The sequence below is a fragment of the Ranitomeya imitator genome, chromosome 10, assembly GCF_032444005.1.
Source record: "Ranitomeya imitator isolate aRanImi1 chromosome 10, aRanImi1.pri, whole genome shotgun sequence".
NCBI lineage: Eukaryota > Metazoa > Chordata > Amphibia > Anura > Dendrobatidae > Ranitomeya > Ranitomeya imitator.
The window spans coordinates 6,924,141-7,068,319 of record NC_091291.1 but is presented as its reverse complement, the minus strand read 5'-3'; the positions used below and the strand labels follow the sequence as shown (position 1 = coordinate 7,068,319).

General features: G+C 49.9%; 2 protein-coding genes across 4 annotated transcripts; one reads left to right on the top strand and one right to left on the bottom strand.

The window, feature by feature from the left end:
• Positions 1–53,350: 53,350 nt before the first annotated feature.
• VWA5B1 (von Willebrand factor A domain containing 5B1) lies at positions 53,351–137,475 on the top strand. Of its 3 annotated transcripts, none has more exons than XM_069742138.1 (22): positions 53,351–54,038; positions 89,006–89,163; positions 89,599–89,760; positions 91,813–92,032; positions 92,854–92,984; positions 93,507–93,638; positions 95,683–95,807; positions 100,263–100,439; positions 105,942–106,052; positions 110,483–110,685; positions 110,938–111,052; positions 111,205–111,390; positions 115,466–115,634; positions 115,756–115,937; positions 124,640–124,874; positions 127,773–128,084; positions 130,412–130,549; positions 132,160–132,288; positions 132,677–132,751; positions 132,894–132,963; positions 133,033–133,150; positions 133,696–137,475. In XM_069742138.1, the coding sequence occupies exons 2-22, from the start codon at positions 89,025–89,027 to the stop codon at positions 134,422–134,424; spliced, it is 3,858 nt and encodes a 1,285-aa protein (XP_069598239.1). In that variant the 5' UTR covers positions 53,351–54,038; positions 89,006–89,024; the 3' UTR covers positions 134,425–137,475. The 3 variants fall into 3 exon arrangements, with proteins under 3 accessions (XP_069598239.1, XP_069598242.1, XP_069598241.1); XM_069742141.1 differs by lacking the exon at positions 53,351–54,038 and adding an exon at positions 76,867–76,961 and having other exon boundaries at positions 133,696–134,561; XM_069742140.1 differs by lacking the exon at positions 53,351–54,038 and adding an exon at positions 87,342–87,471 and having other exon boundaries at positions 133,696–134,561.
• LOC138651721 (uncharacterized) lies at positions 112,710–113,985 on the bottom strand. The gene is made up of 2 exons (XM_069742142.1): positions 113,694–113,985; positions 112,710–113,663 (listed from the first exon to the last, which is right to left on the bottom strand). Exons 1-2 carry the CDS (start codon positions 113,865–113,867, stop codon positions 112,779–112,781), a joined length of 1,059 nt encoding a protein of 352 aa, XP_069598243.1. The 5' UTR covers positions 113,868–113,985; the 3' UTR covers positions 112,710–112,778.
• Positions 137,476–144,179: the final 6,704 nt, after the last annotated feature.

Genomic DNA, 144,179 nt, shown 5'->3' with positions numbered 1-144,179 from the left:
AAGGCTCTGTCCTGGCTCCAGTGTTACAAGTGGGGACCACAAGGCTCTGTCCTGGCTCCAGTGTTACAGGTGGAGACCACAAGGCTCTGTCCTGGCCCAAGTGTTACAAGTGGGGACCACAAGGCTCTGTCCTGGCCCCAGTGTTACAAGTGGGGACCACATGGCTCTGTCCGGGCCCCAGTGTTACAGGTGGGGACCACAAGGCTCTGTCCTGGCCCTAGTGTTACAAGTGGGGACCACAAGGCTCTGTCCTGGCTCCAGTGTTACAAGTGGGGACTACAAGGCTCTGTCCTGGCTCCAGTGTAAAAAGTAGGGACCACAAGGCTCTGTCCTGGCCCCAGTGTTGCAAGTGGGGACCACAAGGCTCTGCCCTGGCCCCAGTGTTACAAGTGGGGACCACACGGCTCTGTCCTGGCCCCAGTGTTACAAGTAGGGACCACAAGGCTCTGTCCTGGCCCTAGTGTTGCAAGTGGGGACCACAAGGCTCTGCCTTGGCCCCAGTGTTACATGTGGGGGCCACAAGGCTCTGTCCTGGCCTCAGTGCTACAAGTGGGGACCACAAGGCTTTGTCCTGGCTCAGTGTTACAAGTGGGGACCACAAGGCTTTGTCCTGGCTCCAGTGTTACAGGTGAGGACCACAAGGCTTTGTCCTGGCCCCAGTGTTACAAGTGGGGACCACATAGCTCTGTCCTGGCTCCAGTGTTACATGTGGGGGCCACAAGGCTCTGTCCTGGCCTCAGTGCTACAAGTGGGGACCACAAGGCTCTGTCCTGGCTCCAGTGTTACAGGTGAGGACCACAAGGCTCTGACCAGGCCCCAGTGTTACAGGTGGGGACCACAAGGCTCTGTCCTGGCCCCAGTGTTACAGGTGGGGACCACAAAGCTTTGTCCTGGCTCAGTGTTACAAGTGGGGACCACAAGACTTTGTCCTGGCCCCAGTGTTACAAGTGGGGACCACAAGGCTTTGTCCTGGCCCCAGTGTTAAAAGTGGGGACCACAAGGCTCTGTCCTGGCTCCAGTGTTACACGTAGGGACCACAAGGCTCTGTCCTGGCTCGAGTGTTACAAGTGGGGACCACAAGGCTCTGTCCTGGCTCCAGTGTTACAAGTGGGGACCACAAGGCTCTGTCCGGGCCCCAGTGCTACAGGTGGGGACCACAAGGCTCTGTCCTGGCTCCAGTGTTACACGTAGGGACCCCAAGGCTCTGTCCTGGCTCCAGTGTTACAAGTGGGGACCACAAGGCTCTGTCCTGGCTCCAGTGTTACAAGTGGGGACCACAAGGCTCTGTCCTGGCCCCAGTGTTGCAAGTGGGGACCACAAGGCTCTGTCCTGGCCCCAGTATTACAAGTGGGGACCATAAGGCTCTGTCCTGGCCCCAGTGTTACAAGTGGGGACCACAAGGCTCTGTCCTGGCTCTAGTGTTACAGGTGGGGACCACAAGGCTCTGTCCTGGCCCCAGTGTTACAAGTGGGGACCCAAGGCTCTGTCCTGGCCCCAGTGTTACAAGTAGGGACCACAAGGCTCTATCCTCACCCCAGTGTTACAAGCGGGGACCACAAGGCTCTGTCCTGGCCCCAGTGTTACAAGTGGGGACCACAAGGCTCTGTCCTGGCCCCAGTGTTACATGTGGGAGCCACAAGGCTCTGTCCTGGCCTCAGTGTTACGAGTGGGGACCACAAGGCTCTGTCCTTGCTCCAGTGTTAGGAGTGGGAACCACAAGGCTCTGTCTTGGCCCCAGTGTTACAAATAGGGACGACAAGGCTCTGTCCTGGCCCCAGTGTTACAAGTGGGGACCACAAGGCTCTGTCCTGACTCCAGTGTTACAAGTGGCAACCACAAGCCTCTGTCCTGGCCCTAGTGTTACAAGTGGGGACCACAAGGCTCTGTCCTGGCCCTAGTGTTACAAGTGGGGACCACAAGGCTCTGTCCTGGCTCCAGTGTAACAAGTAGGGACCACAAGGCTCTGCCCTGGCCCCAGTGTTACAAGTGGGGACCACAAGGCTCTGTCCTGGCCCCAGTGTTACAAGTAGGGACCACAAGGGTCTGTCCTGGCCCAGTGTTACAAGTTGGGACCACAAGGCTCTGTACTGGCCCCAGTGTTGCAAGTGGGGACCACAAGGCTCTGCCCTGGACCCAGTGTTACATGTGGGGGCCACAAGGCTCTGTCCTGGCCTCAGTGCTACAAGTGGGGACCACAAGGCTTTGTCCTGGCTCAGAGTTACAAGTGGGGACCACAAGGCTTTGTCCTGGCTCCAGTGTTACAGGTAAGAACCACAAGGCTTTGTCCTGGCCCCAGTGTTACAAGTGGGGACCACAAGGCTCTGTCCTGGCTCCAGTGTTACATGTGGGGGCCACAAGGCTCTGTCCTGGCCTCAGTGCTACAAGTGGGGACCACAAGGCTCTGTCCTGGCTCCAGTGCTACAGGTGAGGACCACAAGGCTCTGTCCGGGTCCCAGTGTTACAGGTGGGGACCACAAGGCTCTGTCCTGGCCCCATTGTTACAGGTGGGGACCACAGGGCTTTGTACTGGCTCAGTGTTACAAGTGGGGACCACAAGGCTTTGTCCTGGCCCCAGTGTTACAAGTGGGGACCACAAGGCTTTGTCCTGGCCCCAGTGTTACAAGTGGGGACCACAAGGCTCTGTCCTGGCTCCAGTGTTACAAGTTGGGACCACAAGGCTCTGTCCTGACTCCAGTGTTACAAGTGGCGACCACAAGCCTCTGTCCTGGCCCTAGTGTTACAAGTGGGGACCACAAGGCTCTGTCCTGGCTCCAGTGTTACAAGTGGGGACTACAAGGCTCTGTCCTGGCTCCAGTGTAAAAAGTAGGGACCACAAGGCTCTGTCCTGGCCCCAGTGTTGCAAGTGGGGACCACAAGGCTCTGCCCTGGCCCCAGTGTTACAAGTGGGGACCACACGGCTCTGTCCTGGCCCCAGTGTTACAAGTAGGGACCACAAGGCTCTGTCCTGGCCCTAGTGTTGCAAGTGGGGACCACAAGGCTCTGCCTTGGCCCCAGTGTTACATGTGGGGGCCACAAGGCTCTGTCCTGGCCTCAGTGCTACAAGTGGGGACCACAAGGCTTTGTCCTGGCTCAGTGTTACAAGTGGGGACCACAAGGCTTTGTCCTGGCTCCAGTGTTACAGGTGAGGACCACAAGGCTTTGTCCTGGCCCCAGTGTTACAAGTGGGGACCACATAGCTCTGTCCTGGCTCCAGTGTTACATGTGGGGGCCACAAGGCTCTGTCCTGGCCTCAGTGCTACAAGTGGGGACCACAAGGCTCTGTCCTGGCTCCAGTGTTACAGGTGAGGACCACAAGGCTCTGACCAGGCCCCAGTGTTACAGGTGGGGACCACAAGGCTCTGTCCTGGCCCCAGTGTTACAGGTGGGGACCACAAAGCTTTGTCCTGGCTCAGTGTTACAAGTGGGGACCACAAGACTTTGTCCTGGCCCCAGTGTTACAAGTGGGGACCACAAGGCTTTGTCCTGGCCCCAGTGTTAAAAGTGGGGACCACAAGGCTCTGTCCTGGCTCCAGTGTTACACGTAGGGACCACAAGGCTCTGTCCTGGCTCGAGTGTTACAAGTGGGGACCACAAGGCTCTGTCCTGGCTCCAGTGTTACAAGTGGGGACCACAAGGCTCTGTCCGGGCCCCAGTGCTACAGGTGGGGACCACAAGGCTCTGTCCTGGCTCCAGTGTTACACGTAGGGACCCCAAGGCTCTGTCCTGGCTCCAGTGTTACAAGTGGGGACCACAAGGCTCTGTCCTGGCTCCAGTGTTACAAGTGGGGACCACAAGGCTCTGTCCTGGCCCCAGTGTTGCAAGTGGGGACCACAAGGCTCTGTCCTGGCCCCAGTATTACAAGTGGGGACCATAAGGCTCTGTCCTGGCCCCAGTGTTACAAGTGGGGACCACAAGGCTCTGTCCTGGCTCTAGTGTTACAGGTGGGGACCACAAGGCTCTGTCCTGGCCCCAGTGTTACAAGTGGGGACCCAAGGCTCTGTCCTGGCCCCAGTGTTACAAGTAGGGACCACAAGGCTCTATCCTCACCCCAGTGTTACAAGCGGGGACCACAAGGCTCTGTCCTGGCCCCAGTGTTACAAGTGGGGACCACAAGGCTCTGTCCTGGCCCCAGTGTTACATGTGGGAGCCACAAGGCTCTGTCCTGGCCTCAGTGTTACGAGTGGGGACCACAAGGCTCTGTCCTTGCTCCAGTGTTAGGAGTGGGAACCACAAGGCTCTGTCTTGGCCCCAGTGTTACAAATAGGGACGACAAGGCTCTGTCCTGGCCCCAGTGTTACAAGTGGGGACCACAAGGCTCTGTCCTGACTCCAGTGTTACAAGTGGCAACCACAAGCCTCTGTCCTGGCCCTAGTGTTACAAGTGGGGACCACAAGGCTCTGTCCTGGCCCTAGTGTTACAAGTGGGGACCACAAGGCTCTGTCCTGGCTCCAGTGTAACAAGTAGGGACTACAAGGCTCTGCCCTGGCCCCAGTGTTACAAGTGGGGACCACAAGGCTCTGTCCTGGCCCCAGTGTTACAAGTAGGGACCACAAGGGTCTGTCCTGGCCCAGTGTTACAAGTTGGGACCACAAGGCTCTGTACTGGCCCCAGTGTTGCAAGTGGGGACCACAAGGCTCTGCCCTGGACCCAGTGTTACATGTGGGGGCCACAAGGCTCTGTCCTGGCCTCAGTGCTACAAGTGGGGACCACAAGGCTTTGTCCTGGCTCAGAGTTACAAGTGGGGACCACAAGGCTTTGTCCTGGCTCCAGTGTTACAGGTAAGAACCACAAGGCTTTGTCCTGGCCCCAGTGTTACAAGTGGGGACCACAAGGCTCTGTCCTGGCTCCAGTGTTACATGTGGGGGCCACAAGGCTCTGTCCTGGCCTCAGTGCTACAAGTGGGGACCATAAGGCTCTGTCCTGGCTCCAGTGCTACAGGTGAGGACCACAAGGCTCTGTCCGGGTCCCAGTATTACAGGTGGGGACCACAAGGCTCTGTCCTGGCCCCATTGTTACAGGTGGGGACCACAGGGCTTTGTACTGGCTCAGTGTTACAAGTGGGGACCACAAGGCTTTGTCCTGGCCCCAGTGTTACAAGTGGGGACCACAAGGCTTTGTCCTGGCCCCAGTGTTACAAGTGGGGACCACAAGGCTCTGTCCTGGCTCCAGTGTTACAAGTTGGGACCACAAGGCTCTGTCCTGGCTCCAGTGTTACAGGTGGGGACCACAAGGCTCTGTCCTGGCTCCATTGTTACACGTAGGGACCACAAGGCTCTGTCCTGGCTCGAGTGTTACCAGTGGGGACCACAAGGCTCTGTCCGGGCCCCAGTGTTACAAGTGGGGACCACAAGGCTCTGTCCTGGCTCCAGTGTTACAAGTTGGGACCACAAGGCTCTGTCCTGGCTCCAGTGTTACAAGTGGGGACCACAAGGCTTTGTCCTGGCTCCAGTATTACAAGTGGGGACCACAAGGCTCTGTCCTGGCTCCAGTGTTACAGGTGGAGACCACAAGGCTCTGTCCTGGCCCCAGTGTTACAGGTGGGGACCACAAGGCTCTGTCCGGGCCCCAGTGTTACAGGTAGGGACCACAAGGCTCTGACCTGGCTCCAGTGTTACAAGTGGAGACCACAAGGCTCTGTCCGGGCCCCAGTGTTACAGGTGGGGACCACAAGGCTCTGTCCTGGCCCAAGTGTTACAAGTGGGGACCACAAGGCTCTGTCCTGGCCCCAGTGTTACAGGTGGGGACCACAAGGCTCTGTCCTGGCTCCAGTGTTACAAGTGGGGACCACAAGGCTCTGTCCGGGCTCCATTGTTACAAGTGGGGACCACAAGGCTCTGTCCTGGCTCCAGTGTTACAAGTGGGGACCACAAGGCTCTGTCCTGGCTCCAGTGTTACAAGTGGGGACCACAAGGCTCTGTCCGGGCCCCAGTGTTACAGGTGGGGACCACAAGGCTCTGTCTTGGCTCCAGTGCTACACGTAGGGACCACAAAGCTCTGACCTGGCTCCAGTGTTACAAGTGGGGACCACAAGGCTCTGTCCTGGCCCCAGTGTTACAGGTGGAGACCACAAGGCTCTGTCCTGGCCCCAGTTTTACAAGTGGGGACCACAAGGCTCTGTCCGGGCCCCAGTGTTACAGGTAGGGACCACAAGGCTCTGACCTGGCTCCAGTGTTACAAGTGGAGACCACAAGGCTCTGTCCGGGCCCCAGTTTTACAGGTGGGGACCACAAGGCTCTGTCCTGGCTCCAGTGTTACACGTAGGGACCACAAGGCTCTATCCTCACCCCAGTGTTACAAGTGGGGACCACAAGGCTCTGTCCTGGCCCCAGTGTTACAAGTGGGGACCACAAGGCTCTGTCCTGGCCCCAGTGTTACATGTGGGAGCCACAAGGCTCTGTCCTGGCCTCAGTGTTACGAGTGGGGACCACAAGGCTCTGTCCTGGCTCCAGTGTTAGGAGTGGGAACCACAAGGCTCTGTCTTGGCCCCAGTGTTATAAATAGGGACGACAAGGCTCTGTCCTGGCCCCAGTGTTACAAGTGGGGACCACAAGGCTCTGTCCTGACTCCAGTGTTACAAGTGGCAACCACAAGCCTCTGTCCTGGCCCTAGTGTTACAAGTGGGGACCACAAGGCTCTGTCCTGGCCCTAGTGTTACAAGTGGGGACCACAAGGCTCGGTCCTGGCTCCAGTGTAACAAGTAGGGACCACAAGGCTCTGCCCTGGCCCCAGTGTTACAAGTGGGGACCACAAGGCTCTGTCCTGGCCCCAGTGTTACAAGTAGGGACCACAAGGGTCTGTCCTGGCCCAGTGTTAGAAGCTAGGACCACAAGGCTCTGTACTGGCCCCAGTGTTGCAAGTGGGGACCACAAGGCTCTGCCCTGGACCCAGTGTTACATGTGGGGGCCACAAGGCTCTGTCCTGGCCTCAGTGCTACAAGTGAGGACCACAAGGCTTTGTCCTGGCTCAGAGTTACAAGTGGGGACCACAAGGCTTTGTCCTGGCTCCAGTGTTACAGGTGAGGACCACAAGACTTTGTCCTGGCCCCAGTGTTACAAGTGGGGACCACAAGGCTCTGTCCTGGCTCCAGTGTTACATGTGGGGGCCACAAGGCTCTGTCCTGGCCTCAGTGCTACAAGTGGGGACCACAAGGCTCTGTCCTGGCTCCAGTGTTACAGGTGAGGACCACAAGGCTCTGTCCGGGTCCCAGTGTTACAGGTGGGGACCACAAGGCTCTGTCCTGGCCCCATTGTTACAGGTGGGGACCACAAGGCTTTGTCCTGGCTCAGTGTTACAAGTGGGGACCACAAGGCTTTGTCCTGGCCCCAGTGTTACAAGTGGGGACCACAAGGCTTTGTCCTGGCCCCAGTGTTACAAGTGGGGACCACAAGGCTCTGTCCTGGCTCCAGTGTTACAAGTTGGGACCACAAGGCTCTGTCCTGGCTCCAGTGTTACAAGTGGGGACCACAAGGCTCTGTCCTGGCCCCAGTTTTACAAGTGGGGACCATAAGGCTCTGTCCTGGCCCCAGTGTTACAAGTGGGGACCACAAGGCTCTGTCCTGGCTCCAGTGTTACAGGTGGGGACCACAAGGCTCTGTCCTGGCCCCAGTGTTACAAGTGGGGACCCAAGGCTCTGTCCTGGCCCCAGTGTTACAAGTAGGGACCACAAGGCTCTATCCTCACCCCAGTGTTACAAGTGGGGACCACAAGGCTCTGTCCTGGCCCCACTGTTACAAGTGGGGACCACAAGGCTCTGTCCTGGCCCCAGTGTTACATGTGGGAGCCACAAGGCTCTGTCCTGGCCTCAGTGTTACGAGTGGGGACCACAAGGCTCTGTCCTTGCTCCAGTGTTAGGAGTGGGAACCACAAGGCTCTGTCTTGGCCCCAGTGTTACAAATAGGGACGACAAGGCTCTGTCCTGGCCCCAGTGTTACAAGTGGGGACCACAAGGCTCTGTCCTGACTCCAGTGTTACAAGTGGCAACCACAAGCCTCTGTCCTTGCCCTAGTGTTACAAGTGGGGACCACAAGGCTCTGTCCTGGCCCTAGTGTTACAAGTGGGGACCACAAGGCTCTGTCCTGGCTCCAGTGTAACAAGTAGGGACCACAAGGCTCTGCCCTGGCCCCAGTGTTACAAGTGGGGACCAAAAGGCTCTGTCCTGGCCCCAGTGTTACAAGTAGGGACCACAAGGGTCTGTCCTGGCCCAGTGTTACAAGTTGGGACCACAAGGCTCTGTACTGGCCCCAGTGTTGCAAGTGGGGACCACAAGGCTCTGCCCTGGACCCAGTGTTACATGTGGGGGCCACAAGGCTCTGTCCTGGCCTCAGTGCTACAAGTGGGGACCACAAGGCTTTGTCCTGGCTCAGAGTTACAAGTGGGGACCACAAGGCTTTGTCCTGGCTCCAGTGTTACAGGTAAGGACCACAAGGCTTTGTCCTGGCCCCAGTGTTACAAGTGGGGACCACAAGGCTCTGTCCTGGCTCCAGTGTTACATGTGGGGGCCACAAGGCTCTGTCCTGGCCTCAGTGCTACAAGTGGGGACCACAAGGCTCTGTCCTGGCTCCAGTGTTACAGGTGAGGACCACAAGGCTCTGTCCGGGTCCCAGTGTTACAGGTGGGGACCACAAGGCTCTGTCCTGGCCCCATTGTTACAGGTGGGGACCACAAGGCTTTGTACTGGCTCAGTGTTACAAGTGGGGACCACAAGGCTTTGTCCTGGCCCCACTGTTACAAGTGGGGACCACAAGGCTTTGTCCTGGCTCAGTGTTACAAGTGGGGACCACAAGGCTTTGTCCTGGCCCCAGTGTTACAAGTGGGGACCACAAGGCTTTGTCCTGGCCCCAGTGTTACAAGTGGGGACCACAAGGCTCTGTCCTGGCTCCAGTGTTACAAGTTGGGACCACAAGGCTCTGTCCTGGCTCCAGTGTTACAAGTGGGGACCACAAGGCTCTGTCCTGGCCCCAGTTTTACAAGTGGGGACCATAAGGCTCTGTCCTGGCCCCAGTGTTACAAGTGGGGACCACAAGGCTCTGTCCTGGCTCCAGTGTTACAGGTGGGGACCACAAGGCTCTGTCCTGGCCCCAGTGTTACAAGTGGGGACCCAAGGCTCTGTCCTGGCCCCAGTGTTACAAGTAGGGACCACAAGGCTCTATCCTCACCCCAGTGTTACAAGTGGGGACCACAAGGCTCTGTCCTGGCCCCACTGTTACAAGTGGGGACCACAAGGCTCTGTCCTGGCCCCAGTGTTACATGTGGGAGCCACAAGGCTCTGTCCTGGCCTCAGTGTTACGAGTGGGGACCACAAGGCTCTGTCCTTGCTCCAGTGTTAGGAGTGGGAACCACAAGGCTCTGTCTTGGCCCCAGTGTTACAAATAGGGACGACAAGGCTCTGTCCTGGCCCCAGTGTTACAAGTGGGGACCACAAGGCTCTGTCCTGACTCCAGTGTTACAAGTGGCAACCACAAGCCTCTGTCCTTGCCCTAGTGTTACAAGTGGGGACCACAAGGCTCTGTCCTGGCCCTAGTGTTACAAGTGGGGACCACAAGGCTCTGTCCTGGCTCCAGTGTAACAAGTAGGGACCACAAGGCTCTGCCCTGGCCCCAGTGTTACAAGTGGGGACCAAAAGGCTCTGTCCTGGCCCCAGTGTTACAAGTAGGGACCACAAGGGTCTGTCCTGGCCCAGTGTTACAAGTTGGGACCACAAGGCTCTGTACTGGCCCCAGTGTTGCAAGTGGGGACCACAAGGCTCTGCCCTGGACCCAGTGTTACATGTGGGGGCCACAAGGCTCTGTCCTGGCCTCAGTGCTACAAGTGGGGACCACAAGGCTTTGTCCTGGCTCAGAGTTACAAGTGGGGACCACAAGGCTTTGTCCTGGCTCCAGTGTTACAGGTAAGGACCACAAGGCTTTGTCCTGGCCCCAGTGTTACAAGTGGGGACCACAAGGCTCTGTCCTGGCTCCAGTGTTACATGTGGGGGCCACAAGGCTCTGTCCTGGCCTCAGTGCTACAAGTGGGGACCACAAGGCTCTGTCCTGGCTCCAGTGTTACAGGTGAGGACCACAAGGCTCTGTCCGGGTCCCAGTGTTACAGGTGGGGACCACAAGGCTCTGTCCTGGCCCCATTGTTACAGGTGGGGACCACAAGGCTTTGTACTGGCTCAGTGTTACAAGTGGGGACCACAAGGCTTTGTCCTGGCCCCACTGTTACAAGTGGGGACCACAAGGCTTTGTCCTGGCCCCAGTGTTACAAGTGGGGACCACAAGGCTCTGTCCTGGCTCCAGTGTTACAAGTTGGGACCACAAGGCTCTGTCCTGGCTCCAGTGTTACAAGTGGGGACCACAAGGCTTTGTCCTGGCTCCAGTGTTACAAGTTGGGACCACAAGGCTCTGTCCTGGCTCCAGTGTTACAGGTGGGGACCACAAGGCTCTGTCCTGGCTCCATTGTTACACGTAGGGACCACAAGGCTCTGTCCTGGCTCGAGTGTTACCAGTGGGGACCACAAGGCTCTGTCCGGGCCCCAGTGTTACAGGTGGGGACCACAAGGCTCTGTCCTGGCTCCAGCGTTACACGTAGGGACCACAAGGCTCTGTCCTGGCTCCAGTGTTACAAGTGGGGACCACAAGGCTCTGTCCTGGCCCAAGTGTTACAAGTGGGGACCACAAGGCTCTGTCCTGGCCCCAGTGTTACAGGTGGGGACCACAAGGCTCTGTCCTGGCTCCAGTGTTACAAGTGGGGACCACAAGGCTCTGTCCGGGCTCCAGTGTTACAAGTGGGGACCACAAGGCTCTGTCCTGGCTCCAGTGTTACAAGTGGGGACCACAAGGCTCTGTCCTGGCTCCAGTGTTACAAGTGGGGACCACAAGGCTCTGTCCAGGCCCCAGTGTTACAGTTGGGGACCACAAGGCTCTGTCTTGGCTCCAGTGTTACACGTAGGGACCACAAAGCTCTGACCTGGCTCCAGTGTTACAAGTGGGGACCACAAGGCTCTGTCCTGGCCCCAGTGTTACAGGTGGAGACCACAAGGCTCTGTCCTGGCCCCAGTTTTACAAGTGGGGACCACAAGGCTCTGTCCGGGCCCCAGTGTTACAGGTAGGGACCACAAGGCTCTGACCTGGCTCCAGTGTTACAAGTGGAGACCACAAGGCTCTGTCCGGGCCCCAGTGTTACAGGTGGGGACCACAAGGCTCTGTCCTGGCCCAAGTGTTACAAGTGGGGACCACAAGGCTCTGTCCTGGCCCCAGTGTTACAGGTGGGGACCACAAGGCTCTGTCCTGGCTCCAGTGTTACAAGTGGGGACCACAAGGCTCTGTCCGGGCTCCAGTGTTACAAGTGGGGACCACAAGGCTCTGTCCTGGCTCCAGTGTTACAAGTGGGGACCACAAGGCCCTGTCCTGGCTCCAGTGTTACAAGTGGGGACCACAAGGCTCTGTCCGGGCCCCAGTGTTACAGGTGGGGACCACAAGGCTCTGTCTTGGCTCCAGTGTTACACGTAGGGACCACAAAGCTCTGACCTGGCTCCAGTGTTACAAGTGGGGACCACAAGGCTCTGTCCTGGCCCCAGTGTTACAGGTGGAGACCACAAGGCTCTGTCCTGGCCCCAGTTTTACAAGTGGGGACCACAAGGCTCTGTCCGGGCCCCAGTGTTACAGGTAGGGACCACAAGGCTCTGACCTGGCTCCAGTGTTACAAGTGGAGACCACAAGGCTCTGTCCGGGCCCCAGTGTTACAGGTGGGGACCACAAGGCTCTGTCCTGACTCCAGTGTTACACGTAGGGACCACAAGGCTCTATCCTCACCCCAGTGTTACAAGTGGGGACCACAAGGCTCTGTCCTGGCCCCAGTGTTACAAGTGGGGACCACAAGGCTCTGCCCTGGACCCAGTGTTACATGTGGGGGCCACAAGGCTCTGTCCTGGCCTCAGTGCTACAAGTGGGGACCACAAGGCTCTATCCTGGCTCCAGTGTTACACGTTGGGACCACAAGGCTCTGTCCTGGCTCCAATGTTACAAGTGGGGACCACAAGTCTCTGTCCTGGCTCCAGTGTTACAGGTGGAGACCACAAGGCTCTGTCCTGGCCCAAGTGTTACAAGTGGGGACCACAAGGCTCTGTCCTGGCCCCAGTGTTACAGGTGGGGACCACAAGGCTCTGTCCTGGCTCCAGTGTTACAAGTGGGGACCACAAGGCTCTGTCCGGGCTCCAGTGTTACAAGTGGGGACCACAAGGCTCTGTCCTGGCTCCAGTGTTACAAGTGGGGACCACAAGGCTCTGTCCGGGCTCCAGTGTTACAAGTGGGGACCACAAGGCTCTGTCCTGGCTCCAGTGTTACAAGTGGGGACCACAAGGCTCTGTCCGGGCCCCAGTGTTACATGTGGGGACCACAAGGCTCTGTCTTGGCTCCAGTGTTACACGTAGGGACCACAAAGCTCTGACCTGGCCCCAGTTTTACAAGTGGGGACCACAAGGCTCTGTCCGGGCCCCAGTGTTACAGGTAGGGACCACAAGGCTCTGACCTGGCTCCAGTGTTACAAGTGGAGACCACAAGGCTCTGTCCGGGCCCCAGTGTTACAGGTGGGGACCACAAGGCTCTGTCCTGGCTCCAGTGTTACACGTAGGGACCACAAGGCTCGGTCCTGGCTCCAGTGTTACAGGTGGAGACCACAAGGCTCTGTCCTGGCCCCAGTGTTACAAGTGGGCACCACAAGGCTCTGTCCGGGCCCCAGTGTTACAGGTGGGGACCACAAGGCTCTGTCCTGGCTCCAGTGTTTCACGTAGGGACCACAAGGCTCTGTCCTGGCTCCAGTGTTACAAGTGGGGACCACAAGGCTCTGTCCTGGCCCCAGTGTTATAGGTGGAGACCACAAGGCTCTGTCCTGGCCCCAGTGTTACAAGTGGGGACCATAAGGCTCTGTCCGGGCTACAGTGTTACAAGTGGGGACCACAAGTCCCTGTCCTGGCTCCAGTGTTACAAGTGGGGACCATAAGGCTCTGTCCGGGCTACAGTGTTACAAGTGGGGACCACAAGGCTCTGTCCTGGCTCCAGTGTTACAAGTGGGGACCACAAGGCTCTGTCCTGGCTCCAGTGTTACAAGTGGGGACCACAAGGCTCTGTCCTGGCTCCAGTGTTACAGGTGGGGACCACAAGGCTCTGTCCTGGCTCCAGTGTTACACGTAGGGACCACAAGGCTCTGTCCTAGCTCCAGTGTTACAAGTGGGGACCACAAGGCTCTGTCCTGGCCCCAGTGTTACAGGTGGAGACCACAAGGCTCTGTCCTGGCCCCAGTGTTACAAGTGGGGACCACAAGGCTCGGTCCTGGCCCCAGTGTTACAAGTGGGGACCACAAGGCTCCGTCCGGGCGCCAGTATTACAGGTGGGGACCACAAGGCTCTGTCCTGGCCCCAGTGTTACACGTAGGGACCACAAGGCTCTGTCCTGGTCCCAGTGTTACAAGTGGCAACCACAAGCCTCTGTCCTGGCCCTAGTGTTACAAGTGGGGACCACAAGGCTCTGTCCTGGCCCTAGTGTTACAAGTGGGGACCACAAGTCTCTGCCCTGGCCCCAGTGTTACAAGTGGGGACCACAAGGCTCTGTCCTGGCCCCAGTGTTACAAGTAGGGACCACAAGGGTCTGTCCTGGCCCAGTGTTACAAGTTGGGACCACAATGCTCTGTCCTGGCTCCAGTGTTACAAGTTGGGACCACAATGCTCTGTCCTGACTCCAGAGTAAAAACTAGGGACCACAAGGCTCTGTCCTGGCCCCAGTGTTACAAGTGGCCATTACAAGGCTCTGTCCCGGTCCCAGTGTTACAAGTGGGGACTACTAGGCTCTATCCTGGCCCCAGTGTTACAAGTAGGGACTACAAGGTTCTGTCCTGGCCCCAGTGTTACAAGTAGGGACTATAAGGCTCTGTCCTGGCCCCAGTGTTACAAGTAGGGACCAAAAGGCTCTGTCCTGGCCCCAGTGTTACAAGTGGGGACCACACGGCTCTGTCCTGGCCTCAATGTTACACGTGGAGACCACAAGGCTCTGTCCTGGCTCCAGTGTAACAAGTAGGGACCACAACGCTCTGTCCTGGCCCCAGTGTTACAAGTGGCAACCACAAGCCTCTGTCCTGGCCCCAGTGTTACAAGTGGGGACCACAAGGCTCTGTCCTGGCCCCAGTGTTACAAGTAGGGAACACAAGGGTCTGTCCTGGCCCAGTGTTACAAGTTGGGACCACAATGCTCTGTCCTGGCTCCTGTGTTACAAGTTGGGACCACAATGCTCAGTCCTGTCTCCAGAGTAACAACTAGGGACCACAAGGCTCTGTCCTGGCCCCAGTGTTACAAGTGGCCATTACAAGGCTCTGTCCTGGTCCCAGTGTTACAAGTGGGGACTACAAGGCTCTGTCCTGGCCCCAGTGTTACAAGTAGGGACTACAAGGCTCTGTCCTGGCCCCAGTGTTACAAGTAGGGACCAAAAGGCTCTGTCCTGGCCCCAGTGTTACAAGTGGGGACCACACGGCTCTGTCCTGGCCTCAGTGTTACACGTGGAGACCACAAGGCTCTGTCCTGGCTCCAGTGTAACAAGTAGGGACCACAACGCTCTGTCCTGGCCCCAGTGTTACAAGTGGCCATCACAAGGCTCTGACCTGGCCCCAGTGTTACAAGTAGGGACCACAAGGCTCTGTCCCTGCCCCAGTGTTACAAGTGGGGACTACAAGGCTCTGTCCTGGCTCCAGTGTTACAAGTAGGGAAAACAAGGTTCTGTCCTTGCCCCAGTGTTACAAGTAGGGACCACAAGGTTCTGTCCTGGCCCCAGTGTTACAAGTAGGGACCAAAAGGCTCTGTCCTGGCCCCAGTGTTACAAGTGGCCATCAAAAGGCTCTGTCCTGGTTCCAGTGTTACAAGTAGGGACCACAAGGTTCTGTCCTGGCCCCAGTGTTACAAGTAGGGACCACAAGGCTCTGTCCCTGCCCCAGTGTTACAAGTGGGGACCACAAGGCTCTGTCCTGGCTCCAGTGTTACAAGTAGGGACCACATGGCTCTGCCCTGGCCCCAGTGTTACAAGTAGGGACCACAAGGCTCTGTCCTGGCCTCAGTGTTACATGTGGAGAACACAAGGCTCTGTCCTGGCCCAAGTGGTGTTCAACATTTTTATAAATGATCTAGATAAGGGAACTAAAGGTAAACTGATCACATTTGCAGATGATGTAAAGCTAGGAGGGATAGCGAAGACTAGAGAAGACAGAGAAAGGATTTAGAAGGATCTATATAATCTTGGACAATGGGCAGCGACTAATAGAATGGTATTTTAACAGGGAGAAATGCAAGATTCTACATCGGAGCAAGAAAAAATAAAAATTACATCTTTAGAAAGGGAGGAATAAAACTAAGCAACAGCACGTGTGAAAAAGACTTGGGAATACTAATAGAGCACAGACTGCACAGGAGTCAACAGTGTGATGCAGCAGCAAAAAAGGCAAACACAGTTCTAAGATGTATAAGAGAAGCAGAGAGTCTAGATCACATGCAGTAATTCTCCCTCTAATCCTCCTTGGTCAGGCCTCATTTGGATACTGGGTCCAGTTCTGGGCTCCACATTGTAAGAAAGATATTGAGAAACTGGAGCAAGTTCAGAGAAGAGCGACCAGGATGGTGAGCGGACTGCAAAGTATGTCCTACAAGGAACGGGTAAAGAATCTGGGAATATTTAGCTGCAAAAAAAGAAGACTGAGAGGAGACTTAATAGCTGTCTACAAATATCTGAACGGTCGTCACAGTGTAGAGGGATCATCATTATTCTCATCTACACATTGAAACACGAGAAGCAATGGGAAGAAAGTGAAAGGGAGAAGATACAGATTAGATATTAGATGGGTGACAGTGAGGGTGATCATTGAGTAACAGGCGGCCATGAGAGGTGGTGAGTTCTCCTCCAATGGAAGTCTTCGGAGGCTGGACAGACATCTGTCTGAGATGGCTGAGTGACTCCTGAATTGACCCGGGGGTTCGACACGATGACCCCGGGGGTCCCTTCCAACTCTGACTCTGAGGAGCCGGAGAGGAGTAAGCTGATGTGACTCCGCCATTCCGGGGTCTGTGGTCTGATCACGTCATCATACCAGTGATGTCATCTCCAGGGGGCGGGGCCGACTACCTCATTGTATTTTGCGCGCAGTGTCTTTTTAATGACTTTGGGATATAAAGAGTTAAGTTGTAGTTTTAGGAGTTTTGCAGTAAGACGTGGACAGAGATATCGGCGCAGCCGCCTGGGATGAGCAGAAAAAATGACTGTGAAAAGCATTAATGGCCTGCGCCTTTAAGAGCGCGAGCCGTGGATTGTCGCAGTGATGTAACCTCTGGATCATCCGCCGCTGCTCCGTTTCTGCCGCCGCGTTATGTAAACAGACGCCGCGGATAATAACCGACGTGTTAACGGCTCATAACCTGCATTTCTATGACACTAAAAGCTTTGAATGCGCCGGGAATCCTCCAAGCAACGCGCATTGTGCTCATTGTATGGCCGCTGCTCATCCATCCGCCGAGACTCAAGGCCAAGAGAAGAAACGCGGCAGGTGTCTGCTCCATGGAAAGAAAGCCGGGGCTGCTGTATCTACTGTGTGATACTGTGTGCTGAGCCATGTATCTAATCCTCTCCTGTGTGATACTGACTGCTGAGCCGTGTATCTAATCCTATCCTGTGTGATACTGACTGCTGAGCCGTGTATCTAATCCTCTCCTGTGTGATACTGACTGCTGAGCTGTGTATCTAATCCTCTCCTGTGTGATACTGTCTGCTGAGCCGTGTATCTAATCCTATCCTGTGTGATACTGACTGCTGAGCTGTGTATCTAATCCTCTCCTGTGTAATACTGACTGCTGAGCCGTGTATCTAATCCTATCCTGTGTGATACTGACTGCTGAGCCGTGTATCTAATCCTCTCCTGTGTGATACTGACTGCTGAGCCGTGTATCTAATCCTATCCTGTGTGATACTGACTACTGAGCCGTGTATCTAATCCTATCCTGTGTGATACTGACTGCTGAGCCGTGTATCTAATCCTCTCCTGTGTGATACTGACTGCTGAGCTGTGTATCTAATCCTATCCTGTGTGATACTGACTACTGAGCCGTGTATCTAATCCTATCCTGTGTGATACTGACTGCTGAGCCGTGTATCTAATCCCATCCTGTGTAATACTGACTGCTGAGCCGTGTATCTAATCCTATCCTGTGTGATACTGACTGCTGAGCTGTGTATCTAATCCCATCCTGTGTAATACTGACTGCTGAGCCGTGTATCTAATCCTATCCTGTGTGATACTGACTGCTGAGCTGTGTATCTAATCCCATCCTGTGTCACACTGACTGCTGAGCTGTGTATCTAATCCTCTGCTGTGTGATACTGACTGCTGAGCTGTGTATCTAATCCTCTCCTGTGTGATACTGTCTGCTGAGCTGTGTATCTAATCCTCTACTGTGTGCTGAGCTGTGTATCTAATCCTATCCTGTGTAATACTGTCTGCTGAGCTGTGTATCTAATCCTCTCCTGTGGTGATACTGACTGCTGAGCCGTGTATCTAATCCTCTCCTGTGTGATACTGTCTGCTGAGCCGTGTATAAAATCCTATCCTGTGTGATGCTGACTGCTGAGCCGTGTATCTAATCCTATCCTGTGTGATACTGACTGCTGAGCCGTGTATCTAATCATCTCCTGTGTGATACTGTCTGCTGAGCCGTGTATCTAATCCTCTCCTGTGTGATACTGACTGCTGAGCCGTGTATCTAATCCTCTCCTGTGTGATACTGACTGCTGAGCCGTGTATCTAATCCTATCCTGTGTGATACTGACTGCTGAGCCGTGTATCTAATCCTATCCTGTGTGATACTGACTGCTGAGCCGTGTATCTAATCCTATCCTGTGTGATACTGTCTGCTGAGCCGTGTATCTAATCCTATACTGTGTGATACTGACTGCTGAGCCGTGTATCTAATCCTATCCTGTGTGATACTGTCTGCTGAGCCGTGTATCTAATCCTCTCCTGTGTGATACTGTCTGCTGAGCCTTGTATCTAATCCTCTCCTGTGTGATACTGACTGCTGAGCCGTGTATCTAATCCTCTCCTGTGTGATACTGACTGCTGAGCCTGGTATCTAATCCTATCCTGTGTGATACTGACTGCTGAGCTGTGTATCTAATCCTATCCTGTGTGATACTGTCCGCTGAGCAGTGTATCTAATCCTCTCCTGTGTGATACTGACTGCTGAGCCGTGTATCTAATCCTCTCCTGTGTGATCCTGACTGCTGAGCCGTGTATCTAATCCTATCCTGTGTGATGCTGACTGCTGAGCCATGTATCTAATCCTCTCCTGTGTGATACTGACTGCTGAGCCGTGTATCTAATCCTCTCCTGTATGATGCTGTCTGCTGAGCCGTGTATCTAATCCTCTCCTGTGTGATCCTGACTGCTGAGCCGTGTATCTAATCCTATCCTGTGTGATGCTGACTGCTGAGCCATGTATCTAATCCTCTCCTGTGTGATACTGACTGCTGAGCCGTGTATCTAATCCTATCCTGTGTGATGCTGACTGCTGAGCCATGTATCTAATCCTCTCCTGTGTGATACTGACTGCTGAGCTGTGTATCTAATCCCATCCTGTGTCACACTGACTGCTGAGCCGTGTATGTAATCCTCTCCTGTGTGATACTGACTGCTGAGCTGTGTATCTAATCCTCTCCTGTGTGATATTGACTGCTGAGCTGTGTATCTAATCCTCTCCTGTGTGATACTGTCTGCTGAGCCATGTATCTACTCCTCTCCTATGTGATACTGACTGCTGAGCCGTGTATCTAATCCTCTCCTGTATGATGCTGTCTGCTGAGCCGTGTATCTAATCCTCTCCTGTGTGATCCTGACTGCTGAGCCGTGTATCTAATCCTATCCTGTGTGATGCTGACTGCTGAACCGTGTATCTAATCCTCTCCTGTGTGATACTGACTGCTGAGCTGTGTATCTTATCCTATCCTGTGTGATACTGACTGCTGAGTCGTGTATCTAATCCTCTCCTGTGTGATACTGTGTGCTGAGCTGTGTATCTAATCCTATCCTGTGTAATACTGACTGCTGAGCTGTGTATCTAATCCTCTCCTGTATGATGCTGTCTGCTGAGCCGTGTATCTAATCCTCTCCTGTGTGATCCTGACTGCTGAGCCGTGTATCTAATCCTATCCTGTGTGATGCTGACTGCTGAGCCGTGTATCTAATCCTCTACTGTGTGATGCTGACTGCTGAGCCGTGTATCTAATCCTATCCTGTGTGATACTGTCTGCTGAGCTGTGTATCTAATCCTGTCCTGTGTGATACTGACTGCTGAGCTGTGTATCTAATGCTATCCTGTATGATACTGACTGCTGAGCCGTGTATCTAATCCTATCCTGTGTGATACTGACCGCTGAGCCGTGTATCTAATCCTATCCTGCATGATACTATCTGCTGAGCCGTGTATCTAATCCTCTCCTGCATGATACTGTCTGCTGAGCCGTGCATCTAATCCTCTTCTGCATGATACTATCTGCTGAGCCGTGTATCTAATCCTCTCCTGCATGATACTATCTGCTGAGCCGTGCATCTAATCCTATCCTGCATGATACTATCTGCTGAGCCGTGCATCTAATCCTTTCCTGCATGATACTATCTGCTGAGCCGTGCATCTAATCCTCTCCTGCATGATACTATCTGCTGAGCCGTGCATCTAATCCTATCCTGCATGATACTATCTGCTGAGCCGTGCATCTAATCCTCTCCTGCATGATACTATCTGCTGAGCCGTGCATCTAATCCTATCCTGCATGATACTATCTGCTGAGCCGTGCATCTAATCCTCTCCTGCATGATACTATCTGCTGAGCCGTGCATCTAATCCTCTCCTGCATGATACTATCTGCTGAGCCGTGTATCTAATCCTCTCCTGCATGATACTATCTGCTGAGCCGTGCATCTAATCCTATCCTGCATGATACTATCTGCTGAGCCGTGCATCTAATCCTCTCCTGTGTGATACTGACTGCTGAGCCGTGTATCTAATCCTATCCTGTGTGATACTGACTGCTGAGCCGTGTATCTAATCCTCTCCTGCATGATACTATCTGCTGAGCCGTGTATCTAATCCAATCCTGTGTTATACTGACTTCTGAGCTGTGTATCTAATCCTCTCCTGCATGATACTATCTGCTGAGCCGTGTATCTAATCCAATCCTGTGTTATACTGACTTCTGAGCCGTGTATCTAATCCTATCCTGCATGATACTGTCTGCTGAGCCATGTATTTAATCCTATCCTGCATGATACTATCTGCTGAGCCGTGTATCTAATCCTCTCCTGCATGATACTGTCTGCTGAGCCGTGTATCTAATCCTCTCCTGCATGATACTGTCTGCTGAGCCGTGTATCTAATCCTCTCCTGCATGATACTATCTGCTGAGCCATGTATTTAATCCTATCCTGCATGATACTATCTGCTGAGCCGTGTATCTAATCCTCTCCTGCATGATACTGTCTGCTGAGCCGTGTATCTAATCCTATCCTGCATGATACTATCTGCTGAGCCGTGCATCTAATCCTCTTCTGCATGATACTATCTGCTGAGCCGTGCATCTAATCCTCTCCTGCATGATACTATCTGCTGAGCCGTGCATCTAATCCTCTCCTGCATGATACTATCTGCTGAGCCGTGCATCTAATCCTATCCTGTGTGATACTATCTGCTGAGCCGTGTACCTAATCTTTAGTTGTAAAGTATCTAAGGATCTCTGTAATTGGGTACAGGTAAATCCATTCTGATGCAGGTCACACTGTGCACATCTCATGGAAGCGGAATCTCTTAGGGTAAGTTCACACAGGGCGTTTTTTCAGCCTTTTTTTTTGCTGCGTTTTTTGTGCTAATTTCCTGCTGCTTTTTACAGTACCAGCAAAGCCTGTGGGATTTCAGAAATCTCCTGCACACACATTGGTTTTTTGTTTGATCACTATTTTGTGTTTTGTTGCATTTTTTGGACATAGAGCATGTCACTTCTTTCAGCGTTTTTTCAGCGTTTTTTCACCCATTGACTTGAATGGGTGTTGAAAAAACGCAGCAAAAACGCAACACAAAATGCACCTAAACTTGCGTTTTTGACGCAGCTTCTTTCTTGCCAAGCTCAGGTTTTGCTGCCGAAAAAAAAAAAAAGCACACGCCCTGTGTGAAATTACACTTAAACCTCAAGGGATCTAGTTAAAAGTTTCTTTTGGTATCCAACCAGGTATCTAAGTGATGAGCTGAGGTGCAGAAGTACAGAATCCTACATTATCTTGTTCTCAGTATCAGAAATGGATGCAACAATATGACCTGCAGCGGAATGTCATCTCCAGAGAGACAATCTACGTAGGTTACATGCTGAACGTGGCAGCAAGTGCAGCTCCACACATCACAGTATACAGACATCCCCACATCCTACACTGACATCCCCTATACATCCCCCACATCCTACACTGACATCCCCTATACACCACCCCACATCCTACACTGACATCCCCTATACATCCCCCACATCCTACACTGACATCCCCTATACACCACCCCACATCCTACACTGACATCACCTATACACCACCCCCCATCCTACACTGAAATCCCCTATACACCACCCCGTGTCCTACACTGACATCCCCTATACACCACCACACATCCTACACTGACATCCCCTATACATCCCCCACATCCTAAACTGACATCCCCTATACACCACCCCACATCCTACACTGACATCACCTATACACCACCCCCCATCCTACACTGAAATCCCCTATACACCACCCCGTGTCCTACACTGACATCCCCTATACACCACCCCACATCCTACACTGACATCCCCTATACATCCCCCACATCCTACACTGACATCCCCTATACATCCCCCACATCCTACACTGACATCCCCTATACATCCCCCACATCCTAGACTGACATCCCCTATACACCACCCCACATCCTACACTGACATCACCTATACACCACCCCCCATCCTACACTGACATCCCCTATACACCACCACACATCCTACACTGACATCCCCTATACATCCCCCACATCCTAGACTGACATCCCCTATACACCACCCCACATCCTACACTGACATCACCTATACACCACCCCCCATCCTACACTGACATCCCCTATACACCACCCCACATCCTACACTGACATCCCCTATACATCCCCCACATCCTAGACTGACATCCCCTATACACCACCCCACATCCTACACTGACATCACCTATACACCACCCCCCATCCTACACTGACATCCCCTATACACCACCGCACATCCTACACTGACATCCCCTATACATCCCCCACATCCTAGACTGACATCCCCTATACACCACCCCACATCCTACACTGACATCACCTATACACCACCCCCCATCCTACACTGACATCCCCTATACATCACCCCACATACTACACTGACATCCCCCACATCCTACACTGACATCCCCTATACATCCCCCACATCCTACACTGACATCCCCTATACATCCCCCACATCCTACACTGACATCCCCTATACATCCCCCACATCCTACACTGACATCCCCTATACACCACCCCACATCCTACACTGACATCCCCTATACATCCCCCACATCCTACACTGACATCCCCTATACACCACCCCACATCCTACAGTGACATCCCCTATACATCCCCCACATCCTACACTGACATCCCCTATACACCACCCCACATCCTACAGTGACATCCCCTATACATCCCCCACATCCTACACTGACATCCCCTATACATCCCCCACATCCTACACTGACATCCCCTATACATCCCCCACATCCTACACTGACATCCCCTATACATCCCCCACATCCTACACTGACATCCCCTATACACCACCCCACATCCTACACTGACATCCCCTATACATCCCCCACATCCTACACTGACGTCCCCTATACACCACCCCCATCCTGCACTGACATCCCCTATACATCCCCCACATCCTACACTGACATCCCCTATACATCCCCTACATCCCACACTGACATCCCCTATACATTCCCCACATCCTACACTGACATCCCCTATACATCCTACACTGACATCCCCTATACATCCCCCACATCCTACACTTACATCCCCTATACATCCCCCACATCCTACACTGACATCCCCTATACACCACCCCACATCCTACACTGACACCCCCTATACACCACCCCGCATCCTACACTGACATCCCCCATACACCACCCCGCATCCTACACTGGCATCCCCTATACACCACCCCACATCCTACACTGACATCCCCTAAACACCCCCCCCCCATCCTACACTGGCATCCCCTATACACCACCCCACATCCTACACTGACATCCCCTATACACCACCCCCCCATCCTACACTGGCATCCCCTATACACCACCCCACATCCTACACTGACATCCCCTATACACCACCCCCCCATCCTACACTGGCATCCCCTATACACCACCCTGCATCCTACACTGACATCCCCCATACATCACCCCGCATCCTACACTGACATCCCCTATACACCACCCTGCATCCTACACTGACATCCCCTATACATCACCCCATATACTACACTGACATCCCCTAAACATCACCCCACATCCTACACTGACATCCCCTATACATCACCCCATATTCTACACTGACATCCCCTATACACCACCCCATATCCTACACTGACATTCCCTATACACCACCCCACATCCTACACTGACATCCCCTATACACCACCCCACATCCTACACTGACATCCCCTATACACCACCCCACATCCTACACTGACATCCCCTATACACCACCCCACATCCTACACTGACATCCCCTATACATCAGCCCACATCCTACACTGACATCCCCTATACACCACCCCCCATCCTACAGTGACATCCCCTATACATCACCCCACATCCTACACTGACTTTTCCTATATATCCCGCACATTCTACGCTGACTTCCTCTATACATGAGCCACATTCTTGCAGTAAACGGTAATAACATTTTATGATTTCAGTTTTAATTTCCTTTTCATTTTACAAGCTCTAAAGATGCGCAAATGTTTACTCCGCTTCTCCTCTCAGCATGAAATCTCTTTGCCGGAGGTGAGCTGAATATTACTGAAACCATCTGTCATGTAACTATGAGCTATGTGGGAGCTACGTCCTCCATGCTTTACACTCCCCAAACTATTCACCTACACAGCAGTTGTTCATATTATGGCACGTTCTCACTAACAGTAAGGCTATGTTCACACGTTGCAATTTTTTAATGCAAATTTTCAGCTGCATTTTACAGTATCATCAAAGTCTATGAGATTGCTGAAATCTCCTGCATACACATTGGTTTTATTTTCCCGACTTATTTAGAAAACATGTCGCTTCTTTCAGCATTTTTCACCCATAGAAAACAATGAGCACGTGCCAAAATGCAGCAAAAAATGCTGGTTTCAAATTTTTCTTCGTTTTTGGTGCAAAAACCTAAGGAAGTTAAATCAGGCTTTATTTGGGAGGCACTAAACTTTATCAACATGCACAAGAGATAACAAAAATGTAGGAATAAAAAACACAACAAAACCTGCATAACTTGCATAAGCAACTAATTTACTGCAAAGAGAGCAGATTTTGCCACCGGAAGAGACGCATCAAAAACACAACGTGAGACTATTGCCTAATTATACACTGTACTATCAATAAAGGTCTACATGCATCAGGGGCTGTATTGTAGTATTTATATTCTTATACATAGGGGCAGTATTATAGCAGTTATATTCTTGTACATAGGGGGCAGTATTATAGTAGTTATATTCTTGTACATAGGGGCAGTATTATAGTAGTTATATTCTTGTACATAGGGGCAGTATTATAGCAGTTATATTCTTGTACATAGGGGGCAGTATTATAGTAGTTATATTCTTGTACATAGGGGCAGTATTATAGTAGTTATATTCTTGTACATAGGGAGCAGTATTATAGTAGTTATATTCTTGTACATAGGGGCAGTATTATAGCAGTAATATTCTTGTATATAGGAGCAGTATTATAGTAGTTATATTCTTGTACATAGGAGCAGTATTATAGTAGTTATATTCTTGTACATAGGAGCAGTATTATAGTAGTTATATTCTTGTACATAGGAGCAGTATTATAGTAGTTATATTCTTGTACATAGGGGCAGTATTATAGCAGTTATATTCTTGTACATAGGGGGCAGTATTATAGTAGTTATATTCTTGTACATAGGGGCAGTATTATAGTAGTTATATTCTTGTACATAGGGAGCAGTATTATAGTAGTTATATTCTTGTACATAGGGGCAGTATTATAGCAGTAATATTCTTCTATATAGGAGCAGTATTATAGTAGTTATATTCTTGTACATAGGAGCAGTATTATAGTAGTTATATTCTTGTACATAGGAGCAGTATTATAGTAGTTATATTCTTGTACATAGGAGCAGTATTATAGTAGTTATATTCTTGTACATAGGAGCAGTATTATAGTAGTTATATTCTTGTACATAGGAGCAGTATTATAGTAGTTATATTCTTGTACATAGGAGCAGTATTATAGTAGTTATATTCTTGTACATAGGAGCAGTATTATAGTAGTTATATTCTTGTACATAGGAGCAGTATTATAGTAGTTATATTCTTGTACATAGGAGCAGTATTATAGTAGTTATATTCTTGTACATAGGAGCAGTATTATAGTAGTTATATTCTTGTACATAGGGGCAGTATTATAGCAGTTATATTCTTGTACATAGGGGGCAGTATTATAGTAGTTATATTCTTGTACATAGGGGCAGTATTATAGTAATATTCTTGTACATAGGGAGCAGTATTATAGTAGTTATATTCTTGTACATAGGGGCAGTATTATAGCAGTAATATTCTTCTATATAGGAGCAGTATTATAGTAGTTATATTCTTGTACATAGGAGCAGTATTATAGTAGTTATATTCTTGTACATAGGAGCAGTATTATAGTAGTTATATTCTTGTACATAGGAGCAGTATTATAGTAGTTATATTCTTGTACATAGGAGCAGTATTATAGTAGTTATATTCTTGTACATAGGAGCAGTATTATAGTAGTTATATTCTTGTGCATAGGAGCAGTATTATAGTAGTTATATTCTTGTACATAGGAGCAGTATTATAGTAGTTATATTCTTGTACATAGGGGCAGTATTATAGTAGTTATATTCTCGTGCGTAAGAGCAGTATTATAGTAGTTATATTCTTGTGCATAGGAGCAGTATTATAGTAGTTATATTCTTGTGCATAGGAGCAGTACTATAGTAGTTATATTCTTGTACATAGGAGCAGTATTATAGTAGTTATATTCTTGTACATAGGGGCAGTATTATAGTAGTTATATTCTTGTACATAGGAGCAGTATTATAGTAGTTATATTCTTGTACATAAGGGCAGTATTATAGTAGTTATATTCTTGTACATAGGGGCAGTATTATAGTAGTTATATTCTTGTACATAGGGGCAGTATTATAGTAGTTATATTCTTGTACATAAGGAGCAGTATTATAGTAGTTATATTCCTGTACATAGGGGCAGTATTATAGTAGTTATATTCCTGTACATAGGGGCAGTATTATAGTAGTTATATTCTTGTACATAGGGGCAGTATTATAGTAGTTATATTCCTGTACATAGGGGCAGTATTATAGTAGATATATTCTTGTACATAGGAGCAGTATTATAGTAGTTATATTTTTGTACGCAGGGGGCAGTATTATAGTAGTTATATTCTTGTACATAGGGACAGTATTATAGTAGTTGTATTTTTGTACATAGGAGCAGTATTATAGTAGTTATATTCTTGTACATAGGGGCAGTATTATAGTAGTTATATTCTTGTACATAGGGGCAGTATTATAGTAGTTATATTCTTGTATATAGAGGGCAGTATTATAGTAGTTATATTCTTGTACATAGGGGCAGTATTATAGTAGATATATTCTTGTACATAGGAGCAGTATTATAGTAGTTATATTCTTGTACATAGGGACAGTATTATAGTAGTTATATTCTTGTACATAGGGGGCAGTATTATAGTAGTTATATTCTTGTACATAGGGGCAGTATTATAGTAGTTATATTCTTGTACATAGGGGCAGTATTATAGTAGTTATATTCTTGTATATAGAGGGCAGTATTATAGTAGTTATATTCTTGTACATAGGGGCAGTATTATAGTAGATATATTCTTGTACATAGGAGCAGTATTATAGTAGTTATATTTTTGTACGCAGGGGGCAGTATTATAGTAGTTATATTCTTGTACATAGGGACAGTATTATAGTAGTTGTATTTTTGTACGCAGGGGGCAGTATTATAGCAGTTATACTTATGTATGTACGGGCCTTTAGAAGAACAGATCATCGTGCAAACAAGGAAATGGATAGGAAAAGATCCAGCTGCAGTGACTGGTCCTAGAGATACAGCTGGAAACATCAGCTACGTTACCTGGACTTGGCAGAGAGGAAGATGTCGCCAGCTGCCATGAGATTCCTGACAAGGCAGGTGGTCAACAATGCTTCAGTGACTAAAGTATGATTTGGTAGCAGCTGCCACGGAGGTTACAATTCGCACAATAAGGTGCATACTAAACACTGAAGGTTTCCTTTCTGAACTCGAAGATATCAATTCTACTGACCTAAAAGTGCAAGAAAAGTCACATCCCATCTGCCCCAAATCATAGAAATAACCATAGAATTTCTGGGATTCTGTTCTGTGGTGAGATGAAACAAAACCTGAAGTGTCCTATGAATCCAGTGGTGATTGCAGGAGGAAGAATGAAGAAGTCTACTGAAAAGAGCACCCTACCTACAGTGAAGCACAGTGGTGGCTCGGTGATGCCTACAGTCAAGCACGGCGGGGGCTCGGTGATGCCTACAGTGAAGCATGGTAGGAGATCGATGGTGCCTGTAGTGAAGCATGGTGGGGGACTTGGTGATATCTGCAGTGAAGCATGACTTGGGCTTGGTGATGCCTATAATGAAGCTTACAATGAAGCTTGGCTGGGGGTTGAGTGATGCCTACATTGAAGCATGGTGGAGGCTCGGTAATGCCTACATTGAAGCTCATCGGGAGCTTGATGATATCTACAGTGAACCATGGTGGAGGCTTTGTGATATGTACAGTGAAACATCACGGAGGCTCAGTGATATATAGAATGAACCATGGTGGAGGCTCTGTGATATATAGAGTGAAGCATGGCGTTGGCTCTGTGATATGTACAGTGAATGTTGGCTGAGGCACTGATGTGTATAGTGAAGCATGTTGGAAGCTCTAGGATATGTAGAGTGAAGCATGGATGAGGCTCTGTGATGTATACAGTGAAGCATGGATGAGGCTCTGTGATGTATACAGTGAAGCATGGCGAAGGCTGTGTGATGTATACAATGAAGCATGGGGGAAGCTCTGATGTGTACAGTGGAGCATGGCAGAGGCTCTGTGATGTGTAGTGTGAAACATGGTGGAGGCTCTGATACATACAGTGAAGCGTGAATGAGATGTATACAGTGAAGCATGGTGGAAGCTCTGATATGTATAGTGAAGCATGGATGAGGCTCTGATATATACAGTGAAGCATGGTGGAGGCCTTGTGATGTATACAGTGAAGCATGATGGAGGCTCTGTGATGTATACAGTGAAGCATGATGGAGGCTCTGTGACGTGTACAGTGAAGCATGGTGGAGGCTCTGTGATGTATACAGTGAAGCATGGTGGAGGCTCTGTGATGTATACAGTGAAGCATGGTGGAGGCTCTGTGATGTGTACAGTGAAGCATGGATGAGGCTCTGATATATACAGTGAAGCATGGTGGAGGCCTTGTGATGTATACAGTGAAGCATGGTGGAGGCTCTGTGATGTATACAGTGAAGCATGGTGGAGGCTCTGTGATGTATACAGTGAAGCATGGTGGAGGCTCTGTGATATATACAGTGAAGCATGGTGGAGGCTCTGTGATGTATACAGTGAAGCATGGTGGAGGCTCTGTGATGTATACAGTGAAGCATGGTGGAGGCTCTGTGATGTATACAGTGAAGCATGGTGGAGGCTCTGTGATGTATACAGTGAAGCATGGTGGAGGCTCTGTGATGTATACAGTGAAGCATGGTGGAGGCTCTGTGATGTATACAGTGAAGCATGGTGGAGGCTCTGTGATGTATACAGTGAAGCATGGTGGAGGCTCTGTGATGTATACAGTGAAGCATGGTGGAGGCTCTGTGATGTATACAGTGAAGCATGGTGGAGGCTCTGTGATGTATACAGTGAAGCATGGTGGAGGCTCTGTGATGTATACAGTGAAGCATGGTGGAGGCTCTGTGATGTATACAGTGAAGCATGGTGGAGGCTCTGTGATGTATACAGTGAAGCATGGTGGAGGCTCTGTGATGTATACAGTGAAGCATGGTGGAGGCTCTGTGATGTATACAGTGAAGCATGGTGGAGGCTCTGTGATGTATACAGTGAAGCATGGTGGAGGCTCTGTGATGTATACAGTGAAGCATGGTGGAGGCTCTGTGATGTATACAGTGAAGCATGGATGAGGCTCTGATATATACAGTGAAGCATGGTGGAGGCCTTGTGATGTATACAGTGAAGCATGGTGGAGGCTCTGTGATGTATACAGTGAAGCATGGTGGAGGCTCAGCGATACTCAATAGTTTTGCTTCTTTGGACACTGGAAATCTGAATGTGACGATGGATTAGAATGTCAGAAATCCTAGGAGAATGCCTTCCTTGTGTGCGGAGCTGATGCTCTGGGGGTAATGGAACTTTCCATCTAGCAATGATTCCAGCGCCTCACAGTCCAGCGATGTTTGGTGCCAGAAGACATCACAGAAGATTCTGGAGTGGGGGCCTAGTGTGGACCTGAAGGAGAAACTTTGGTCAGATGTGAAGAAGGCAGTAGACCTAAGAATATTAGTGACCTGGAGGCCAACGCCATGAGGGCTGGGCTCGGATTCCTCAGGAGCGGCTACAAGCCGGTGTCTGGTGACATCCCGTGTGCAGCAGGTTATAACAGCCAGAGGGGTCTACGCAATCCTGAAGACTCTGCTGCTGACGGGGAACAGTCAGGAGAGACGTTCTCTGCTGAATCTGGAGAATCTTCTTGTTACAGTCGTCATCTTCACATATTTCCATTGTTCTGGTTTCATTGCTTTATAGAAACCAGAAGAAAGTTTGTACATTTCACTAACAATCCGGATTTGAGATGGGGGGGGGGGGGGGTTATATATTTATTACTGGGGGGTGAATACTTTTGATTGTAATGTTATGCTATTAACCCCTTCTTGTTTTTATTGCTTTGATAATTAGAAGATCCCTGTTGTCAGTGTAATGATCATTGTGTGAATCTTTCGCTGTGATTGGTTGGAGACATGGAGCCTACAGCCAATCAGAATCCGAGCTTCGCGTTCTGTTCTGTTCTGTTTAACACATTATAATTCCTAGAAAATCTGGAGTTCCCTAAATATTTCCTTATTTCCAAGCTAGAAATTATTCATGGTCTGCGCCATCACTGGTCCTCCTGTCTGCAGCAGCAGCAGCATGTCCTCCCCACTGCGCAGCGCCAACCAGGCATGTACTTACCCCAGTGTGTTCTTCACATTCTACTAAAGGATCATTCAACCCATAGGGTGTAATGTATGCACAGAAGAATAGTGAGCGCAGCTCTGGGGTATAATACAGGAGGTAACTCAGGATCAGTAATGTAATGTATGTACACAGTGACTGCACCAGCAGAATAGTGAGTGCAGCTCTGGGGTATAATACAGGATATAACTCAGGATCAGTAATGTAATGTATGTACACAGTGACTGCACCAGCAGAATAGTGAGTGCAGCTCTGGGGTATAATACAGGATATAACTCAGGATCAGTAATGTAATGTATGTACACAGTGACTGCACCAGCAGAATAGTGAGTGCAGCTCTGGGGTATAATACAGGATATAACTCAGGATCAGTAATGTATGTATGTACACAGTGACTGCACCAGCAGAATAGTGAGTGCAGCTCTGGGGTATAATACAGGATGTAACTCAGGATCAGTAATGTATGTACACAGTGACTGCACCAGCAGAATAGTGAGTGCAGCTCTGGGGTATAATACAGGAGGTAACTCAGGATCAGTAATGTAATGTATGTACACAGTGACTGCACCAGCAGAATAGTGAGTACAGCTCTGGAGTATAATACAGGAGGTAACTCAGGATCAGTAATGTATGTATGTACACATTGACTGCACCAGCAGAATAGTGAGTGCAGCTCTGGAGTATAATACAGGAGGTAACTCAGGATCAGTAATGTAATGTATGTACACAGTGACTGCACCAGCAGAATAGTGAGTGCAGCTCTGGAGTATAATACAGGAGGTAACTCAGGATCAGTAATGTATGTATGTACACATTGACTGCACCAGCAGAATAGTGAGTGCAGCTCTGGGGTATAATACAGGATGTAACTCAGGATCAGTAATGTAATGTATGTACACAGTGACTGCACCAGCAGAATAGTGAGTGCAGCTCTGGGGTACAATACAGGATATAACTCAGGATCAGTAATGTATGTATATACACAGTGACTGCACCAGCAGAATAGTGAGTGCAGCTCTGGGGTATAATACAGGATGTAACTCAGGATCAGTAATGTAATGTATGTACACAGTGACTGCACCAGCAGAATAGTGAGTGCAGCTCTGGGGTATAATACAGGATATAACTCAGGATCAGTAATGTAATGTATGTACACAGTGACTGCACCAGCAGAATAGTGAGAGCAGCTCTGGGGTATAATACAGGATGTAACTCAGGATCAGTAATGTATGTATGTACACAGTGACTGCACCAGCAGAATAGTGAGTGCAGCTCTGGAGTATAATACAGGAGGTAACTCAGGATCAGTAATGTAATGTATGTACACAGTGACTGCACCAGCAGAATAGTGAGTGCAGCTCTGGAGTATAATACAGGATATAACTCAGGATCAGTAATGTAATGTATGTACACAGTGACTGCACCAGCAGAATAGTGAGTGCAGCTCTGGAGTATAATACAGGAGGTAACTCAGGATCAGTAATGTAATGTATGTACACAGTGACTGCACCAGCAGAATAGTGAGTGCAGCTCTGGGGTATAATACAGGATGTAACTCAGGATCAGTAATGTAATGTATGTACACAGTGACTGCACCAGCAGAATAGTGAGTGCAGCTCTGGGGTATAATACAGGATGTAACTCAGGATCAGTAATGTAATGTATGTACATAGTGACTGCACCAGCAGAATAGTGAGTGCAGCTCTGGAGTATAATACAGGATGTAACTCAGGGTCAGTAATGTAATGTATGTACACAGTGACTGCAGCAGCAGAATAGTGAGTGCAGCTCTGGGGCATAATACAGGATGTAACTCAGGATCAGTAATGTAATGTATGTACACAGTGACTGCACCAGCAGAATAGTGAGTGCAGCTCTGGGGTATAATACAGGATGTAACTCAGGATCAGTAATGTAATGTATGTGCACAGTGACTGCACCAGCAGAATAGTGAGTGCAGCTCTGGAGTGTAATACAGGATGTAACTCAGGATCAGTAATGTAATGTATGTACACAGTGACTGCACCAGCAGAATAGTGAGTGCAGCTCTGGAGTGTAATACAGGATGTAACTCAGGATCAGTAATGTAATGTATGTACACAGTGACTGCAGCAGCAGAATAGTGAGTGCAGCTCTTGGGCATAATACAGGATGTAACTCAGGATCAGTAATGTAATGTAAATACAAAGTGACTGCACCAGCAGAATAGTGAGTGCAGCTCTGGGATATAATACAGGAGGTGACTCAGGATCAGTAATGTAATGTATGTACACAGTGACTGCACCAGCAGAATAGTGAGTGCAGCTCTGGAGTATAATGCAGGATGTAACTCAGGATCAGTAATGTAATGTATGTACACAGTGACTGCACCAGCAGAATAGTGAGTGCAGCTCTGGGGTATAATACAGGATGCAACTCAGGATCAGTAATGTAATTTATGTACACAGTGACTGCACCAGCAGAATAGTGAGTGCAGCTCTGAAGTATAATACAGAATGTAACTCAGGATCAGTAATATAATGTATGTACACAGTGACTGCACCAGCAGAATAGCGAGTGCAGCTCTGGAGTATAATGCAGGATGTAACTCAGGATCAGTAATATAATGTATGTACACAGTGACTTCACCAGCAGAATAGTGAGTGCAGCTCTGAAGTATAATACAGAATGTAACTCAGGATCAGTAATATAATGTATGTACACAGTGACTGCACCAGCAGAATAGTGAGTGCAGCTCTGGAGTATAATACAGGATGTAACTCAGGATCAGTAATGTAATGTATGTACACAGTGACTGCACCAGCAGAATAGTGAGTGCAGCTCTGGGGTATAATACAGGATGTAACTCAGGATCAGTAATGTAATTTATGTACACAGTGACTGCACCAGCAGAATAGTGAGTGCAGCTGTGGAGTATAATACAGGATGTAACTCAGGATTAGTAATGTAATGTATGTACACAGTGACTGCACCAGCAGAATAGTGAGTGTAGCTCTGGTGTATAATACAGGATGTAACTCAGGATCAGTAATGTAATGTATGTACACAGTGACTGCACCAGCAGAATAGTGAGTGCAGCTCTGGAGTGTAATACAGGAGGTAACTCAGGATCAGTAATGTAATGTATGTACACAGTGACTGCACCAGCAGAATAGTGAGTGCAGCTCTGGGGTATAATACAGGAGGTAACTCAGGATCAGTAATGTAATGTATGTACACAGTGACTGCACCAGCAGAATAGTGAGTGCAGCTCTGGGGTATAATACAGGAGGTAACTCAGGATCAGTAATGTAATGTATGTACACAGTGACTGCACCAGCAGAATAGTGAGTGCAGCTCTGGGGTATAATACAGGAGGTAACTCAGGATCAGTAATGTAATGTATGTACACAGTGACTGCACCAGCAGAATAGTGAGTGCAGCTCTGGGGTATAATACAGGATGTAACTCAGGATCAGTAATGTAATGTATGTACACAGTGACATATATATATATATATGTATATAGTTAGAGAATTTTAGTCTAAGAAGAGGTTTCACATGTACCCATTCAGATGGAGACGTTTATTCTCAGCGAGGTAAGGCAAGTGTAGGACCTGGTATAAGAGAGATGCCGTAAAGTGGCTACCAGGTACACATAAAATTGGCCATTTTTATGCGCTAAAAGCTCTCATTTTTCATGTTTCTAGTGCAGTAATGCAGTTCAAATTTCGCATTTCAAGTTTGCATGTTCTAGCGCTGCAGTGTGCTGCCTTATTTACTTAACTATATACGAGTTGGCGACTCTAGGTTCAGCACCTGTTCACACTTAGTCTATGTTTGGATTAACCTCTGCAGTCCCAGACAGTATCGGAATTAGAGGAGCCGCGTGGATTTATCTGATCTCCCAATTTATAATCCTCCGGATCTGTTAAATCATTTCTATTGTGAAGTAAAATCAGGGAAGGAGCGAGAACGACGGAGAGAAAACGGAGAGCGAGTGTCGGAGGAAGGAATGTACCCAGGACACAAGAAGAGAAAGGAGGGCGAGAAAACCCCAAACTGCCACAGGAAGCCGAGCTATGGGGGGCTGTGCTGGGACTTGTAGTGTCTGTGGGTGCGGTGCTGTGTGGGATGGTTTGGGATATGTCGCCTCCTCACCTGTAGGGCCAGGTTATGCTGGGACTTGTAGTGTCTGTGGGTGCGGTGCTGTGTGGGATCGTTTGGGATCTGTCGCCCCCTCTCCTGTAGGACCAGGTTATGCTGGGACTTGTAGTGTCTGTGGGTGCGGTGCTGTGTGGGATGGTTTGGGATATGTCGCCCCCTCTCCTGTAGGACCAGGTTATGCTGGGACTTGTAGTGTCTGTGGCTGCGGTGCTGTGTGGGATGGTTTGGGATATGTCGCCTCCTCACCTGTAGGGCCAGGTTATGCTGGGACTTGTAGTGTCTGTGGGTGCGGTGCTGTGTGGGATCGTTTGGGATCTGTCGCCCCCTCTCCTGTAGGACCAGGTTATGCTGGGACTTGTAGTGTCTGTGGGTGCGGTGCTGTGTGGGATGGTTTGGGATATGTCGCCCCCTCACCTGTAGGACCAGGTTATGCTGGGACTTGTAGTGTCTGTGGGTGCGGTGCTGTGTGGGATGGTTTGGGGTATGTCGCCCCCTCACCTGTAGGGCCAGGTTATGCTGGGACTTGTAGTGTCTGTGGGTGCGGTGCTGTGTGGGATGGTTTGGGATATGTCGCCCCCTCTCCTGTAGAGCCAGGTTATGCTGGGACTTGTAGTGTCTGTGGGTGCGGTGCTGTGTGGGATGGTTTGGGATATGTCGCCTCCTCACCTGTAGAGCCAGGTTATGCTGGGACTTGTAGTGTCTGTGGGTGCAGTGCTGTGTGGGATGGTTTGGGATATGTCGCCCCCTCTCCTGTAGGACCAGGTTATGCTGGGACTTGTAGTGTCTGTGGGTGCGGTGCTGTGTGGGATCGTTTGGGATATGTCGCCTCCTCACCTGTAGGACCAGGTTATGCTGGGACTTGTAGTGTCTGTGGGTGCGGTGCTGTGTGGGATGGTTTGGGATATGTCGCCTCCTCTCCTGTGGGGCCAGGTTATGCTGGGACTTGTAGTGTCTGTGGGTGCGGTGCTGTGTGGGATGGTTTGGGATATGTCGCCCCCTCTCCTGTAGGACCAGGTTATGCTGGGACTTGTAGTGTCTGTGGGTGCGGTGTTGTGTGGGATGGTTTGGGATACGTCGCCTCCTCACCTGTAGGACCAGGTTATGCTGGGACTTGTAGTGTCTGTGGGTGCGGTGCTGTGTGGGATGGTTTGGGATATGTCGCCCCCTCTCCTGTAGAGCCAGGTTATGCTGGGACTTGTAGTGTCTGTGGGTGCGGTGCTGTGTGGGATGGTTTGGGATATGTCACCCCCTCTCCTGTAGAGCCAGGTTATGCTGGGACTTGTAGTGTCTGTGGGTGCGATGCTGTGTGGGATGGTTTGGGATATGTCGTCTCCTCTCCTGTAGGGCCAGGTTATGCTGGGACTTGTAGTGTCTGTGGGTGCGGTGCTGTGTGGGATGGTTTGGGATATGTCGCCCCCTCTCCTGTGGGGCCAGGTTATGCTGGGACTTGTAGTGTCTGTGGGTGCGGTGCTGTGTGGGATCGTTTGGGATATGTCGCCCCCTCACCTGTAGGACCAGGTTATGCTGGGACTTGTAGTGTCTGTGGGTGCGGTGCTGTGTGGGATCGTTTGGGATATGTCGCCCCCTCTCCTGTAGAGCCAGGTTATGCTGGGACTTGTAGTGTCTGTGGGTGCGGTGCTGTGTGGGATCGTTTGGGATATGTCGCCCCCTCTCCTGTAGAGCCAGGTTATGCTGGGACTTGTAGTGTCTGTGGGTGCGGTGCTGTGTGGGATCGTTTGGGATATGTCGCCCCCTCTCCTGTAGGGCCAGGTTATGCTGGGACTTGTAGTGTCTGTGGGTGCGGTGCTGTGTGGGATGGTTTGGGATATGTCGTCTCCTCTCCTGTAGGGCCAGGTTATGCTGGGACTTGTAGTGTCTGTGGGTGCGGTGCTGTGTGGGATGGTTTGGGATATGTCGCCCCCTCTCCTGTGGGGCCAGGTTATGCTGGGACTTGTAGTGTCTGTGGGTGCGGTGCTGTGTGGGATCGTTTGGGATATGTCGCCCCCTCACCTGTAGGACCAGGTTATGCTGGGACTTGTAGTGTCTGTGGGTGCGGTGCTGTGTGGGATCGTTTGGGATATGTCGCCCCCTCTCCTGTAGAGCCAGGTTATGCTGGGACTTGTAGTGTCTGTGGGTGCGGTGCTGTGTGGGATGGTTTGGGATATGTCGCCCCCTCACCTATAGGGCCAGGTTATGCTGGGACTTGTAGTGTCTGTGGGTGCGGTGCTGTGTGGGATGGTTTGGGATATGTCGCCCCCTCTCCTGTAGGACCAGGTTATGCTGGGACTTGTAGTGTCTGTGGGTGCGGTGCTGTGTGGGATCGTTTGGGATATGTCGCCCCCTCTCCTGTAGAGCCAGGTTATGCTGGGACTTGTAGTGTCTGTGGGTGCGGTGCTGTGTGGGATGGTTTGGGATATGTCGCCTCCTCTCCTGTAGGACCAGGTTATGCTGGGACTTGTAGTGTCTGTGGGTGCGGTGCTGTGTGGGATGGTTTGGGATATGTCGCCTCCTCACCTGTAGGGCCAGGTTATGCTGGGACTTGTAGTGTCTGTGGGTGCGGTGCTGTGTGGGATGGTTTGGGATATGTCGCCCCCTCACCTATAGGGCCAGGTTCTGCTGGGACTTGTAGTGTCTGTGGGTGCGGTGCTGTGTGGGATGGTTTGGGATATGTCGCCTCCTCACCTGTAGGGCCAGGTTATGCTGGGACTTGTAGTGTCTGTGGGTGCGGTGCTGTGTGGGATGGTTTGGGATATGTCGCCCCCTCTCCTGTAGGACCAGGTTATGCTGGGACTTGTAGTGTCTGTGGGTGCGGTGCTGTGTGGGATGGTTTGGGATATGTCGCCCCCTCACCTGTAGGACCAGGTTATGCTGGGACTTGTAGTGTCTGTGGGTGCGGTGCTGTGTGGGATGGTTTGGGATACGTCACCTCCTCACCTGTAGGGCCAGGTTATGCTGGGACTTGTAGTGTCTGTGGGTGCGGTGCTGTGTGGGATGGTTTGGGATACGTCGCCCCCTCTCCTGTAGAGCCAGGTTATGCTGGGACTTGTAGTGTCTGTGGGTGCGGTGCTGTGTGGGATGGTTTGGGATATATCGCCCCCTCTCCTGTAGGGCCAGGTTATGCTGGGACTTGTAGTGTCTGTGGGTGCGGTGCTGTGTGGGATGGTTTGGGATATGTCGCCCCCTCTCCTGTAGGACCAGGTTATGCTGGGACTTGTAGTGTCTGTGGGTGCGGTGCTGTGTGGGATCGTTTGGGATATGTCGCCCCCTCTCCTGTAGGGCCAGGTTATGCTGGGACTTGTAGTGTCTGTGGCTGCGGTGCTGTGTGGGATGGTTTGGGATATGTCGCCTCCTCTCCTGTAGAGCCAGGTTATGCTGGGACTTGTAGTGTCTGTGGGTGCGGTGCTGTGTGGGACTGTTTGGGATATGTCGCCCCCTCACCTGTAGGGCCAGGTTATGCTGGGACTTGTAGTGTCTGTGGCTGCGGTGCTGTGTGGGATGGTTTGGGATATGTCGCCCCCTCTCCTGTAGGACCAGGTTATGCTGGGACTTGTAGTGTCTGTGGGTGCGGTGCTGTGTGGGATGGTTTGGGATATATCGCCCCCTCTCCTGTAGGGCCAGGTTATGCTGGGACTTGTAGTGTCTGTGGGTGCGGTGCTGTGTGGGATGGTTTGGGATATGTCGCCCCCTCACCTGTAGGGCCAGGTTATGCTGGGACTTGTAGTGTCTGTGGGTGCGGTGCTGTGTGGGATCGTTTGGGATATGTCGCCCCCTCTCCTGTAGGGCCAGGTTATGCTGGGACTTGTAGTGTCTGTGGGTGCGGTGCTGTGTGGGATGGTTTGGGATATGTCGCCCCCTCACCTGTAGGGCCAGGTTATGCTGGGACTTGTAGTGTCTGTGGGTGCGGTGCTGTGTGGGATGGTTTGGGATATGTCGCCTCCTCACCTGTAGAGCCAGGTTATGCTGGGACTTGTAGTGTCTGTGGGTGCGGTGCTGTGTGGGATGGTTTGGGATATGTCGCCCCCTCTCCTGTGGGGCCAGGTTATGCTGGGACTTGTAGTGTCTGTGGCTGCGGTGCTGTGTGGGATGGTTTGGGATATATCGCCCCCTCTCCTGTAGGGCCAGGTTATGCTGGGACTTGTAGTGTCTGTGGGTGCGGTGCTGTGTGGGATGGTTTGGGATATGTCGTCTCCTCTCCTGTAGGGCCAGGTTATGCTGGGACTTGTAGTGTCTGTGGGTGCGGTGCTGTGTGGGATGGTTTGGGATATGTCGCCCCCTCTCCTGTGGGGCCAGGTTATGCTGGGACTTGTAGTGTCTGTGGGTGCGGTGCTGTGTGGGATGGTTTGGGATATGTCGCCTCCTCACCTGTAGGACCAGGTTATGCTGGGACTTGTAGTGTCTGTGGCTGCGGTGCTGTGTGGGATGGTTTGGGATATGTCGCCTCCTCTCCTGTGGGGCCAGGTTATGCTGGGACTTGTAGTGTCTGTGGCTGCGGTGCTGTGTGGGATGGTTTGGGATATGTCGCCTCCTCACCTGTAGAGCCAGGTTATGCTGGGACTTGTAGTGTCTGTGGGTGCGGTGCTGTGTGGGATGGTTTGGGATATGTCGCCTCCTCTCCTGTAGGACCAGGTTATGCTGGGACTTGTAGTGTCTGTGGGTGCGGTGCTGTGTGGGATGGTTTGGGATATGTCGCCCCCTCTCCTGTAGAGCCAGGTTATGCTGGGACTTGTAGTGTCTGTGGGTGCGGTGCTGTGTGGGATGGTTTGGGATATGTCGCCTCCTCACCTGTAGGACCAGGTTATGCTGGGACTTGTAGTGTCTGTGGCTGCGGTGCTGTGTGGGATGGTTTGGGATATGTCGCCTCCTCACCTGTAGGACCAGGTTATGCTGGGACTTGTAGTGTCTGTGGCTGCGGTGCTGTGTGGGATGGTTTGGGATATGTCGCCTCCTCACCTGTAGGACCAGGTTATGCTGGGACTTGTAGTGTCTGTGGGTGCGGTGCTGTGTGGGATGGTTTGGGATATGTCGCCCCCTCTCCTGTGGGGCCAGGTTATGCTGGGACTTGTAGTGTCTGTGGGTGCGGTGCTGTGTGGGATGGTTTGGGATATGTCGCCTCCTCACCTGTAGGACCAGGTTATGCTGGGACTTGTAGTGTCTGTGGCTGCGGTGCTGTGTGGGATGGTTTGGGATATGTCGCCTCCTCTCCTGTGGGGCCAGGTTATGCTGGGACTTGTAGTGTCTGTGGGTGCGGTGCTGTGTGGGATGGTTTGGGATATGTCGCCTCCTCACCTGTAGGACCAGGTTATGCTGGGACTTGTAGTGTCTGTGGCTGCGGTGCTGTGTGGGATGGTTTGGGATATGTCGCCTCCTCTCCTGTGGGGCCAGGTTATGCTGGGACTTGTAGTGTCTGTGGCTGCGGTGCTGTGTGGGATGGTTTGGGATATGTCGCCTCCTCACCTGTAGGACCAGGTTATGCTGGGACTTGTAGTGTCTGTGGGTGCGGTGCTGTGTGGGACTGTTTGGGATATGTCGCCCCCTCACCTGTAGGGCCAGGTTATGCTGGGACTTGTAGTGTCTGTGGGTGCAGTGCTGTGTGGGATGGTTTGGGATATGTCGCCTCCTCTCCTGTAGGGCCAGGTTATGCTGGGACTTGTAGTGTCTGTGGGTGCGGTGCTGTGTGGGATGGTTTGGGATATGTCGCCTCCTCACCTGTAGGACCAGGTTATGCTGGGACTTGTAGTGTCTGTGGGTGCGGTGCTGTGTGGGATGGTTTGGGATATGTCGCCTCCTCTCCTGTAGGACCAGGTTATGCTGGGACTTGTAGTGTCTGTGGGTGCGGTGCTGTGTGGGATCGTTTGGGATATGTCGCCCCCTCACTTGTAGGACCAGGTTATGCTGGGACTTGTAGTGTCTGTGGGTGCGGTGCTGTGTGGGATGGTTTGGGATATGTCGCCCCCTCTCCTGTAGAGCCAGGTTATGCTGGGACTTGTAGTGTCTGTGGGTGCGGTGCTGTGTGGGATGGTTTGGGATACGTCGCCCCCTCTCCTGTAGAGCCAGGTTATGCTGGGACTTGTAGTGTCTGTGGGTGCGGTGCTGTATGGGATGGTTTGGGATATGTCGCCTCCTCACCTGTAGGACCAGGTTATGCTGGGACTTGTAGTGTCTGTGGGTGCGGTGCTGTGTGGGACTGTTTGGGATATGTCGCCCCCTCTCCTGTAGGACCAGGTTATGCTGGGACTTGTAGTGTCTGTGGCTGCGGTGCTGTGTGGGATGGTTTGGGATATGTCGCCCCCTCACCTGTAGGACCAGGTTATGCTGGGACTTGTAGTGTCTGTGGGTGCGGTGCTGTGTGGGATGGTTTGGGATATGTCGCCCCCTCACCTGTAGGACCAGGTTATGCTGGGACTTGTAGTGTCTGTGGGTGCGGTGCTGTGTGGGATGGTTTGGGATATGTCGCCCCCTCTCCTGTAGAGCCAGGTTATGCTGGGACTTGTAGTGTCTGTGGGTGCGGTGCTGTGTGGGATGGTTTGGGATATGTCGCCTCCTCACCTGTAGGGCCAGATTATGCTGGGACTTGTAGTGTCTGTGGGTGCGGTGCTGTGTGGGATCGTTTGGGATACGTCGCCCCCTCACCTGTAGGACCAGGTTATGCTGGGACTTGTAGTGTCTGTGGGTGCGGTGCTGTGTGGGATCGTTTGGGATATGTCGCCCCCTCACCTGTAGGACCAGGTTATGCTGGGACTTGTAGTGTCTGTGGGTGCGGTGCTGTGTGGGATCGTTTGGGATATGTCGCCTCCTCACCTGTAGGACCAGGTTATGCTGGGACTTGTAGTGTCTGTGGGTGCAGTGCTGTGTGGGATGGTTTGGGATATGTCGCCCCCTCACCTGTAGAGCCTGGTTATGCTGGGACTTGTAGTGTCTGTGGGTGCGGTGCTGTGTGGGATGGTTTGGGATATGTCGCCCCCTCACCTGTAGAGCCTGGTTATGCTGGGACTTGTAGTGTCTGTGGGTGCGGTGCTGTGTGGGATGGTTTGGGATATGTCGCCTCCTCACCTGTAGGACCAGGTTATGCTGGGACTTGTAGTGTCTGTGGGTGCGGTGCTGTGTGGGATGGTTTGGGATATGTCGCCTCCTCACCTGTAGGACCAGGTTATGCTGGGACTTGTAGTGTCTGTGGGTGCGGTGCTGTGTGGGACTGTTTGGGATATGTCGCCCCCTCACCTGTAGGGCCAGGTTATGCTGGGACTTGTAGTGTCTGTGGGTGCAGTGCTGTGTGGGATGGTTTGGGATATGTCGCCTCCTCTCCTGTAGGGCCAGGTTATGCTGGGACTTGTAGTGTCTGTGGGTGCGGTGCTGTGTGGGATGGTTTGGGATATGTCGCCTCCTCACCTGTAGGACCAGGTTATGCTGGGACTTGTAGTGTCTGTGGGTGCGGTGCTGTGTGGGATGGTTTGGGATATGTCGCCTCCTCTCCTGTAGGACCAGGTTATGCTGGGACTTGTAGTGTCTGTGGGTGCGGTGCTGTGTGGGATCGTTTGGGATATGTCGCCCCCTCACTTGTAGGACCAGGTTATGCTGGGACTTGTAGTGTCTGTGGGTGCGGTGCTGTGTGGGATGGTTTGGGATATGTCGCCCCCTCTCCTGTAGAGCCAGGTTATGCTGGGACTTGTAGTGTCTGTGGGTGCGGTGCTGTGTGGGATGGTTTGGGATACGTCGCCCCCTCTCCTGTAGAGCCAGGTTATGCTGGGACTTGTAGTGTCTGTGGGTGCGGTGCTGTATGGGATAGTTTGGGATATGTCGCCTCCTCACCTGTAGGACCAGGTTATGCTGGGACTTGTAGTGTCTGTGGGTGCGGTGCTGTGTGGGACTGTTTGGGATATGTCGCCCCCTCTCCTGTAGGACCAGGTTATGCTGGGACTTGTAGTGTCTGTGGCTGCGGTGCTGTGTGGGATGGTTTGGGATATGTCGCCCCCTCACCTGTAGGACCAGGTTATGCTGGGACTTGTAGTGTCTGTGGGTGCGGTGCTGTGTGGGATGGTTTGGGATATGTCGCCCCCTCACCTGTAGGACCAGGTTATGCTGGGACTTGTAGTGTCTGTGGGTGCGGTGCTGTGTGGGATGGTTTGGGATATGTCGCCCCCTCTCCTGTAGAGCCAGGTTATGCTGGGACTTGTAGTGTCTGTGGGTGCGGTGCTGTGTGGGATGGTTTGGGATATGTCGCCTCCTCACCTGTAGGACCAGGTTATGCTGGGACTTGTAGTGTCTGTGGGTGCGGTGCTGTGTGGGATGGTTTGGGATATGTCGCCTCCTCACCTGTAGGGCCAGATTATGCTGGGACTTGTAGTGTCTGTGGGTGCGGTGCTGTGTGGGATCGTTTGGGATATGTCGCCCCCTCACCTGTAGGACCAGGTTATGCTGGGACTTGTAGTGTCTGTGGGTGCGGTGCTGTGTGGGATCGTTTGGGATATGTCGCCTCCTCACCTGTAGGACCAGGTTATGCTGGAACTTGTAGTGTCTGTGGGTGCAGTGCTGTGTGGGATGGTTTGGGATATGTCGCCCCCTCACCTGTAGAGCCTGGTTATGCTGGGACTTGTAGTGTCTGTGGGTGCGGTGCTGTGTGGGATGGTTTGGGATATGTCGCCCCCTCACCTGTAGAGCCTGGTTATGCTGGGACTTGTAGTGTCTGTGGGTGCGGTGCTGTGTGGGATGGTTTGGGATATGTCGCCTCCTCACCTGTAGGACCAGGTTATGCTGGGACTTGTAGTGTCTGTGGGTGCGGTGCTGTGTGGGATGGTTTGGGATATGTCGCCCCCTCTCCTGTAGGGCCAGGTTATGCTGGGACTTGTAGTGTCTGTGGGTGCGGTGCTGTGTGGGATGGTTTGGGATATGTCGCCCCCTCTCCTGTAGGACCAGGTTATGCTGGGACTTGTAGTGTCTGTGGGTGCGGTGCTGTGTGGGATCGTTTGGGATATGTCGCCTCCTCACCTGTAGGACCAGGTTATGCTGGGACTTGTAGTGTCTGTGGGTGCGGTGCTGTGTGGGATGGTTTGGGATACGTCGCCCCCTCTCCTGTAGAGCCAGGTTATGCTGGGACTTGTAGTGTCTGTGGGTGCGGTGCTGTGTGGGATCGTTTGGGATATGTCGCCTCCTCACCTGTAGAGCCTGGTTATGCTGGGACTTGTAGTGTCTGTGGGTGCGGTGCTGTGTGGAATGGTTTGGGATATGTCGCCCCCTCTCCTGTAGGGCCAGGTTATGCTGGGACTTCTAGTGTCTGTGGGTGCGGTGCTGTGTGGGATCGTTTGGGATATGTCGCCTCCTCACCTGTAGGGCCAGGTTATGCTGGGACTTGTAGTGTCTGTGGGTGCGGTGCTGTGTGGGATCGTTTGGGATATGTCGCCCCCTCTCCTGTAGAGCCAGGTTATGCTGGGACTTGTAGTGTCTGTGGGTGCGGTGCTGTGTGGGATGGTTTGGGATATGTCGCCCCCTCTCCTGTAGGACCAGGTTATGCTGGGACTTGTAGTGTCTGTGGGTGCGGTGCTGTGTGGGATCGTTTGGGATATGTCGCCCCCTCACCTGTAGGACCAGGTTATGCTGGGACTTGTAGTGTCTGTGGGTGCGGTGCTGTGTGGGATGGTTTGGGATATGTCGCCCCCTCTCCTGTAGGACCAGGTTATGCTGGGACTTGTAGTGTCTGTGGGTGCGGTGCTGTGTGGGATCGTTTGGGATATGTCGCCTCCTCACCTGTAGGGCCAGGTTATGCTGGGACTTGTAGTGTCTGTGGGTGCGGTGCTGTGTGGGATGGTTTGGGATATGTCGCCTCCTCACCTGTAGGGCCAGGTTATGCTGGGACTTGTAGTGTCTGTGGGTGCGGTGCTGTGTGGGATCGTTTGGGATATGTCGCCTCCTCACCTGTAGAGCCTGGTTATGCTGGGACTTGTAGTGTCTGTGGGTGCGGTGCTGTGTGGGATCGTTTGGGATATGTCGCCCCCTCTCCTGTAGGGCCAGGTTATGCTGGGACTTGTAGTGTCTGTGGGTGCGGTGCTGTGTGGGATGGTTTGGGATATATCGCCCCCTCTCCTGTAGGGCCAGGTTATGCTGGGACTTGTAGTGTCTGTGGGTGCGGTGCTGTGTGGGATGGTTTGGGATATGTCGCCCCCTCTCCTGTAGGACCAGGTTATGCTGGGACTTGTAGTGTCTGTGGGTGCGGTGCTGTGTGGGATCGTTTGGGATATGTCGCCCCCTCTCCTGTAGGGCCAGGTTATGCTGGGACTTGTAGTGTCTGTGGGTGCGGTGCTGTGTGGGATGGTTTGGGATATGTCGCCTCCTCACCTGTAGGGCCAGGTTATGCTGGGACTTGTAGTGTCTGTGGCTGCGGTGCTGTGTGGGATGGTTTGGGATATATCGCCCCCTCTCCTGTAGGGCCAGGTTATGCTGGGACTTGTAGTGTCTGTGGGTGCGGTGCTGTGTGGGATGGTTTGGGATATGTCGCCTCCTCTCCTGTGGGGCCAGGTTATGCTGGGACTTGTAGTGTCTGTGGGTGCGGTGCTGTGTGGGATGGTTTGGGATATGTCGCCTCCTCACCTGTAGGACCAGGTTATGCTGGGACTTGTAGTGTCTGTGGCTGCGGTGCTGTGTGGGATGGTTTGGGATATGTCGCCTCCTCTCCTGTGGGGCCAGGTTATGCTGGGACTTGTAGTGTCTGTGGGTGCGGTGCTGTGTGGGATGGTTTGGGATATGTCGCCTCCTCACCTGTAGGACCAGGTTATGCTGGGACTTGTAGTGTCTGTGGGTGCGGTGCTGTGTGGGACTGTTTGGGATATGTCGCCCCCTCACCTGTAGGGCCAGGTTATGCTGGGACTTGTAGTGTCTGTGGGTGCAGTGCTGTGTGGGATGGTTTGGGATATGTCGCCTCCTCTCCTGTAGGGCCAGGTTATGCTGGGACTTGTAGTGTCTGTGGGTGCGGTGCTGTGTGGGATGGTTTGGGATATGTCGCCCCCCCACCTGTAGGACCAGGTTATGCTGGGACTTGTAGTGTCTGTGGGTGCGGTGCTGTGTGGGATGGTTTGGGATATGTCGCCTCCTCACCTGTAGGACCAGGTTATGCTGGGACTTGTAGTGTCTGTGGGTGCGGTGCTGTGTGGGATGGTTTGGGATATGTCGCCTCCTCTCCTGTAGGACCAGGTTATGCTGGGACTTGTAGTGTCTGTGGGTGCGGTGCTGTGTGGGATCGTTTGGGATATGTCGCCCCCTCACTTGTAGGACCAGGTTATGCTGGGACTTGTAGTGTCTGTGGGTGCGGTGCTGTGTGGGATGGTTTGGGATATGTCGCCCCCTCTCCTGTAGAGCCAGGTTATGCTGGGACTTGTAGTGTCTGTGGGTGCGGTGCTGTATGGGATGGTTTGGGATATGTCGCCCCCTCTCCTGTAGAGCCAGGTTATGCTGGGACTTGTAGTGTCTGTGGGTGCAGTGCTGTGTGGGATGGTTTGGGATATGTCGCCTCCTCTCCTGTAGGGCCAGGTTATGCTGGGACTTGTAGTGTCTGTGGGTGCAGTGCTGTGTGGGATGGTTTGGGATATGTCGCCCCCTCACCTGTAGGACCAGGTTATGCTGGGACTTGTAGTGTCTGTGGGTGCGGTGCTGTGTGGGATGGTTTGGGATATGTCGCCTCCTCACCTGTAGGACCAGGTTATGCTGGGACTTGTAGTGTCTGTGGGTGCGGTGCTGTGTGGGATGGTTTGGGATATGTCGCCTCCTCTCCTGTAGGACCAGGTTATGCTGGGACTTGTAGTGTCTGTGGGTGCGGTGCTGTGTGGGATCGTTTGGGATATGTCGCCCCCTCACTTGTAGGACCAGGTTATGCTGGGACTTGTAGTGTCTGTGGGTGCGGTGCTGTGTGGGATGGTTTGGGATATGTCGCCCCCTCTCCTGTAGAGCCAGGTTATGCTGGGACTTGTAGTGTCTGTGGGTGCGGTGCTGTGTGGGATGGTTTGGGATACGTCGCCCCCTCTCCTGTAGAGCCAGGTTATGCTGGGACTTGTAGTGTCTGTGGGTGCGGTGCTGTATGGGATGGTTTGGGATATGTCGCCTCCTCACCTGTAGGACCAGGTTATGCTGGGACTTGTAGTGTCTGTGGGTGCGGTGCTGTGTGGGACTGTTTGGGATATGTCGCCCCCTCTCCTGTAGGACCAGGTTATGCTGGGACTTGTAGTGTCTGTGGCTGCGGTGCTGTGTGGGATGGTTTGGGATATGTCGCCCCCTCACCTGTAGGACCAGGTTATGCTGGGACTTGTAGTGTCTGTGGGTGCGGTGCTGTGTGGGATGGTTTGGGATATGTCGCCCCCTCACCTGTAGGACCAGGTTATGCTGGGACTTGTAGTGTCTGTGGGTGCGGTGCTGTTTGGGATGGTTTGGGATATGTCGCCCCCTCTCCTGTAGAGCCAGGTTATGCTGGGACTTGTAGTGTCTGTGGGTGCGGTGCTGTGTGGGATGGTTTGGGATATGTCGCCTCCTCACCTGTAGGGCCAGGTTATGCTGGGACTTGTAGTGTCTGTGGCTGCGGTGCTGTGTGGGATGGTTTGGGATACGTCGCCCCCTCTCCTGTAGGGCCAGGTTATGCTGGGACTTGTAGTGTCTGTGGGTGCGGTGCTGTGTGGGATGGTTTGGGATATGTCGCCTCCTCACCTGTAGGGCCAGGTTATGCTGGGACTTGTAGTGTCTGTGGGTGCGGTGCTGTGTGGGATCGTTTGGGATACGTCGCCCCGTCACCTGTAGGACCAGGTTATGCTGGGACTTGTAGTGTCTGTGGGTGCGGTGCTGTGTGGGATCGTTTGGGATATGTCGCCCCCTCACCTGTAGGACCAGGTTATGCTGGGACTTGTAGTGTCTGTGGGTGCGGTGCTGTGTGGGATCGTTTGGGATATGTCGCCTCCTCACCTGTAGGACCAGGTTATGCTGGGACTTGTAGTGTCTGTGGGTGCAGTGCTGTGTGGGATGGTTTGGGATATGTCGCCCCCTCACCTGTAGAGCCTGGTTATGCTGGGACTTGTAGTGTCTGTGGGTGCGGTGCTGTGTGGGATGGTTTGGGATATGTCGCCCCCTCACCTGTAGAGCCTGGTTATGCTGGGACTTGTAGTGTCTGTGGGTGCGGTGCTGTGTGGGATGGTTTGGGATATGTCGCCTCCTCACCTGTAGGACCAGGTTATGCTGGGACTTGTAGTGTCTGTGGGTGCGGTGCTGTGTGGGATGGTTTGGGATATGTCGCCTCCTCACCTGTAGGGCCAGGTTATGCTGGGACTTGTAGTGTCTGTGGGTGCGGTGCTGTGTGGGATCGTTTGGGATATGTCGCCCCCTCTCCTGTAGAGCCAGGTTATGCTGGGACTTGTAGTGTCTGTGGGTGCGGTGCTGTGTGGGATGGTTTGGGATATGTCGCCCCCTCTCCTGTAGGACCAGGTTATGCTGGGACTTGTAGTGTCTGTGGGTGCGGTGCTGTGTGGGATCGTTTGGGATATGTCGCCCCCTCACCTGTAGGACCAGGTTATGCTGGGACTTGTAGTGTCTGTGGGTGCGGTGCTGTGTGGGATGGTTTGGGATATGTCGCCCCCTCTCCTGTAGGACCAGGTTATGCTGGGACTTGTAGTGTCTGTGGGTGCGGTGCTGTGTGGGATCGTTTGGGATATGTCGCCTCCTCACCTGTAGGGCCAGGTTATGCTGGGACTTGTAGTGTCTGTGGGTGCGGTGCTGTGTGGGATCGTTTGGGATATGTCGCCTCCTCACCTGTAGAGCCTGGTTATGCTGGGACTTGTAGTGTCTGTGGGTGCGGTGCTGTGTGGAATGGTTTGGGATATGTCGCCCCCTCTCCTGTAGGGCCAGGTTATGCTGGGACTTGTAGTGTCTGTGGGTGCGGTGCTGTGTGGGATCGTTTGGGATATGTCGCCTCCTCACCTGTAGGACCAGGTTATGCTGGGACTTGTAGTGTCTGTGGGTGCGGTGCTGTGTGGGATCGTTTGGGATATGTCGCCCCCTCTCCTGTAGAGCCAGGTTATGCTGGGACTTGTAGTGTCTGTGGCTGCGGTGCTGTGTGGGATGGTTTGGGATATGTCGCCCCCTCTCCTGTAGAGCCAGGTTATGCTGGGACTTGTAGTGTCTGTGGGTGCGGTGCTGTGTGGGATCGTTTGGGATACGTCGCCCCCTCACCTGTAGAGCCAGGTTATGCTGGGACTTGTAGTGTCTGTGGCTGCGGTGCTGTGTGGGATGGTTTGGGATATGTCGCCTCCTCACCTGTAGGGCCAGGTTATGCTGGGACTTGTAGTGTCTGTGGGTGCGGTGCTGTGTGGGATCGTTTGGGATATGTCGCCCCCTCTCCTGTAGGGCCAGGTTATGCTGGGACTTGTAGTGTCTGTGGGTGCGGTGCTGTGTGGAATGGTTTGGGATATGTCGCCCCCTCTCCTGTAGGACCAGGTTATGCTGGGACTTGTAGTGTCTGTGGGTGCGGTGCTGTGTGGGATCGTTTGGGATACGTCGCCCCCTCACCTGTAGGACCAGGTTATGCTGGGACTTGTAGTGTCTGTGGGTGCGGTGTTGTGTGGGATGGTTTGGGATGTCACCCCCTCTCCTGTAGAGCCAGGTTATGCTGGGACTTGTAGTGTCTGTGGGTGCGGTGCTGTGTGGGATCGTTTGGGATATGTCGCCCCCTCACCTGTAGAGCCAGGTTATGCTGGGACTTGTAGTGTCTGTGGGTGCGGTGCTGTGTGGGATCGTTTGGGATATGTCGCCTCCTCACCTGTAGGGCCAGGTTATGCTGGGACTTGTAGTGTCTGTGGGTGCGGTGCTGTGTGGGATGGTTTGGGATATGTCGCCTCCTCACCTGTAGGGCCAGGTTATGCTGGGACTTGTAGTGTCTGTGGGTGCGGTGCTGTGTGGGATGGTTTGGGATATGTCGCCCCCTCTCCTATAGGGCCAGGTTATGCTGGGACTTGTAGTGTCTGTGGGTGCGGTGCTGTGTGGGATATGTCGCCTCCTCACCTGTAGGACCAGGTTATGCTGGGACTTGTAGTGTCTGTGGGTGCGGTGCTGTGTGGGATGGTTTGGGATATGTCGCCTCCTCACCTGTAGGGCCAGGTTATGCTGGGACTTGTAGTGTCTGTGGGTGCGGTGCTGTGTGGGATGGTTTGGGATATGTCGCCTCCTCACCTGTAGGACCAGGTTATGCTGGGACTTGTAGTGTCTGTGGGTGCGGTGCTGTGTGGGATGGTTTGGGATATGTCGCCTCCTCTCCTGTAGGGCCAGGTTATGCTGGGACTTGTAGTGTCTGTGGGTGCGGTGCTGTGTGGGATGGTTTGGGATATGTCGCCCCCTCACCTGTAGGACCAGGTTATGCTGGGACTTGTAGTGTCTGTGGGTGCAGTGCTGTGTGGGATGGTTTGGGATATGTCGCCTCCTCACCTGTAGGACCAGGTTATGCTGGGACTTGTAGTGTCTGTGGGTGCGGTGCTGTGTGGGATGGTTTGGGATATGTCGCCCCCTCACCTGTAGGACCAGGTTATGCTGGGACTTGTAGTGTCTGTGGGTGCGGTGCTGTGTGGGATGGTTTGGGATATGTCGCCCCCTCACCTGTAGGACCAGGTTATGCTGGGACTTGTAGTGTCTGTGGGTGCGGTGCTGTGTGGGATGGTTTGGGATATGTCGCCCCCTCTCCTGTAGGACCAGGTTATGCTGGGACTTGTAGTGTCTGTGGGTGCGGTGCTGTGTGGGATCGTTTGGGATATGTCGCCTCCTCACCTGTAGGGCCAGGTTATGCTGGGACTTGTAGTGTCTGTGGGTGCGGTGCTGTGTGGGATGGTTTGGGATATGTCGCCCCCTCACCTGTAGGGCCAGGTTATGCTGGGACTTGTAGTGTCTGTGGGTGCGGTGCTGTGTGGGATGGTTTGGGATATGTCGCCCCCTCTCCTGTAGGACCAGGTTATGCTGGGACTTGTAGTGTCTGTGGGTGCGGTGCTGTGTGGGATCGTTTGGGATATGTCGCCCCCTCTCCTGTAGAGCCAGGTTATGCTGGGACTTGTAGTGTCTGTGGGTGCGGTGCTGTGTGGGATGGTTTGGGATATGTCGCCCCCTCTCCTGTAGAGCCTGGTTATGCTGGGACTTGTAGTGTCTGTGGGTGCGGTGCTGTGTGGGATGGTTTGGGATATGTCGCCCCCTCTCCTGTAGAGCCAGGTTATGCTGGGACTTGTAGTGTCTGTGGCTGCGGTGCTGTGTGGGATGGTTTGGGATATGTCGCCCCCTCTCCTGTAGAGCCTGGTTATGCTGGGACTTGTAGTGTCTGTGGGTGCGGTGCTGTGTGGGATCGTTTGGGATACGTCGCCCCCTCACCTGTAGAGCCAGGTTATGCTGGGACTTGTAGTGTCTGTGGGGGCGGTGCTGTGTGGGATCGTTTGGGATATGTGGCCCCCTCTCCTGTAGGGCCAGGTTATGCTGGGACTTGTAGTGTCTGTGGGTGCGGTGCTGTGTGGGATGGTTTGGGATATGTCGCCTCCTCACCTGTAGGACCAGGTTATGCTGGGACTTGTAGTGTCTGTGGCTGCGGTGCTGTGTGGGATGGTTTGGGATATGTCGCCTCCTCACCTGTAGGACCAGGTTATGCTGGGACTTGTAGTGTCTGTGGGTGCGGTGCTGTGTGGGATGGTTTGGGATATGTCGCCCCCTCACCTGTAGGACCAGGTTATGCTGGGACTTGTAGTGTCTGTGGGTGCGGTGCTGTGTGGGATGGTTTGGGATATGTCGCCTCCTCACCTGTAGGGCCAGGTTATGCTGGGACTTGTAGTGTCTGTGGGTGCGGTGCTGTGTGGGATGGTTTGGGATATGTCGCCCCCTCTCCTGTAGGGCCAGGTTATGCTGGGACTTGTAGTGTCTGTGGGTGCAGTGCTGTGTGGGATGGTTTGGGATATGTCGCCCCCTCTCCTATAGGGCCAGGTTATGCTGGGACTTGTAGTGTCTGTGGGTGCAGTGCTGTGTGGGATGGTTTGGGATATGTCGCCCCCTCTCCTATAGGGCCAGGTTATGCTGGGACTTGTAGTGTCTGTGGGTGCGGTGCTGTGTGGGATATGTCGCCTCCTCACCTGTAGGACCAGGTTATGCTGGGACTTGTAGTGTCTGTGAGTGCGGTGCTGTGTGGGATGGTTTGGGATATGTCGCCTCCTCACCTGTAGGACCAGGTTATGCTGGGACTTGTAGTGTCTGTGGGTGCGGTGCTGTGTGGGATGGTTTGGGATACGTCGCCCCCTCTCCTGTAGAGCCAGGTTATGCTGGGACTTGTAGTGTCTGTGGGTGCGGTGCTGTGTGGGATGGTTTGGGATATGTCGCCTCCTCACCTGTAGGACCAGGTTATGCTGGGACTTGTAGTGTCTGTGGGTGCGGTGCTGTGTGGGATGGTTTGGGATATGTCGTCTCCTCTCCTGTAGGGCCAGGTTATGCTGGGACTTGTAGTGTCTGTGGGTGCGGTGCTGTGTGGGATGGTTTGGGATATGTCGCCCCCTCTCCTGTAGGGCCAGGTTATGCTGGGACTTGTAGTATCTGTGGGTGCGGTGCTGTGTGGGATGGTTTGGGATATGTCGCCCCCTCACCTGTAGGATCAGGTTATGCTGGGACTTGTAGTGTCTGTGGGTGCGGTGCTGTGTGGGATGGTTTGGGATATGTCGCCCCCTCACCTGTAGGGCCAGGTTATGCTGGGACTTGTAGTGTCTGTGGCTGCGGTGCTGTGTGGGATGGTTTGGGATATGTCGCCCCCTCACCTGTAGGACCAGGTTATGCTGGGACTTGTAGTGTCTGTGGGTGCGGTGCTGTGTGGGATGGTTTGGGATATGTCGCCCCCTCTCCTGTAGGGCCAGGTTATGCTGGGACTTGTAGTATCTGTGGGTGCGGTGCTGTGTGGGATGGTTTGGGATATGTCGCCCCCTCTCCTGTAGGGCCAGGTTATGCTGGGACTTGTAGTATCTGTGGGTGCGGTGCTGTGTGGGATGGTTTGGGATATGTCGCCCCCTCTCCTGTAGGGCCAGGTTATGCTGGGACTTGTAGTGTCTGTGGGTGCGGTGCTGTGTGGGATGGTTTGGGATATGTCGTCCCCTCTCCTGTGGGGCCAGGTTATGCTGGGACTTGTAGTGTCTGTGGCTGCGGTGCTGTGTGGGATGGTTTGGGATATGTCGCCCCGTCTCCTGTAGGGCCAGGTTATGCTGGGACTTGTAGTGGGCCAGGTTCACACTGCAGCCCTGTATCTGGGCAGGCTACACACGTCTCCCCATTGGTTGGGGCGCAGTTCTCAGGGTCTCGTGTGCTGCCCCCTCTGTCGTCGCCTGTGAGACGTGTTACCAGAGTGCTGGGGCCGCCGCCATGGAGGATGCGCGGAGTTAATCTCATTGCTGACTGTGTCTATGATGTGTAACTTAATTACTTGTTATGACTTCCTGCTGACTGTCAGCTGTCACACCGTGTGTAACCGCCTGTCACACCGTGTGTAATCGCCTGTCACACCGTGTGTTACCGCTCGGCTCGCGGTGCAGGCGGCTGAGGCGGGAGGCGGCGGGCGGGCTGTGTATGAGGCGTTGCTATGGTTACTGCCTCTGACTAAAGTGCTGGTGGTCAGCAGCCATGGCTGTGCGCGGGGATCTGTGCCGGGGTCTGCGGACTGCTCCTCTCCCCGAGTCCGCCCCAGCCCAGCACTGAGCAGCAGCCTCCCCTCATACACCGCTCATACACCGCGCACACTGTCCCCTCATACACCGCGCACACTGTCCCCTCATACACCGCGCACACTGTCCCCTCATACACCGCGCACACTGTCCCCTCATACACCGCGCACACTGTCCCCTCATACACCGCGCACACTGTCCCCTCATACACCGCGCACACTGTCCCCTCATACACCGCGCACACTGTCCCCTCATACACCGCGCACACTGTCCCCTCATACACCGCGCACACTGTCCCCTCATACACCGCGCACACTGTCCCCTCATACACCGCGCACACTGTCCCCTCATACACCGCGCACACTGTCCCCTCATACACCGCGCACACTGTCCCCTCATACACCGCGCACACTGTCCCCTCATACACCGCGCACACTGTCCCCTCATACACCGCTTGTAGCTGAGGAGAGGACGCTCTGCACCCGCGGTTCCCGCCTTCCCCGGACAGCGCTGCCTGTATACACGGGATTCGGGTGAGTCCTCGGCCCCTCGTGTCTGCCTGCGGGTGGGAGGAGGAAGGGGTTAATGTCAGGCTGCTCCGTGTCCTGTGCTGGCGGCTGTCACTGGGCATCCGAGATTATAACTGTACAGGGGGTGTAATATAACTACAGGGGGTGTAATATATCTGTACAGGGGGTGTAATATATCTGTACAGGGGGTGTAATATAACTACAGGGGGTGTAATATATCTGTACAGGGGGTGTAATATATCTGTACAGGGGCTGTAATATAACTACAGGGGGTGTAATATATCTGTACAGGGGGTGTAATATAACTACAGGGGGTGTAATATATCTGTACAGGGGGTGTAATATATCTGTACAGGGGGTGTAATATATCTGTACAGGGGGTGTAATATATCTGTACAGGGGGTGTAATATATCTGTACAGGGGGTGTAATATATCTGTACAGGGGGTGTAATATATCTGTACAGGGGGTGTAATATAACTACAGGGGGTGTAATATGTCTGTACAGGGGGTGTAATATAACTACAGGGGGTGTAATATATCTGTACAGGGGGTGTAATATATCTGTACAGGGGGTGTAATATATCTGTACAGGGGGTGTAATATATCTGTACAGGGGGTGTAATATATCTGTACAGGGGCTGTAATATATCTGTACAGGGGCTGTAATATATCTGTACAGGGGCTGTAATATATCTGTACAGGGGGTGTAATATATCTGTACAGGGGGTGTAATATATCTGTACAGGGGGTGTAATATAACTACAGGGGGTGTAATATGTCTGTACAGGGGGTGTAATATAACTACAGGGGGTGTAATATATCTGTACAGGGGGTGTAATATATCTGTACAGGGGGTGTAATATATCTGTACAGGGGGTGTAATATATCTGTACAGGGGGTGTAATATATCTGTACAGGGGCTGTAATATATCTGTACAGGGGCTGTAATATATCTGTACAGGGGCTGTAATATATCTGTACAGGGGGTGTAATATATCTGTACAGGGGGTGTAATATATCTGTACAGGGGGTGTAATATAACTACAGGGGGTGTAATATGTCTGTACAGGGGGTGTAATATAACTACAGGGGGTGTAATATATCTGTACAGGGGGTGTAATATATCTGTACAGGGGGTGTAATATATCTGTACAGGGGGTGTAATATATCTGTACAGGGGGTGTAATATATCTGTACAGGGGCTGTAATATATCTGTACAGGGGCTGTAATATATCTGTACAGGGGCTGTAATATATCTGTACAGGGGGTGTAATATATCTGTACAGGGGGTGTAATATAACTACAGGGGGTGTAATATATCTGTACAGGGGGTGTAATATAACTACAGGGGGTGTAATATATCTGTACAGGGGGTGTAATATATCTGTACAGGGGGTGTAATATATCTGTACGGGGGTGTAATATAACTGTACAGGGGTGTAATATAACTGTACAGGGGGTGTAATATAACTGTACAGGGGGTGTAATATAACTACAGGGGTCTAATATATCTGTACTGGAGGGTGTAATATAACTATAGGGGGTGTAATATATCTGTACAGGGGGTGTAATATAACTACAGCGGGTGTAATATAACTACAGCGGGTGTAATATATCTGTACAGGGGGTGTAATATATCTGTACAGGGGGTGTAATATAATTGTATAGGGGGTGTAATATAACTGTATAGGGGGTGTAATATATCTGTAAAGGGGGGTGTAATATAACTACAGGGGGGTGTAATATAACTACAGGGGGGTGTAATATAACTACAGCGGGTGTAATATATCTGTACAGGGGGTGTAATATATCTGTACAGGGGGTGTAATATATCTGTACGGGGGTGTAATATAACTGTATAGGGGGGTGTAATATAACTACAGGGGGTGTAATATAACTACAGGGGGGTGTAATATAACTATGGGGGGTGTAATATAACTATGGGGGGTGTAATATAACTGTACAGGGGGGTGTAATATAACTGTACAGGGGGGTGTAATATAACTGTACAGGGGGGTGTAATATAACTGTACAGGGGGGTGTAATATAACTGCAGGGGGTGTAATATAACTGCAGGGGGGTGTAATATATACATACAGGGGGTGTAATATAACTGTACAGGGGGTGTAATATAACTGTAGGGGGTGTAATATAACTGCAGGGGGGTGTAATATAACTGTACAGGGGTGTAATATAACTGTAGGGGGGTGTAATATAACTGTAGGGGGGTGTAATATAACTGTACAGGGGGTGTACTATAACTGTAGGGGGGTGTAATATAACTGCAGGGGGTGTAATATAACAATATAACTGTACAGGGGGTGTAATATCTGTGCTGGGGGGTGTAATATAACTATAGGGGGGTGTAATATAACTGTACAGGGAGGTGTAATACAACAATATAACTGTACAGGGGGTGTAATATAACTATAGGGGGGTGTAATATATCTGTACAAGGGGTGTAATATAACTGTATAGGGGGTGTAATATAACAATATATCTGTACAGGGGGGTGTAATATATCTGTACAGGGGGATGTAATATAATTGTACAGGGGGGTGTAATATAATTGTACAGGGGGTGTAATATAACTGTATAGGGGGTGTAATATAACTGTATAGGGGGTGTAATATAACTGTATAGGGGGGTGTAATATATCTGTAAAAGGGAGTGTAATATAACTACAGGGGGGTGTAATATAACTACAGGGGGGTGTAATATAACTACAGGGGTGTAATATAACTATGGGGGGTGTAATATATCTGTACAGGGGGTGTAATATAACTGTACGGGGGGGTGTAATATAACTGTACGGGGGGGTGTAATAGAACTGTACAGGGGGTGTAATATAACTGTAGGGGGGTGTAATATAACTGCAGGGGTGTAATATAACTGTATAAGGGTGTAATATAACTGTATAGGGGTGTAATATAACTGCAGGGGGGTGTAATATATACGTACAGGGGGGTGTAATATAACTGTACAGGGGGGTGTAATATAACTGTACAGGGGGGTGTAATATAACTGTACAGGGGGGTGTAATATAACTGTACAGGGGGTGTAATATAACTGTAGGGGGGTGTAATATAACTGTATAGGGGTGTAATATAATTGCAGGGGGTGTAATATATACGTACAGGGGGTGTAATATCACTGTACAGCGGGTGTAATATAACTGTATAGGGGTGTAATATAACTGTATAGGGGTGTAATATAACTGTATAGGGGTGTAATATAACTGTATAGGGGTGTAATATAACTGTATAGGGGTTGTATTATAACTGCAGGGGGGTGTAATATATACGTACAGGGGGTGTAATATAACTATAAGGGGGTGTAAGATATCTGTACAGGGGGTGTAATATAACTGTACAGGGGGGTGTAATATAACTGTACAGGGGGGTGTAATATAACTGTACAGGGGGGTGTAATATAACTGTATAGGTGGTGTACTATATCTGTACAGGGGGGTGTAATATAATTGCGGGGGGGTGTAATATAACTGTGCATGGGGTGTAATATAACTGCAGGGGGTATAATATAACTGTGTAGGGTGGGAACCCCATAGAACTACATGACAGGTTTTTCATCTGTGACTCTACAAGTGATGGAGCACTACAACTCCCATTCTGCTCTGACAGCTGTAGACTCAGGACATGATGGGAGTAGTGGGAAAGCGACAGCTGTAGCCACAGATGGTGATAACAAGATCAGAGCTGCCCCTGGTGCTGGAGCTGAAATGCCCGATCGTAATAATACACCTGATAATAATACACCTGATAATAATACACCTGATAATATGTTGTAACTGTCCCCTGTGATGAAGCCATTATATCTGATATTATAACTCTCCATAGTGACGTGATATTATAACTCTCAATGGTGACGGGATATTATAACACTCCACGGTGACGGGATATTATAACACTCCACGGTGACGGGATATTATAGCTCTCCACGGTGACGTGATATTATAGCTCTCCACGGTGACGTGATATTATAACTCTCCACGGTGACGTGATATTATAACTCTCCACGGTGACGTGATATTATAACTCTCCACGGTGACGTGATATTATAACTCTCCACGGTGACGTGATATTATAGCTCTCCACGGTGACGTGATATTATAGCTCTCCACGGTGACATGATATTATAACTCTCCACGGTGACGGGATATTATAGCTCTCCACGGTGACGTGATATTATAGCTCTCCACGGTGGCGTGATATTATAGCTCTCCACGGTGACGGGATATTATAACTCTCCACGGTGACGGGATATTATAACTCTCCACGGTGACGGGATATTATAACTCTCCACGGTGACGTGATATTATAGCTCTCCACGGTGACGTGATATTATAGCTCTCCACGGTGACGTGATATTATAACTCTCCACGGTGACGGGATATTATAACTCTCCACGGTGACGGGATATTATAGCTCCCCACGGTGACGGGAAATTATAACTCTCCACGGTGACGTGATATTATAACTCTCCACGGTGACGTGATATTATAACTCTCCACGGTGACTGGATATTATAACTCTCCACGGTGACGGGATATTATAGCTCTCCACGGTGACGTGATATTATAGCTCTCCACGGTGACGTGATATTATAACTCCACGGTGACGGGATATTATAACTCTCCACGGTGACATGATATTATAACTCCACGGTGACGGGATATTATAACTCTCCACGGTGACGTGATATTATAACTCTCCACGGTGACGTGATATTATAACTCTCCACGGTGACGTGATATTATAACTCTCCACGGTGACGTGATATTGTAACTATCCAAATTATAGACTGTTCATGTCTTTGTCAGTGGGCAAACTTACAAAATCAGCAAGGGATCAAATACTTATTTCCCCACTGTACATGTGTTACTGGAACCAGTATAACTGATATTATGTGTTCTAGTTGCTGCCCGACACCCTTTATCGCCCCTGTATAACAGCTCCGCTCCTGTGGTAGTGGGGTCTCGCTGTCACTCCTGCTCTGCGGGGGCTTCGTCTTCGCTTCCCCCAGTAATTGCACTTAGCACAAGAGCCTCCCCACTCTTCATTGGAGGCTGATTGGCTTCTCTTCACAGATGTTGGGGCATTGGCTGTGCGTGCAGCTCGGGGGGTACAAATGCTGCTGGGATTTGTAGTTCTACAACGCCTAAATGGCCAGAGATTTCTCCACTCTGTGTTTGTAGTGGTGTGCGATCTCCGACATATTCGTTTATTCGCTCAGATCATCATCTTCATGTTTTCATGGTCAATAACTCAGCGCGGCCGCCGGTTTATATGTGATCTGATGAGACGCGGATATGGAAACGTTTCCAGCGCAGATAACGAGGGGTTTATAGGGATTTCCGCGACCTGTGCCAACTGACAAGCTCGGCTCTGCTGCGTGCACACGTGTATTCAGCGCGGACGTTCCTGCTTTTATATGGACGTCGTTACAGCAGAACCTGCTCGGATAAGACGCTCGCCATCCTTTCACTTAATTCCTTCCTTGCGGTCTCCTCCCGTTTCACGCCGCCGCTTCTTCTGTCTGCGTTACGTCAGTGCTGCCTCGGCGCAGCCTTAATCATCCAATTTATTATGGCCGCGGGTGGCTGTGACCGGACCTGCAGATCGTCAGCACGGATCATGGAAGACGCTCCCACATTTCAGTAGTGAATCAACCATTGCAATATCATCGAAGGGTTCCATATTCTCATTGCTCTTATAGTAAAGAATCCATAGTCTCACTCCTCTTACAGTAAAGAATCCATACTCTCACTCCTCGTACAGTAAAGAATCCACAGTCTCACTCCTCAAACAGTAAAGAATTCATAGTGTCACTGTTCTTATAGTAAAGAATCCATAGGTTCACTCCTCGTCAGTAAAGAATCCATAGTGTCACTCCTCGTACAGTAAATAATCCATAGTCTCACTGCTCATACAGTATAGAATCCATAGTCTCACTCCTCGTACAGTAAAGAATCGATAGTCTCACTCCTTGTACAGTAAAGAATCCATAGTCTCACTGCTTGTACAGTAAAGAATCCTTAGTCTCACTGCTTCTCTAGTAAAGAATCAAGTGTCACTGCTCGTACAGTAAAGAATCCATAGTCTCACTGCTTCTCTAGTACAGAATCAATAGTGTCACTGCTCGTACAGTAAAGAATCCATAGTCTCGCTCCTCGTACAGTAAAGAATTCATAGTCTCGCTCCTCGTACAGTAAAGAATTCATAGTCTCACTCCTCGTACAGTAAAGAATTCATAGTCTTACTCCTCGTACGGTAAATAATCCATAGTGTCACTGTTCTTATAGTAAAGAATCCATAGGTTCATTCCTCGTCAGTAAAGAATCCATAGTGTCACTCCTCGTACAGTAAATAATCCATAGTCTCACTGCTCATACAGTATAGAATCCATAGTCTCACTCCTCGTACAGTATGGAATCCATAGTCTTGCTCCTTGTACAGTAAAGAATCCATAGTCTCACTGCTCGTACAGTAAAGAATCCATAGTCTCACTCCTCGTACAGTGTAGAATCCATAGTCTCGCTCCTCGTGCAGTAAAGAATCCATAGTCTCACTCCTCGTACAGTAAAGAATCCATAGTCTCACTCCTCGTACAGTATAGAATCCATAGTCTCACTCCTCGTACAGTACAGAATCCATAGTCTCACTCCTCGTCAGGGCCGGCGTCAGCACCCGGCACAGCAGGCAAATGCCGGGGCCCTGGGGAGAGAGGGGGGCCCACTGTCACAGATACAGCTGGGAGAGCAGAGCAGGAGATAACATGCTCTCTCCCCCCACAAAGTCACTGCTGGCTGCATTCTCTTAACCCCTATGTGCCAGCTCTGACACAAGCATCTTCTCACTCAGTCAGTGCAGCCAGGCAGGCACACATAGGGGTTAACAGAAGGCAGCCTGTGTGACATTGTGGGCGGAGAGAGCACCTTCTCTGCTCTCCCCCCTGGCTGGCTGCAGACAGTGCTGAAGTTTATCAGGCAGATCCCGGAGGAGCTCCGTCCTACCAGTGCCTGAGTGCAAAGGTATCTTGCAGTTGTGGCTCAGTCTGCTGCTGTCTCCGCTGCCTAAAAATGTGGGTGATGTCTGGAGGAGCAGCTGGTGGGGTGCAACCTGCAGCCACCCAGCTCTCCCAGAATACATGCATGCTGCACCAAACCTGCACCAGTGGGGTAGGAAGAAGCTTAACCCCTTCCCATCTGTATGAAGGTTATTGCTGAACCTTAAAGATAACAATCTGACCCGCATAAATGGTGTTAACCAGATGCCAGGAGGAAGGGGAGCTGCTGCCATGGATAAAACTGAGCTGTGGGCTGTACATTGGGGCCCCTTGGCCCCAGGCTGGTGACTGGAGGGACTCTGCCCAGTGCCGGCATGTGGGTGATTTCTGCTCCGGAGTCTCAGCTTCTCTCCTCCACATCACACTGTGCAGTCACAGCAACATTGGTTGTCTCTGTCCAGGTCCAGCAGCTGCCACCGCTCCCACCACGGACATGGCATCACTTAACCCTTCCCCTGCAGCCACCGGCAACAAATCCACATTATTCCTTGATTAAATCAGGTTCCAACCCAATAGAGGAGCAGACATTTCCTGCTGCCATTAGGGTCCGGGAGGGGGTGACATTGGCTGCCCTGCTACTCTGTAGTGGGGGGTGACAAGTGTAACATGGGGTAACGATGACGGAGAAATGCACAGGATAATAGTGAGAGCGACAGAGGGCAGTGTATGGTATGGAGCAGTCAGGGGGTGGGCTGCAGGATCCCCCCATACTGTACATGACTGCTCGGGACAGGGAGGCGTTTAATGAGCTTCTAATGACAGGGCACTAATTGGGTCATTAGGGTTTGTGGAAAGGATTCAGCATCAGGTCCCTCATTAATGCCCGAGCCGCCTGTTACTTTGTAGCACAGATCTGTTGGGTCCGCAAAACCAAACAACGTTGTTTATGTAGAAAAGTCTTTGTTTCATAGAAAAACTCAAAACAGAAAAACACCTCTCCTGTATATATACACTGCAAAGCACCTTTCCTCCTGTATATATACACTGCACAGCACCTCTTCTGTATATATACACTGCACAGCACCTTTCCTCCTGTATATATACACTGCACAGCACCTCTCCTGTATATATACACTGCACAGCACCTCTCCTGTATATATACACTGCACAGCACCTTTCCTCCTGTATATATACACTGCAGAATCTACAATAGCTGTCACTCATGTAAGAAGTGAAATCTGGCATTGTACTATACATTTCTCTGCCGTATCTGTGCATCATAAATCAGGGTATGTGTTAAAGGGGGGGGCCCACTGAGACTCTTTCGCCCGGGGCCCTCGAAAACCTGGAGCCGGCCCTGCTCCTCGTACAGTAAAGAATCCATAGTCTCACTGCTCGTACAGTAAAGAATCCATAGTCTCACTCCTCGTACAGTAATGAATCCATAGTCTCACTCCTCGTACAGTACTGTATAGAATCCATAGTCTCACTGCTCGTACAGTATAGAATCCATAGTCTCACTCCTCGTAGAGTAAAGAATCCATAGTCTCACTCCTCGTACAGTACTGTATAGAATCCATATTCTCACTCCTCGTACAGTAAAGAATCCATAGTCTCACTCCTCGTACAGTAATGAATCCATAGTCTCACTCCTCGTACAGTACTGTATAGAATCCATAGTCTCACTCCTCGTACAGTAAAGAATCCATAGTCTCACTCCTCGTACAGTATAGAATCCATAGTCTCACTGCTCATACAGTAATGAATCATAGTCTCACTCCTCGTACAGTACTGTATAGAATCCATAGTCTCACTCCTCGTACAGTAATGAATCCATAGTCTCACTCCTCGTACAGTAATGAATCATAGTCTCACTCCTCGTACAGTACTGTATAGAATCCATAGTCTCACTTCTCGTACAGTATAGAATCCATAGTCTCACTCCTCGTACAGTAATGAATCCATAGTCTCACTCCTCGTACAGTAATGAATCCATAGTCTCACTCCTCGTACAGTAATGAATCATAGTCTCACTCCTCGTACAGTACTGTATAGAATCCATAGTCTCACTCCTCGTACAGTATAGAATCCATAGTCTCACTCCTCGTACAGTATAGAATCCATAGTCTCACTCCTCGTACAGTATAGAATCCATAGTCTCACTCCTCGTACAGTAATGAATCATAGTCTCACTCCTCGTACAGTACTGTATAGAATCCATAGTCTCACTCCTCGTACAGTATAGAATCCATAGTCTCACTCCTCGTACAGTAATGAATCCATAGTCTCACTCCTCGTACAGTAAAGAATCCATAGTCTCACTCCTCGTACAGTAATGAATCCATAGTCTCACTCCTCGTACAGTACTGTATAGAATCCATAGTCTCACTCCTCGTACAGTAAAGAATCCATAGTCTCACTCCTCATACAGTAATGAATCCATAGTCTCACTCCTCGTACAGTACTGTATAGAATCCATAGTCTCACTCCTCGTACAGTATAGAATCCATAGTCTCACTCCTCGTACAGTACTGTATAGAATCCATAGTCTCACTCCTCGTACAGTATAGAATCCATAGTCTCACTCCTCGTACAGTAAAGAATCCATAGTCTCACTGCTCGTACAGTATAGAATCCATAGTCTCACTCCTCGTACAGTAAAGAATCCATAGTCTCACTACTCGTACAGTATAGAATCCATAGTCTCACTGCTCGTACAGTATAGAATCCATAGTCTCACTGCTCGTACAGTAAAGAATCCATAGTCTCACTGCTCGTACAGTAAAGAATCCATAGTCTCACTGTTCTTATAGTAAAGAATCCATAGTCTCACTCCTCGTACAGTAATGATAGTCTCACTCCTCGTACAGTACTGTATAGAATCCATAGTCTCACTCCTCGTACAGTATAGAATCCATAGTCTCACTCCTCGTACAGTATAGAATCCATAGTCTCACTCCTCGTACAGTAATGAATCATAGTCTCACTCCTCGTACAGTACTGTATAGAATCCATAGTCTCACTCCTCGTACAGTATAGAATCCATAGTCTCACTCCTCGTACAGTAATGAATCCATAGTCTCACTCCTCGTACAGTACTGTATAGAATCCATAGTCTCACTCCTCGTACAGTAATGAATCCATAGTCTCACTCCTCGTACAGTACTGTATAGAATCCATAGTCTCACTCCTCGTACAGTAAAGAATCCATAGTCTCACTCCTCGTACAGTAATGAATCCATAGTCTCACTCCTCGTACAGTACTGTATAAAATCCATAGTCTCACTCCTCGTACAGTAAAGAATCCATAGTCTCACTCCTCGTACAGTACTGTATAGAATCCATAGTCTCACTCCTCGTACAGTATAGAATCCATAGTCTCACTCCTCGTACAGTACTGTATAGAATCCATAGTCTCACTCCTCGTACAGTATAGAATCCATAGTCTCACTCCTCGTACAGTAAAGAATCCATAGTCTCACTGCTCGTACAGTATAGAATCCATAGTCTCACTCCTCGTACAGTAAAGAATCCATAGTCTCACTACTCGTACAGTATAGAATCCATAGTCTCACTGCTCGTACAGTAAAGAATCCATAGTCTCACTGCTCGTACAGTAAAGAATCCATAGTCTCACTGTTCTTATAGTAAAGAATCCATAGTCTCACTCCTCGTACAGTATAGAATCCATAGTCTCACTCCTCGTACAGTAAAGAATCCATAGTCTCACTCCTCGTACAGTGTAGAATCCATAGTCTCGCTCCTCGTGCAGTAAAGAATCCATAGTCTCACTGCTCGTACAGTATAGAATCCATAGTCTCACTCCTCGTACAGTAAAGAATCCATAGTCTCACTACTCGTACAGTATAGAATCCATAGTCTCACTGCTCGTACAGTAAAGAATCCATAGTCTCACTGTTCTTATAGTAAAGAATCCATAGTCTCACTCCTCGTACAGTATAGAATCCATAGTCTCACTCCTCGTACAGTAAAGAATCCATAGTCTCACTCCTCGTACAGTAATGAATCCATAGTCTCACTCCTCGTACAGTACTGTATAGAATCCAGTCTCACTCCTCGTACAGTATAGAATCCATAGTCTCACTCCTCGTACAGTACTGTATAGAATCCATAGTCTCACTCCTCGTACAGTACTGTATAGAATCCATAGTCTCACTCCTCATACAGTATAGAATCCATAGTCTCACTTCTCGTACAGTATAGAATCCATAGTCTCACTCCTCGTACAGTAAAGAATCCATAGTCTCACTGCTCGTACAGTATAGAATCCATAGTCTCACTCCTCGTACAGTAAAGAATCCATAGTCTCACTGCTCGTACAGTATAGAATCCATAGTCTCACTCCTCGTACAGTAAAGAATCCATAGTCTCACTGCTCGTACAGTAAGCAATCCATAGTCTCACTCCTCGTACAGTAATGAATCCATAGTCTCACTCCTCGTACAGTGTAGAATCCATAGTCTCACTTCTCGTACAGTATAGAATCCATAGTCTCACTCCTCGTACAGTAAAGAATCCATAGTCTCACTGCTCGTACAGTAAGCAATCCATAGTCTCACTCCTCGTACAGTATAGAATCCATAGTCTCACTCCTCGTACAGTACTGTATAGAATCCATAGTCTCACTCCTCGTACAGTATAGAATCCATAGTCTCACTTCTCGTACAGTATAGAATCCATAGTCTCACTCCTCGTACAGTAAAGAATCCATAGTCTCACTGCTCGTACAGTATAGAATCCATAGTCTCACTCCTCGTACAGTAAAGAATCCATAGTCTCACTGCTCGTACAGTAAGCAATCCATAGTCTCACTGCTCGTACAGTAAGCAATCCATAGTCTCACTGCTCGTACAGTAAAGAATCCATAGTCTCACTGCTCGTACAGTAAAGAATCCATAGTCTCACTGTTCTTATAGTAAAGAATCCATAGTCTCACTCCTCGTACAGTATAGAATCCATAGTCTCACTCCTCGTACAGTAAAGAATCCATAGTCTCACTGCTCGTACAGTATAGAATCCATAGTCTCACTCCTCGTACAGTAAAGAATCCATAGTCTCACTGCTCGTACAGTATAGAATCCATAGTCTCACTCCTCGTACAGTAAAGAATCCATAGTCTCACTGCTCGTACAGTAAGCAATCCATAGTCTCACTGCTCGTACAGTAAGCAATCCATAGTCTCACTGCTCGTACAGTAAAGAATCCATAGTCTCACTGCTCGTACAGTAAAGAATCCATAGTCTCACTGTTCTTATAGTAAAGAATCCATAGTCTCACTGCTCGTACAATATAGAATCCATAGTCTCACTGCTCGTACAGTAAAGAATCCATAGTCTCACTGCTCGTACAGTAAAGAATCCATAGTCTCACTGTTCTTATAGTAAAGAATCCATAGTCTCACTGCTCGTACAATATAGAATCCATAGTCTCGCTCCTCATACAGTAAAGAATCTGCGTTCTGTGATTTATTATTAAACCTTCTTCCCCTAGACGTAGAGGATATGCTGTTGTCCATATCGCAGGCCTTGGTGTGAAAAGATAATTGGCAAAATCTCTGTATATATTTGTATATTGTAATAAGATCGCCCCTAAGCTTTCAGGTTTCCAAACTAATTAACCCCAAGTTCAATAACCTGCCTTGCTATTGCAGTTGTGACTCTTCTCTGCACCCGATCTATAAATCCCTCTGTAACATGACATTATCCTCCTCTGTGTTAGTTACCTTGCAAAGTTTACTATCTGCAAATATTGTATATCTACTCTGGTCATTAATAAATATGTTAAAAAGAGGAGGGCCCAATACTGACCCCTGTGGTGCCCAACACTGACCCCTGTGATGCCCCACTGTTAGCTGTGACCCAATCCTAGTGTGCTCCATTAATGACCGCTCTTCGTTTCCTATCACTTAGCCTATTGTTAACCCAGAAAAACATTATAGATTTAGCCACCGCCATACCGTACTCGCTGCCATGAAGGCCCCCAGGCTGCTCGTGAGGCTCAGCCGCCGGCTATTTCCAATGTCGTGTTGTAGATTAATGAACCACCTCCAAGTGACGCTGGTGTCTACCTAGGTAAATAATACCGCCAGTAGTGCTGGTGTCATTCCTCCCCGTGAACGGCGGCGTTGTTCAGTAAGTGGCCTCCAATCTATACATCTGCTCAGGTCGCTGGGTGCTCAACCTCCTTCATCTCACACTGTCTGCTCCAGAATCATTAACCTTTGGGTCAATCCTGCCTGGTGTCAGCCACCCAGGAACCTCCATGATGGGTGAACGTCGCATCCACTGTTCACTACTGCAATTATGCGCCATGCCCGTGGCCCCGTGCTCATGATATACACCCAGCTGCTGCAGAACCTCATCAGGAGGAAAAAAAAAGAAAAGGAAGCACTGAACACGTTATCAACTAAAGCTCGATTTCTTTTTCTCCAAGAGCTTCTGCAGTAGCTGAGATAGATGTCACACATTATATGCCCTTACGGTGTCTTTTATAAGAATCCCTGGCATTGCCAGACCTCATATATACGACCCAATATACCGCATTTCATACAACGTTAAGGGCATTCTGGGCGCTTGTTCTGTGACATCTGGAGAGACCACCATTCTCTTCCTGGTAAAGATATCGGCCACTAAGGGGGAGACCTGTATGTAGATGAACCCCTACTAGTGTCAGGGAATGGTGGGAGTTGTAGTATCCAAGCAGCTGCTGTTTGGAAGGTTGATGCCCCCCTTGTTATCTGCTAACTCTATGGAGGATTTCTAGGACTGGATACGACTGTGACAAACCCTCAGCTATGAGCAGTGTTAGGATTCTGCCCTGATTTAAGCAAGAAGATTTCAATTCACCAACAGCAAGCAGAGATCCTGACATTAGAGAGAAACGAAAGCTCAGCGTCTAGGAGGAAACTGCAGACCTCTGATACTTCTTTTTTTTTCTTCCTTCCTCTCTTTTTCTTTTTTTTCTCCCTTGCTATCTGTATTTTTTTTCTTTCCCTTATTTTTCTCTTTTTCTAATTTCCTTCCTTTATTATTTTTTTCTTGCTCTCTTCCTACAATTTTCTCTCTTCCCTTTCATTCTTTTTCTTTCTTCCTTCATCTTTCTATTTTTTCCTGCTTTCTATCTATAATTTTCTTTATCCTTTTAATTTTCTTTTTTACTTTTTCTTTTTTCCTTCCAATTTTCTTTTCCTTTCTTTCTACAATTTTCTCTCTTCCCTCTTTTTCTTTTGTTTTTTCTTCCACTCACTTTCTATTTTTTTCTTTCTTTTGCTTGTTTTTCTTTCCTTCCCTCCTATTTATTTGCTTTCTTTCCACAATTTTCTTTCTTCCCTTCCTTTTTCTTTCGTTCTCCTTTTTCTCCCTTCCTCTCTTTCTATATTTATTTTTTTCTTGCCTTCTTTCTATGTATACTTTTCTTCCCTCCCTCTGTGTCTCTGTCTCCCTCTCATTTTGTTTTCTTCCATCTTTCCTTCCTTCCCTCTTTCTGTCTCTTTTTCTTCTTTTCTTTCTTTCTTCCCATCCTTTTTCTTTTGTTCTCCTTTTTCTTCCTTCCTCTCTTTCTATATTTTTTTTCTCGCCTTCTTTTTATGTATACTTTTCTTCTCTCTCTCTCTCTCTCTCTCCCTCTGTTTGTCTCCCTCTCTCATTTTCTTTTCTTCCTTCTTTCTGTCTATCTTTTTCTTCTTTTCTTTCTTTCTTCCCTTCCGTTTTCTTTCGTTCTCTTTTTTCTTCCTTCCTCTCTTTCTATATTTTTTTTCTCGCCTTCTTTCTATAATTTTCATTTTTTCCCATTTTCCTTCCTTCTGTCTTTCCTCCCTTCACTCTTTCTGTCTTTATCTTTTTCTTCTTTTCTTTTCTTTCTTCCGTGTTTATTGCGTGTTGCTCCACCCTGTACATTTGCTGGCGTTTCCATGTGGCGGTGCAGAGCGCAGGTAATTATGAGCGAATGACGCAGCGGGGACCTGAGTACGAGCGTCAGCACGCCTGCAACAAATGTCAGTAATCAAGGAAATGGCTGCAAATCGTTCTGTCACCGGCTCTCCGAGACGCAGTAACGACTGCGCTGTCAGTGCGGAGATTAGGACCTGAGCGTCTGGCGGCGATAATGTCGGTACACGCAGCTCAGTCCTCATTAATCAATAATCCCATGAAGAGTGCCCCATTAATAATCCCATAAGGTGCCCCATTATGTACCCAGTCCATAGGAATCCTATTAATTCCAGTAGGCTATAGAGTGCCCCTATTAAACCATTAAGCTCTGTTATCTCAGCTCTGCTACATCCATGCGTGCCTCCTGCTCTCCATGTGCCAGTCTTTACTGTAGTTCATGGATCAGGATATGTCCCCCTCAGATGGGGCAGTGCTGGGCACTATGGGGTTCCCCCGGGGCACGGCGGCGGCTCTGGGGGTCCCCAGTTTGTGATCCTGCACCCCAGGAGCGAGCACGGCTGCCGTCCATCCGCCGCTGTCACTCATCAGCGACTCGTTGCCTGATTGTAAGGGATTCGCCTGAGCGGATCCAGCGGGGAGAATAAGCGGTGACGTCGCCGCCTGCGATGCCTGTCGCCCATGGCGAGGAGCCCTGCGGGACGTTATTGATACTGATGGATTCTGCCGCAGGAAAGTAATGGATTCTCATCGTCCTCTTACATCTCTGAAATTTCCCGTTATCTTAAAAAGGGGGGGAAAAAAAACGAAATAAAACCAAATCCGTGTCGCCTTCGTGCTCTGCGCACATTAATGATTTACTCGCCCGCGCTCTCTAAATGTCAGACGCGGGACTCTGGAGGTAGACGCCCGGCTTATGGCTCCGATAATGGCTCACGCTGCAGTCTGACCATTGGGGATCTCTGTAAATCTCATTGTTTAAAGGGGTTTTACATCCAGAACGATAAAAAATCTGCCTTCTGCCAGACACAGCGCCACACCTGTCTACAGGTTGTGTGTGGTATTGCAGCTTCAGAGGCTTGGGGTGAAGGCAGCTGGATTTTACTAATCTGCACAGATCAGAAGTGATGGCCCAGGATCAGCAGGATCTGTTACAATTGTATCCAGGGGAGACTATCCTGTAAGAGCCGACATGATACATTGTAACAAGCGCTTTCTTCTGCTTGGTTATCTCCTAGAGTATTTGAGCTGCTCATCCGACTGTCAGCCATTTTCGAGGATACGCAGAGCTGACTTTGGTCACCCGCCTGCTGGCAGGTTTCCGCCACATGACAGCCCGCACGCTTCCTGTCAGTCCACATCTATGTCGTATGTCAGACATGGCATTTTTAATAAAAAGACGTCGGTAATACGTCCCGAGAAGACGGTCAGCAGCCCACGTCCCTCTGCAGAGTGAGACGACGCTTTCTGATTAATTCACTGATTTTTCCCTATTCATTATCAGAATATTTCAGCGAAAATGCATCAGAGAGATCGGCGGCGAGAGACACGAGACGCTTCCAAAGGCAATTATGTCCAAGTTGTTTTCAAGTCAGTAATTCCCCTGAAGTGTTCTTAGCGGGCGGATCTTCTAGAAAGGATTCATTCCGGCGGGATCACAGGCTCGGGATATAGTAATGATGGCAGCGCCGATGTATCACTATCTCAGGACAATGGTGGGGACCTTCATCTGATGAAACGGGGAATGAAGGAATCGCAAAACTGTGACCCCCAAAAAGGATCTAAAGCTGGAGTGGAGAGCCGGTGGATTCAGCTCATTCATGTACGACCCTGGTGACACGGCACCAAGGAGACCAGAGGCAATTCTTGCCACCGCTATGGATGTGGCCACCGAAGGCCAAAGATTGGGAACCACAATGTCAACAGAGGGACTGCAAGCAAGAAAAGAAGAGGAGGAAGAAAAAAGAGGGGATAGAGAGGAGGGACACAGAGAAAGGGGGATGGAGAAGAGTACAAGATAGGGACAAAGGGAAGGGCAGCACGAGAGAAGAGTGAGAGAGGGAAAGGAGAGGAGCAAGAACACAGAGGAAGAGGTGAGAAAATAAGAGAGGAATAGAGAGAACAAGAAAAGAGAACAAGAAGAGGAATAGAGAGAACAAGAAGAGGAATAGAGATCAAGAAAAGAGAACAAGAAGAGGGATAGAGAGAACAAGAAAAGAGGAATAGAGAACAAGACGAGAGGAATAGAGAGACCAAGAAAAGAGACCAAGAAAAGAGGAATAGAGAGACCAAGAAAAGAGGAATAGAGAGACCAAGAAAAGAGGAATAGAGAGAACAAGAAAAGAGAACAAGAGGAGGAATACAGGGAACAAGAAAAGAGGACAAGAAGAGGAATAGAGAGAACAAGAAAAGAGGAATAGAGAACAAGAAGAGGAATAGAGAGAACTAGAAAAGAGAACAAGAGGAGGAATAGAGAGAACAAGAAAAGAGAACAAGAGGAGGAATAGAGAGAACAAGAAAAGAGAACAAGAGGAGGAATAGAGAGAACAAGAAAAGAGAACAAGAGGAGGAATATAGAGAACAAGAAAAGAGGACAAGAAGAGGAATAGAGAGAACAAGAAAAGAGAACAAGAGGAGGAATAGAGAGAACAAGAAAAGAGGAATAGAGAACAAGAAGAGGAATAGAGAGAACAAGAAAAGAGACGAATAGAGAACAAGACGAGAGGAATAGAGAGAACAAGAAAAGAGAACAATTAAGGAGAGCACAAGAAAAGAGGACAAGAAAAGAGGAATGAAGAACAAGAAACGAGGAAAGGAGCACAAGAAAAGAGGAAAAGAGAACAAGAAAAGAGAAAGGGGAAAGAGCGTAAAGTAAATAAAATTAAATATAAAAGTAAATAAGTACCAATCAACAAAAAAAGAAAAGTGTAAGCAAGCAGATAAGAGGAGAGACATGGGAGAGATGTGAAAAAGAGCATGAGAAGAAAGCAAAAAATGACAGAGAAGGGAGAGATCTATAAAAGGGAAAGATCGAGAGCGAGAAGAGCAAGAAATGAAAGAGGAAGATTAAGAAACTTGGACATAAAAGACAGGAAGAGAAAAGGAAAAAAGCTGAGAATAGAGTGAAAGGATAAAGTAAAGGTGAGAGGTGTAAAGAGACTGAACAGAAGAGATAAGGGTGAGGGAAAATGTGAAGTGGGGAGACGAGGAAGGAGAGAGCAGGGCAGACCGTGCCTGTAGGGGGCGCTGTGCCCAGGTCCGTGTTGCAGGCAGGTGCTGCTGTTTTGTGCTCTGTATTATTTTTGTAATCAGGCTCTTTGTATGTGACGACGTCTCGGGGAGCGCGGCTTATATGGGGGATAAAGGAACGCTGTAGGTGTGCGGCATAGAGCACGACACATTTCGCAGCCTTTAAATCATCTGCTGCAGTTTTCTTGTTTTCCTTTATGAACACCCCCAAATTCTGAGCCAAAAATAGTTTTTCATGGCCCCAGCTGCCATTCACCAACGCTCCTCAGCTGGAGCTGAAATGCTGCACACAACAGAGGAGCCTGCTCATTACTGACACCTCGAGGGCTCAACGGGGCCAGTGTTGGAGGAAGACATTTATCATCTCTGTAGGTTTTTGGGGTGTGGGAGGAAACCGAAAAAAATGGGGAGAACATGTCAACTGCATGATGATGTCCTTGGTCAGATTTGAACCCGGGAGCGCAGAGTTAGTCCCTGAGCATCTGCAGAACTACTTCATGGCCATGGTAATATGTGAGCACTGCATGGTACTATTATATAGGCACTATTGGAAGTTATGTAGGGAACGTATGACAAGTATGTAAGCGGGATGGCAGTCCAATTACAATCACATTAGTTAGACAATGTATGGCAGTATTATGTGAGCATTGTATGGCAGTATTATATGAGCATTGTATGGCAATCTTATATGTGAGCATTGTATGGCAGTATTATATGAGCATTGTATGGCAATCTTATATGTGAGCATTGTATGGCAGTATTATATGAGCATTGTATGGCAATCTTATATGTGAGCATTGTATGGCAGTATTATATGAGCATTGTAAGGCAGTATTATGTGAGCACTGTATTGCCTTATGTGAGCATTGTATGGCAGTATTATGTGAACACTGTATGGCATGTGAAAAGAACACTGGTAAAATACTGGAGGAGGGATGTGTCGCTCAGTATGTTAGCCTCAGTTATATGAAACTGGAAAAATGCTCCAGCATACTAAGTGCTGAGAGAGGTTAATCGGACATATTAAGGGCTGGATGTTTGTGAACAGCTGAAGAGTGGGTAGGAGGATGTTCACTATTTCCCCACCCCAGAGTTTGGTCCGGAAGGTAAATGTAGAGCCCTTGGACTCATTCAGCGTTCTCTGGAGTCCAGAGCTGTGCTGGTGTTAAAGAGAACTGTACAGGTTTTTTTTCCCCTAAGAGGTCTGATCCCCGTAGCCACACACTGTACTGTATGCTATTTTGTTTTTCCTGTTATTCCAGAAGGACCATGTTTATTTACTTTGCACTGGTTTATGCAGTTTGGTTTTAATGAACCAGTTGTTGAAAATTTCAATGGAAAGTGTTCCTGTGACTACCCTTTTCAGCATCTTAGTGAGCCGATCTGCCACAGTTGGTGGAGAATGCGGGCAACTTCCCCAGGAAACGCGTGTGACAGCTGTGGAAAAACTGCATGCCTTGGATAAAGGAGGTTGCAGTATTAAAAGCACACAACATGGAGGAGCTGAACAAGGACCTGGTCCAAGGACAGCAGCAACACATACAGCAACAACAGGAAGCGAATAAACTACTGGAGCAGCAGCAACAGTAGGTGCTTACGTGGCAGATAGAACTCCTCGCCGATGTAGTCCGTGGAAGAGAGAGCATCCCACACCCAAGTCCAGGTGATGACACGTACAGACGGAAGGTGCTAAGACGTGCCAGGAAAAAAGATGACCGCGGGTGGTGATGTCCGGGCAGTTTTAACCGTATTTGAAAGGGTGACAGAGCGGGAGAAGCTGCCGCCGGAGCAGTGGGTGAAGGTGCTGGTCCCCTATCTAACTGGTCCAGCCCCAAAAGGCTTATTAAGCACTGGTCTTACAGCAAGTATGTCTGTCAGAGCACAAAGGTCCACCTCTGGGCGTATTGCGGTGATAAAACCCCCTCACTCCCATATGTTCAGCCAGCTACATCTTGTACAGAAGTGGTTGCAGCGGAGTCCTCCACTCCAGCCCAGATGGTCAAGCCTGTTGTTATGGACCGATTTATCCACTCCCTGCCTAGGTTGGTGCATGCCCTGGGTTGCCCAGGGGGACCCGTGGAATGCAGACCACCTTGTTGGCCTAGTAGAAAGGTACCAGGTGGTCGAGAAGTCCTTAAGGAGATTGGGCTTTGTTGGAATACCCAAAAAGGAGCCTGACTCTCAAAAGAAAGGTTATAGAGCCACAGCTGGGGGTGTGGGGGGTTGAGTCCAAGGTCCCAAGGGGCCACCGATGGGCTGCCAAAGGCTGCTGGCAATAACTTTATTTGTTGGACGTGTCACGATCCTGGGCACATGGCCATCCATTGTCCTATGTCCACCAAACATACTACAGCCTAGGGAGGCGATGTTCGTACTATGCCTACCCCTCCTGCAGTGTGGACTATCAGCCTGGTGAGGGGACACTGGCATGTCCTGTGACAATAAATGGAGTGCTGGTGTCTTTACTCTTGGACTCGGGGAGTCTGGTGACCCTGATAAGCTCCACAGTTCCCCACCAGTTGTTCCCAGGAAAGCTCGTGGGCCTCTGCTGTATTCACGGGGACCTGTTGTGAATTCTGCTCTTGGGCTCCCTCCGGTGGTTATGAGTGGTAGTGCTGCGGTAGTTGGATCGCAGCATTTATCAGGTGTATCCATTTTTTGCAATTTGGGCTGGGCTATTTAAGTCCTGCTTTATCCTTTAGTCAGTGCCAGTTGTCCATTGTTTTTGGAGGATTCACATCCATACCTGGTCTCTCCTGTTCTGCTGTTCATTTCAACAAAGATAAATTCTGGCTTTGTTTTTGCTGTCCACCTGCTGTGGACCATAGTTCTGTGCATTTTCATGTTTTGTCTTGTCCAGATTTTTTGTGGACCTTATAGTTCTGTGCATTTTCATGTTTTGTCTTGTCCAGCTTTGTCTGTGAAGGATTTTTTGAAGCCAAGCGGTATCTCTGGAGATGCAGATGTACCCTCCATGTCTTTAGTCAGATGTGGTGATTTGTATTTTCTGTGGTGGATATTTTCTAGTGTTTTAATACTGACCGCATAGTACTCTGTCCTATTCTTTCTTTTTAGCTAGTATGGCCTCCTATGCGAAATCCTGATTTCATGTCTGCGTATGTTATTTCCCTCTCCTCTCACAGTCAATATTTGTGGGGGGCTGTCTATCCTTTGGGGATTTTCTCTGAGGCAAGATAGTTTTCCCGTTTCTGTCTTTAGGGGTAGTTAGAGCTTAGGCTGTGTCGAGGGGTCTAGGGAGAGTTAGGTACCCCCCACGGCTACTTCTAGTTGCGCTGCTAAGTTCAGGGTTTGCGGTCAGTACAGGGACCACCTTCTCCAGAGTACGTCTCATGCTGCTCCTAGGCCACCAGATCATAACAGGGACCCCAAAGCCTACCCTGTCGCTACAGTAACCATAAAAACTAACTGGCACTGAGTCTCTTGAGGTCGGGGTAGTTAGAGACCTGCTACACCCAGTAATAATAAGGCAGTGTTCTATGGCGAAAAGGTGGGGCGCCAAGTTACTCAGATAAGAACCGGTTCGACCATAATCAGTCCCCATCGCAGTCGGAGGCAGATGAGTTGCACCTTTGTCCTTGCTGGCGACGAGGACCAGCCGGTGACCAATGAGGCCGACATTCCTGAGTTTGTTGTTTTTGGGGCTGTTCAAATAAAGGACTTTACATTGAAAGGGGCATTTGATAATGTTACTGTTCTAAATGGGGTTGCTCAAGAGCCAGGTTTCCATACTTTGTGGTAAATGAGGACTTGCTCTACCGGGCTACCAAACTGAAGGGGAGGTAATAGGGTAACTGTTAGTACCGGCGCCCTATAGGCGTAGGGTGTCGGATCTGAACCATTCTCATGTATTGGGTGGGCATCTGGGTGTAGACAAAACCCAAGAGTGGGTCCTTCAGAGGTTCTACTGGCCTGGATGTCACCGAGAGACTAACGATTGCTGGTCCTATCCCACCTGCCAGCTAAGTGCTCCCGTATCCCACTTCCCCAGTCCCCTAGAGCCATTAGCCATTATATAGGTCCCATTTGGCCGAATTACCATGGATCTTGTCGGACCCCTAGTTAAGTCCACCAGAGGGCACCAATACATCCTGGTGCAACCTTGTACCTGGAGCGGGTACCACTGAGAAACTACTCTGCCCGAGAGCTTCTTTTTCCCCGGATTGACCAAGGAACTCCTTTCATGTCTGGAGTGATGAGGGAGTCATGTAAGGCTCTCCAGGACATCGGCGTACCCTCCGCTCACGGTTGGACCTCTTTTACGCTTTTTTGACCAGCTTCGTCCCCTGTGTTATCTATGTGTGTTAGTACATACGCGCCTAATGGTTTCTATGCAGTTTTCATTCTAGGATGCATGTGTCTGTTAATGGCCGCAGTGTGAATGTGCACCCACACAGGAGTGCCAACCCTGTTTTTTTTTTTTATGGGGGTTGAGCCTGGAAACATTTATTCATTCTGCACTAAAAAAAATCTGCATTAATTCTGCAGCAAAAATGCATAATAAAATGCAGCAAAAATCCAATAATCAGAGCAGATTGCTTTTTTTATTTTTCGGTATAGCAATAATAAAAGCCGAGTTTTCACACATGGGAACGTGACCGAACACGTGCAGATTGTAGTTAGCAGGGAGAAGACATTGAGGCGGTAATTAATGCTTCATGTGGCGGTAATGAGCGGCTGCACACCTGGGCAGATAATGACAACCTGGCGCCCACAGACCCAGGTACTGTATTAAATGGCGCAGCTTAGAGCCTGAAGTCTCCGGGATTCTTATCATAGTAATCCTGGCTTCTTTATACCTCGAGAGTCATCATCGGCAGAACATAAAGGGGGATAATGTGCAGGTTCGTGCCAGTCAAGAAAGCGAGGAGGCGTTCTGCATCGTGCGCCATGACTTCTACCTTCAGCGGGCCACGATCACGTCTCCGAAATAAGTGCGACAACCTTAACGGGGGGCGGGGATAATGCAGAACCCCCTTGGTCGTACCATTGCCTCAAGTTACCAAATAGCTTTACGCCCACAGCGGTGCATGTACGGAACTAGTCCGGTCAGAAACACAATCGCATGGTACGGCACGTCATCACTTCTGGAAATTGCAAATTCAGTTTTATTAGTAAAATCCCCAAACTTTCTGCTATTTGCAATCAAACAAGTTGCGTTCCGATATTTACATTGCTCTTGTTTTATCAGCTTATTGCAGGTCATAACAGCCAGAGGGGCTCTATTAAGTGCTAACGATGCTGAGACTTCAAAAACACCCCTTGCAAATTAAGTTTAGTAAAATTTACAGATATTTTCCTTACATTGTTCTTGTTTTATTGGTTTACTGCAGGTTATAACAGCTAGAGACGCTCTATTAAGTACTAAAGACGCTGAGACTGTAATAGTCCCCCATTGCACATTCAGTTTAGTAAGTTTTACAAACTTTATGCTGTTTTGCAATAAACCAACAAAACGAGTTGTGATTAAATATTTTGGATGTTCTTCCTTTATTGGTTTGGTGCAGGTTATAACAGCCAGAGTGACTGTACTAAAGACGCCGAGACTGCAGGAGTTGGTAAAGGTGGTCCAAATTCACAACAAACTTTTACTGACTCCTGCAGTCTCTGCATCTATAGTGCTTAGTACAGCCTCACTGGCTGTTATAACCTGCTTCACCTCTGGCTGTTATAACCTACTGCAACCGCGATTCATAGCTAAATGCCAGATTCTCGCCTTGTTCCTGAAGCTGGATATAAAGGGCTCCTCAGACTGTGGGAGTCATTAATACCAGTAACGCTAATGTGGGTGAATAATTTTGACCGTTGCCTTCTTATGTGGCAGAGGGTCTCTCAGGTTCGGGGGCTTTGTCATGGCTGATTTTTCTGCAGCCTCTGTGCCTGCAAACATAACGGCTCCTCTTCATTCCTGCCTGATTGACACTTCAGGGAGTTTTCCAGCCGCAGCTCTCGGGCGGTGGTGACGGATCCAGGAGCCTCAGTCCTGCATGATGGATAGAAAACCAGACAAGATCAGGCAGAGCGCGACGCAAACGGCGGCCACGGGGAATATTATCCATGATCGCTGGGAATTAAAATACGTGAAGTTTTATTTTATTCTGCATTTTATTTTTCCTGACACGGTTAATGGCCGATCATAAAATGCCCACAGGGGCCAAGTGCTGCCGGGCATGGCCGTAACACTGAGGGCAAATGAGAACAAGTCCATAATATAATGAACCCCGCCATAATCGTCAGTAATAATGCTGCATCCGAGGCTCCTGGGCGTGATAGTCTGCAGGGAAAGGATGCGACCGTCTGTGCTGGTGTCGCTGTATCAATGGATGCGACTCCAGCCGCCCTCCGGTCACACAGACAATTACTCCGCAAAGAATAGAAGAATAATCTGTTCCCGGAGATATTGTTCTCAACATCGATCCGTAAATTACCAACATCTCAGCGCTGCACAATCACACAGGACACAAAGGAGCTCATCATAGTCTGCAGAATCCCTCCCCAAACAATGCTCCTTTATATACCGTCTGCAAAAGAGAAAATGTATGCAATAGCCTGCAGGGGGCGGTATTATAGGAGTTGTATTCTTGTTTATAGGGCGCAGTATTATAGTAGTTATATTCTTCTACATAGGAGCAGTATTATAGGAGTTATATTCTTGTATATAGGAGCAGTATTATAGTAGTTATATTCTTGTACATAGGGGCAGTATTATAGTAGTTATATTATTGTACATAGGGGCAGTATTATAGTATTTATATTCTTGTACATAGGAGCAGTATTATAGTAGTTATATTCTTGTACATAGGAGCAGTATTATAGTAGTTATATTCCTGTACATAGGAGCAGTATTATAGTAGTTATATTCTTGTACATAGGAGCAGTATTATAGTAGTTATATTCTTGTACATAGGAGGCAGTATTATAGTAGTTATATTCTTGTACATAGGAGCAGTATTATAGTAGTTATATTCTTGTACATAGGGGCAGTATTATAGTAGTTATATTCTTGTACATAGGAGCAGTATTATAGTAATTATATTCTTGTACATAGGGGCAGTATTATAGTAGTTATATTCTTGTACATAGAGGGCAGTATTATAGTAGTTATATTCTTGTACATAGGAGCAGTATTATAGTAGTTATATTCTTGTACATAGGGGCAGTATTATAGTAGTTATATTCTTGTACATAGAGGGCAGTATTATAGTAGTTATATTCTTGTACATAGGAGCAGTATTATAGTAGTTATATTCTTGTACATAGGGGCAGTATTATAGTAGTTATATTCTTGTACATAGAGGGCAGTATTATAGTAGTTATATTCTTGTACATAGGAGCAGTATTATAGTAGTTATATTCTTGTACATAGGAGCAGTATTATAGTAGTTATATTCTTGTACATAGGAGCAGTATTATAGTAGTTATATTCTTGTACATAGGGGCAGTATTATAGTAGTTATATTCTTGTATATAGAGGGCAGTATTATAGTAGTTATATTCTTGTACATAGGAGCAGTATTATAGTAATTATATTCTTGTACATAGGGGCAGTATTATAGTAGTTATATTCTTGTACATAGGGGCAGTATTATAGTAGTTATATTCTTGTACATAGGAGCAGTATTATAGTAGTTATATTCTTGTACATAGGGAGTTGTATTATAGTAGTTATATTCTTGTACATAGTAACATAGTAACATAGTTAGTAAGGCCGAAAAAAGACATTTGTCCATCCAGTTCAGCCTATATTCCATCATAATAAATACCCAGATCTACGTCCTTCTACAGAACTTAATAATTGTATGATACAATATTGTTCTGCTCCAGGAAGACATCCAGGCCTCTCTTGAACCCCTCGACTGAGTTCGCCATCACCACCTCCTCAGGCAAGCAATTCCAAATTCTCACTGCCCTAACAGTAAAGAATCCTCTTCTATGTTGGTGGAAAAACCTTCTCTCCTCCAGACGCAAAGAATGCCCCCTTGTGCCCGTCACCTTCCTTGGTATAAACAGATCCTCAGCGAGATATTTGTATTGTCCCCTTATATACTTATACATGGTTATTAGATCGCCCCTCAGTCGTCTTTTTTCTAGACTAAATAATCCTAATTTCGCTAATCTATCTGGGTATTGTAGTTCTCCCATCCCCTTTATTAATTTTGTTGCCCTCCTTTGTACTCTCTCTAGTTCCATTATATCCTTCCTGAGCACCGGTGCCCAAAACTGGACACAGTACTCCATGTGCGGTCTAACTAGGGATTTGTACAGAGGCAGTATAATGCTCTCATCATGTGTATCCAGACCTCTTTTAATGCACCCCATGATCCTGTTTGCCTTGGCAGCTGCTGCCTGGCACTGGCTGCTCCAGGTAAGTTTATCATTAACTAGGATCCCCAAGTCCTTCTCCCTGTCAGATTTACCCAGTGGTTTCCCGTTCAGTGTGTAATGGTGATATTGATTCCCTCTTCCCATGTGTATAACCTTACATTTATCATTGTTAAACCTCATCTGCCACCTTTCAGCCCAAGTTTCCAACTTATCCAGATCCATCTGTAGCAGAATACTATCTTCTCTTGTATTAACTGCTTTACATAGTTTTGTATCATCTGCAAATATCGATATTTTACTGTGTAAACCTTCTACCAGATCATTAATGAATATGTTGAAGAGAACAGGTCCCAATACCGACCCCTGCGGTACCCCACTGGTCACAGCGACCCAGTTAGAGACTATACCATTTATAACCACCCTCTGCTTTCTATCACTAAGCCAGTTACTAACCCATTTACACACATTTTCCCCCAGACCAAGCATTCTCATTTTGTGTACCAACCTCTTGTGCGGCACGGTATCAAACGCTTTGGAAAAATCGAGATATACCACGTCCAATGACTCACCGTGGTCCAGCCTATAGCTTACCTCTTCATAAAAACTGATTAGATTGGTTTGACAGGAGCGATTTCTCATAAACCCATGCTGATATGGAGTTAAACAGTTATTCTCATTGAGATAATCCAGAATAACATCCCTCAGAAACCCTTCAAATATTTTACCAACAATAGAGGTTAGACTTACTGGCCTATAATTTCCAGGTTCACTTTTAGAGCCCTTTTTGAATATTGGCACCACATTTGCTATGCGCCAATCCTGCGGAACAGACCCTGTCGCTATAGAGTCACTAACATAGGGGCAGTATTATAGTAGTTATATTCTTGTACATAGGAGCAGTATTATAGTAATTATATTCTTGTACATAGGGGCAGTATTATAGTAGTTATATTCTTGTACATAGGAGCAGTATTATAGTAATTATATTCTTGTACATAGGGGCAGTATTATAGTAGTATATTGTTGGTGGCTGAGTCTCGTTTTCCTTGCAGCGCACAGTTCTATGTGTTTCTCAGTGACGGCTTCACCTTTATAGAATCACAACTTTTTCTGTTTCTTCGTTCATTCTTACACAGTTTCCAGACAGTGTGTGTATATATATATATATATACTAGCTGAAGAGCCCGGCGTTGCCTGGGCATAGTAAATATCTGTGGTTAGTTATAGCACCTCACTTCTCTTATTTTCCCATCACACCTCTCGTTTCCCCCCTCTTATTTTCCCCCTCATTCCCGCCTAACACTTGTCATTTCGACCTCACATCTGTCATTTTCCGATCACTCCACTATTTTCCCTCACTCCTCTCATTTTGCACTCACACCTTTTCATTTTCACCTCAGTATATACATGTTTGTCATCTCCCTTACATATAGTATACACCTGTATGTCATCTTCCCTGTATATAGTATATACCTGCTGTGTGTCATCTCCCCTGTATATAGTATATACCTGTATGTCATCTCCTCCTATATATAGTATATACCTGTATGTCATCTCCTGCTATATATAGTATATACCTGTATGTCATCTCCTCCTGTATATAGTATATACCTGTGTGTCATCTCCCCTGTATATAGTATATATCTGTGTGTCATCTCCTCCTGTATATAGTATATACCTGTATGTCATCTTCTATATATAGCATATACCTGTATGTCAACTCCTCCTGTATATAGTATATACCTGTAGGTAATCTGCTCCTGTATATAGTATATACCTGTGTGTCATCTCCTCCTGTATATAGTATATACCTGTGTGTCATCTCCTCCTGTATATAGTATATACCTGTATGTCATCTCCTCCTGTATATAGTATGTACCTGTATGTCATCTCCTCCTTTATATAGTATATACCTGTGTGTCATCTCTCCTGTATATAGTATATATCTGTGTGTCATCTCCCCTGTATATAGTATGTACCTGTATGTCATCTCCTCCTGTATATAGTATGTACCTGTATGTCATCTCTTCCTCTATATAGTATATACCTGTGTGTCATCTCCCCTGTATATAGTATATACCTGTATGTCATCTCCTCCTGTATATAGTATATACCTGTGTGTCATCTCTCCTGTATATAGTATATACCTGTGTGTCATCTCCTCCTGTATTAGACCTCGTTCACACGTTATTTGCTCAGTATTTTTACCTCAGTATTTGTAAGATAAATTGGCAGCCTGATAAATCCCCAGCCAACAGGAAGCCCTCCCCCTGGCAGTATATATTAGCTCACACATACACATAATAGACAGGTCATGTGACTGACAGCTGCCGTATTTCCTATATGGTACATTTGTTGCTCAGATTTTTATTTTTGAAGGCTAATACCAGACTTGTGTGTGTTTTAGGGCGAGTTTCGTTTGTCAAGTTGTGTGTGTTGAGTTGCGTGTGGCGACATGCATGTAGCGACTTTCGTGAGATGAGTTTTGTGTGGCGACATGCGTGTAGCAACTTTTTGTGTGTCGAGTTGCATGCGACAGGTTAGTGTAGCAAGTTGTGTGCAGCAAGTTTTGCGCATGGCGAGTTTTGTGCGTGGCGAGTTTTATGTGTGGTGCCTTTTGAGTATGTGCAAGTTTTGTGTGAGGCAACTTTTGCATGTGTTGCAAATTTTGTGCATGTGGCAATTTTTCCGCGTGTGCAAGTTTTGCGTGTGGGGAGTTTTCCATGAGGTGAGTTTTGCACTTGTGGCGAGTTTTGCGTGAGCCTAGTTTTGCATGTGGCGAGTTTTGCGCGTGGTGAGTTTTGAGCGGTGACTTTTGTGTTTTGACTTTTATGTGGCGAGGTTGGTGTATGTGTGGTGAAATGTGTGTTGAGGGTGATATGTGTTCAAGCACGTGGTAGTGTGTGGCGCATTTTGTGTGTGTTCATATCCCCGTGTGTGATGAGTATCCCATGTTGGGGCCCCACCTTAGTAACTGTACGGTATATACTCTTTGGCGCCATCGCTCTCATTCTTTAAGTCCCCCTTGTTCACATCTGGCAGCTGTCAATTTGCCTCCAACACTTTTCCTTTCACTTTTTTTCCCCATTATGTAGATAGGGGCAAAATTGTTTGGTGAATTGGAAAGCGCGGAGTTAAAATTTCGCCTCACAAAATAGCCTATGACGCTCTCGGGGTCCAGACGTGTGACTGTGCAAAATGTTGTGGCTGTAGCTGTGACGGTGCAGATGCCAATCCCGGACATACATACATACATACACACATACACATTCAGCTTTATATAGTATATATATATATATATATATAAATGTGGATAATCATAAGATTTGCGCAGCCGGTTGGTCTGAGATTAGAGGGTCCCGCACATTTCTCCTTCTTTGTCTTTAGCTGAGCCTTAGTCCCGTTATGTAGGATTGTCGGTTTTTCTTGTAGCAGCCAATCAGATATTTTCTCACATTCTATTATTTACAGTAAAAGAAATGAGAACTGCCGCTGCTTATGTTGGTTGTATAAATTTTACGTTTTAGGCTTTTATTTAAGTGTAATTTATTGGTGTTTTTCTTATTAATATTCATGACAAGAACCAGCAGCAAAATCTTGTGTTTTCGCTTGTTTTACACTCTAGGAGAGTCTCAATTTGCTTCCCCTGTGGGAGTTCAGCCATTGTTTTACTAATCTCTAAACCACAAATCTTTCTTAATATATTCAGATTGTCTCGTAATCTTCCTGATTGTCAAGAATGTGAAAGAATGTGGAGTGTCAACTACAACTACCAAGTAATCTGCTGCTCACTTATCTTTTGCGTCCACATTTATGTATGAACCACATAAACAGCGAAATCCCTGCATACATACATTACATTACTAATCCTGAGTTACATCCTGTATTATACTCCAGAGCTGCACTCACTATTCTGCTGGTGCAGTCACTGTGTACATACATTACATTACTAATCCTGAGTTACATCCTGTATTATACTCCAGAGCTGCACTCACTATTCTGCTGGTGCAGTCACTGTGTACATACATTACATTACTGATCCTGAGTTACGTCCTGTATTATACCCCAGAGCTGCACTCACTATTCTGCTGGTGCAGTCACTGTGTACATACATTACATTACTAATCCTGAGTTACATCCTGTATTATATCCCAGAGCTGCACTCACTATTCTGCTGGTGCAGTCACTGTGTACATCCATTACATTTCTGATCCTGAGTTACCTCCTGTATTATACCCCAGAGCTGCACTCACTATTCTGCTGGTGCAGTCACTGTGTACATACATTACATTACTGATCCTGAGTTACATCCTTTATTATACTCCAGAGCTGCACTCACTATTCTGCTGGTGCAGTCACTGTGTACATACATTACATTACTGATCCTGAGTTACATCCTGTATTATACTCCAGAGCTGCACTCACTATTCTGCTGGTGCAGTCACTGTGTACATACATTACATTACTGATCCTGAGTTACCTCCTGTATTATACTCCAGAGCTGCACTCACTATTCTGCTGGTGCAGTCACTGTGCACATACATTACATTACTGATCCTGAGTTACATCCTGTATTATACTCCAGAGCTGGACTCACTATTCTGCTGGTGCAGTCACTGTGTACATACATTACATTACTGATCCTGAGTTACATCCTGTATTATACTCCAGAGCTGCACTCACTATTCTGCTGGTGCAGTCACTGTGTACATACATTACATTACTGATCCTGAGTTACATCCTGTATTATACCCCAGAGCTGCACTCACTATTCTGCTGGTGCAGTCACTGTGTACATACATTACATTACTGATCCTGAGTTACATCCTGTATTATACTCCAGAGCTGCACTCACTATTCTGCTGGTGCAGTCACTGTGTACATACATTACATTACTGATCCTGAGTTACATCCTGTATTATACCCCAGAGCTGCACTCACTATTCTGCTGGTGCAGTCACTGTGTACACACATTACATTACTGATCCTGAGTTACATCCTGTATTATACTCCAGAGCTGCACTCACTATTCTGCTGGTGCAGTCACTATGTACATTTATTACATTACTGATCCTGAGTTACATCCTGTATTATACCCCAGAGCTGCACTCACTATTCTGCTGGTGCAGTCACTGTGTACATACATTACATTACTGATCCTGAATTTCATCCTGTATTATACCCCAGAGCTGCACTCACTATTCTGCTGGTGCAGTCACTGTGTACATACATTACTGATCCTGAGTTACATCCTGTATTATACTCCAGAGCTGCACTCACTATTCTGCTGGTGCAGTCACTGTGTACATACATTACATTACTGATCCTGAATTTCATCCTGTATTATACCCCAGAGCTGCACTCACTATTCTGCTGGTGCAGTCACTGTGTACATACATTACATTACTGATCCTGAGTTACAGCCTGCTTTATAATCCAGAGCTGCACTCACTATTCACCAGGCTTCAGAGCTGGCATCTCCTGGCACTCCTTCTGCTCTTTTAGGACTAATTTGCAGTTTCTGCAGCCAGTACAGGGCACGGTGGTCACATAATCTATGAATCCTCCCTTGTGTGTTTGCAGTTGCTGTCAGTCGTTGCTTCGCCTCTTTTCCTCTCTTTTTATTCTTTTGCATTTTTAGTACCAGCAGAGACTGAGGCCAGGAGGTGTCGGCCGTTATCACCGTCATCTGCTGTATGATAATATTCAGACTTCTCCCAGAAGATGCGGCAGCTGATGATTAGTCAGAGTGTGTGATGCTGGTGGTGTCAGGCAGAGAGGCTGATTTATCAGGCAGTGGAGAGAGGACCCTGATCGCTCCAGACTCTGTGCTGCTCTCTCCTTGGTGCCCTTTCTATTGTGCCCTCTATATCATGTCTTGTTTATGTCCACGCCGCCCTCTTCATGTCGTCTTTTCTATAGTCCTTTCCATGCTTCCCTCTGCATGCCGACCTCTCCCCTCTGCCCTCTCCATGCCGCCCTCTCTATGCCGCCCTCTTCATGTCGTCTTTTCTATAGTCCTTTCCATGCTTCCCTCTGCACGCCGCCCTCTCCCCACTGCCCTTTCTATGTGGCCCTCTCCCCACTGCCCTCTCCATGCCGCCCTCTCCATGCCGCCCTCTTCATGTCGTCTTTTCCATGCTGCCTTCTCCACACTGCCCTCTCCATGCCGCCCTCTTCATGTCATCTTTTCCATGCTGCCTTCTCCACACTGCCCTCTCCATGTCGCCCTTTTCATGTTGTCTTTTCCATAGTCCTTTCCATGTTTCCCTCTGCACACCGCCCTCTCCACACTGCCCTCTCCATGCCGCACTTTTCATGTTGTCTTTTCCATAGTCTTTTTCATGCTGCCCTCTATATGCTGCCCTTTTTCGTGTCGTCTTTTCCATACAGTCTGTGGTGAAATATGTGTATCTATATATCTATATGTGTGTAGGGACATATGTCTAGGGTTATATGTGTGACTAGTGATAATGTAACATCTGTCCTGAAGGCAAGTCACACCTAGGTGTTAATAGGTAGTTCCTTGGGACTAGTAGAATTGGGTCTCCCTATCTCCCCAGGAGGTCTAGCTAGGGCCAAGAAGAAGCAAACTTTTGGCACCTACTAGGTCTTGGAGGGGAGATGGTAATTGCGGCCTGAGGGTATCTATTCCTGAGAACCTTTTCACAAGAGAAAATAATATATTCATTGGGGGTGCGGCCGTGGCCTAATCAAACAGGCAGCAATTATGATATTAACCTGGGAGGCCGGTCTAGAAACCTGACCTCAGAGCAAAGTTATTAATTTAGGCTGCAGACAGAGAATTGTGTTCACATGATGGGGGCAGCCCGAGAAGCTGGTGTGATCCAATCTACATTCTTCCTTCCCTCAGGGAGTAGAAAGCAACTACCAGTTAGATAATTTCTGTAAGTTTTCTCCTGTTTATTTTGACACTGTTTTGCATAAGTTATATGTCTTTTTATTATCATATTTTTATACCTTTTTCTTATTTTAAGCATTGAACCTTTTGTTTTTAAAGTATAAAACTTTAACAAGTTGAACCTTGAATGTTCTAAAAGAATCCATAGCCTAAGGTGTGTGAGCCTTATGAGTGATCGACATATTTTTATTAGTATTATTATTAGTCCTGGACTCATCGCCCGTGTATTTGATGAGTGGTGGCAGTGTGTATGAGCGGGTGTGTTGCCTGGGTCGGTGTGTGATTTATGCTCCCATTACAGCATAGGACAGAGGTTGAATGCTGGACTGAGAGTGGGGAGATAGATTAACCCTTGCAGGCACAACCCCAAGTCACGTGGGAGAGTAGGCAAGTGACACCACGGAGAAGTGATCAGTGACAGTCCTTTCCATGCTGCCTTCTATATGCCGCCCTCCCCATGCACATACTCCACGCCTCCCACTGCATGCCGCCCACTCCACCCTCACTCTAAATGCCTTCCTCTAAATGGTGCCCTCTCCTTGCCACCATTTAAATGCCACCCTCTAAATGCCTCACTCCATGCTGCCCTCTTCATTCAGTCTTTTCCATACAGTCCTCTCAATGCCACCTGCTCCAGGCCTCCCACTGCATGCCGCCTACTCATCGCTGCCCTCTCCAAGCCACCCACTCCTTGCCGCCCACGCCACACCGCCTTTTCCACGCCGTCCATTGCACGCCGCCCTCCATGCTGCCCACTCCACGCTGCTCTCTCCACGCTGCTCTCTCCACGCTGCCCTCTCCACACCGCCCTCTCCACGCCGACCACTGAACGCCGCTTACTGCACGCCCCCCACTCCATGCTGCCCTCTCCACACCGCCCTCTCCACACCGCCCTTCCATGCCGCTCACTGCACGCTGCCCACTCCATGCCGCTCACTGCACGCCGCCCACTCCATGCTGCCCACTCCACGCCATTCTCTCTCCACGCCATTCTCTCTCCACGCTGCCCTCTCCACACGGCCCTCCCTCTGCATGCCACCCTCTCCGTGCCGCCTTCCCTCTTCGCTCCCAATGGGCACACAGCACTAGTTGAAGCTGTAGAAGCAATTGTCCATATCAGACACACGGGTAAACTCCCCGCCCTGTTGGCCCGTCTGCTACTGAAGACATTGCCCATTTCACCCCCTGAGTAGCCAGAAATGCCTATCATATCTTGTCCACTAGAAACCCCAAAGCACGGACGCCGTGATGCCTCATCGTGCAGCGCACATTATCCTGGCGGCGTTTTTCTCCGGTTCACTCTACGTCGGCCACTTTTTGTTCCGACGGAGTGGGGGAGGGGAGCTGACAACCTTTCTAAGCAGATTTCTGCTTCCTAAATCTGGTTGTCGCTCTTCCAGTTCCTGAGAGGTACTGACCCACCAGCCCTTGTTATGAAGACTACAACTCCCAACATGTCCACCACTGACCATCTGCGGCATTCATTGCTCAGTCAGTAATGCTTTCTTATTCTCCACTAGGCCTGAACCAGGAGCCAAGATGCCCGGGCTGATGAACCGATTCACGGGCGCCCCCTTACCCCTGACGTCGGCCGAGATAAGCGCCTGCGTCAGCGGCTACGCCCTGGGGATGACGGCCTCGCTCACCTACAGCAACCCCGAGGCTCAGCCCGTAGAAGGTAACTAACGAGTCTGATGTCTGCGTTACCTGCAAGCGATGGAGCCCAGAGCGGAAATCAGAATGCAGCCCTGGGCAATAAGCAAAGTGGCTCTCTATAGTGTTGTATTTCTACTCATTCTGATGTCTCCATACCGCCACATGGTGCTCAGATAATACCGCCATATACAGGCCACATGGTAGCACCTGCCCAATAATATACAGTATCTCCGTAATACTGCCTTACAGTGCCCACGTTATAATGCCGCATAGTCCCCATATAATACCGTCCTGCACCATTCTAGAATACAAGTATCCAACAACCACTGACCTACGTAAAGGCACGGGTCACGCCGAGCACAGCACTCCTACAGGTGGGAGGTGGTATCACGGCGTGGGCCTGGCCGGTCTCTTGTATCACCGTGTCGGCAGTGACTGTCCCCCGTCTCCCTCGCAGCGCTCTTCGTATTTCCTCTCAATGAGCACACGGTGGTCGTCGGCTTCGAGGCCGTTATCTGCAGGAGAATCGTCACCGTCCAGATCAAGGACAAAGGCAAAATGGACGAATCCTACTACGATTACTGCAGCTTGTCCAGCGGGAGACTGCCCGACGGGAACGGTGAGAGCGGCATTACAGTACCGCCAGAGCGTGCATCTCATCCCGTGTGCCGTGTCAGCGTGATCACTGCAGACAAGGGCCGTGTATCTAATCCTGTCCTGTGTGATACTGTCTGCTGAGCCGTGTATCTAATCCTGTCCTGTGTGATAATGTCTGCTGAGCCGTGTATCTAATCCTCTCCTGTGTGATACTGACTGCTGAGCCGTGTATCTAATCCTCTCCTGTGTGATACTGTCTGCTGAGCCGTGTATCTAACCCTCTCCTGTGTGATACTGTCTGCTGAGCCGTGTATCTAATCCCATCCTATGAAGAGGGGTCACGAGGGGCCGCCACCCTGTTCTGCTCCCAGGATTGAGATGTGGTGGGACCTGCTCACTTCCGCTCTGCCCCCTCCTTACATTTCTGCCTCTACCTTCTTGGTGATCACTGCATAATCGGCTGTTACCACGGAGATCTCACCTTGTAACATGAACATATTTAACCCCTCGATGTCTATTTTTGGCCTTTTTCCATTGATTCTGGGGGCCATGGATACATTTACAGCTCACTGGAGACCAGACAGGAGGGCGCAGTACCCAACTGTAACCAGCAGGTGTCACCAGGGACTGATGTATGCAAAGGGCCATAGCAGAGCGGCAGGGAGGAGGCTGATACCAGAGAGCAGCAGAATACCCCGTCTGTTCATCTACTGCACCTTAGTGACTGCTCTCTGGTATCACCCCGGGGCGACGTGTGACCCCGTTATCTGCAGCTTGTGATGCCGCCTTTTCCAGGTCATTAGACTGAGGTGTTGGATTCCTGTTAAGCGAGTGACACAGAGGGAAATGGTGCACACTGCTGGGATGCGGGGAGCTGGGATGCGGGGAGCTGGGATGCGGGGAGCTGGAATGCGGAGAGCTGGTATGCGGGGAGCTGGTATGCGGAGAGCTGGGATGCGGGGAGCTGGGATGCGGGGAGCTGGGATGCGGAGAGCTGGGATGCGGAGAGCTGGGATGCGGGGAGCTGGGATGCGGAGAGCTGGGATGCGGGGAGCTGGGATGCGGGGAGCTGGGATGCGGAGAGCTGGGATGGGGAGAGCTGGGATGGGGAGAGCTGGGATGCGGAGAGCTGGGATGGGGAGAGCTGGGATGCGGAGAGCTGGGATGGGGAGAGCTGGCTCAGCAGACAGTATCACACGATGGGATTAGATACACGGCTCAGCAGACAGTATCACACAGGAGCGGATTAGATACACGGCTCAGCAGACAGTATCACACAGGAGAGGATTAGATACACGGCTCAGCAGACAGTATCACACAGGATAGGATTAGATACATGACTCAGCGGTCAGTATCACACAGGATAGGATTAGATACACGGCTCAGCAGTCAGTATCACACAGGATAGGATTAGATACACGGCTCAGCAGTCAGTATCACACAGTATAGGATTAGATACACGGCTCAGCAGACAGTATCACACAGGAGCGGATTAGATTTTGCTTTCTGTAGAGTACCGCAGGTTGCTGATCCCTGGCTTAGATACATTCTCTTAGTCTAAGTTCACATTTGCGTTGTGCGCCGCAGCGTCGTCGCCGCAACGCACAACGCAAACAAAAACACAGCAAAACGCATGCACATGCGGCCCCATGCGGCGCCAATGTTAAAGATAGGGCCGCACGACGCATGCGTTTTTTAAAAGGTCGGCGCCGCACAAAAAATCCAACATGTTGCGTTTGCCGTGCCCAGACAGGTGCGCCCTAACGCCGCATGCGGCGTAAAACGCAACACAACGCATGCACATGCGGCCCCATGCGGCGCCAATGTTAAAGATAGGGCCGCACGACGCATGCGTTTTGTTGCGGCGGCGACGCTGCGGCGCAAACCGCAAATGTGAACGTACCCTTAGCTGTAGGGGGAGCCGCTATCGTTGCTTTCTATAGTGTCGGTCTCGGATACCGCACCGCGCACTTCTGCAGTTCTCACCATGTTACCGGTCACATTCTTTCCCCGGACTCTGATGTCTCGGACCGTCCCCGGCATTCATTGTCCTTTCCTTGTGTCTGAGCTGCAGGGAGGATTCTTCTGGACGAAGATTTGGAGAGAATCATCTTCGTGGCCAACCTCGGGGCAGTGCCGGCCCAGGAGAGCGTGTCCGTGCTGATCAGCACCTCGTCTGAGCTCCCAACGCTCTCCAGCGGGGCCGTCCGTGTCCTCGTACCACCAGTTTGTGTCCCCCGAGTGTCTCACACCTCCACGGACAGCGCCATAGCCGCGGTGACTCCCCTGAGACTGTAAGAACTGTAGAACAATGTATTTAAGGAACTGTAGCGCTGCCTGCGCAGATGGAGCAAAAAGAGACTTGGGTAGAGACGGGGCCACGGGTAGAGAGAGATGGGGCCGCGGGTAGAGAGAGACGGGGCCGCGGGTAGAGAGAGACGGGGCCGCGGGTAGAGAGAGACGGGGCCGGGGGTAGAGAGAGACGGGGCCGCGGGTACAGATGGAGCTGCGGGTACAGATGGAGCTGCGGGTACAGATAGACGGGGCCGTGGGTACAGATGGAGCTGCGGGTACAGATGGAGCTGCCGGTACAGATAGACGGGGCCGCGGGTACAGATGGAGCTGCGGGTACAGATGGAGCTGCCGGTACAGATAGACGGGGCTGCGGGTAGAGAGAGACGGGGCCGCGGGTAGAGAGAGACGGGGCCGCGGGTAGAGGGAGACGGGGCCGGGGGTAGAGAGAGACGGGGCCGCGGGTACAGATGGAGCTGCGGGTACAGATGGAGCTGCCGGTACAGATAGACGGGGCCGCGGGTACAGATGGAGCTGCGGGTACAGATGGAGCTGCCGGTACAGATAGACGGGGCTGCGGGTACAGATAGACGGGGCCGCGGGTACAGATGGAGCTGCCGGTACAGATAGACGGGGCTGCGGGTAGAGAGAGACGGTGCCGTTGGTAGAGAGAGACTGGGCCGTTGGTAGAGAGAGACGGGGCTGCGGGTACAGATGCAGCTGCCGGTACAGATGGAGCTGCCGGTACAGATAGACGGGGCTGCGGGACTTTTCGGATCTCGGCTCCGCTCCACTTACCGTCACTTGTGATGTGTGGTCCTAGGAGAGAGGCCGGATTGTGCAGCGGCACCAAGAAGCTCTGCCTGGCGACCTTACTAGAAACAGAGGCGGTGAACGCGGCCGAGTACGAGCTGACCTTCCACCTGGAGATCCGAGCCCCCTACTTGTTAGCAGGTAAGTGACCCACACCAATACCCCCGACCCTTCCCACTACGTCTTAGGTAAAGACACTTTATGCAGCTTATCCTGTGAACTGAGCGACAAGTGACGGCAGACGACCAGGTGCACAGCTGGGGGGGCCCGTACCCCTGTACTGGAGACCAGGGAGGGCGCCTGCAAGCCTAAGGTAGGGATAGGCTGAGCCACAGGTCAATGCAGAGGGAAAGTCCACACACATGTAATAGGTCAATGATGCAACTTTCCAAATATTCCTGATTTGTGTTTGCAGCTTCAGCGCAGACCTACTCATCTCCATGGTAACAGACTACAAACAAACCTTGTGTAGTCTGATCCTGCTGTCCTCATCTTGCAAGATAAGACTCCATAGGGTTAGTTTGTAGTCTGTAGCCATGGTGATGCATAGATCTGCATAAGAGGTGTATAGGAGATTAATGAGTGAATCAAAGGAGAAGGTAAGCCACGAGTCAGAATTAATGGAGATAAGGAGATTACAGAGACCTCACATCTGTGTTTCAGGTGTGGAGAGTCCCACTCATGAGATCCGAGCGGACGCCGACCCCTCAGCTCCTTCTGCCAAGAGCATCATGATCACGCTGGCCAACAAGCACACGTATGACCGTCCCGTGGAAATCCTCATCCACCCCAGCGGTAAGGACCTTCTGTCTGCTAAATTCAGGGACTAAAGAACCTAGAGGGTGTGAGGAAGCGGGAATAAAGGGACCTCCCCAGCTATGAGCAAGCGGGAATAAAGGGACCTCCCTACCCATGAGCAAGCGGGAATAAAGGGACCTCCCTGGCCATGAGGAAGCGGGAATAAAGGGACCTCCTCAGCTATGAGCAAGCGGGAATAAAGGGACCTCCCCAGCCATGAGGAAGCGTGAATAAAGGGACCTCCCCAGCCATGAGCAAGCGGGAATAAAGGGACCTCCCCAGCCATGAGGAAGCGGGAATAAAGGGACCTCCCCAGCCATGAGGAAGCGTGAATAAAGGGACCTCCCCAGCCATGAGCAAGCGGGAATAAAGGGTCCTCCCCAGCCATAAGGAAGCGGGAATAAAGGGACCTCCCCAGCCATGAGCAAGCGGGAATAAAGGGACCTCCCCAGCCATGAGCAACCGGGAATAAAGGGACCTCCCCAGCCATGAGGAAGCGGGAATAAAGGGACCTCCCCAGCTATGAGCAAGCGGGAATAAAGGGACCTCCCCAGCCATGAGCAAGCGGGAATAAAGGGACCTCCCCAGCCATAAGGAAGCGGGAATAAAGGGACCTCCCCAGCCATGAGGAAGCGTGAATAAAGGGACCTCCCCAGCCATGAGCAAGCGGGAATAAAGGGTCCTCCCCAGCCATAAGGAAGCGGGAATAAAGGGACCTCCCCAGCCATGAGCAAGCGGGAATAAAGGGACCTCCCCAGCCATGAGCAACCGGGAATAAAGGGACCTCCCCAGCCATGAGGAAGCGGGAATAAAGGGACCTCCCCAGCTATGAGCAAGCGGGAATAAAGGGACCTCCCCAGCCATGAGCAAGCGGGAATAAAGGGACCTCCCCAGCCATAAGGAAGCGGGAATAAAGGGACCTCCCCAGCCATGAGCAAGCGGGAATAAAGGGACCTCCCCAGCCATGAGGAAGCGGGAATAAAGGGACCTCCCCAGCCATGAGGAAGCGTGAATAAAGGGACCTCCCCAGCCATGAGCAAGCGGGAATAAAGGGACCTCCCCAGCCATGAGCAAGCGGGAATAAAGGGACCTCCCCAGCCATGAGGAAGCGGGAATAAAGGGACCTCCCCAGCCATGAGGAAGCGTGAATAAAGGGACCTCCCCAGCCATGAGCAAGCGTGAATAAAGGGACCTCCCCAGCCATGAGCAAGTGGGAATAAAGGGACCTCCCCAGCCATGAGCAAGTGGGAATAAAGGGACCTCCCCAGCCATGAAGAAGCGGGAATAAAGGGACCTCTCCAGCTATGAGGAAGCAGGAATGAAGGGACCTCCCCAGCCAAGAGCAAGCGGGAATAATGGGACCTCCCCAGCCATGAAGAAGCGGGAATAAAGGGACCTCTCCAGCTATGAGGAAGCAGGAATGAAGGGACCTCCCCAGCCAAGAGCAAGCGGGAATAATGGGACCTCCCCAGCCATGAGCAAGCGGGAATAAAGGGACCTCCCCAGCCATGAAGAAGCAGGAATAAAGGGGCCTCCCCAGCCATGAGCAAGCGGGAATAAAGGGACCTCCCCAGCCATGAGCAAGCAGGAATAAAGGGACCTCCCCTAGCCATGAGCAAGCAGGAATAAAGGGACCTCCCCAGCCATGAGGAAGCGGGAATAAAGGGACCTCCCCAGCCATGAGGAAGCGGGAATAAAGGGACCTCCCCCACAATGAGCAAGCGGGAATAAAGGGACCTCCCTACCCATGAGCAAGCGGGAATAAAGGGACCTCCCCCACAATGACCAAGCAGGAATGAAGGGACCTCCCAGAAATGAAGAAGTGTGAGAAACATGGAGCAGATGGTTCATTAGATCTTCAGACTCAGTCATGACATGAGATTTATGTTTGATTAACCACATTTTCAGCCGCCAGATTGTTATGTCTCCCATATTATCAGCAGGGAAGTTATAAGACAAAATCTCGTAACATTGTATCAGTGGAGGTAGGACGAGTCTATACATTTATGGGGATTAAACCAAACATCATCTTCTTCCTCAGAGCCCCATCTCCCGCACATCCTCATGGAGGACGGCGACATGACCCCGTACGAATATGAACAGTTCATAAGAGGAAAGAGCGACTTTATACGAGGAACAAAAAAAGACCCCAGCCCTGAAAAAAAGGTGAGAGGGTCAATGTGAGGTCCAAGACAACCATACGAGATCCCTGACACACTATACGAGGTCCAAGGCCAACCCTACGAGGTCCCAGACCCACCATACTGGGTCCCAGACCCACCATAGAAGGTCCCTGATCCACCAAACAAGGTCCCAGACCCACTGTATGAGGTCTCAGACCCACCATGGGATGGTTGAAGCCAGGACTGACTTTGCAAATACTTTGCTCAGTTGTATTATGTCTTATGCTCAAGTCACATCTAAAGCTGCATTTAAACCTCACTTGGATACAGTGGTTTTTGTGCTCCATGAGTGCCTTTGATCAGGGGTGTCAAACTGCATTCCTCGAAGGCTGCAAACAGGTCATGTTTTCAGGATTTCCTTGTACTGCACAGGTGATAATTTAATCACCTACACACATAATGATTGCAGCACCTTGTGCAAAGCTAAGGAAATCTTGAAAACACGCATGGTTTGCGGCCCTCGAGGAATGCAGTTTGACACCCCTGCCTTTGATGCAGCTCTGGATGTAACTGGAGCAGGAAAAATATCACAGAGCATCTGCAAAGCTACTGATCACATGTGGATTTCACTGCAAGTTTCTCTGCAATTATAATTTTAAAAAATTCAATTGTGCGTGGTATCAGGACCTCTGCTTGCTTTCACTGAACAGGTGTGTTCTTGTTTACATTGTAAAAGGCTAAAAACCAGATCCAGCTTGCGCAGCTGCAGCTGTTACAATGTGTCAGTGCATGGGACAGCTGTAGATTCCGCTGTGGTTCGCTCACTTTCCAGCTGTTGCACAACTACAAATCCCTGCATGCCCTGAAAGCCTTAGGCACTCACTGACAGCAAGCAGAGGGGTCTGGGCCTCTGTAATGATCCGGGCCGTGTACGGAGGGGTCTGGGCCTCTGTAATGATCGGGGCCGTGTGCGGAGGGGTCTGGATCTCTGTAATGATCGGGGCCGTGTGCGGAGGGGTCTGGGTCTCTGTAATGATCGGGGCCGTGTGCGGAGGGGTCTGGGCCTCTGTAATGATCGGGGCCGTGTGCGGAGGGGTCTGGATCTCTGTAATGATCGGGGCCGTGTACGGGAGGGGTCTGGGTCTCTGTAATGATCGGGGCCGTGTGCGGAGGGGTCTGGGCCTCTGTAATGATCCGGGCCGTGTACGGAGGGGTCTGGATCTCTGTAATGATCGGGGCCGTGTGCGGAGGGGTCTGGATCTCTGTAATGATCGGGGCCGTGTACGGAGGGGTCTGGGTCTCTGTAATGATCGGGGCCGTGTGCGGAGGGGTCTGGGCCTCTGTAATGATCGGGGCCGTGTGCGGAGGGGTCTGGGTCTCTGTAATGATCGGGGCCGTGTGCGGAGGGGTCTGGGCCTCTGTAATGATCGGGGCCGTGTGCGGAGGGGTCTGGATCTCTGTAATGATCGGGGCCGTGTACGGGAGGGGTCTGGGTCTCTGTAATGATCGGGGCCGTGTGCGGAGGGGTCTGGGCCTCTGTAATGATCCGGGCCGTGTACGGAGGGGTCTGGGCCTCTGTAATGATCGGGGCCGTGTGCGGAGGGGTCTGGGCCTCTGTAATGATCGGGGCCGTGTGCGGAGGGGTCTGGGCCTCTGTAATGATCGGGGCCGTGTGCGGAGGGGTCTGGGCCTCTGTAATGATCCGGGCCGTGTACGGAGGGGTCTGGGCCTCTGTAATGATCCGGGCCGTGTACGGAGGGGTCTGGGCCTCTGTAATGATCGGGGCCGTGTGCGGAGGGGTCTGGGCCTCTGTAATGATCGGGGCCGTGTACGGAGGGGTCTGGGCCTCTGTAATGATCGGGGCCGTGTGCGGAGGGGTCTGGATCTCTGTAATGATCGGGGCCGTGTGCGGAGGGGTCTGGGCCTATGTAATGATCGGGGCCGTGTGCGGAGGGGTCTGGATCTCTGTAATGATCGGGGCCGTGTGCGGAGGGGTCTGGATCTCTGTAATGATCGGGGCCGTGTGCGGAGGGGTCTGGGTCTCTGTAATGATCGGGGCCGTGTGCGGAGGGGTCTGGGCCTCTGTAATGATCGGGGCCGTGTGCGGAGGGGTCTGGGCCTCTGTAATGATCGGGGCCGTGTACGGAGGGGTCTGGGCCTCTGTAATGATCGGGGCCGTGTACGGAGGGGTCTGGGCCTCTGTAATGATCGGGGCCGTGTACGGAGGGGTCTGGGCCTCTGTAATGATCGGGGCCGTGTGCGGAGGGGTCTGGGTCTCTGTAATGATCGGGGCCGTGTGCGGAGGGGTCTGGGCCTCTGTAATGATCGGGGCCGTGTGCGGAGGGGTCTGGGCCTCTGTAATGATCGGGGCCGTGTACGGAGGGGTCTGGGTCTCTGTAATGATCGGGGCCGTGTACGGAGGGGTCTGGGCCTCTGTAATGATCGGGGCCGTGTACGGAGGGGTCTGGGCCTCTGTAATGATCGGGGCCGTGTACGGAGGGGTCTGGGCCTCTGTAATGATCGGGGCCGTGTACGGAGGGGTCTGGGTCTCTGTAATGATCGGGGCCGTGTGTGGAGGGGTCTGGGCCTCTGTAATGATCGGGGCCGTGTGCGGAGGGGTCTGGGCCTCTGTAATGATCGGGGCCGTGTGCGGAGGGGTCTGGATCTCTGTAATGATCGGGGCCGTGTGCGGAGGGGTCTGGGTCTCTGTAATGATCCGGGCCGTGTACGGAGGGGTCTGGGTCTCTGTAATGATCGGGGCCGTGTGCGGAGGGGTCTGGGTCTCTGTAATGATCGGGGCCGTGTGCGGAGGGGTCTGGATCTCTGTAATGATCGGGGCGGTGTGCGGAGGGGTCTGGGCCTCTGTAATGATCCGGGCCGTGTGCGGAGGGGTCTGGGTCTCTGTAATGATCGGGGCCGTGTGCGGAGGGGTCTGGGTCTCTGTAATGATCGGGGCCGTGTGCGGAGGGGTCTGGGCCTCTGTAATGATCGGGGCCGTGTGCGGAGGGGTCTGGGTCTCTGTAATGATCGGGGCCGTGTGCGGAGGGGTCTGGGCCTCTGTAATGATCGGGGCCGTGTGCGGAGGGGTCTGGGCCTCTGTAATGATCGGGGCCGTGTACGGAGGGGTCTGGGCCTCTGTAATGATCGGGGCCGTGTGTGGAGGGGTCTGGGCCTCTGTAATGATCGGGGCCGTGTGCGGAGGGGTCTGGGCCTCTGTAATGATCGGGGCCGTGTGCGGAGGGGTCTGGGTCTCTGTAATGATCGGGGCCGTGTGCGGAGGGGTCTGGGTCTCTGTAATGATCGGGGCCGTGTGCGGAGGGTCTGGGTCTCTGTAATGATCGGGGCCGTGTGCGGAGGGGTCTGGGCCTCTGTAATGATCCGGGCCGTGTGCGGAGGGGTCTGGGCCTCTGTAATGATCGGGGCCGTGTGCGGAGGGGTCTGGGTCTCTGTAATGATCGGGGCCGTGTACGGAGGGGTCTGGGCCTCTGTAATGATCGGGGCCGTGTACGGAGGGGTCTGGGCCTCTGTAATGATCGGGGCCGTGTGCGGAGGGGTCTGGGCCTCTGTAATGATCGGGGCCGTGTGCGGAGGGGTCTGGGCCTCTGTAATGATCGGGGCCGTGTGCGGAGGGGTCTGGGTCTCTGTAATGATCGGGGCCGTGTGCGGAGGGGTCTGGGCCTCTGTAATGATCGGGGCCGTGTGCGGAGGGGTCTGGGCCTCTGTAATGATCGGGGCCGTGTGCGGAGGGGTCTGGGTCTCTGTAATGATCGGGGCCGTGTGCGGAGGGGTCTGGGTCTCTGTAATGATCGGGGCCGTGTGCGGAGGGGTCTGGGTCTCTGTAATGATCGGGGCCGTGTACGGAGGGGTCTGGGTCTCTGTAATGATCGGGGCCGTGTGCGGAGGGGTCTGGGCCTCTGTAATGATCCGGGCCGTGTACGGAGGGGTCTGGGTCTCTGTAATGATCGGGGCCGTGTGCGGAGGGGTCTGGGTCTCTGTAATGATCGGGGCCGTGTACGGAGGGGTCTGGGCCTCTGTAATGATCGGGGCCGTGTGCGGAGGGGTCTGGATCTCTGTAATGATCGGGGCCGTGTGCGGAGGGGTCTGGGCCTCTGTAATGATCGGGGCCGTGTACGGAGGGGTCTGGGTCTCTGTAATGATCGGGGCCGTGTGCGGAGGGGTCTGGGCCTCTGTAATGATCGGGGCCGTGTACGGAGGGGTCTGGATCTCTGTAATGATCGGGGCCGTGTGCGGAGGGGTCTGGGTCTCTGTAATGATCGGGGCCGTGTGCGGAGGGGTCTGGGTCTCTGTAATGATCGGGGCCGTGTGCGGAGGGGTCTGGGTCTCTGTAATGATCGGGGCCGTGTACGGAGGGGTCTGGGCGGGAATCGGCGTCAGTGATGATAGGAAGAGTCTGCAGCAGAGACTCGGTAATTAGTCGCCTCTCGGGGGGGTAATTACTTTTCTCGCCTCTCAAACACATTTTCCTCCTTATTAATAGACGGAAATAATCCGCAAGCGGCTCATTAAGGACATTTGTCATAACCCAGTGGTGATGCTGAACTTCTGCCCGGACCTGCAGAAGAGTCCGACCGATCTGAGCAAGAGCCAAGGAGAATTCATCTTCCTGATTGACCGCAGCGGAAGCATGAGCGGAGTGAACGTCACCCGAGTCCGGGTAATGCAGGAGCGGCGCGCACCCGGGAGTGGGGTCATAACCAGCCCGTGTACCATGTGTGAGAGGATGTCAGTCACGCCCCATCACTGCTGACCACCAGCCCGTGTACCATGTGTGAGAGGTTGTCAGTCATGCCCCGTCACTGCTGACCACCAGCCCGTGTACCATGTGTGAGGGGTTGTCAGTCATGCCCCGTCACTGCTGACCACCAGCCCGTGTACCATGTGTGAGAGGTTGTCAGTCACGGCCCGTCACTGCTGACCACCAGCCCGTGTACCATGTGTGAGAGGTTGTCAGTCACGGCCCGTCACTGCTGACCACCAGCCCGTGTACCATGTGTGAGGGGTTGTCAGTCATGCCCCGTCACTGCTGACCACCAGCCCGTGTACCATGTGTGAGAGGTTGTCAGTCACGCCCCGTCACTGCTGACCACCAGCCCGTGTACCATGTGTGAGAGGTTGTCAGTCACGGCCCGTCACTGCTGACCACCAGCCCGTGTACCATGTGTGAGAGGTTGTCAGTCACGCCCCGTCACTGCTGACCACCAGCCCGTGTACCATGTGTGAGAGGTTGTCAGTCACGGCCCGTCACTGCTGACCACCAGCCCGTGTACCATGTGTGAGGGGTTGTCAGTCACGCCCCGTCACTGCTGACCACCAGCCCGTGTACCATGTGTGAGAGGTTGTCAGTCACGCCCCGTCACTGCTGACCACCAGCCCGTGTACCATGTGTGAGAGGTTGTCAGTCACGCCCCGTCACTGCTGACCACCAGCCCGTGTACCATGTGTGAGAGGTTGTCAGTCACGCCCCGTCACTGCTGACCACCAGCCCGTGTACCATGTGTGAGAGGTTGTCAGTCACGGCCCGTCACTGCTGACCACCAGCCCGTGTACCATGTGTGAGAGGTTGTCAGTCACGCCCCGTCACTGCTGACCACCAGCCCGTGTACCATGTGTGAGAGGTTGTCAGTCACGGCCCGTCACTGCTGACCACCAGCCCGTGTACCATGTGTGAAGGGTTGTCAGTCACGCCCCGTCACTGCTGACCACCAGCCCGTGTACCATGTGTGAGGGGTTGTCAGTCACGCCCCATCACTGCTGACCACCAGCCCGTGTACCATGTGTGAGGGGTTGTCAGTCACGCCCCGTCACTGCTGACCACCAGCCCGTGTACCATGTGTGAGGGGTTGTCAGTCACGCCCCGTCACTGCTGACCACTAGCCCGTGTACCATGTGTGAGGGGTTGTCAGTCACGCCCCGTCACTGCTGACCACCAGCCCGTGTACCATGTGTGAGGGGTTGTCAGTCACGCCCCGTCACTGCTGACCACCAGCCCGTGTACCATGTGTGAGGGGTTGTCAGTCACGCCCCGTCACTGCTGACCACCAGCCCGTGTACCATGTGTGAGAGGATGTCAGTCACGCCCCGTCACTGCTGACCACCAGCCCGTGTACCATGTGTGAGGGGTTGTCAGTCACGCCCCGTCACTGCTGACCACCAGCCCGTGTACCATGTGTGAGGGGTTGTCAGTCACGCCCCGTCACTGCTGACCACCAGCCCGTGTACCATGTGTGAGAGGTTGCCAGCCCTGCCACCTGGAGATGACGAGGAGCAGGGGGGACAGGAGAGGGATGAGACAGATGCAAAACAGATAACGATACATTGTGACGACCCTGCTACTCAGTACAGCCGCTGATCAGTTGATTCATGGGAGACAGAAGTAATGAGCAGATAACAGACCGATATGACAGAAGCTGTCCCCCTGCCAACCCCCAGCCCGCACCCCTCATCCTCAGTGCCATCCCTCAGCCCGCACCCCTCATCCTGGGCGCCAATCCCCAGCATGCTACTCTCATCCCTCTACACTCAACTCACACCCCTCATTCTCCGCACCAACCCTCAGTTCGCACCCCTCAGTGCTGACTCCCCCTTGCACCGCTCATCCCCCCCTCAGACTCCCAACCTACACTCCTCATACTCTGTGCGACTGCTAGGCCGCACCTCTCATCCTCAGTGCCGACCCCCAGCCTGCACCCCTCATACCCCAACAGACTCCCATCCCCTCGGAGGTTCCCAGCCCGCACCACTCATCCTCTGTGCTGACCCGCACCCTTCATCCTCATTTCTGACCCCCAGCCTGCACTCCTCATCCTCAGTGCCGACCCCCAGCCTGCACCCCTCATACCCCAACAGACTCCCATCCCCTCGGAGGTTCCCAGCCCGCACCACTCATCCTCTGTGCTGACCCGCACCCTTCATCCTCATTTCTGACCCCCAGCCTGCACTCCTCATCCTCAGTGCCGACCCCCAGCCTGCACCCCTCATGCCCCAACAGACTCCCATCCCCTTGGAGGTTCCCAGCCCGCACCCCTCATCCTCTGTGCTGACCCGCACCCTTCATCCTCATTTCTGACCCCCAGCCTGCACCCCTCATCCTCAGTGCCGACCCCCAGCCTGCACCCCTCATGCCCCAACAGACTCCCATCCCCTTGGAGGTTCCCAGCCCGCACCCCTCATCCTCTGTGCTGACCCGCACCCTTCATCCTCATTTCTGACCCCCAGCCTGCACCCCTCATCCTCAGGACCAACCTCCAGCTTGTACCCCTCATACCCTCACAGACTCCCATCCCACACTCCCCATCCACTTGCAGGCCCCCAGCTTGCACCCTTTATACCTCTACAGACTCCCATCCCGCATTCCCCATCCCCTCGCAGGCCCCCAGCTCGCACCCCTTATCCTCCGTGCCAACCCCCAGCCCGCACCCCTCATGCTCAATGCTGACCCCCAGCTTGCACCCTTTATACCCCTACAGACTCCCAGCCCACACTCCCCATCCCCTCGGAGGCCCCCAGCCCGCACCTCTCATCCTGTGTGCTGCCCCCCAGCCTGCACCCCTCATCCTCCGTGCTGGCCCCCAGCTTGCACCCTTTATACCTCTACAGACTCCCAGCCCGCACTCCCCATCCCCTCGCAGGCCCCCAGCTCGCACCCCTCATTTTCTGTTCCTGGCCCTTTATTATGCAAGTAATAATGAAATGTATAATTATACACTTTGCTTGAAATATAATTATCCCCAGTGTCGCTCCCTCTATGGAGGATCCAGGGAGTCAACTAATGATTAAATAAGGGGTTAGAAACGTCTCTGGGAAGAGAACGCGGACCCCCTACTGCGAGCCGCGGCACACACTTTAGGGAACTATATGGAGGACAGAGGACCCCACAGTCTGCACCTTTCCCTGGACTGGGGGGCACAGGGGGCGGTTCACTCATGGAGAGACCCTCGGGCCGGTGCTCCCTCCGCTATTTACTAATGTTGAGCCCCCTCTGTAACGAGAAAGCGCAAAGTGAAGGTGTATGCACCATAGGAGCAGAAAAGGCAGCGGCTTTAGGGCCCAAGTAAGGGGCCCAAGCCTGATTGGTTCTCCGTGGCTTAACAAATATGAAAAGAGGAAAGCAGCTGAAAACCCAGAAGTGTCCCTGGTGCTGATGGGTCGGGAGGATCAACAAGCCTCCGACATGGTGAGACTAGACAGGGCCAACCTGAGCCAGGCCCCGTCCTCCGCGGGCCCCTCCGACCTCATTATCCTCTGGCTACATTAACACTTTCTCTTTTTAATTGCTTTGTTGAGAGGAATGTTCAATCCATCAGTTCTCATTATTTTCCATATAATTAAACTGTCCCCCAACACTGCGGACGAGACCACCAGCAATGATATCTGTCAGAAGGGAAAATCACTCCGGAGGAAACTGTGCTAGTTTCCCCATGAATCCCCTATGTAGACATGTTGTCACAGCTGTTATCTGACCAGCAAGAGAGGGGTTAATTAAACTTGTGTGAAAACTGAATCTTGATTTCTAAAGACCCTGTCCACATATCACTGATCCTGAGTTACATCCTGTATTATACCCCAGAGCTGCACTCACTATTCTGCTGGTGCAGTCACTGTGTACATACATTACATTACTGATCCTGAGTTACCTCTTGTATTATACCCCAGAGCTGCACTCACTATTCTGCTGGTGCAGTCACTGTGTACATACATTACATTACTGATCCTGAGTTACATCCTGTATTATACCCCAGAGCTGCACTCACTATTCTGCTGGTGCAGTCACTGTGTACATACATTACATTACTGATCCTGAGTTACCTCCTGTATTATACCCCAGAGCTGCACTCACTATTCTGCTGGTGCAGTCACTGTGTACATACATTACATTACTGATCCTGAGTTACCTCCTGTATTATACTCCAGAGCTGCGCTCACTATTCTGCTGGTGCAGTCACTGTGTACATACATTACATTACTGATCCTGAGTTACCTCTTGTATTATACCCCAGAGCTGCACTCACTATTCTGCTGGTGCAGTCACTGTGTACATACATTACATTACTGATCCTGAGTTACATCCTGTATTATACCCCAGAGCTGCACTCACTATTCTGCTGGTGCAGTCACTGTGTACATACATTACATTACTGATCCTGAGTTACATCCTGTATTATACCCCAGAGCTGCGCTCACTATTCTGCTGGTGCAGTCACTGTGTACATACATTACATTACTGATCCTGAGTTACCTCCTGTATTATACTCCAGAGCTGCGCTCACTATTCTGCTGGTGCAGTCACTGTGTACATACATTACATTACTGATCCTGAGTTACCTCTTGTATTATACCCCAGAGCTGCACTCACTATTCTGCTGGTGCAGTCACTGTGTACATACATTACATTACTGATCCTGAGTTACATCCTGTATTATACCCCAGAGCTGCGCTCACTATTCTGCTGGTGCAGTCACTGTGTACATACATTACATTACTGATCCTGAGTTACATCCTGTATTATACCCCAGAGCTGCGCTCACTATTCTGCTGGTGCAGTCACTGTGTACATACATTACATTACTGATCCTGAGTTACATCCTGTATTATACTCCAGAGCTGCACTCCCTATTCTACTGGTGCAGTCACTGTGTACATACATTACATTACTGATCCTGAGTTACATCCTGTATTATACTCCAGAGCTGCACTCACTATTCTGCTGGTGCAGTCACTGTGTACATACATTACATTACTGATCCTGAGTTACATCCTATATTATACCCCAGAGCTGCACTCACTATTCTGCTGGTGCAGTCACTGTGTACATACATTACATTACTGATCCTGAGTTACATCCTGTATTATACTCCAGAGCTGCACTCCCTATTCTACTGGTGCAGTCACTGTGTACATACATTACTGATCCTGAGTTACATCCTGTATTATACCCCAGAGCTGCACTCACTATTCTGCTGGTGCAGTCACTGTGTACATACATTACATTACTGATCCTGAGTTACATCCTGTATTATACCCCAGAGCTGCACTCACTATTCTGCTGGTGCAGTCACTGTGTACATACATTACATTACTAATCCTGAGTTACCTCCTGTATTATACTCCAGAGCTGCGCTCACTGTTCTAACACCCAGTGTTCTTCTTGTTCCCACAGGATGCCATGCTCGTCATTTTGAAGACTCTGATGCCCTCGTCACTCTTCAATATCATCGGGTTCGGTTCCACCTTCAAGTCCTTGTTCCCCTGCAGTCAGAGCTATAATGAGGTGAGTCCCTTGTAGCCAATCAGATCACAGCTCTCTTGGTTTTTTAAACCTTCCAAGCCAATATTAACACTAGATGCTGATTGGTCGGCTCGGGCGGTTCTGTGAGTCGTCGGTGTCAGATCCGTCCTGATCCTTCAGGTTTTGGCTCTGGCCGATATAATTTATGGCGTAGGAGGAATAAACAGGAATCACAGTTTACTTTTCACTGGGAACTGTTCCTGTTCACTGTGCAAGTCTCCACTGTGTCTACATATACACATGCCTGTCATATATACACGTACCTGTCATATATTCCCGTACCTGTCATATATTCCCGTACCTGTCATATATACACGTACCTGTCACATATACACGTACCTGTCATATATACATGTACCTGTCATATATACACATGCCTGTCATATATACACGTACCTGTCATATATACCCGTACCTGTCATATATTCCCGTACCTGTCATATATACATGTACCTGTCATATATACACGTACCTGTCATTTATACACATGCCTGTCATATATACACGTACCTGTCATATATACATGTACCTCTCATATATACACGTACCTGTCATTTATACACATGCCTGTCATATATACACGTACCTGTTATATATACACGTACCTCTCATATATACACGTACCTGTCATATATACACGTACCTGTCATATATACACGTACCTGTCATATATACACGTACCTGTCATATATACACGTACCTGTCATATATACACGTACCTGTCATATATACACATGCCTGTCATATATACACGTACCTGTCATATATACACGTGCCTGTCATATATACACGTACCTGTCACATATACACGTACCTGTCACATATACACGTACCTGTCATATATGCACGTACCTGTCATATATACACGTACCTGTCATATATACACGTACCTGTCATATATACACGTACCTGTCATATATACACGTACCTGTCATATATACACGTACCTGTCATATATACACGTACCTGTCATTTATACACATACCTGTCATATATGCACGTACCTGTCATATATACACTGTATGGAATGTACACATTCTATCTAGGGTTTCTATCTATATACATTGTATCAGAGACAGATGTGACCTGTCAGCAGCGGATGACGATGATCGCCACCTGCTGGTCAGAGCTGGTCGTGCACATCATCTGGCACTGTTCATGCTGTAGCTGTACAATGGCGGCAGTATTTGGCTCATGCCTTCTTGTACTTCACAGAAGATTTCATAGAGCTAGGTGACATTAAAAGGGCGGCTCAGCTTTTCGTTATGGAAATCACTTCACACCACAGTCTGACCGGTGAATGAGGTGAGATACCGCGTCCAACTCGTAGTGTTCTGGTTTTCCTGAAGTTGCTCTGCAGTTGTCAGATAAGTGTGAGACACTAGGAAAATAATCGTTGAGGCAGTGCAAAAACATTCGACCACATGTTACCTACATAGTACTGCTATACAGTGCATAAATAATACTGCCACACAGCGCCTACATAGTACTGCCATATAGTGAAGCTATTATACTACCACACAGTGCCTGCATAGTACTGCTATACAGTGCATAAATAATACTGCCACAGAGCGCCTACATAGTACTGCCATATAGTGAAGCTATTATACTACCACACAGTGCCTACATAGTACTGCTATACAGTGCATAAATAATACTGCCACACAGCGCCTACATAGTACTGCCATATAGTGAAGCTATTATACTACCACACAGTGCCTGTATAGTACTGCTATACAGTGCATAAATAATACTGCCACAGAGCGCCTACATAGTACTGCCATATAGTGAAGCTATTATACTACCACACAGTGCCTACATAGTACTGCTATACAGTGCATAAATAATACTGCCACACAGCGCCTACATAGTTCTGCCATATAGTGAAGCTATTATACCACCACACAGCGCCTACATAGTTCTGCCATATAGTGAAGCTATTATACAACCACACAGTGCCTACATAGTACTGCTATACAGTACATAAATAATACTGCCACACAGCACCTACATAGTTCTGCCATATAGTGAAGCTATTATACCACCACACAGTGCCTACATAGTACTGCTATACAGTACATAAATAATACTGCCACACAGCGCCTACATAGTACTGCCATATAGTGAAGCTAGTATACTACCACACAGCGCCTACATAGTACTGCCATATACTGAAGCTAGTATACTACCACACAGCGCCTACATAGTACTGCCATATACTGAAGCTAGTATACCACCACACAGTGCCTACATAGTACTGCTATACAGTACATAAATAATACTGCCACACAGCGCCTACATAGTTCTGCCATATAGTGAAGCTATTATACCACCACACAGCGCCTACATAGTTCTGCCATATAGTGAAGCTATTATACAACCACACAGTGCCTACATAGTACTGCTATACAGTACATAAATAATACTGCCACACAGCACCTACATAGTTCTGCCATATAGTGAAGCTATTATACCACCACACAGTGCCTACATAGTACTGCTATACAGTACATAAATAATACTGCCACACAGCGCCTACATAGTACTGCCATATACTGAAGCTAGTATACTACCACACAGCGCCTACATAGTACTGCCATATACTGAAGCTAGTATACTACCACACAGTCCCTTCATAGTACTGCTATACAGTACATAAATAATACTGCCACACAGCACCTACATAGTACTGCCATATAGTGAAGCTATTATACCACCACACAGTGTCTACATGGTACTGGTATAAAGTGTAGAAATAATACCTCCACATAATGCTTACATAGTACTGCTTTACAGAGCATAAATACCGCCACACATTTCCTACATAGTACTGTCCTACAGTGCAGCTATAATACCACCACATAGTGCCTACATGGTACTGCAATACAGTGTAGAAATAATACCTCCACATAATGACTACATAGTACTGCTTTACACAGTGCCTACATAATATTACTTACTATACAGTGTAGAAATAATACTTCCACACAATGCCTACTCAATACTGCTATGCAATGCAGAACTAACTGTCACAGTGCCTAGATAGTACTGCTGTACAGCAGAAATAATACCAGCCACACAGTGCCTGCATAATACTGCTATACAGTGTAGAAATAATACCGCCACACAGTGCCTACATAATATTACTATACAGTGTAGAAATAATACTTCCACACAATGCCTACTCAATACTGCTATGCAATGCAGAAATAACTGTCACAGTGCCTACACAATACTGCTATACAATGCAGAAATAAAACCGCCACACAGTTCCTACATAATACTGCTATACAATGCAGAAATAATACCGCCACACAGTGCCTACATTACAAGGTCATAAAGGGCAGAAATAATACCGCCACACAATGCCTACATAGTACTGCCATACAATGCAGAAAAAACAAAACCACACTGCCTTTATAATACAGCCATACAGTGCAGCTATTATACCGCCACACAGTGCCTACAAAGTACTGCTAGCCAGAAATCATACTGCCATACAGTGCCTACATATTACTGCCATACATTGCAGCTATAATAGCGTGACACAGTGCCTACATAATACTGCTATATAATGCAGCTGTATTACCTCCACACAGTGCCTACATAATGAGGCCATACAGGGCAGGAATTGTACCATCACTCCATGCCTATATCATACTGCTCTGCAATACATGTATAATACCGCCATATAGCGAAGACTGACACACAGCCAGAGCAATAGAGGAAGCTACATAGCACTTCACAGCCATGTGTCATTCAGGGTCTGTGGAGAGCTGGGTGACGCCCTTATAAGCCCTGTGAAGACCACCAGAGGTGGCGGTGATTTCTGACACACAGTCATCGCTGTGGATGAGATGATCAGATCATTGCTGCATCCTGATCATATTTAATGATCGGTGCGGCCGGATTTAATCCCCCGTATTATCCGTATAGTGGGGATTATGGGAAGGGAATTCCTGCCATAATTGGGTTACCGTCTGTTGTGCCAGTCTGTGCCGGTGCCACCGCGTGTCCTGACAGCGGCCTCTTCGTGGCTCTGGGCGCTATCGATCCTGCCACTCCGTCCGATGTCACGGACGCGGATTGTGGAGAGGAGCAGCTGAGAGTGATCAGTCTGTGATATTCTGCAGCGGTCAGGGAATGATGGGAGTTGTAGTTCCCCAACCACCAGAACGCCATTTATTGTAGATCGCTGTCAGCACATGATGGGACCTGTAGTTTTCCCAGCAGTCAGAGTCACAGGATTGAGGTCCTCCTGCGAGATGTGTGCAGACACCTCAGAGGCAAGCCGAGGAGACACTGTTCAGGTGCCTGGGAAAGCTGGAGAAATTCTCTGTGTCTCAGCTTTCCCGGACTCCGGAGCCCTGGCAGGAATTTGATGACCATCCTGTCCATGTAATGTATTGCAGGAAAACCTCGCCATCGCCTGTGAGAGCATCAAGAAGCTGCGAGCTGACATGGGGGGCACCAACATCCTGTCGCCCCTGAACTGGATCATCCGGCAGCCGGTGTGCCGTGGCTACCCGCGTCTACTCTTCCTGCTGACGGACGGAGCTGTCAGCAACACCGGCAAAGTCATCGAGCTGATCCGTCATCACTCCTCGTTCACTCGGTAAAGTCGGGATGGCCGCGCTCGCTATTTGCAGCACTCACCGGGGGACCGTCATGGGGTCTCCCCACCAGCCAAGGGCCATATGTGTCCCCCTCCCCCCCCCCCCCCCCACGACTGCAAATCCAAGCATGCACATTAGTCATTTTTTTCTTATATTTTTTATGACATTGTAACCACTAGATGGCGCTGCTCCATTGCAGATTTTACCACTATGTCCCTAATGTTATACCTTCGCTGTGTATATTTTGCCAGATGCTACAGTTTCGGCATTGGCCAGAATGCGTGCCGCCGGCTGGTCCAGGGAGTGGCGAGCGTGTCCAAGGGCAGTGCTGAATTCCTAATCGAAGGAGAAAGACTGCAACCCAAGGTCAGTCGCCCGAGAGTGGGTGTCATTGTGTGAGGTCTGCGCCATCTCGCCCGCCATGCTTTGCTGCCCTCCTGGCTGACGACAATAGCACAAAAATAATAACATACAACACACAAATGTCATCGCAGCCGTCTCGATTTATCTTTTTGCAGATGTTGCAGTCTCTGAAGAAGTCGATGGCCCCAGTCCTCAGTGACGTGACCGTGGAGTGGGTCTTCCCGGAGAGCACCGAGGTTCTGATCTCCCCGATCAGCTCCAGCTTCCTGTTCCCTGGAGATCGGCTGGTGGGATACGGAGTTGTGTGCAGCACGGCCCGCTTCCTCTCCAACCTCCGTACCGTGAGCACAAACACCTTTTATAATCTCTGGAAACCTGTCCTGACCTAATACTTCCCACAGCGGAGGGTCTGTTACAATTGTATCCAGTCTAGGCCATCATCTTTGTGACTCAGGACAGATACATTTTATCTGCACTGATACATTGTAACAAGACGTCAGGGCAGTAGATAGATTTGAGCTGCTGCTCTGTTTAGCTCACAGACAATTGTCCAGATGTGATACAATTGTAACAAACCCTCTGCTGTGAAGTGAGTCTGAATGTGTTTCAGTCCTGTGATGTTATTTAGTATGATGCATCCTGTCTAGGTATTAGTTTTTACAGAGTCATATGACTACTTGTATCTGCTAAGGCAGAGGGATAGACTATAAGGGGTGTGATCTGAAGATTGTTTGCTTGGGTGGGAAAATTAGTGTAATTGGAAGGACAAATGTGTGCTGCTATAATCCAGAATCCAAACTGTAGCAGTGGCTGCAGGAAGTACAGGACATTGTAGCAGTGGCTGCAGGAAGCACAGGACCTTGAAGCAGTGGCTGCAGGAAGTACAGGATCTTGTAGCAGTGGATGCAGGAAGTACAGGACCTTGTAGCAGTGGCTGCAGAAAGCACAGGATCTTGTAGCAGTGGCTGCAGGAAGTACAGGACCTTGTAGCAGTGGCTGCAGAAAGCACAGGATCTTGTAGCAGTGGCTGCAGGAAGTACAGGACCTTGTAGCAGTGGCTGCAGAAAGCACAGGATCTTGTAGCAGTGGCTGCAGGAAGTACAGGACCTTGTAGCAGTGGCTGCAGGAAGTACAGGACCTTGTAGCAGTGGCTGCAGAAAGCACAGGATCTTGTAGCAGTGGCTGCAGGAAGTACAGGACCTTGTAGCAGTGGCTGCAGGAAGCACAGGACCTTGAAGCAGTGACTGCAGGAAGCCAAGAACCTTGTAGCAGTGGCTGCAGGAAGCCCAGAACCTTGTTGCAGTGACTGCAGGAAGTACAGGACCTTGTAGCAGTGGCTGCAGGAAGCACAGACCTTGTAGCAGTGGCTGCAGAAAGCACAGGATCTTGTAGCAGTGGCTGCAGGAAGTACAGGACCTTGTAGCAGTGGCTGCAGGAAGTACAGGACCTTGTAGCAGTGGCTGCAGAAAGCACAGGATCTTGTAGCAGTGGCTGCAGGAAGTACAGGACCTTGAAGCAGTGACTGCAGGAAGCACAGGACCTTGAAGTAGTGGCTGCAGGAAGCACAGGACCTTGAAGCAGTGGCCGCAGGAAGCACAGACTTTGTAGCAGTGGCTGCAGGAGGCACTGACCTTGTAGCAGTGGCTGCAGGAAGTACAGAACCTTGTATCAGTGGCTGCAGGAAGCACAGAACCTTGTATCAGTGGCTGCAGGAAGCACAGACCTTGTATCAGTGGCTGCAGGAAGTACAGGACCTTGAAGCAGTGGCTGCAGGAAGCAGGGACCTTGAAGCAGTGGCTGCGGGAAGTACAGGACCTTGTAGCAGTGGCTGCGGGAAGTGCAGGACCTTGTAGCAGTGGCTGCGGGAAATACAGGACCTTGTAGCAGTGGCTGCAGGAAGCACAGGACCTTGATGGAGTAAATGCAGGAAGCACAGGGCATTGAAGCATTGACTGCAGGAAGCACAGGACCTTGAAGCAGTGGCTGCAGAAAGCACAGGACCTTGAAGGAGTGGCTGCAGGAAGCACAGGACCTTGAAGCAGTGGCCGCAGGAAGCACAGACTTTGTAGCAGTGGCTGCAGGAGGCACTGACCTTGTAGCAGTGGCTGCAGGAAGTACAGAACCTTGTATCAGTGGCTGCAGGAAGCACAGAACCTTGTATCAGTGGCTGCAGGAAGCACAGACCTTGTAGCAGTGGCTGCAGGAAGTACAGAACCTTGTAGCAGTGGCTGCAGGAAGTACAGGACCTTGAAGCAGTGGCTGCAAGAAGCAAGGACCTTGAAGCAGTGGCTGCAGAAAGCAGGGACCTTGAAGCAGTGGCTGCGGGAAGTACAGGACCTTGTAGCAGTGGCTGCGGGAAGTACAGGACCTTGTAGCAGTGGCTGCGGGAAATACAGGACCTTGTAGCAGTGGCTGCAGGAAGCACAGGACCTTGATGGAGTAAATGCAGGAAGCACAGGGCATTGAAGCAGTGACTGCAGGAAGCACAGGACCTTGAAGCAGTGGCTGCAGAAAGCACAGGACCTTGAAGGAGTGGCTGCAGGAAGCACAGGACCTTCAAGCAGTGGCCGCAGGAAGCACAGACTTTGTAGCAGTGGCTGCAGGAGGCACTGACCTTGTAGCAGTGGCTGCAGGAGGCACTGACCTTGTAGCAGTGGCTGCAGGAAGTACAGAACCTTGTATCAGTGGCTGCAGGAAGCACAGGACCTTGATGGAGTAAATGCAGGAAGCACAAGGCATTGAAGCAGTGACTGCAGGAAGCACAGGACCTTGAAGCAGTGGCTGCAGAAAGCACAGGACCTTGAAGGAGTAACTGCATGAAGCACTGGACCTTGAAGCAGTGACCTTGTAGCAGTGGCTGCAGGAGGCACAGGACCTTGTACCAGTGGCTGCAGGAAGCACAGACCTTGTAGCAGTGGCTGCAGGAAGCACAGACCTTGTAGCAGAGGCTGCAGGAAGCACAGGACCTTCACAATGTGCATACAGCGCTTTCTATTGTCCATGTTCCTTTCTGGCCTCATTGAGTGAAATTGTTGTTTTTTTCTCCTCTGCTGGAGCGTGGACCCGCTCTGCAGCTGAGCCCATACCAATATTCTCTCTGCTCTGGGTTCCTGTGCGTGTCCCTGACGCTCCGGTCTCAGAAGCGCACATTTCTGCTCGTTATAAACAATAAAGAGGGGGGGAATCACAGGCGCTCCTAGAAATCTTCCGACACTAAGTAACTCGGCTCACAAAATGCCCAAAATACTCTCACGCCACGAATTTATTATTATTTATTAGATATTTCAATTGCAGTCAGGGGTTTACACATGGGATTATATCCTTAAAGAGCGGGGGAGGGGCTTACTTAAAGGGATTATTCACTGCTGGCGTTTACAGCCCTGAAGTTGTATTATAGTCTGCCTGTTTGCTACTTAGCAAGTATATAAGAGGGTCAGTAACCTATACAGAGGGCTAATCAAGTTGTTTTTTTAATGTCACCCAGTACTTTAGGCTAGGAATTAGTCAATAGGGAGGGACCTGAAATATGCCTCTCCCTTTTACAAACTACCAGCGTTTCAGCTGCACTCAGAAGGGCCATAGTCTTCCTGCGTACAACATATACATTGGGATCAACAGTAGAACTGTCTGCAGTCCACTCCTGGGCGCCCCCAAGTGGCAGCCGAAGGCAGTACAAATGTTAAAATTAGCTATTAGCACAGAATTTCGGGTCTATTTATAACATACATAAAGGCTGTGATATGTTTGTCATTGATACATTGTAGTACTTATCGGCTGATTTTAACTCTTTCCTGTGGTTTACAAGAGCTGTAGATTTTCCTCTTGGAGAAATCCACGCTGGGCAAAGACATGGTTAATTTTCCTGAAGCCGCTCTCCGCTCACAGCGAGGCTTCACATATTCCGTTCTCCTTAGACGCAGTTCAGCTTTTTGGCTTTCACCATGGAAACGGAATAAGTTGTAACGAGACAGAAATCGGAACCTTCATTTCTCGTGATTCTTTTAAGTCGACCTATAAACTTCTGATCAAGCGCGACAGCGTCTCCAAAACTTCGCCTTTCTTATAGTTTTCATTATCTTGTACGGCGCCATCTGAACGTCTGACCAATTAAGAATAATTAATTATTGGGAAACCTAGGCTGAGGCAGTGTCATTGCATTCTTTCTAGTTGATATTGATACATTGTAACAACATTTCAAATGAGTTGCCAGGCAGCAGTTCCCTAGCAACCAGTCTTTCTCAGATAATTCAGAACTGAGACTAAAGAAGGCGCGGAGAAGAGGACAGAAGGATTATCGGGGCAAAGCTATGGCCATTATGTCTCGTTCTGTTTTTTAACCAATTTTCTGTAACAATGAGTGGAGATGGAGAACCCTTTAAATGTCATCATGAGTTTTTGCATCTTCTCTCCTTCCAGGACAAGAGGCGGAGATACAGCATGATGCGCTCTCAGGAGTCGGGAAGTTCTGTATTTTTTCAGTCTCAAGACTCTTCTGGAAGTGGAGGGTCAAGGGGTCAACAAGACGGGGGTCTTTCCTCAGAGCAGAACACCGAATTCCGGAACGGCAAAGAGGATGGAGAGTCTGGTAAGGTCATCGGCGCCAGGCGAGGGTCACTGGCACCAGGTCACTATGCTGAAGGCTCCGCACAGAGGACGGGTAGAGCCACACCACCAAGATCCATAATTCCGGTTTGCTCTTCCATCAGTTGATCCCGGCTTCCAGCGCAGAGCCCACAGCACCAGTCAGATTGCCGACCACCAGCCTTTGCCAAGGTCCCACGCGGCCAGTGACCCCAGCACGGCCCAGGAGAAGAATCCCCTCTGCAGAATCGAAATCCAGGAACTTCAGGGTACAGACGACACGAGCGCTGAAATTCATGAGTCTCAGGTACCACGTGACACCATGTACAAGAAAAGTTCTCCAAGAGGAAATTCTGAGAATTATTTAACATTTATGATCTTCCAATCACAAATTGACCTGTTACATAAACTGTGACCTCACTGTGACATCATCAGTCGATCACAGACTGGCCGTCTGCATAAACTGTGTGACATCACCATTTTTTCCAGAACATCACAATCATACACTGACCTGTTACACTTCACTGCCCTCACCTTGTGATATTATCATTATAGCGCCATTTATTCCATGGCGCTTTACGTGTGAGGAGGGGTGTACATAATAAAACAAGTACAATAATCTTTAAACAATACAAGTCATAACTGGTACAGGAGGAGTGAGGACCCTGCCCGCGAAGGCTCACAATCTACAAGGGATGGGTGAGGATACAGGAGGAGAGAGGACCCTGCCCGCGAGGGCTCACAATCTACAAGGGATGGGTGAGAATACAGGAGGAGAGAGGACCCTGCCCGCGAGGGCTCACAATCTACAAGGGATGGGTGAGGATACAGGAGGAGGGAGGACCCTGCCCGCGAAGGCTCACAATCTACAAGGGATGGGTGAGGATACAGGAGGAGAGAGGACCCTGCCCGCGAAGGCTCACAATCTACAAGGGATGGGTGAGGATACAGGAGGAGAGAGGACCCTGCCCGCGAGGGCTCACAATCTACAAGGGATGGGTGAGGATACAGGAGGAGGGAGGACCCTGCCCGCGAGGGCTCACAATCTACAAGGGATGGGTGAGGATACAGGAGGAGAGAGGACCCTGCCCGCGAGGGCTCACAATCTACAAGGGATGGGTGAGGATACAGGAGGAGAGAGGACCCTGCCCGCGAGGGCTCACAATCTACAAGGGATGGGTGAGGATACAGGAGGAGTGAGGACCCTGCCCGCGAGGGCTCACAATCTACAAGGGATGGGTGAGGATACAGGAGGAGAGAGGACCCTGCCCGCGAGGGCTCACAGTCTACAAGGGATGGGTGAGGATACAGGAGGAGAGAGGACCCTGCCCACGAGGGCTCACAATCTACAAGGGATGGGTGAGGATACAGCAGGAGAGAGGACCCTGCCCGCGAGGGCTCACAATCTACAAGGGATGGGTGAGGATACAGGAGGAGAGAGGACCCTGCCCGCGAGGGCTCACAATCTACAAGGGATGGGTGAGGATACAGGAGGAGAGAGGACCCTGCCCGCGAGGGCTCACAATCTACAAGGGATGGGTGAGGATACAGGAGGAGGGAGGACCCTGCCCGCGAGGGCTCACAATCTACAAGGGATGGGTGAGGATACAGTAGGTGAAGGCAGAGCTGGTCGTGCAGTGGTTTGGTCGATTGGTGGTTATCACCCAATCACAAACCGGCCTTCCGCATAGCCTGTGACCTCACTATCCTCACCTTATGACCTCACTACCCTCACCTTATGACCTCACTGCCCTCACCCTGTGACCTCACAGCCCTCACCCTGTGACCTCACCGCCCTCACCTTGTGACCTCACCGCCCTCACCCTGTGACCTCACCGCCCTCACCCTGTGACCTCACCGCCCTCACCCTGTGACCTCACCGCCCTCACCCTGTGACCTCACCGCCCTCACCCTGTGACCTCACAGCCCTCACCCTGTGACCTCACAGCCCTCACCCTGTGACCTCACAGCCCTCACCCTGTGACCTCACAGCCCTCACCCTGTGACCTCACAGCCCTCACCCTGTGACCTCACAGCCCTCACCCTGTGACCTCACAGCCCTCACCCTGTGACTTTACTGCCCTCACCCTGTGACTTTACTGCCCTCACCCTGTGACTTTACTGCCCTCACCCCGTGACTTTACTGCCCTCACCCCGTGACTTTACTGCCCTCACCCGGTGACTTTACTGCCGTCACCCTGTGACCTCACTGCCCTCACCCGTTGACCTCACTGCCCTCACCATGTGACCTCACTGTCCTCACCCTGTGACCTCACTGTCCTCACCCTGTGACCTCACTGTCCTCACCCTGTGACCTCACTGTCCTCACCTGTGACCTCACTGCCCTCACCATGTGACCTCATTGTCCTCACCCTGTGACCTCACTGTCCTCACCCTGTGACCTCACTGTCCTCACCCTGTGACCTCACTGGCCCTCACCCTGTGACCTCACTGGCCCTCACCCTGTGACCTCACTGGCCCTCACCCTGTGACCTCACTGGCCCTCACCCTGTGACCTCACCGGCCCTCACCCTGTGACCTCATTATCCTCACCCTGTGACCTCATTATCCTCACCCTGTGACCTCACTGCCCTCACCCTGTGACCTCATTATCCTCACCCTGTGGCCTCACTGTCCTCACCCTGTGACCTCACTGTCCTCACCCTGTGACCTCACTGTCCTCACCCTGTGACCTCACTGGCCCTCACCCTGTGACCTCACTGGCCCTCACCCTGTGACCTCACTGGCCCTCACCCTGTGACCTCACTGGCCCTCACCCTGTGACCTCACTGGCCCTCACCCTGTGACCTCACTGGCCCTCACCCTGTGACCTCACTGGCCCTCACCCTGTGACCTCACTGGCCCTCACCCTGTGACCTCACTGGCCCTCACGCTGTGACCTCACTGTCCTCACCCTGTAACCTCACTGGCCCTCACCCTGTGACCTCACTGTCCTCACCCTGTGACCTCACTGTCCTCACCCTGTAACCTCACCCTGTGACCTCACTATTCCAGCGACCATACTGGGATTTATTAAGGTAAATTGACCTTTAACATTGGTCAGTGTGAGGCTGCAGAGCTTAGTCTAATGGCGTCCGCCGTGGACATGGTGCCTCTAAGGCCCCGTTGTTCCCATGTTCCTGCACTCCGCTTATTACAGCAATATATCCAGGATGCTGATATCCGGGAGGACACGCCGCTTCAGTCCTCGCCATCCACTTGGGTTACATTTGTTTCCTCTCAGGACGATGCAGCTTCATACGTATGAGAAAAACACTTTCAATAAAATCCATCTCTGGCCAGTAGATAATTCACCTGTAATAACATGGCGTCCCAGCTGAGGCCCCGGACCATGGCATCACTGCTACCATTAACCCTTTCTTCACCGGCATCAGCAGCACTGTGTCGTATCTGTAACCACCTGAGGCGCGCCGGCACCGAAAAGGTAAAAGAAAGAATCTGTAAGAACTGTCGAACCCGGCGGGAGGCATGGAGCCCCACACACACTGTCGTTAATACCGATCACCACCTCCCAGGAGGAATCAGGCGCCGCGGAGGTCAGGGGGACGCCATTACATTAATTACCTATCTCTCCGATTCTGAGCACTTCGTCTCTAGACGCCTCTTTGCTGTTGTCTTAATGTATTATGTTCCCTGCAAGTTGCTCAGATACGGGGCCACCATATCAGCCAACTGCTCCTGTGTCGCCATGGAAACAAAGCCCAGGTTAAAGCCTTCGATCCATCTCATTTGCAATTTTCAGACCCAACTGAGAAAGAAAGCCAAAGTGCCCAAACCACGCCAGGCGCACGAGTCACAAAACCACAAATGGAGACTCGTGCCCAAACTACGCCAAGGACAGAAGATACAAAACCAAGAATGGAGCCTCGTGCCCAAACCACGCCAGGCGCACGAGTCACAAAACCAAGAATGGAGCCTCGTGCCCAAACCACGCCAGGCGTACGAGTCACAAAATCAAGAATGGAGCCTCGTGCCCAAACCACACCAGGGGCAGAAGATACAAAACCAAGAATGGAGCCTTGTGCCCAAACCACGCCAGGGTCAGAAGATACAAAACCAAGAATGGAGCCTCGTGCCCAAACCACACCAGGGGCAGAAGATACAAAACCAAGAATGGAGCCTTGTGCCCAAACCACGCCAGGGTCAGAAGATACGAAACCAAGAATGGAGCCTCGTGCCCAAACCACGCCAGGAACAGAAGATACAAAACCAAGAATGGAGCCTCATGCCCAAACCACGCCAGGGGCAGAAGATACAAAACAAAGAATGGAGCCTCATGCCCAAACCACGCCAGGGGCACGAGTCACAAAACCAAGAATGGAGCCTCGTGCCCAAACCACGCCAGGGTCAGAAGATACAAAACCAAGAATGGAGCCTCGTGCCCAAACCACGCCAGGGGCAGAAGATACAAAACCAAGAATGGAGCCTCATGCCCGAACCACGCCAGGGGGAGAAGATACAAAACCAAGAATGGAGCCTCGTGCCCGAACCACGCCAGGGACAGAAGATACAAAACCAAGAATGGAGCCTCATGCCCAAACCATGCCAGGCGCACGAGTCACAAAACCAAGAATGGAGCCTCGTGCCCAAACCATGCCAGGGGGAGAAGATACAAAACCAAGAATGGAGCCTCATGCCCGAACCACGCCAGGGGCAGAAGATACAAAACCAAGAATGGAGCCTCATGCCCAAACCACGCCAGGCGCACGAGTCACAAAACCAAGAATGGAGCCTCGTGCCCAAACCACGCCAGGATCAGAAGATACAAAACCAAGAATGGAGCCTCGTGCCCAAACCACGCCAGGGGCAGAAGATACAAAACCAAGAATGGAGCCTCGTGCCCAAACCACGCCAGGGGCAGAAAATACAAAACCAAGAATGGAGCCTCATGCCCGAACCACGCCAGGGGCAGAAGATACAAAACCAAGAATGGAGCCTCATGCCCGAACCACGCCAGGGGCAGAAGATACAAAACCAAGAATGGAGCCTCATGCCCAAACCACGCCAGGGGCAGAAGATACAAAACCAAGAATGGAGCCTCATGCCCAAACCACGCCAGGCGCACGAGTCACAAAACCAAGAATGGAGCCTCGTGCCCAAACCACGCCAGGGTCAGAAGATACAAAACCAAGAATGGAGCCTCATGCCCAAACCACGCCAGGGTCAGAAGATTCAAAACCAAGAATGGAGCCTCATGCCCAAACCACGCCAGGCGCACAAATCACAAAACCAAGAATGGAGCCTCGTGCCCAAACCACGCCAGCGGCAAAAGATACAAAACCAAGAATGAAGCCTCGTGCCCAAACCACGCCAGGCGCACGAGTCACAGAGCCAAGAATGAAGCCTCGTGCCCAAACCACACCAGGGGCAGAAGACACAAAACCAAGAATGGAGTGGTTTGGGCACGAGGCTCCGTTCATGGTTCTGTGCCTTCTAACCCTGGCGTGGTTTGGACACGAGGCTCCATTCTTGGTTTTGTGTTGTCTGCCCTTGACGTGGTTTGGGCATGAGGCTCCAAGGGCAGAAGACACAAAACCAAGAATGGAGCCTCATTCTCAAACCACGCCTGGGGCAGAAGGCACAGAACCGAGAAAGGAGCCCAATGTTCAAACCTCTCTAGTGGCATGAGTCCTAAAACCGAGAAAGGAGCCATGTACCAAAATTACGCCAAGGACGCAAATCCCATAACCGAGGAAGGAGTCCAATGTCCATATCACGCTGGGGCAAGAATCCCAGAACCGAGAAGGGAACCCAATGTCCAAATCATGCCAGGGGAAAGAATCCCAGAACCAAAAAAGGAGCCCTGTGCCAAAATCACGCCAAATACACGAATCCCAGAACTGAGGAAGGGAGCCTGGCGCCCAAATCACTCCAAGGGCAACTCCGAAAAAAGGATTTTATAATAAGGTGGTAACTCGCTAAGGAGCTTTACAGCAGCAGCCGGAGGTGCAGCTGAATGTACTACATCTTCATGGCAGTGGCTGATAAAAGAAAAATACAACTTTCTACAAGGGCAACCTTAGGGTCTGCTGGTAGTTGTAGTTTTCAACACCTGGCGCGCCACAGGGGGTATAGATGATAGTAATAGGGTTAAACATAATACACAGAGCTATGTAATGAACAGTATTTAGGGTTATGAAAGGTAAGTAGCAAACTTACAGTAGATTTATACTAAGCGGATGGAATAAATAAAGACCTGTTACCTAATATAATATGTCGCAGAGGTTCTCACTACTTTATAATCTGGTTCTTTCGTTTCTGCAAGACGTTTCTTACGAATCTTACATAAGAATCACTTGCAGTACCACTTCTCGCCACCACCAGAGACATAAGAATTAGTGCAACAGCGCCTCCACCTCGCCTTAATCTGTTTCTGACTTTATGAAATTGTTTGAAATGCAAAAAAAAACAAAATCATTAGACGGAAATGTCCTACAGAAATGTCAGAAAACCCATAATCACGACAAGAAGGAACACTGCAGAGGTCCATGATACAGAAGGTGGGTGTCACAGCCCCTCTAAGGGCATTGTTTACCTTTTTATGTGTATCTGTAGTTATCCACAGCTTTTAATAATTTGTTTGCAATGTGTTTCCATAATCTTGACAATGTTTCATCGTGACGTTATATCAGAGAGTTTATAAAGTTTACACTCTGCCTGGCACAATGTAGAGAAATAATGACAAGAATCAGAAACAATGGATTTTTTTTTTCTTCTATGGCGGTAGCAAAAAAAAAATCCCACTTGTTCGCCTGATTTTTTCATTATTTTTATAATTACTGGTGCAGGGTGTCTACACTGTATATTTATAGGTTAGACCGGAGGTCAGGCTTCCAAACAATACAACCAAGTACTTACCACATCTGCGGAAATATCCTGCATACCTAGTGATCTCCAGCCTCTGCCTCTCCACCACCATTCACGCCCTGACAAGTTCGGGACTGAGTTTATGGCAGCTGGAGGGCCGTAAGTTGTAGGTTTTCTAAAAGTTTTTAACAATTTCCAAACTTTCACGATACCCCATTCCGTTCCCTACATTTACTACAGCCAATAGTAGCAATAACTATGGATATCATTAGTGGTCATATTGGATAATTACAGTAGAGGAAAAAGATTAACGATGACTCTAAACCACCAGATAACAAGCTATGTTGCCCCCGAAACAGATCTCCAACAACCGAGAGCAAAGCACCAGTGAAGAACCTCCTACTTCTAATGTCCTTACTTCATCCAAACCCCCAACTCAAGTAATAAGATACACGTCAGACCTGGACCACGAATCCAGGTCTTGTAGTGACCATGTTTAAACCAACCTGAATATTGTAGAGACCATCTCCAAACTGACTACCAACCTTGTCAAAACCTAAAGCCAACTAATCCAGACCTTCTAATCACCATGACGAAACCAACCACCAACTCAAACCTTTTAGTGACCATCTATAAACCAAACACCACAGCAGAACTTGTATTATTCCTATCTACACCAAGGACTAACCCAAATCTGGTAGTGACTATCTCCAAACATCATTCAAACCAGGGCTTCTGTAAACCATTCACCAACCCACACCTTGTAGTGACCATCTGTGAGCCATCGACCAACCCACACCATCTCTAAATCAACAACCAATGCAGATCTTATATTGACCAGCTTTAAACCAGCCTCCAAAAGAAACCCGTATATCAAAACCATTTATGAACACTGACGTCGCCATGACCTTCTCTAAATAATCCACCAACCCAGATGTTACTGACACACACCTTGTAATGACCATGTGTAAACAAACCACCACCCAAACCTTGTAATATCCATATCTAAACCAACTCAAACTTTGTAGTGATCATCTCCAAACTGATCAACAACCTTCTCATGAATATATCTAAACCAACCAATCTGGAACTTTTAATGACTATGTCCAATTGAACCACCAACCCCAAAAAACATCAAACAAAACGGGCATTTTCTAAACCATCTACCAACTGATACCATTTTTAAGTCAACAACCAAGACAGTTCTTGTAAGGCCAGCTTTAAATGAGCCTCCAATCCAAACCCATATCTAAACCATCCACCAACTCAGACCTTGTCAGGAGTCTCTAAACCATCCACCGACCCAAATATTCTAGTGACCATCTCCAAACCAAAAAATTAACTTAAATATTGTAATGACCATCTGTAAACCAACCACCACCCCAGGGACTTTGAAATATCTCTATCAACAACCAACCCAGACCTTGTACTGACCATTTCCAAACTGATCAGCAACCTTCTCAAGTCCAAGTCTAAACCAACCTTTAACCTAGAACCTTTAATGACTATGTCCAAATGAGCTACCAATCCAAGAATTGTATGGACATCAAAACAGGCCTTCTGTAAACCATTCACCAACTCAGACCTTGTAGCGACCATCTATAAGCCATCCACCAACTCAGGCCATTTTTAAATCGAGACCCAACTTTAACTTTGTAATGATCACCTGTAAACCGGCCTCCAATGCCAACCAACATCTGACCTAGACCTCATATTGACCATGTGTGAGCCATCCACCAACCCAGATATTCTAGTAATCCTTTCAAAGACGACCAACATCTGACCTAGACCTTGTAATGACCATGTGTTAACCATCCACCAACCCATCCTGTCTACTGACCACCCCTTTCACCAACCCTAACCGAGGTCTTGTAATGACCATCTCTAACCTGACCACCAGCCCAGGCCTTGTTTTAACTCTTTTTAAAGAGTCTATTTATGACCACCAGAATTATTCAAACTCTTTCGGATACTCAGTCATGGCACTGTATCAGGAGGATATTTATCGGGTGTGGTAGATACTCCGGTGATTTAATGGTGTCACTACATACGGTAGACGGTAAGATCAGGAAATTTGTTCAGTTTGGAGTGCAGTTATTACAGAAATTCACCAGTAATTATAAGATAGTAATGCTCCGCCATCTTTTCTCTCCCCCATATCCATTGTCTGGATTCCATCAGTCATCTCTATCCATCAGCCCATTTGTCAGCACCACAAAAATTAGGGGAGCTGGCGCCAGGCGGCCATCTCTTCTTCAGCAGAGCTGCCTGTCGTTCTGCCATGACTGGGAATCCCCACTGACACATGAGGGTCCGCAAGCGTCAAACTCAGGAAGTCCCTCCACCCAGCAGGAGACCGCCCTCTCTCTGAAATCTTCCTCGGACAGTCAGCCTTTCTGCAGCCCGGGAGACCTGGGTGAGGCTATCCTTGATAGTCCATGTACTAATGTGTGTGAGCGGGCAAGAGGCGCTACATGGCGTTCACCGACCAAACACCCAACACAATTACATCCGGCTAATAATAAAGAGCATGCTGCTATAACCTGGGCATCTCCTGTATATAATTATATATGTACAGCTGGTATAACCTGGGCATCTCCTGTATATAATTATATATGTACAGCTGGTATAACCTGGGCATCTCCTCTATATAATGGTATATGTACAGCTGCTATAACCTGGGCATCTCCTGTATATAATTATATATGTACAGCTGGTATAACCTGGGCATCTCCTGTATATAATTATATATGTACAGCTGGTATAACCTGGGCATCTCCTATATATAATGATATATGTACAGCTGGTATAACCTGGGCATCTCCTGTATATAATGATATATGCACAGCTGGTATAACCTGGGCATCTCCTATATATAATGGTATATGTACAGCTGCTACAACCTGGGCATCTCCTGTATATAATGATATATGCACAGCTGGTATAACCTGGGCATCTCCTCTATATAATGGTATATGTACAGCTGCTATAACCTGGGCATCTCCTGTATATAATGATATATGTACAGCTGCTATAACCTGGGCATCTCCTGTATATAGTGATATATGCACAGCTGGTATAACCTGGGCATCTCCTCTATATAATGGTATATGTACAGCTGCTATAACCTGGGCATCTCCTGTATATAATGATATATGTACAGCTGGTATAACCTGGGCATCTCCTGTATATAATGATATATGTACAGCTGGTATAACCTGGGCATCTCCTGTGTATAATATATGTACAGCTGCTATAACCTGGGCATCTCCTGTATATAATGATATATGTACAGCTGCTATAACCTGGGCATCTCCTGTATATAATTATATATGTACAGCCGGTATAACCTGGGCATCTCCTGTATATAGTTATATATGTACAGCTGGTATAACCTGGGCATCTCCTGTATATAATGATATATGCACAGATGATATAACCTGGGCATCTCCTCTATATAATTATATATGTACAGCTGCTATAACCTGGGCATCTCCTGTATATAATTATATATGTACAGCTGGTATAACCTGGGCATCTCCTGTATATAGTTATATATGTACAGCTGGTATAACCTGGGCATCTCCTGTATATAATGATATATGCACAGCTGATATAACCTGGGCATCTCTATATAATGGTATATGTACAGCTGCTATAACCTGGGCATCTCCTGTATATAATTATATATGTACAGCTGGTATAACCTGGGCATCTCCTGTATATAATTATATATGTACAGCCGGTATAACCTGGGTATCTCCTGTATATAATAATATATGTACAGCCGGTATAATCTGGGCATCTCCTGTATATAATTATATATGTACAGCCGGTATAACCTGGGCATCTCCTGTATATAGTTATTTATGTACAGCTGCTATAACCTGGGCATCTCCTGTATATAATGATATATGCACAGCTGATATAACCTGGGCATCTCCTCTATATAATGGTATATGTACAGCTGGTATAACCTGGGCATCTCCTGTATATATTTATATATGTACAGCTGGTATAACCTGGGCATCTCCTGTATATAGTTATATATGTACAGCTGCTATAACCTGGTCATCTCCTGTATATAATTATATATGTACGGCTGCTATAACATGGGGATCTCCTGTATATAGTTATATATGTACAGCTGGTATAACCTGGGCATCTCCTGTATATAATTATATACGTACAGCTGCTATAACCTGGGCATCTCCTGTATATAATTATATATGTACAGCCGGTATAACCTGGGATCAGTCATGTTCAGGCCAGGAATATTCTTCTGTATTTGCACATTTCCCGGTGAATAATGCAGGATGCGAATCAAAGTGCACAGGAGCTCCCGCTGAGAGGCGGCCATTCATTATTTAGTGAGGGATTGTATGAATGAGCCGAGCTCCTCGGGGGATTCATTCATAGACTTTATGAAACAAGCAGCGTAACTCTCCGCCTGCAGCTGTAATAATAATACAGAATGTGATAATTATAATAATTCATCCATAAAACACAGACCCGCAGCATAAATACCCAGGTTGTTGCTCTACTTTCCATTGTCTCCTTCTCGGAGTGTGTGGGAAATGCCATACATATACAATGGCTCGTTGGAACTGATCTGCTCTGCTGTAGACGAGCCACTCTGTGCCAGGATGCTTCCGGACATCAGGGCCCCTCACCCACCCAAGTAATCCACAGAGAAAAGAGGTTTTATTGAGTAATGTGGCTAAATATACTGAAGCATTGACTATGTGGGTATCTGCAGGGGCGTTCACTGTGGAGGGAGGGTCTCAGGGTCCCATCGCAAAATACATATGGCCCGCCCCATGCTTGACGGCCTCGATGACCCGCCAGTACTACTACCTACCCACTGGCAGCCAGAACCACTTTACTCCCAGGGTGGATGCAAAGCTATGACCTCGTAATCCCAATACCTCTACTATAGCTTGTATAATGCAGAGGTCCTGAGGCAAAAAAGGACCCGTCCCTGATGAGCAATATTGGGGCTTAATGAGGGCTGATTGTCTCAGGGTGTTAAGAAATATGGCCCCGATTCATCATCATCTTTGCACCTTTCTTCTGGAGTAATAATAAGTCACGAAAAACAAATAATGCGAATGATGAGTTGGGGCCAAAGCCCCTCTGGTAGGGTTGTCCATATGCTGGTAAGATGGAACCTGACCTACATAATTTTTTGGAAATGGCTCAAGGCTTCCAGTGGCCATTGGCGGTGGTCAATTAACCCCTTTAAGATAGGTAATGTGATTGTCTATCAGGGTATTGACACATGGAGTCATTGTCCTGCATTGTTCTCTCGTAGATTGTCATCATCCATGTTTCACCTTCGAAACCGAGCCGTCATCAGTGGAGTTCCCTCAAGAGAAGATATCTGGGATGAAGAGTCCGTCTTCTCACCCGACCTCTATGTGCAAGGCTGTGGTCAGGGGCCTGAAGGGCAATCACCCGGTGCAGTGGGAAATCGCATTCGACATCCAAAAGCTTTTCAGGGAACGGGAGAACAGAGACGACGACGAGAGCGACCTGTGGAACGAGACGTTTCATCATCTGTCGGCCAAATCCATCATTCGAGACTTTGAGCAGCTGGCTGAGAGAGAAAGTGACATCGAGCATGGTAATAAAAAATGCAGAACCTCATCATGAGGCCCCAATTCTCACTGCACCCCTATTTACTGCTGTGCAAAGCTTCTCACTGGTAGCCGGTGGAAACGTTTGATTTTGCTGTTTCCAAAAAAAAGCCACAAACCGTTCACTATATGAGGCGGCACCACAGCAAAAGTAGTGTTAGTATTAGCAAAATAATAGAGGGAGATCCCAAGCAACTGACCTCACAATATGTACTGATATGCCCCAACGGGCCGGCCATACTAACTTCAAAGCCGGCGCTCCATGGGTGCCAGTGATGGCTGGAGCTCCAGAGGTGAAGCAGCAGTGTTGCTGAAGGCCCTGGTCTCCTGAGGTGGAGCAGTGGTGTCAGAGATGGCTGGGGCTCCAGAGGTAGAGCAATGGTGTCGGTGATGGGCAGGGTTCCAGACATAGGGCAGTAATGTCAGTGAAGACTAAGGAACCAAAAGTGGAGCAGTGGTGTTGGTGATGGCTGGGACTCCAGAGGTGGAGCAGTGGTGTTGGTGATGGCTGCAGAGGTGGAGCAGTGGTGTGGATGATGTCCGGGACTTCAGAGGTGGAGCAATGGAGTCAGTGATGGCCCCGGTCTCTAGAAGTGGAGCAATGGTGTTGATGTCCGAGACTTCAGAGGTGCATCATTGGTGTCAATCATGGCCGAGGCTCTAGAGGTGAAGCAATGGTGTCAATGATAGCCTCGGTCTCCAGACGTGGAGCAGTGGTGATGGTGATGGCCAAGACTCCAGAGATGTATCATTGGTGTTACTGATGGTCAACTTTTTGGAGGCGAAGCAGTGATGGCCGAGGCTCTAGAGGTGAAGCAGTGGTGTTAGTGATGGCCTTGTTCACTATAAGTGACGTGTGATGTCTAGACCCCTGTGATTGTTGTTTTATGTCAAAAATTTTCAGAGCTGAGATCCTGGAGATATTTAGGCCTTAGCCTTGGGTTTACACGAAGCTAAGCCTAAAATCACTAAACATTGTGCCCCCCTTGTTGTCTAGTAGTCCATCACGTTTCTTACTATTCTAGATTATATAGAAGACCCCTGAAATAAGTGAAATAAGGAGAGACCAACTTGATGAGATGTGGGGGAGTTACTGTGTCTGTCAATAAAGGCATGGGCGTAACGATCAGAGGTGACAGTAGTGACCCCGGCCATGAAGCCTCGTGGTCCAAATTGTCTTTTGGAGAAGATGTGGGGGAGTTGGGGACCATATTGGAGATTTTGTATTGGTGCCCAAGAGCTTCAACATACAGCACTAATTACGAGATCACCACAGCTGATGTCGGGTCACCGTTGATATAGTTATGGGGTCTCTTTGGCTGGAATTATGGGGTCTCTTTGGCTGGAGCTATGGGGTCTCTTTGGCTGGAGTTATGGGGTCTCTTTGGCTGGAGTTATGGATTCTCTGTAGCTGTTGTTATGGGGTCTCTATGGCTTCAGTTGTGGGGTCTCTGTAGCTGTTGTTATGGGGTCTCTGTGGCTGTTGTTGTGGGGTCTCTGTGGGTGTAGTTATGGCATCACTGGCTGATGATGTGGGCTCACTTTGGATGCAGTTATGGGATCTGTGTGACTGTCGTTATGGGGTCTCTGTGACTGTCGTTATGTGATCTCTGTGGCTGTAGTTATGGGATCTCTGTGGCTGTAGTTATGGGATCTCTGTGGCTGTAGTTATGGGATCTCTGGCTGTAGTTATGGGATCTCTGTGGCTGTAGTTATGGGATCTCTGTGGCTGTAGTTATGGGATCTCTGTGGCTGTAGTTATGGGATCTGTGTGACTGTCGTTATGGGATCTCTGTGGCTGTAGTTATGTCTCTGTGGCTGTAGTTATGGGATCTCTGGCTGTAGTTATGGGATCTCTGGCTGTAGTTATGGGATCTCTGTGGCTGTAGTTATGGGATCTCTGTGGCTATAGTTTTGGGATCTCTGTGGCTGTAGTTATGGGGTTTCTGTGACTGTAGTTGTAGGATGGGATATTTAGAGGCAGAGAATCCCCGGTGAGGGTCTTTGGTGTCTGACTGTGATGACCTGACACTGGAGGAGCAGGGAGGGTCCGTCTCTTCTCTCATTTCCTCGCCCACGTTGATCCTGGCACCGATTTATTATTGTGACCTTCCCCTATCTGGTTTCCATTATAGTTTGCACTGGGTTGTCGCCCACCTTCCCCGGGCTCCTCAGTGGCTGGTCTTCCTATTCATGAGGTGACACATCACACATGGAACCACATCTAGACAAATCCACTGAGTAACCAGGAATAATCCCCCTCACATCAGGCCACGTGTCCGCCATCACCGACCTCCCTGTGCTTCCCCTGTAGGTGTCGGACGCCGATTCCAGCTCAACGCCATTAATGCCAGCAAGGCCTGTAATGTCATCAGCAAGTACACGGCGTTCGTCCCCGTAGACCTCAGCAGCAACTCGTACCTGCCCAGCGTGGTGGAGTACGCCAACACAGGTAACGGCGCAATGCTCTGCAGGAAAGCTCCGCCTGCCGCATCTCATGCTGCTCCCCTCCAGGTTCTATTAGTCCTACCTTTTTGTTTTTGGCTTTATCTCTACCAATTCCAACGCCCTCCACCTTTCCCGCCCTCCACCTCTCTCGCCGTCCACCTCTCTCGCCCTCCAGCTCTCTCGCCCTCCAGCTCTCTCGCCCTCCGCCTCTCTCGCCCTCCACCTCTCTCGCCCTCCATCTCTCCCACCCTCCATCTCTCTACCTCTTTCATTCTCCACCTCTCTCGCCCTTCACCTCTCTCGCCCTTCACCTCTCTCGCCCTTCACCTCTCTCGCCCTCCACCTCTCTCGCCCTCCCTCTCTCCACCTCTCCTGCCCTCCACCTCCCGCCCTCCACCTCCCGCCCTCCACCTCTCTCGCCCTCCACCTCTCTCGCCCTCCACCTCTCTCGCCCTCCACCTCTCTCGGCCTCCACCTCTCTCGCCCTCCACCTCTCTCGCCCTTCACCTCTCTCGCCCTTCACCTCTCTCGCCCTTCACCTCTCTCGCCCTTCACCTCTCTCGCCCTCCACCTCTCTCGCCCTCCACCTCTCTCGCCCTCCACCTCTCTCGCCCTCCACCTCTCCCGCCCTCCACCTCTCCCGCCCTCCATCTCTCCCGCCCTCCATCTCTCCCGCCCTCCATCTCTCCCGCCCTCCATCTCTCCCGCCCTCCATCTCTCTACCTCTTTCATTCTCCACCTCTCTCGCCCTTCACCTCTCTCGCCCTTCACCTCTCTCGCCCTTCACCTCTCTCGCCCTCCACCTCTCTCGCCCTCCCTCTCTCCACGTCTCCTGCCCTCCACCTCTCCTGCCCTCCACCTCTGGCCCTCCACCTCTGGCCCTCCACCTCTGGCCCTCCACCTCTCCCGCCCTTCACCACTCTCGCCATTCACCTCTCTCGCCCTCCATCTCTCGCCCTCCACCTCTCCTGCCCTCCACCTCTCTCGCCCTCCACCTCTCTCGCCCTCCACCTCTCTTTCGCCCTCCACCTCTCTCGCCCTCCATCTCTACCTCTCTCACCCTCCACCTCTCCTGCCCTCCACCTCCCGCCCTCCATCTCTGGCGCTTCACCTCTCCCGCCCTTCACCTCTCCCGCCCTCCACCTCTCTCGCCCTTCACCTCTCTCGCCCTCCACCTGTCTCGCCCTCCACCTGTCTCGCCCTCCACCTGTCTCGCCCTCCACCTGTCTCGCCCTCCACCTGTCTCGCCCTCCACCTCTCTCGCCCTTCACCTCTCTCGCCCTTCACCTCTCTCGCCCTTCACCTCTCTCGCCCTTCACCTCTCTCGCCCTTCACCTCTCTCGCCCTTCACCTCTCCCTCCCTCCACCTTTCCTACCCCCATGTCTTCCACCCATCACCTGTTCCACCATCCATATTGCCCACAATCCATGGTGCCCACCCTCCACGTTTCCCACCCTTCACCTCTCCCATCCTTCACCCTTCTTACCCCATGTCTCCAGCACCTGTCTGTCCGTCTGTGTTAACTGTGAGTCTCTCGTCTGGTCCTTTCTCTCTCTGTCTTTGTCCGGAGGCCTCTCGCACTGACTGAGGAGGATGCCCTCATTCCCTGCTAGGTGCTGCTCTCAAACAGGGCTCTCAGCGCAGCTTAAGCTCCGGAAGTCGCCGCCTGCGAGGATTCTCCATCGGACTGGGCCGATCGCAGTCAACATGTGTGTCCGACTCTTCAGAAGATCGATTTTTCAGTAAGAACTCGTTGCCGTGTTAATTTATTTTTGTCCTGGGGGGCTGATTCTTACTGTGCAGATCCATTCGGTGACCGGGAATGTAACTGAGGCAAAAAATATGCAAATTAGGTCTCCCCCAAAAGTAAAACTCCAATCTCTGAAGCCCCTTTTGTCCGTAACCGCCCTGTGCGAGCTGTGAGGAGCTCGCATTGAGCAGACCTGATAAATGAGATAATTCTGGCCACAAGCTGCGACCACTAGGGGGCGCCCAATGCACAGCCTTTATAAATCCAGGTGAGCGCCCCCCAGGGGCTGCTGCAGGTAAACAAGTCATGTGGGGTCTTCTCCTGTGAGGGGCAAAGAAGGTCTATAGATGCCAGCTGGTAACGCCGTCATTCTCCTTCAGATGCAGACGAGTGCGCCATATCGCCCTGCACCACGCCAGTGTCCTTGGGATGGGAACGCTGCAGCTTTCCACAAGGTGAGAACTATGAAGATTGTAGAGCACAATGATGGCGGAGCCGAGTCTGCAACGGTCCTCATAGGAAGCGACTGGTGTTGTGACCACTATTTCCTGCAGCGGCCCTTTAAATGCCTGCATCCCTATCGTGTCTGTCTTTCAGCCGCCCCGCGCAGTCCGTCCGTGTCCTCGGCCCATTCTCAGAGGTCCATAGAGAGTCTGTTTGCGGCCAGGTAACCCGCGCTCACATGCAGATCTCGCGTTCGCTCCGGCGGGTCTCCTGATCTCTCGTCTTGTCGTAGGTTGAGCCTCAATAAGACGAGACTTCTGACCCGAGCCGCCAAAGGATTCATGATTAAATCCCCCGGAAAAGGCAGCGAAGAAAACGACAGCGAGAAGAACATCGACTACCTGCCCCTGGTGAGTGCCAGGATCCTCGGGGGACGGCCTCTCGGCCCGGAGATCCTGCTGCTGTCTGTACCGTGTGCAGGTTTAATGGGGGGCTACAGTTTCACGCAGATAAATATTAATTTCCATGGCCGCTCCTTCTGGTGGGACACTAAGAATAGAGAAGCTAGGCCGCGTCTCCCCCCTCCACCTCGCCTCTTAACAATAGATGCAGCTCTTAGAGGTTTGTGACATTTTATAGAGCTGCTGCCGGCAGGAGAGGGGAAAGGTTTCATTTTTGTTTCAATTCATCGCCATTTTCGAGAACCCTGCTTGCTGTCAACGGATGGAAAAAGCCTTTTTTTAAATCCATGAATGTAAATCCCGTCCTCACTAAAAGGGGAATTGCGATAACTGAAATGCAACAACGAATGACCTTTCCAATTCTTTGACAGCAAGCAGAGATCCTTAAAGGAACCTGCAGAATTTCTCGTTTCCAGTGATGTAAGTAAAACCGGCCCCTTCTTTACTGACCGCTTGTGAGATGACGGCTGGTTTTGGTGTCGCCCCTCCCGTAGGTCACGCTGCAGTTGGCTTGTGGCGCTTTCCTATTGAACCAGGCCTTTGCCGATGCGGCCAACATCCCGATGGACAAACTCAAGTGGACGTCTCCGTTCACAAGTCACCGATCTGCTCTGAGCCCCGTATCTCACGGTTCTTCTCCTTCACGTAAGGACCCCGGACCCTCTACGGCGGGCACGGGGCAGTTTCTTGCCCCGGACGACGAACACCATACCACATTGAATGGATTTGGTGAAGACGTCTGCCAGCAGCCGTCGCGGACACGCCACCTCTCCAGCAGCGCCTTGGACAGTCCCTCTCGATCCGCAAAGTCCGAGAACGAACTGACGCTCCCCGTCCTGCCCGTGCGACGCTTTTCATCTCCCGACAGCGCCCAAGACTCGGCCTCCATTCACACAGACAGCGGATTGGGGTCGGAGTCTGATGGCGCCGAGGTCCAGACGTGGATGGAGAGCATTGAGGAGCAGCGAAGGTCACATCCAGAAAGCATGATCTGGGCCACCGCCGTCGCCCTGGCCTGGCTCGAGAACAACTCCGCAGCTTACTTCATTGAGTGGGAGCTACTGGCCGCCAAGGCTGACCGGTGGCTGTGCCGGCAGAAGATCCCTGAGGGACGCACGCTGGCCACCGTCAAGTCCGCCGCCCAGCAGCTTTTCGTGCTGCTCCGACATTGGGATGAAAATTTGCAGTTCAACGTCTTGTGTTACAACCCGAGCAGCGTGTAGCGGACGGGACGACGGCGCCGGGGTGTATCGGTCTGTGTGTTGTGGTATGGCTTTGTCGTGAAGAGTTGTATCAGTGCTACTAGTGGGGCGGGTACCAGGAGAGGACGCTGCCGGTGGCACCAAGGGGGATTAAAGGGGACCTCCTGCCATGTAAGGGACAGACAGGTGTGCCACCAGGAGCGATGGAAGCCACCAGTAGTCAGGGCCTGTTTGCATGTTAGTCCCATGGTGGGGACGCCGGGCACTGATACCGTCCGTCCGTGTACTTCTACGTGTGCTCTCCAATCCTCGCATGGTCCTTTGCCCCTTCGTGCCCATGGTGGTCTGTCCCACCCTTTTCTGGTGACGTACCCGTCATCCCCGGTTATGTGGGGGTCTTCCAGCTTTGTAGGTGTGAGTATGAGCTGCGGGGTCTTGTCCAGTCTGTGGTTGGAGACGGCATACGATACCCCATCGTGCCCGCTCCTGTCTTCTCCGTGAGAGCGTCCTGAGTGTAGACAGCCACGTGATATTCTGTGTATTGGGGGGGATATAACTTGCAGGAATGTGGGATCAGCTCTATGCATGGGGTCTTGGACTTTTCTTGTGTTTTGAGGTTAACTTGTTGGGTTTTTTTGTCATCTGTGTGTTTCTTTTTGTTGGGGGGAGGGGAAGGTTTCTTCTGCACATCAGATCTACTTCCTTGTTTTGTGATCTAATATCTCTCGGTCTGCACACATTCACCCCGGCGCGTTTCACGACGACTTTCTCACGACGAGGAAGAATTGTACACAAATCGTCTTCCTGTATCACACGCTGAGCGCACAGTGTAGCATTCCTGTACGACGGATGAATGGAGAGAGAAAAAGAGAGGGATGGATGGAGAGAAAGAAAGGGATGGATGGAGAGAAAGAAAGGGATAGATGGAGAGAGAAAAAGAGAGATGGAGAGAGATGGATGAAGGAGGGAGATGGATGGAGAAAGAGAGACAGATGGAGAGATGGATGGAGAGAGAAAGAGATGGATGAACAGAGAAGGATGGATGAAGAGAGAAAGAGGGATGGATAAAGAACGAGAGTGATAGATAGAGAGAGAAAGATGGATGGATGGAGAGAAAGAAAGGGGTAGATGGAGAGAGAAAAAGAGAGATGGAGAGAGATGGATGATGGAGAGAGATGGATGGAGAAAGAGAGACAGATGGAGAGATGGATGGAGAGAGAAAGAGATGGATGAACAGAGATGGATGGATGAAGAGAGAAAGAGGGATGGATAAAGAACGAGAGTGATAGATAGAGAGAGAAAGAGATGGATGGAGAGAGAAAGAGATGGATGGATGGAGAGAAAGAAAGGGGTAGATGGAGAGAGAAAAAGAGAGATGGAGAGAGATGGATGATGGAGAGAGAGATGGATGATGGAGAGAGAGATGGATGATGGAGAGAGAGATGGATGATGGAGAGAGAGATGGATGATGGAGAAAGAGACAGATGGAGAGAGAGATGGATGGAGAAAGAGAGACAGATGGAGATGGATGGCGAGAGAAAGAGATGGATGAAGAGAGAAGGATGGAGATAGAGAGTGGATGGATGGAGAGAAAGAGGGATGGAAAAAGAACGAGAGTGATAGATGGAGAGAGAAAGAGAGATGGATGGAGATAGAGAATGATGGATGCAGAGAGATGGATGGATGGATGGAGATAGAGATGGACGGAGAGTTGGATGGATGGAGACAGTTAGATGGAGATGTGCATGGATGGAGAGATGGATTATTGATGGAGAGATGGATTATTGATGGAGAGATGGATTATTGATGGAGAGATGAATGGATAGATAGATGGAGAGAGATTCTCATGCCTTTAGTGTACATGTGCACAGCGCTGGAGGGTGGAAGATCATCCTGTTCCCATAGGAGGGTCATTAAGGACATTCATGGCACCGCCCCCTTGACACTTGCTGATTGTAAGGAGTCAGGACTATGAGTCATGTGATTAGTTATGGCAGGTAGATCAGCGGGGACAATCTTATCCTTCTATTCAGCCTTATTGGAGCGTCAGGTGGTGGGGGATGGGGAGAATTTGTGAAGTGACCATTGTGCGCCGTATACAGGCGCAGTTAGTCAATCAGCGCAGGGGGCAAATACATGAGTGGGCCCCCACTATCTATAGTGGGTATAGTGGGCTCCTCGGTTGACAACGATGCTCTTATGGAATAGATATCACTATGCACAGGCTGATATTACCGCCATACGGTGGTCGTATCACAGCAGGTATCGGTTCAGCAGAACTTATTAAGAAATGACAGTGTAGTCATAGACAGAAGCTCACAGCTGATGTCCTATCTGATGGGAGATGCTCTTTCTTCTCCTTTTGGCCCAGACCGTCACCACGCCTTCTTCCAGCAGAGTTTGCAGCACAGACATATTTCACTTCTCACATTTTAAAGGGGCGCTGAGAATAAAGCCCTACGCGTACGTCACATAGTTTCACAGTTTTCTAGCATTTTATCAAGATCTCTGCTTTCTATGAAAGTATGAAAATGTCTTACCTTATCTCAGCTGAGGGTTTGTCACAGTTGTATCAAGTCCTGCCAATCCTCTGCAAGCTAAATGGCCTGGACCCCAGACTGATACATTGTAACAACCCATCAGAGCAGCACAGCTTACAGAGGATTGTCTAGAATGGATACAACTGTAACAAACCCGCAGCTGTGAGAAGTTTGAGGGCAGCTCTTTAGAGTGTTCGCAGAAAGCAAGCGGAGGTATTGAGAATAGTGAATATAGAACATGAGTATACAAGGATTCCGCTTCATCTCTCCCACTGAGGGTCGTCAGATGCTGCTGCGCCTCGGGGGTCTCCGCTGCCCACCCATCCCGTCTCTAGAAGTTGATCCATCTCTTGCTGCGCGCCGTCCGGCTGCTCCCTCGTGCCTTCTGGTCATTCAGCTTGGTTCTTACTGCGGCTGTCGGAGGATTCGGCATCAGGTATCAGATATTCTCAGTGTTCTCCTGTCTGTCGGCAGCAAACATTCCGGATCTTGTATCATCAGATTTGTGTTCAGTAAAGTGATACTTTGTGACCGACCCGAGTGATGTGTCATTCATAAGTCACATGATGGGTGCAATATATGGAGAAAGTATGTGCCCCCCACCTCCGAGGGCTATTCTGTCCTCAGCTACATCCATAGACATTAATATGCCCCCCACATCCACCTCCGGGGGCTTCTCTGTCCTCATCTACATCCATAGACATTAATATGGAGAAAGTATGTGCCCCCCACATCCTCCTCCGGGGGCTTCTCTGTCCTCATCTACATCCATAGACATTAATATGGAGAAAGTATGTGCCCCCCACATCCTCCTCCGGGGGCTTCTCTGTCCTCATCTACATCCATAGACATTAATATGGAGAAAGTATGTGCCCCCCACATCCTCCTCCGGGGGCTTCTCTGTCCTCATCTACATCCATAGACATTAATATGGAGAAAGTATGTGCCCCCCACATCCTCCTCCGGGGGCTTCACTGTCCTCATCTACATCCATAGACATTAATATGGAGAAAGTATGTGCCCCCCACATCCACCTCCGGGGGCTTCACTGTCCTCATCTACATCCATAGACATTAATATGGAGACAGTATGTGCCCCCCACATCCTCCTCCGGGGGCTTCTCTGTCCTCATCTACATCCATAGACATTAATATGGAGAAAGTATGTGCCCCCCACATCCTCCTCCGGGAGCTTCTCTGTCCTTATCTACATCCATAGACATTAATATGGAGAAAGTATGTGCCCCCCACATCCTCCTCCTGGGACTTCTCTGTCCTTATCTACATCCATAGACATTAATATGGAGAAAGTATGTGCCCCCCACATCCTCCTCCGGGAGCTTCTCTGTCCTTACTTTCTCCATATTAATGTCTATGGATGTAGATATGTGCCCCCCACATCCTCCTCCGGGAGCTTCTCTGTCCTTATCTACATCCATAGACATTAATATGGAGAAAGTATGTGCCCCCCACATCCTCCTCCGGGGACTTCTCTGTCCTTATCTACATCCATAGACATTAATATGGAGAAAGTATGTGCCCCCCACATCCTCCTCCAGGGGCTTCTCTGTCCTCATCTACATCCATAGACATTAATATGGAGAAAGTATGTGCCCCCCACATCCACCTCCGGGGGCTTCTCTGTCCTCATCTACATCCATAGACATTAATATGGAGAAAGTATGTGCCCCCCACATCCACCTCCGGGTGCTTCTCTGTCCTCATCTACATCCATACACATTAATATGGAGAAAAGTATGTGCCCCCCACATCCACCTCCAAGGGTGTCACGGTTCACGGGGAGGATACCTGTATCATCCCCACCACTCACACCAATTTGTCATGAACCGGGGTTGTTTGGTTGCCCCTGGTTCTTTCTGGAGGGAATTTATCTATTTCTCACTTCCTAGTTCCAGTTTGGAACTTGCAGCTCTCTGGCTCCCCACTTACCCTCAGGTCAGACAGGGTACTGCACGTAGGATAATTAGTCGCCAGAAAGGCTTTGTAGTGGCTAATGGGCACACTGCAGCGAGGGCGATATAACTACTCCCACTCAGGCGGGAACAATAATTTTCAACGCCGCCAGTCGCTACAAAGCATCCCAAATGCACAGGACAAATCCCGCTGCCACCAGCTCCGATTTCTTAATTATTAACGTGTTCGGAGCCAACCCACATTAGTAGCGTAATTCACTTCAGAGGACGTGACAGTTCGTTATAGAGCAAAGAGAGACAAAGCTAGTAATTTTATATATTTTACTCAAAAAAAGGTAGGCAGTGTTTACAGAAGTATAAAAATATATTATAAAGAAAACAAGTATTGTATATACAGTACAATTACAGATAAAATGGGATTAAAGTTGAAAAGAACACCTACATTTTGATATGTCATTTCATCTCATGGCTGACCGTGTGCTGTGGGGGATGGGCGACACATCTAGATGCATATATTACACATCTGTATAGCAGCTAGATCCCAGACAAAAGACACTGGAAGACTGATGTCCCACTCAGTTATTTTCCAGCCCAAAACCAAGGCACTCCTCCTGTGGTGACCTCACTCGGGCTGAATCCTCCCCTTTCTTAGAGCTGTGACAAACCATTTTATATATAGCTCGCTGTATGAACCTCGTATACGAACGACACATTGATCAGGATGTGCACCACATCAGGAGGATTCTTTTAAGCGTAAACACGGCGTAGTTACATGACCCGCTTACGGAGAAACCCGCTCCCTGCAACTCGCTGGGTTTAGCTCCTAGCGGTTTCAGTGAGCTATAGATCTCTTGATGGACATCCAAAATATATAATCCTTATATCTCTAGCCCTGATCGGTGAAAATATGCATAGCTTTAAAAGAACAAAGTGTCCCATGCAGTTTCTGTACCAGTTTTGGCTGGTATTAGGTGGGAGGGGGGGAATGAAGAGTTTAAGGAGTCTAGCTTTTGCAGCACCAAGCCATAAATATTCTTCAGCGATTCCAACATTTTGATATAGGAAAGATATATATCTTGGTACCATGTTAGCCAGTGGATAGAAAAATATTTAGAATTGAGAGTCCTCAGTGGTTGATACCTTTTAATGGCGAACTGAAAAGATGGTAACAAATTGCAGCTTTCGAGACTACACAGGTCTCTTCATCAGGCAAAGACTAATAGAAATTCTGAAGAATCAGATATTTATGCACAACATAGCACAGAAAAATGCCATAGATAAGACAGGTGACGTGAAGCAGAATTACCATTATAAACAGTTATGTCCATAAATATTGGAGCAGTTCATAGATAAGGAGTGTGAATGTTTTGTCCTCTGATTGAGGTCTGGTTCTGTTATGATGACCCCACATGGTCTGAGGGGCAACTTTCTTAGTTGATGTAAAAAGACATAAATCCATGCGACATATTCATTCCTGCACTGTGTCAAAGGTGAACATCAGCTTATATTCCCAGACTTTTCTGTCTCTTTGAGACGGCTGCAGGAACCTTTCCTTGCAACCAGAAAAAATGTAAAACTTGTCCATTTATAATGACCACGGACAAGATAAACATCCCCAAATCACATCAGGACTACAAGATACCAGGTACTTTTAGCTGCGTCACTTCTAATGTGGTGTACTTAATTATTTGTACTAAATGTCCTACTGGGGGTCTTTATGTTGGGGAGACAGGTCGGAAACAGAACAAGAATGAACTCCCACCACCATACAATAAGAGAAAAAAAGAATGGATCTACCTGTGGCAATACACTTTTGTCTCCCCGATCATAACATTATAGACATGAAATTACTTGTACTAAAAGTTAACTTCAAATCTCAAAGAAACAGAAGAGTCTGGGAATATAAACTGATGATGACCTTTGACACACTCAGTGCAGGAATGAATGTGTGGCATGGATTTTGGATTTATGTCTTTTTACATCAACTAAGGAATTTGCCCCTCAGACCATGTGGGGTCATCATAACAGAACCAGACCCCAATCAGGACAATAAAACATTCACACTCCTTATCTATGAACTGCTCCAATATTTATTGACATAACTGTTTATAATGGTAATTCTGCTTCACGTCACCTGTCTTATCTATGGCATTTTTCTATGCTGTTTTGTGCATAAATATGTGATTCTTCAGAATTTCTATTAGTCTATGCCTGATGAAGAGGCCGGAGTAGTCTCGAAAGCTTGCAATTTGTTACCATCTTTTCAGTTAGCCATTAAAAGGTATCAACCACTGAGGACTCTCAATTCTACATATTTTTCCGCGATTCCAGTGAGTGTTGCCAGCACACTGGGCTCACATTACAGCCACATAGCAGGGGGGAGGGAGGGAGAGTGGCTTAGAATACCAGCCTTCTGCTGGCAGGCACAGGAAACTGGTACTGATAACTGTATGTGTAATTGAAGTAATCAGAACATCTTCCTATTTTCTGACAAGGGGCTTCTATGTCCTCATCTACAGTGCCTTGCAAAAGTATTCGGCCCCCTGGAACTTTTTATCCTTTTCCCTCCCACATATGCTTCAAACATAAAGATACCAAATGTAAATTTTCGGTGAAGAATCAACAACAAGTGGAACACAATTGTGAAGTTGAACAAAATTTATTGGTTATTTTACATTTTTGTGGAAATTCAAAACCTGAAAAGTGGGGTGAGCAATATTATTCGGCCCCTTTACTTTCAGTGCAGAAGTTCATTGTGGATCTCTGAATGATCCAATGTTGTCCTAAATGCCTAATGATGATAAATATAATCCACCTGTGTGAAATCAAGTCTCCGTATATATGCACCTGCTCTGTGATAGTCTCAGGGTTCTGTGTGAAGCATCATGAAGACCAAGGAGCACAACAGGCAGGTCCGTGATACTGTTGTGGAGAAGTTTAAAGCCGGATTTGGATACAAAATGATTTCCAAAACGTTAAACATCCCAAGGAGCACTGTGCAAGCGATCATATTGAAATGGAAGGAGTATCATACCACTGCAAATCTACCAAGACCTGGCCATCCCTCTAAACTTTCATCTCAAGCAAGGAGAAGACTGATCAGAGATGCAGCCGAGAGGCCCATGATCCCTCTGGATGAACTGCAGAGATCTACAGCTGAGGTGGGACAGTCTGTGCATAGGACAACAATCAGCCGTACACTGCACAAATCTGGCCTTTATGGAAGAGTGGCAAGAAGAAAGCCATTTCTCAAAGATATCCATAAAAAGTGTAATTTAAAGTTTACAACAAGCCACCTGGGAGACACCAAACATGTGGAAGAAGGTGCTCTGGTAAGATGAAACCAAAATCGAACTTTTTGGCAGCAATGCCAAACGATATGTTTGGCGTAAAGGCAACACAGCTCATCACCCTGATCACACCATCCCCACTGTCAAACATGGTGGTGGCAGTATCATGGTTTGGGCCTGCTTTTCTTCAGCAGGGACAGGGAAGATGGATAAAATCGATGGGAAGATGGATGGAGCCAAATACAGGACCATTCTAGAAGAAAACCTGTTGGAGTCTGCAAAAGACCTGAGACTGGGACGGAGATTTGTCTTCCAACAAGACAATGATCCCAAACATAAAGCAAAATCTACAATGGAATGGTTCACAAATAAACGTCTCCAGGTGTTAGAATGGCCGAGTCACAGTCCAGACCTCAATCCAATCAAGAATCTGTGGAAAGAGCTGAAAACTGCTGATCACAAATGATCTCCATCAAACCTCACTGAGCTCGAGCTGTTTGCCAAGGAAGAATGGGCGAGAATTTCAGTCTCTCGATGTACAAAACTGATAGAGACAGAACCCAAGAGACTTGTAATTGCAGCAAAAGGGGCGCAACAAAGTATTAAGTTACAGGGGCCGAATAATATTGCACGCCCACTTTTCAGTTTTTGAATTTCCACAAAAATTTAAAATAACCAATAAATGTCGTTCAACTTCACAATTGTGTTCCACTTGTTGATTCTTCACCAAAAATTTACATTTGGTATCTTTATGTTTGAAGCATGACATGTGGGAAAAGGTTGAAAAGTTCCAGGGGCCGAATACTTTCGCAAGGCACTGTATATTCATAGACATTAATATGGAGGAAGGTATGTGCCCCCCACATCCACCTCCGGGGGCTTCTCTGTCCTGATCTACATCCATAGACATTAATATGCGGTCCTTCCTCTGCAGATATTACGGCTCTGCTCTTCTGGATTTTCTACAAGATTTTGGAGGCGTCTGTGAGAATTTTTGCCCCTTCATCCAGAAGAGCATTTGTGGGGTCAGACCCTGATGTTGGGGGATCCGGGCTCACAATCTCCGTTGTCGGAGCAGAGGTCCGGGCTCTCTGCAGCCCCTCATGTCCCCCCATGTCTGTATGCTCCTTGTGGACTGGGGGCAGATAAGTGTCTTCCCCAAACTGTTCCCACAAAGCTGAAGCTACAGTTGTCCACAATCTCTTGTGCTGAAAATTAAGATTTCCCTTTCTGGAGCGGAGGGTCCGAGTTCGCCCCCTTACAACAACCCAGGGCATTGTCCCCTCCACCATCTGTACAGGGGGCACAATGCAGTCAGAGGGTAACGTCCTCCTGGAATCACCAAACCCATCAGACGCAGATAGAGAAGTGTGATCCATCACTGCACAGAACACGTCTCCTCCAGAGTCCGGCGGTGGCGGCTTTACACCGCTCCATCCGACGCTCGGCATTGTGCTTGGTGATGTACGGCTGCATGAAGCTGCTTGGCTATGAAGCTCCCGGCGGGGGCACAGTGATGGTGCTGATACCAGAGGAGGTCTGGACTCTGCAGTTATGGGATGAAGACTTTGAAGCACTAACCCTAGATGGATTCCCAGCAGTGTTATCATCGGATTACTCCGGATACAGCGTGACTCTGGTCCGTGCGCCAGCCTCGGCCCTTGTGTATTCTTCAGGCACTGGCGTCTTCATTTGCCGCCTGCTATACAATGTGCCGGTAACGTCCTGGCGTCGGCTCTTCTCTGCTGGACCCTCAGATTTGTGCATTGTTGGATCTGGGGATCTGCTGATCAAAGCACCGGCCGCGGCCCGACGACTATTTTTACTCTCTCGCTCTTTCCGCGAGGCCTGAGTCATCCCTCCTGTGGGGTGTTGGTGCCGCCGTCGTACTGTACTATTGTTATAAACACAAGATGGCACAGATCATCTGCCGTAATGTAATCACTCAGGTACCAGACATGAGGCAGACCCCAGCGTCTGCGCCCCCCGCCACCACCGCCGGAGCTGTCAATC

Bases quoted from the DNA above. Each gene is read 5' to 3' on its own strand.
- VWA5B1 (XM_069742138.1), top strand. From the start codon at position 89,025: ATGCCCGGGCTGATGAACCGATTCACGGGCGCCCCCTTACCCCTGACG. The intron at 92,033-92,853 runs GTAAGAACTGTA...GTGTGGTCCTAG, and splicing joins GCGGTGACTCCCCTGAGACT to GAGAGAGGCCGGATTGTGCA. The intron at 115,938-124,639 runs GTACCACGTGAC...GGATTCCATCAG, and splicing joins CTGAAATTCATGAGTCTCAG to TCATCTCTATCCATCAGCCC.
- LOC138651721 (XM_069742142.1), bottom strand. From the start codon at position 113,867: ATGCAGTTACTCCTTCAAGGTCCTGTGCTTTCTGCAGCCACTGCTTCA. The intron at 113,664-113,693 runs GTCAGTGCCTCC...CACTGCTACAAG, and splicing joins CCTGCAGCCACTGCTACAAG to GTCAGTGCCTCCTGCAGCCA.